At 36.8% G+C, this 144,179-nt stretch overlaps 1 protein-coding gene across 4 annotated transcripts; it reads left to right on the top strand.

The window, feature by feature from the left end:
- The first annotated feature begins 64,104 nt into the window (after positions 1-64,104).
- Positions 64,105-138,719, top strand: STK38L (serine/threonine kinase 38 like). 4 transcript variants are annotated; one of them, XM_027838824.1, is made up of 14 exons: positions 64,105-64,168; positions 100,101-100,245; positions 111,594-111,645; positions 117,069-117,191; positions 118,356-118,439; positions 120,043-120,166; positions 122,681-122,835; positions 124,532-124,634; positions 124,840-124,901; positions 130,623-130,740; positions 134,048-134,171; positions 135,903-135,998; positions 138,093-138,184; positions 138,321-138,719. In XM_027838824.1, the coding sequence occupies exons 2-14, from the start codon at positions 100,112-100,114 to the stop codon at positions 138,446-138,448; spliced, it is 1,395 nt and encodes a 464-aa protein (XP_027694625.1). In that variant the 5' UTR covers positions 64,105-64,168; positions 100,101-100,111; the 3' UTR covers positions 138,449-138,719. The 4 variants fall into 4 exon arrangements, with proteins under 4 accessions (XP_027694625.1, XP_027694624.1, XP_027694623.1 ...); XM_027838823.1 differs by lacking the exon at positions 64,105-64,168 and adding an exon at positions 91,878-91,975; XM_027838822.1 differs by lacking the exon at positions 64,105-64,168 and adding an exon at positions 91,878-91,979.
- The last annotated feature ends 5,460 nt before the right edge of the window (positions 138,720-144,179 follow it).

Raw genomic sequence — 144,179 nt, 5'->3', positions numbered from 1 at the left:
TTTGCCTCAGTTTCCTCATCTGTAAAATGAGCTGGAGAAGGAAACAGCAAACTATCCCAACATCCATGTCAAATGGAGTCACAAAGAATCAATCACAACTAAAACAACTGAACAACATGTAAATGTGTATGTGTGTACATATATGCATATTATATATGTATGTGTTTTTGTATGTATGTATGTATAGAACAACAACCACACAATCAAAATTGAATGCTGTAAAATCATCAGGATCACTCTTGGCCAGAAAAAAGAGATGAGATTCCTTTGCAGAAGTGGGGATCTACTAGTGTGGAATAGTATACATAACAGGATTTTTTTGTTATATATTGCCTAATTTTATGGAACCTATTCTTTGTTTCTTCTTCTTCCAAAAAATTCCTTATTATAAGGGATATTTCTCTTGGATTGAGGAAGAGGGAAATTTAAGTGATATTAAAACAGAAGTTATAAATAAAATTTATTTTTCAAAAATAACAGTCTAAGGCCCAGAAATGTTCAATCCTAACAATTCTAGTTTTTGACATAATAGTTTCAGCCTTGAGAACTAGGAACAGGGGAGCCTCCTTCCCATTATTTATTTTCTTTTTAAAAATAAATTGTTGATATATTTTGCTTTTACATCACCTACATTTCCCAAGATATCTTTCCCTCTTCCTCTCCCAGACAGCAATCCCTTATAACAAAGATGAGGGAGGGGGCGGGGAATCAGTTCGGCAAAGCAAACCAACATCTAGCACAAGTCTGATATTGTATACAAGTATTTCATGTCTACGGTCCCCTTTTGTTGTTGAGACTTTTCAGTCATGTCTGACTGTCTGTTACCCCATTTGGGGTTTACAAGAAGGTAGGTGACCAATGAGTTAAAATTTTTTTCAGACAATGAGTACCAGTGTGACCTTGGGCAAATCACTTACTCTCTGTTTGCCTCAGTTTCCCCATCTGTAAAGTGGGAATAATAATAACACAGTATCTCCCAGGGTTGTTGTGAGCATAAAATAAGATAATCTGTAAAATGCTTTGCACTATATAAATGCCAGTTATTATTATTGTTGTTGTTCTCTTTTTTATTATTAATCCTGAAGTAAGGAAGGGAAGTTTCATACTCGTAGTCAGGAGAGACTTGGGTTCTTATTCCAAAAGCTTATCATTCACGTGGCTTCATACATGTCTCTTGTCCTCTTGGACCTAAGTTTCCTTATATATATCCTGTAGTTCCTTGTTTTTGAGATTAAGATTTTATATATGTATGTATGTATATGTGTGTATATACATACATACATATATGTGTAGGCATATATATACATTATACATACATATCTATATATATGTATTCTATAGAGGACTAAGATGTCTATGTGTGCATACACACACACACACATATATATACACACTGTGGTGTTTAAAAAGTTTCGAGAGACATCATTTCTGAGTAATTTTAATCATTTTATTAATTAAAAAATGGTCATTTGGCCATCTCTCTCTTAGACCAAAGACAATGATGGTTGTGGGCTCATGGCTCATATGCCCTTTTGGAAGAGGAGTGTTCCTGAGTGTGGCAATCAATTCTAATTAACAGTTAATGAGAGGAAGACTTTTCAAAGAGAAGTGAAATCACTCCAATGAGAGGCTGAGAGTGACATCATGTCACTTTTGCACAGAATCTAGACAAAGAATCTATATGTCCCCCCCCCCCCCAAGCCTGAGCTAGTTGGGTGGAGTAGCAATATCCAGAATGAGGAGATTGTTAATCCTATTTTCCATCAGCCCTGTCCTTGAGAGATTGGACAAGAAAATAAGACAGAAACAAACAAACAAACAAACAAACTTGGATCTCCCCAGTTTTAATAATTGTCTATTAACATGAGAAAGAAATAATAACTGCTCTCAATACCTTTCCTATTCTTCGATACAATATCAGTTTCAATATCTATCTCTGTCTATCTCATAACTTTCTTAACCCTAGATTCTCCTTTCTCTTTTTTTTCTCTCTCTCCCCCTACCTTACCATACCTTTACTATCCTTAGATACAATATCAGTCAATTATTATTGCTTAGTTTATGTTTTGTTATTGCTTACTTAAAGGGCTATTTCTATAATCGTTATTGAATCAAGAGCTCTGTGTTTAAGACTGAGTTAACCTCCAGCTGACTAGGTCCATGTGATAACAGCTCCAAGGCAATAAGTAATTCCCACCTACGCCTGCCCTCCAACCACCTGGACACTACCAGAGAACTGGAGAGACTTCTAAGGATTTTTTAAGCTTAATTTCACAGGTGTCAAAATCCTGTTGTGGATTTGGAAGATAATTCTCCTATTGAAGTAATCGTGTATCAGGAATATTTACCTGAATAATTTGGTATCCTTCCCCCTCTGGTAAATTATTATGGTGAAAGCTTTTGGTTTTGTATGTCTAATGTTTAAGGGTATATACCAGTAAGTTATAAGTTAATTTGGTTTAAGGAAAGTAGTTCTTTAGCAGTTATTAAGAAGAAGAGAATTTAGAAGTATGAAAACATATTAATTAGAATTCTGATTCTGTGAGAAAAACTTTAAATGAAATTTCAGTGGACTTGAAAAAAAGTTATAAAAGAATTCTTATATTTGAATGGAAATTCAAAGGTCACTTTAACATAATAATTTAGAAACTTTGTTTATATTTCAGAAAAACCATAATTAATGGATCAAGATTTGAACTTGGATCTTCCTGACTAGAGGTCTAGCACTCTATCCACTGTGTGACCTAGCTGTCTCATTGCTTGCTAGGTACTGAGATTCTTTTTCCTACTCTATATTGTAGTTGTTTATGGTTTTTTAAAACAGCTAAAAGTTCAATTGCTTCTCATTTCATTTTTCTATATCGATTTGCTTTTTATTAGTTTAACTTTTTATTTCCTTCCCATGTTCCTGGTGTATTGATGGATAATCATCTTCCTGGCATGACCAGCCTCCTGACAGTGTCAAAACCCTCTTGGAGCCCAGCGGAAATGTTGTGGAGGCATCATGTTCCAGGAAACTCCCTGCCTAGACATGAACTTTGTAAATTTATACATCAAGGAGTTTATATATATATTTTCTCTACAGGAGACCTAAGACTATTGGGGCCTCTCCTTCAGATGGCAAGATGGTGATTTTACAGCAGTTTTTAAAAAATTCACTTGATTCTAAATTCATGCAGATTTTCTAACAGCTTATCTGAAAGAATGAGTATTCAGTGTTTCCTTTGAGAACCCAAGGTAAAAGCATAGAACTTCTCTTGAAAACAATGCAGATCATAAAAACAGGATATTTAGAAATGTAATCACAATGAAAAACTGAGGTGGTTATATGGTGTTTAAAAGAAATTATTGGCAAAACATAATATTAAACTATGATAAATGATTGTCATTATGGTATAAACTAAGAGCATATCCAGGGATGGCCCAATTGGCTGCTGCTCATGTCCTCTTAGGTAGCTTATACTTTAATGGTGCTAGATATTCATCAAGCACCCAGACCACAGAGAAGGATGAATGGTGTAGCCAGAGGTTCCCAAAGTGGGTGATGTCGCCCCCTGAGAGGCACTGGAACAATCTGGGAGGGCCTGATAGTAGCTTTGAGTGCAATTGGGGGGCATTGAATAAAAATAAGGGGGCAGTGGAAGCATAAGGAAAGAAGAGAAGAAAATTCTAAAAAAACATTCGTACATGTTTCATCGGTTGTATAATGGAATTAAAATCATAGTGAACATTATTTTCCAAATAAACATGCAAAATGCAAGTTATGACCCATCAGTGATCAAATTCACCAACAAGTCTTAACAAGTGAGTGCTGGCAGGTGAGCATGATGCACATTGTCAGGAAGTCCAGGATGCATTGGCAGGAATATGTGCATGTAATGACTTGTTTACAATGCTATACAGCTACATGATGCAATATTGCATCGTCAAAATTCGAATGCAGCAAAAATTTACAATAAATTATTAAATTTAAGATGCATCATTTAAAATGTATTTTATAGTTTTTGGAAATGATGCAAATTTTAAAAAAAACCTTTAAAGGGTTAAAGAAAGTAGATTTCCAGGGAACGCTGCGTAATTTTTTTTTTTAAAGGGGGCAGTAGGACAAATAAGTTTGGGAACCTCTGGTGTAGATGAAGGCAATTGGAATCATGATAAGTGATCCCTAGGGTAGTCGGGAGACCTACCAAATAACAGCATAAATTCAATCCCCTCCCCTATAGGATTGGGTGATATGCTAACTGCCCTTTGGGAAGTGGCTTCACTTTTAGCTTCTCGTTATCCCCAAAAGATAGGAGAGAATAGCCACTGGAGACCCAAGTCTACAAGTCTTTATAAATCGGACAATTTATAATTGCATTGGTAATAATATTGCCATTGCCCATTTAAGCCATACAAATATGAAATAACAAATCTCCTTCCAAAGTCCTAGGTGCAGAAGCACCTCCCCCACGAGCCTGTGTTAACAATCCCAAGCCAAATGAGGGTGTGATTTTGTTTGAGGTAAACTCCCAAACCTGCATTTGTGAGCACCACTCTTTGCCCTTGCTTTCCAGGGACAATGAATACAACTTTTGATCTGGCTCAGGTGACAGCGCCATCAAGCATATGGTTGAAGGAAGTAGGGCGGGGAGGAGGGAGGAACAAAGCCCCACTTGCTAAAAGATTCTCATTCTCTTAGCTGGAACTGTCAGCACTGGGAGAGTGCCCCAGCAGGCACAGGTCTTGTGGACTTGGTAAGATATATAGTGATTTTCATAACAGGATTAGTTTGGTCATAGCTTTGCTTGGAACACTTTCCCTTTGGCATTAAACAATATTGTATATGTAAATTGGACCCATGCACCTGTTTATTAGTCCTGAAGGAAGTTAACAAAAAGCAGATGGTTACCAAGTGTGAAGGGACCCCATTTTTGTGTATTTTATCATCTCCATTCAGTTTTGGAGAAAGATATATTCATTACCTTCTTAATGTCAGCTCTCCTTACCAGTCCTCCAACAGACTTTTATAGGCGAATCTACCTATTAATTGATAATAATAGCAAGGCCTTATATAGAAGCTTTAAGATTTGCAAAGTGATTTATATGTTATCTCATTTGATCCTTGCAATGGTGCTGTGATATTATTATCCCCATTTTGCAGATGAATAAACTGTGACTGAGAAGGGTTAAGTGACTTGCTGAGGGTCACATATCTAGCATGTGTTTGAGGTAAGATTTGAACTAAGGCCTTCCTGACTCCAAATCTAGCACTCTACCCACTGCACCACCTAGGTGACTATTATTTTCTTTAAAAAAATTTTTTTTCTTAATTTTTATTTTCAGTTCCAAATTCTCTTCCTCCTCGTGCCCCCTCCCGTGCCCATGAAGAAGGCAAAAAATACAGTACCCATTATACATATGATGACTATTGCTTTCTATGTCACATTTTATAATACTATTTTTCTTTTCTTGTTATTACTTTTCCCTGGTATGTGTTATGATGATTATGTAGAATATTGTATACAAATGAAATGTGGAACTAGAAACTTATAAAGAGAAGAAAAGAGCTGGAAGTTTTGGAGAGAAAGTAAGAGTTTAGTGGATACCAAGGATGGAGAGTCAGCTGACTGGAACAACCACACAATTCCACAGCTGTAAACTAATTGAATACTAATATGGGTAATTGTATGGAAATAGGTAACCAGCTGTATAATATTTGTACAGATAACACAAAATTTCTTGCAACAGTTGTAACTGGGAGCTTACTATATAGGATAGAATGTTCTAGTATCGTCAATGTTTTTGTCAGTCCAACTGTGATTCTCTTTGATCCTGGATTAAACACTTCTATTTTTAAAGGTTCTTATACCAACAAATTAACAATCCATTTGTAAGAGAAGAAGGTGAGCAGGGGGCTTACTGGGATGCTCTGAGTGGCAATCTGAATATTAAATCTGTGCAGGGTGGATCAAGAGGATAAGTGGGAAAGGTTGGGTAAATGATGGGGTGATTACAGGATTTCCCCAGCTTATTCCCCTCTGTTTAATTTTCCTTCAATAGGGTAGCCCCAACTTGTGTGATTACAGACATGGCTATTATATTGTTTGAATGATGCTTTTTCATTTATGAATGAATCATTCTAAACCCTACCCATTACCCCAGATCAAATGAGACCCAAAGACAATAACCCCCAAATACCTGTTAAATGTCAGCCTGTAGTTCTCAGATCCAGACAAGTGTCTCTTTCCCCTTCTCCTGGTAAAGTTCTTTTGGTCCTTCAAGATACTCAACTGCATATAATAATAAGCTTTTGTGCAATTATTTAATTGGCAGCACAAAGACGTTTACAGAGCAAGACTGAGCCAAAAAAAAAAGTTAGAAAAAAGAATGTGTCTAAGAAATGCCCGTCTTCGTTCCCCTGACAATGTCTTGTCAAAACTGGCCCTTACCCAAATATATACTAATAACAAATTGCCCTTGGATGCTCAAGGGTGCTAATGTATAATATGAAGTCTATCAAGGGAAAACAGCAGTTGAACCTGAAATCCATGAAAATGAATGTACCCTGAGATCAATGAATTTTGCTCTTTTGACTGCCATATCACACTGACTCACATTGAACTTGCAATCCACTAATACCCTCACGTCTTTTTCAAAAAAACTGGTCTCTAACCCTAATATGGTGAATTAGGAATGCAAGTGAATAATTTTGCCTTTAACCTTACTGAATTTCTTCTTATTTCACTCAACATAACATTTTAGCTTCTTGAGATCTCTCTAGTTGATGACTATTATCCAATCAGCCAGCCAATCAAGAAACATTTATTAACCACCTACTATGTGCCAGACACCACAGTTCTGGGGATACAAAAAGAGGTAAAAGACAGTATCTGCCCTCAAGGAGAAGACAACAAACAAATGTACATAGGTTAAATAGGAAATAATTAAGATAGGGAGAGCACTGAAATTAAGAGAGACTGGGAAAGGTTACTTGTAGAAAGTGGGACTTTTAGCTGAGATTTGAAGGAAGCCAGGGAAGACAGGAGGCAGAGATGAGTAGGGGAAACATACCAGGCATGGGGGACAGCCAATGAAAATGCCCAGAGCTGAGACTGAGTGTTCAAGGGCATAATGGAGAGAGTACACCTAGCCAGTTGAAAACGTATATGGTAGGTATAGTGGAAGCCAGCTTGGTGGTGCAGTGGATACAATGCCAGGCCTGGAGTCAGGAAGACCTGAGTTCAAATCCAGCCTTAAACACTAGTTGTGTGACCCTGGGCAACTCACTTAACTCTGTTTGCCTCAGTTTCCTCATCTGTAAAACAAGATGGAGAAGGAAATGGCAAATTGCTCTAGTATCTTTGCCAAGAAAACCCCAAATGGGGTTATGAAGAGTCAGACATGACTGAAAAACAACTGAAATTACACCTACCACCAGGCATTTAATAAATGTTTGTTGGTTGATTGATACCACTCAATTCTACTTTGAGATAACATAAAGCAATAAAAATACCCCTCCTGTTCTCTGGGCCAGGTAGAAGGACATAATTTTTGAGGTGCTCATCTCTCAGAAAGGGAAGCACCCTTAAAACATGAATGCATGTTGTCCACATAAGAGATAAGTAGTATTATCGCTAGAAACAAATAGTGTCGGGGATACAAGAGAAAGAGACAGAGACAGAGAAAAGACAGAGATTCAGAAACAGAGACAGAGAGGGACAGAGATAGAGAGACTGAATAGAGAGGAAGAGAAAAAGAGAGAAAGCAAGAATGTATCTTGGGTGCAAATGTTCAGTTTATTTAACCTGTCAATTCCCAGTTTAACAATCCATAATGAGGTATCCAAAGGAACATCACCAAGAAATACAGGATATATCTAATAATGATATCAAAGCCCAATTTCTTTTCCCCTTATAATTTGCATCAAGCCCATCAAGATAGTTCATGACTGATTCCTTGATTCCCTATGATTAACAAATGTAGACCTTTTTCCGCACAAATAAATTTTAGGAGCAAGTGAAAGAATCTTTTACCTCATCTTTTCTTTTCCCAATTTCATTTCCTATTTGGTTAAACTAAGAGGAAAAAAGGAAAAAGTAGATGAAACAAAACCAAATAATTCTTTTCAAATCAGAGTCTGATCTCAATAAGATAATTTGAAAGCTCCTTACTAAAAAATCCATTTGTTTTTTTCTAATTTCATTTATTAGGTGCCATTTCCCCTCTCACTGACATGAACCAACAGATACATGTTTAATTGTCACATTCATACAGAGGGAGAAAAAAACTTTGCAATGGTTATGAACCAATTGATTTTCTTGGATTTGTGCCAGCTTTTCTCTGCTCCTTTCCCCATTCTTTTGTTTGTTTGTTTGTTTGTTTGTTTGTTTGTCTTTGTCTTTTTGGTGAGGCAATCGGGGGTAAGTGACTTGCCAGGGTCACACAGCTAGTAAGTGTCATGGGTCTGAAGCCAGATTTGAGCTCAGGTCCTCTTGACTCCAAGGCTGGAGCTCTATCCACTGCAGCACCCAGCTGCCCTCCCCCCATTCTTTAAAAAAAAATGGCCCAAGGGAGAGGGAAAGGATAGCCTGCTCCTTGAGGTTAGGAACTGTCTCTGTCTTGGATTTGTATCCTTAGTGCCTTAGTACAGTGCCTATAACAAATTGCATTCCCCATTGTCCTTTCAGGTATCCCTAAGCTTAGGGATGTTTATGCTACATGTTGCTAAAACTGTTCCTTTTTATTTTTTTAAATAGATTTTATTTTAGAAGTTTGAGAATTGTTCCCTGTCATGTAAACTCTTTTAGAAGCCACTTGGATTTTTTTTTCTTTTCAGGCTTTGCCTGAGCTTCTATTTTCTCAAGAGAAGGGATATGACTAAGGTCCTATGTCACATTGGGAGATAATTTGGACAAGCATTAAGCCAATTGCTCAAAGTGACTGGATCACATTTAGGCACTTTCTTGTCCCCCTGCCTTGTTCTGTCTTGCTTGGGGGGAGAAGTGTGGTGCTCTGGCAATAAGAATCTTCTACAGCCAGTCCAGTGCCTCCCTGTGTTAGATTTCCCAAAGAGGCCCTTCCTATCTTCACTTTGCAATTGGTATTTACACTGTAATACAGAGTTACTACTGGAGTAGGGTGAGTTTACCTGTTAACATTCATGACTATAGTATGTATAACACAGATGGGGAAACTTAGGGGTGGAGCACCTCACATGTGATATTTACTACCCAAGTGTAGCAATGAATAGGGGGAGAGGTTAGAGGAACCCAGGAGAGCCTATGCCATGGGCCCCTTTCTACCTCCCCTTTGACTTGGACTTCTGACTTGCCAGTATGGCTGGTACATGCACAGAGTATTTCTGACAGTCTTCTCACAAGGAAGAGGCTCTGGATCCTGCTTCCAGAAAAGATGATATGATATACAATGGAGCCTTAGAGAGATTTGAGCTTGCTTAGACATTTTGTCATTTGTTTCATTCTGCTAATCATATGGTTACAAGAAACCTTGTCAATTGGTTAGGTAGCCAGACCTGGGATACCTTCAAAATGAACTATAGGTCAGAGTTTCAGTCTTTTCCTCTTTGGCTGCTCTTTGGTTTGACTTCACTGATGGTGTCCAATAAAAGATAATGCTGTAATCTGAGGGTGCCACATACTCCCATGAAACAGGCTTCAGTGCTTTGCCTCCAAATTTGCTCATTTCTATTTAGGCAAAGAGATTAGATATTTGGACCTTTCAAATTTCAAAAGATCAGGAAAGCAAGTCTCCTGGTATTCTGGAATTCAGGTACTGATGCTGAGGATATAATCAAGAATACCGTAAGTTGGGAGGGTATGAATGGGTTGACATTTGCCTTGCTGGAAGAATTATACACATTGATGAGGTCATAAATAATCAAAGTATGTGCTGTTTCCTTTCTTTTCATTTAGGAAACTAGTAGGGTCAGGTTTAATTTGGGCTAGATTTAGTGATTATTTTTTTTTCATTTGAATTGGCTTCCCTCCTAACTTCCTTTATAATAAAATGAAATGAGATAATGTACTTAAAAGTGACTTGAAAAAAAAGTGCTAATATAAATATAAAGTGCTGGGAATATGGAGATGATGAGGATGGTCAGTATACTAAATTATGGTAAGTTTGCTATTCAGTCATTTTCAGTTGTGTCCAACTCTCTGTGACCCCATTTGGGATTTTTTTGGCAAAGATACTGGAATGGTTTGCCATTTCCTTCTCCAGCTCATTTACAGATAATGAATGGAGGTAAGCAGGGTTAAGTAACTCGCCCAGGTCACACAGCTAGTAAGTGTTTCAGGCCAGATTTGAACTCAGGAAGATGAGTTTTCCTGACTCCAAGACCTGGCACATAATCTACCGTGCCACCTAGCTGCCCTGGTAAATAGTCATTGATTAACCTACATATGTTGCTGTTATGAAGCCAAATTCAATCAATTATCCCTCATGATAACTGAAAATTTTAGTATTTTTTCTCATCATTATAGCCTTAGCTATCTATAAGGCTTGAAGTGCCTTAGATTCTGAAGATCTTATGTTTATCAGTAATATGAATTAAAGACTGGGAACAAAGGAGACCAGAGTCCATGTCTATAGCAATGTTCTATGCTGCCTTGTACATCTTTGGGGTTCAAAAAATGCTAATAAGGAAAACCAGGTTGGAAATAGAAGAGCTAAAGTAAGGTGCCCTAGGTAATACAATAAACTCTTATTACCAAGCAAAATGGCCATTAGAACTAATAATTTCTACTTCTAATCTGTTACTTAACTTATAAAGTTCTTATTGCCTAATCAGTGCCATATGTAACAAGAGTTTCACCTGATGGAAATGTGGCTACAGGGCCATCCCATAGGCTTACCTCCTCCGTCTACCATCAGGGTCAGTATGACTTGACATGGAATAGATTCATTCTTGAGATGATGCTGCAAACAGTGAGTAGTCCCTTGGCCTTTTCCCTCTCTCCCTCCACTTTCTGGCATTGGCAGAGGGGTGGGGCTTCAGTAGTTAAAAAAATGGGAAACAATTTCCATACCCTCTCTTATTTCAACTCTCTGGGATACGTGGCAAGAAACTCTCTTATGAAGGGTTTGGGGAGGGAAACCACACATCCCCTATTGTAACAGCATGGCAGCTGCTCCCATGTACCAGCTAAAGCAGGGACTCAGAAGAAACTCTGGTTGCCTCTTCTGCTTTGTTTTTCTTTGCAGGTGACTGAACAGTGATCTTGAGATGGAGCCTTTGAGGTGGCTACCATGATACCTCAGGAGCTTCTGATTTCCTTTGTAGGTATTAGTTGAACTTCAGGAGTTACCCTCTCTAAATAGCACTTCTAGGAAAAGAAAATGACTGACAGTGGGAGGGTGAGCCCATTCCCTGGTCTGACTTGCTAGAAGATATTGGCCTGAAGGGAAATGTTTACAGCAAAGTGAATTTTATTTTATTTTTTTAAACTCTATTCTATTTTATTTTCAGTTCTGAATTCTCTCCTTCCTTCTACTCTCTCCCCCACCCATTGAGAAGGCAAGAAATATAACACCCTTTATACCCCTGAAGTCATGCAAAACATATTTCCATATCAGCTATGTCTTATGGGGGGGTGGGAAACAAGAAAAAGAAAGAAAAAAAATACACTTCAAGTTTATCAATTCTCTATATAGAAGTGGATAGTATTTTCTTTTTTTTTTCTTTTCTTTTTTTTTATTAATTTTTTTTGATTTTTCAATAATCACTTCCATATGCTTTTGAGTTTAAAATTTTTCTCCCCCTTCCTCCCCACCACCCTCCCCAAGACGGCATGTAATCTGATATAGGCTGTACATTTACATTCATATTAAACATATTTTCACATTAGTGATGTTGTAAGTAGAAATTAAAATCAATAGGAGGAACCATCAGAAAAAGGAAACAAAACTCAACAGAAGAGAAAAAAAATAACAATTTGGCTTCCATAGTTCTTTCTTTGGGTGTGGATAGCATTTTCCATCACAAGGCCTCTGGAGATGTCTTAGATCCTTGTATTGCCAGGAAGGGTTAAGTTTATCAATATTAGTCATTGCACAACATGGCTGTTATTGTGTACAACATTCTCTTGGTTCTGCTCACTTCACTCAGCATCAGACCATGCAAGTCTTTCCAGGTTTTTCTGAAGTCAGCCTGTTCATCATTTCTTATAGCACAATAGTATTCCATCACATTCATATACCACAACTTGCTCAGCCATTCCCCAATTGATAGGCATCCTCTCAATTTCCAATTCTCTGCCACCACAGAAAGAGCTGCTATGAATATTTTTGTACATGTAGGTCCTTTTCCCATCTGTGTGATCTCTTTGGGATATAGCCCTAGAAGTGCTATTGCTGGGTCAAAGGATATGCACATTTTTATAGCCCTTTGGGCATAGTTCCAAATTGCTCTCCAGAATGGTTGGATCATTTCACAACTCCACCAACAATGCATTAGTGTTCCAATTTTCCCACTTCTTCTCCAACATTCATCATTTCCCTGTTTTGTCATGTTGGCCATTCTAATGGGTGTGATGTGGTACCTCAGAGATGTTTTGATTTGCATTTCTCTAATCAATAGTGATTTAGAGCATTTTTTCATATGACTATAGATGGCTTTAATTTCTTCATCTGAGAACTATCTGTTCATAAGTGGATAGCATTTTCCCTCAAAAGTTCTTTGGAATTGTGGTAGATCATCATAATGATCAGAGTTTCTAAGTCTTTCGTAGTTGATTATCTTTACAATATTGCTGTTACTATGTAAATTTTTCTCCTGGTTCTGTTGACTTCACTTTGGCAGATGAAAAGAAAACATTACATCGATCATAGCATGATCCCAAAAAAAACTGAATTTCTCCAACTCAAGAGGACAAGGCTTGGTTTGGATGACTTTGAATCCCTGAAAGTTATAGGGAGAGGAGCTTTTGGAGAGGTTCATGTCTTTCCTTAAGTGCTGTCTCGATAATTCAACCCATCTTTCCTCCTGAACCCTTGATTTGTCTTTTGGTATATTTATTAATCTAATATCATATATTAAATCTCTTTTAATTTGAGAAGTAAAAAATATTGTATTAAAACACAGACTTTCTGAAATTTTAAATGTTACTTCTTTGTAGTACTGTAATGAATTTTACCATGTTGAGAGTTTTAAAAGAATTTCTGAATTTTTTTGCATATTCTAGAAAATTATAGTAGAAAAAAATGTTATTTCCATTTCAGAAAGATTATCTTTTCCAACTCAGCTGCCCCAGGAAGGTAAATTTTGATGGCCAAAACCTGCCTAGTTACCTGGGGGTTTACTGGCTAGATTCCTTTGTCAAAGACCAAGCCTTAAACCCAATTCACTCTGGATCTCATAGATTGGACAATAGGTCCCTGCCAAAGCACCACTCAGTGCTTATATTTTGGGCCTTCCTGGCTCAGAGCAAGTGTAAAAAGTATCTGTTTCTCTCTTGTCCAGTAACCCTGAGGGTCTTCCCCTCCCATTTGATTTTTTTTTTTTTTTATTAAAGGGGCCATCCCTTGACTAACTTCTTAAAGAGGCCTATTCACTGAATGGGTGTTGCCTCACTCAAAGTGAGAACCTGAAAAGATCTTGGCATGAAAGGGTCAAGGTCTCCTGGCCATCTCTAGTCATGGATATCTGACCACTGGACTCTGATGACTCTGGAGGAGAAAGTGAGGCTGTTGACTTTGCACAACCCTCCCTCACTCAAATCAAAGTCAGTTGCAAGTCATGTCATCATCTCCCTGATGTCATGGTCCTCTTTGAGAATAAAGGATAAACCACAACCATAGTTCATATAAGTCTTCCCAGGTTTCTCCCCATCCTCATCATCATTTCCTATAGCACAATAGTATTCTATCACATTCATATATCTCACCTTGTTTAAGCCATTTTCCAATTGATGGGCATTCTCTCAGTTTCCAATTCTTTGCCATCACAAAGAGTTGCTATAAATACTTTTGCACATATGGATCCTTTTCCTTTTTTATTGATCTCCTTGGAGTATAGATTTATTAATGGAATTTCTGGGTAAAAGGGTAGGCACACAAGGTGAAATTTTAAGTCTATCAGTTCTTCAAATTGTTGCATGCTCTGATGTTTAAGTCTTTCCTTACTGGGAGAGTATAATAATAGTTATAAGTCATATAACTGCTTCATGGTTTGAGTCTTTGTCAATGCCAGCTGTGAGTCTTTTGTGACTTTTAGCATTTCTTTTGTATGGAAGAAATAAATAGCTGTCCTATATCTGATTTTTATTATATGTTGAGTAGCTTTCTAATCTCCATTTTGGGGAGACCAGAGACAAGATCCAAATTCTAAGATTTAAGTAATATTCCTTGCAGCTCTAAATAGAAAAAAAAAAACACTAGAAAAAGAGCTTGATCCTTCTTTTAGGTGGTCAGACTTCCTCAGAGTCAAATCCAATTAATACATGCCTCAGTCTGGGGCTGAGAGCAATCTCTTAGTGGAGTGGGAACAGGCACAATCTCTGAGCCCTTTGGGTTGCTTAATGTTTTTTTACTGATAAACATTTAAAACAAAAGGATTTGATTATGCAATCTACTGTGTTCCTAGAAATGAGAGGGAAGGATGGCCAAAAACTAGAGTGATAATAACAAAGAGAAAGAAAGTAAACCTGTGTGGTTAATTGCTAAGTAGAATTCTTAAATTGGCTTCTAATTAATTTTATATCACATAATAACTTGCATTCATATTACTTATTAACATTACCACTTCAGTTGAGTCATCTTTAAAATGAGGATAATAATACGTGCAGTAGCTCATAAGGAAATTGGGATGCTTAAATGTTTGTAAATTGCTCTGGGATCCTCTGATAAAAGCACTACACGACTACTGAGGATTATAGGGTTATTAGTAACTATTCTTGTTACATAGAACCTTGTACTTAGAAGGATTCTGTAGGATCCCATTGACACTGACAATCTAGAATTATTACACCACTACTTTTTAAAAATCTTCCACTTCTTGGGAAAATCTACTATTAATAATTATAGAATTCTGAACTAGCAGACAACAATGTGGCCTTTTCAAACTGTATGTATGTGTGTATATATGTGTATTTTCATCATAAGGAGTAAAGATTGGCTGTGTAACAAAAAAAAAAAAACTAGATAGAAAGGTGGTGATTATATAAAATTAAAGTAACCTGGGGCCATGGACTTTGAAAAAAGCCACAAGATGTGGTTCTGGCCTTGCAGTTGGAATCAGGAATCATACAGTTTGTTTTATTTCTATATAATCCAAGCCTCCATTGCTTCAATAAGACAAATTTGAATTGTGTATAGTACAGTATACACTGGATCTGTGTAGGTAAATATATTCATCTATATTATTATTGAAAATAGCATGTCTATTGTAAGAATACTATGATGATTTTAGCCAAAAGTATGTTCTATATGTGCAATACAGTGACCAACTAGTCATTTAAAAAAGCCATAATCATACCTAATAAATGTGTGTGTACATACTCTATAGAGTGGAGGATGCTTCAGTGTGACATGACAGTGACCCTAACATCTCAAAGACTATGACAGTGGAGTACTGAGCTCTGAGAGGTTCTATCATGGGAGGAAATGATACTACTCCTATCTATTACTACTACTAAATATTGTGATTATTACTAATATTACTAAATATTACTAAATAATAAGTTAAAGGACAGTATCTTTAAGAGATGTATTGAAAATGTATTTAAGAGATAGTATTGAATTCTAAAATCTCTAAACTATATGGAAACATAGGAACCCAGCAGAAGAAATCAAAACCACGTTATATTTCATCTCCATTGTCCTTTCCGCTAATGAGATTGTTCTGTCCATGAACCTACAGCCCAATACATTTATTAATTTAAAAAAAAAAGAGTCCTTTTATCCAGACACACAATGGTCCACAGAACATTAAACATAAAGGAATAATACTAGGGTAGTGACTTGCCCAAGAACAATTTTTATCTGAACACATCAAATAAGATGACAGGGATGAGATGATGACGACAATGATGACGATGGTGGAGATGACAATAATGATAAATTTGTATCACACAATTAAAAAGCACTTTGTGTTCATCATCATATTTGAATTTTGAGAACTATACTTACAACAAATTAAGTCTGCTGTCCTAGGATCGCCTGGCTAAGTACCAAGATATTCATTGCACAGGCTCATGGATAGACGAGGAGTTCTTTTTGTATATGACGTAAAATATCCCTCAGTCCTGTGCAGCTCCTTTCAGGTTTTGCAGTAATGATGGCAGAGTAGCAGAGAAGGAAGTGGGGAGGATTGAGAATCATAGTTTTCAGATTATCTGTGATCACTTGCTTTATAAATACTCTAAATATGACATATTTTCCGAATGACCAACAAACTGATAGACTGTTGGAAGGATTGACTCACATCAATACCCATATCTTGTGATTAATGAAAATGGAAGAAAAAAGGAAATTGCACTTAAACGGTATGCATGGTAATGCATGCCATGTTCAGCTTATCTTCTGGATGTGCCTTGTCCTTTGCCATATTTGGATGGGGCTTCAGAGTTCTTAACCACAAGCAAGATGAAAACAAGGCTGGCCCCAGCTGTGACTAGCCTCAAATACTATCACATGTAGCATATACATGAGGCCTTTGCATAGATGGCTTAACAGGATCTCTAACCTCAAACACACAGATCTCTAAACCACTAGTCCCTTGAGGGGCTTTCACAAAACTAAAGAAGATAACTAGCAAATGAGTGTCACCATAAACATGTTTTTAGATGCATTTTATGCATGTTTGGGGACCAGATTTGTGATTTCATTGGTATAAAGAAATCCTGGGGAGGAAACTCCCTCTATTCATCTAGGTTGGTACCTGCTCATCCCCCGTCTCAGTTCTACAGTTTCCTGGGGGCACTGGGGAATTAAGTGACTTGTCAAGGTCACGGAGCCAGTATGTGAGTGAAAGCCTTGCAAAATGAATAAAGAGAAGGGCTCTCAAATAGGAACACTTGGATTGAAGTCCTGCCTCTGACACATACTAGCTGGGTGACAATGTCTAATCTTTCCCACTGATCAACTTTTTTTTTAATCTAGTACCATAGAGTTTAAATAATCACTCTTTTATCATTTGAGATTCAGTAATACCAAACCCCTTTAATTCATGATTTTCTCATTATTTCCCTGAGTATTATTGACGTTTTATTCCTTCATATGTGCTTAAAATTTTTTTTGAGGGGAAAGCAATCAGGGTTAAGTGACTTGCCCAGAGTCACACAGCTAGTAAGTGTCTGAGGCTGGATTTGAACTCAGGTCCTACTGAATCCAGGGCCGGTGCTCTATCCGCTCTGCTACCTACCTGCCCCTACATGTGACTTTTTTTTTTAGGCAATTGGGGTTAAGTGACTTGCCTAGGGTCACACAACTAGTGTCAAGTGTTTGGTCTGAGGCCAGATGTGAACTCAGGTCCTCCTGACTTCAGGGCTGGTGTTCTATCCACTGCACCACCTACCTTCGCCTCCTACATATGACTTTAAAATATTTTATTTATTTTTAATTTATGGAATAAAACAAGCATTTCCATAATATAGTATAATTCAAAAAAGATGATTGCACATGAAGCTGCAAATCTATTATGTACAACTTGCTATTCCTTTTAAATATATAATAAAGTTACCACGTAAATTTCTCTTTTTTCTTCCTCCCCACCTCCAGAGATGGCTACCATTAGATAAAAATATGCATGTGTATACATGTATATATATATATATATATATATATATATATATATCTACACACACACAGAAATGCTTATTATATATGTGTGTATTTGTGTGTGTGTGTGTGTGTGTGTGTGTATAAAATCATTCTACTGAATTTTGATTTACTTTGTGGTTAATTCTGATGAAGGAGGAGTATTGGTTCTGTAGTCTCACAAAGAATATCTTCTGGGAGGAGTCTAATAATTCTAATGGGCAATTGGAGTGTTTTATGCTTCTCTATTCATGGCTTCCAGTGAATCCTTTATGTCTTTTGCATTTTCTGTGGTGGGCAAAATAAAGACTGCCTCATGCCTGATATCCATATTGTAAATATGCAGGAATTGGGAATTCTTTTACCAATTTTTGGAGAAACCTAGACTTGAGCCACACCTCAACTTTGTTTTTGAGATTTTCTTGGAATTTTAATCCAGAGTAGTAGCAAAAAGTCAAAAAGAAACTGGCTCTGTTCAGGTCAGCTCCTGAACCAGAAGATGCAAGTTTACTTGAGTCTAGAGTTCTTAGAGATTAAGGAGCAGTCAGGGTCCTAAGTGACATGCAAAAATTGTTTTATAGCTGTATTTGTGAAAGTCTTGTATATGCTTTTGTAGATTAACTCCTAGACATTTAAAACATTTTGTTGCTATTTTAAATGCTATTTGTTTGTCCCAAACTATATATACCCTTTGACCCACTATCTATCTATCACTACTATGCTTTCATCCCCAAAGAAATCAAAGAAAGAGGAAAAGGATCTATAAGAACAAAAATATTTATAGTAGCCCTTTTCATGGAAGCCCCCAAATGGAAACTAAGTGGATATGCTCCTATTGGGGAATGGGTTAAACAAATTGTGGCATATGAGTTGAATGGCATAACGAAGTATTATTAATCCTTAAAAAAAATATGAAATGGATAATTTCAGTGAAAATTGGGTAGACCTTTATAAAATGATGCAGAGTGAAGTGAGCAGAATTAGAACAATTTATACAATGGTAACAATATTATGGAGAAAAACAGCTTTGAAAGACTTTAGAACCCTTGATCAATGCAGTGATAAACTCTAAATCCAAAAGAATGAAGATGAAACATGTCACTTATATCACTGACAGAGAGGTGATGAACTGAAATGTAGAAAGAAATACACATTTTCAGACATGGCTAATGAAGGAATTTGTTTTATGGTACTATATAGCTATGTGTTAAAGGATTTGTTTTGTAGGTTTGTTTTTTCTTTTAATCTGATCAGTTGAGGATGGTGGGAGGTACAGATGAGTTAAAAATAGTTTTTACTTGAAATATAAAAATGATAAACTGTAAAAAGTAAGTGCTATTTCTCTATCTCATCCTGGATTTTAGTAGCAATACACAGAAATTCCAATGATTTTGTGGATTTTGCTGAAGCAATTGCCTCCATTAATTTTCTTTTGATTTTTAGTTTTCAAGAGAATCATATCATGCATCATATTAATATAATTTTATCTCTTCTTTGCCGATGCTTATGCACTGGATTTCTTTTTCTTGTATTATTTCTAGTACTATGTCAAATAATGATGACACTGACCATACTTATTTCTCTCCTGATCTCACTGGGAAAGCTTCCAGTATTTCTCCATTACACATAATGCTAGCTCTGGTTTTACATAAATGTTTTTGATCATATTAAAGAAATATGTTCTCATTCTTATGCTTTTTAACATTGTTAAGATAAGTGAATACTGAATTTTATTGAAGGCCTTTTCTGCATCTATTGATAAAATTATATCACATCTCTGTGGTGCTGGGCCTAGAGTCAGGAAGACCTGAATTCAAATGTGGCCTTCCACACTTACTACTTATTTCACTTTGAGCAAATTGCTTAACTTCTATCTGCCTTGGTTTCTCCATCTGTAAAATGGGAGATAATAGTAGCACCTGCTTCCCAGAGTTGTTGTGAGGATCAAACGAGACAGTGTTTGTAAAGCTCTTAGCACAGCACCTGACACATAGTAGGCACTTAATAAATGTTCGTTTTCTTCTTCAAATTTTTTTTGAAATTTGAATTTTTTTGAAATTTTGAAATTTTTATGATTTATTCTGTGAATTTTTCCTAATGTGGAGCTATTCTCCAACATGGTCACAATGAATTTAAAAGCTATATTACTGTGATCTCTTTGCAAGTATTTTATTTAAAATGTTTGTATCAATTTTCATTAATGATATTGGTCTACATGGTACTGTTTTTCTGCTTTATCTCTCCAGGTTCTGGGAGTCAAAACCATGTTTATCTCATAGAAAGAAGTTAGTAGAGTGACTATTTTCTCGGTTTTTGAAAGAAGTATGTGAAATCATTTTATTTTTAACATGTGTGATAAAATTTCCTTGAAAATCCATCAAGATCTAGAGTTTTTTCTTTTGGTAATTCATCTATGACTGGCTCAATTTCTCTTTCTGAGATACTTATTTATGTTATCTATGGCCTAATTTGGGAAATTTGGTATTTCATATTTTTATAGACATCTATACATTTTGTTTAGGTTTCCCATTTTATTGCCATCATAATCCACTATGGTAGCAGTTGCTTAGACTTTTATTTATTCCTTCTTCATTTGTTTGTTGCGAATTTCCTCTTTAAATTTTTGGGTTTTGCTTTCATTTTTCTTTTAATAAAATCAGCTAATCATGACCTTTTAAAAACCAACTCTTTATTAATTCAATTGTTTTATCTTGCCTTTAATTTTATAAATCTCCTTGTGGTCGGAGCAATATTTCCTAAGACCCTGCCATGAGGGCTAAGCTAGCTTTTCCTCAGGGCCTACACCATGTAGTCTAGGCTAGTTTTTCCTTAAAAGGTACTAAAACCACCCTCAACATTTAATTGGCCCATAGGATTAAAATTTATGACATAGTCTCCTGGTGGCCTAAATCCAAAGCTGGTTTACAAGGAGTCAGATTTCCTCCCTCAGGGTTCTGCCCAGTGGACCAGCATGGCCAATACAGAGGCAGGAAATTTGCACCCAACTGAATCCAAGTTCTATGCTTGCTGAATATTCTTTTCATGCTATGGCTAAGTCAACTTCCTTTTCTTAACTGTTAGATGATTTACAGTGGCTTATTTTACTCCATTCTTTTTTTTTTTTTTGGTGAGGAAATCGGGGTTAAGTGATATTTTACTCCATTCTTAAGTCTGAACCACCAGACCTGTCTGAGGAGTAAGGCATTACACCATTTGGTAGTAGTTGGATTGGAATGACTTTGTTAAAGTGAGAGAAGGGTGGTGTGGAGGAAGGTGAGCCCCAGAAGGCCTATGACTTCTGGTGGTGCTTCTGGGGATGCTGTATGCATGTACATTGTGAATTATTCCCCCACTGATCTGAGGGAATTAGAGAGTATACTAGAGAGAGAGATATGAATGTTCTTCATCTTTGGGAATTGTGCCATGAAGGTAAAAAATGCTATGATCTATTGAAAGGCAGCGAGGTGGTGCAGTGGATAGAGTGCCTGGCCTGGAGTCAGGAAGGCTCATCTTTCTGAATTCAAATATGGCCTCAGACACTTAATAGCTGAGTAACCCTGGGAAAAAAATCACTTAACCCTGTTTACCTCAGTTTCCTCATCTGTAAAATGAGCTGGAGGAAGTAGTAGCATGTCTCTAGACCTAGGGGTGAGGAGGTGGGGATTTTTCAGACTCTGGCACAAGAGTAGTACAGTATAGGCATCAGCAGCAGTGATAGCAGTTGGTGTGGGCCTTGTTGGCAGCAATCAACAGTGTGGCCCCAATGGCAATGGACAGTGATGAGCCCCAGTGTCAGTGGAGTAAGTAGGCAGGCACGTTAGTTCAGCAAAATGCGAATTGGCATGAGCAGTGGTAAAGGCAGGCCCAGTATAGCCCTTCGCCCACTACAATCTAGCAGTAATAGGGCTTTTCCACATTGCTACCAGTGTAGTCACCAGACCATACCTTCCCAAGAGGGCTTTGTCAACCCTAAGGTGGAGTTGGGAAGTGGCTTGTTTTCTTATACCTATGCATTATCATTTTACTCTAAGTTGGAGCCCACTCTTTCCATGAATATTGTATATATTTGTGGGAGAGGCTTCCCCAGGTTTATGGGGGAATTGTTTTATACCTACTGTTCTTACTATTCCATCTTAGTGCCTTTACTAAATGCTAATTCTATCTACTGGATGATTGTTAAATAGAAGTACATTGGTAGGGGCTCATGAGCTATGATGTTAGAAATGGAGTCCCTTAAGGTCTCCTTTCACAGGTAGAAACAAATTAGAATAGCATTTAGTTAGCAAACAATGTTAAAATAGGAAGCTACCAGGTGGTATATTTCACCTTCCTACCTCGTCCCAGGTGAGTTACTCCTCAATCCAGCTCATCTTTTTCCTTTCAGTAACAACTTCTTCAATGCTAACCTAGAAGTATCCCAGGGTTTATATCTCCTTTCCACAAAATAATGTCCTGAGGTCTAAAGTTTTGACTGAGGGGCACCCTCTCCCATTGAAGTTGTTTTTAAAAATTAACCTTAGGGTGCTTTCCATATTGTATGCACCAAGGCACATTTTGTGGGGTTTACCCCAAGGGAACAGAACTGCTAGTTATAGCTCTGCCCATCATTATTTATATTTCTTGGAATTGTAATTTTATTCCTCCATAAATGGAAATTTTGACCTCTCTGTTGCCTAGTAGATGGTCTTTGAAAGTAGCTGGAAATTCATCAATCTGAGGCCAATCAAATTACAAGATTACCTGAACTTAGATTATCTTTTTCCTCAGGAAAAAGACACCATCAATCATCAATCATCAATCATTATCATCATCATCACCACCACCACCATCACCACCACTATCATCATCATAATTAATATTTATAGAATGTCTACTATGTGCCAGGCACTGTGCTAAGTGCTTTATAAATGTTATCTCATTTGATTCTCATAACAACCCTGTATAGTACTGGGCTTGCATTCTAAGTTTGATTTTTTTTTTTCTTCTGCTTGGTAAAACCCACCAAAACTTGTACTTAACTGAAAGACTTCCAGGACCCTAGGTTACCTTCGCACCAGGGTGAGGTATTGGAGTAGCTCTTTAGTAGAGGTTTATCATTCTTGATAAATAAAACTCCTTCAATTATCAAGTGGTTTTTGAGTACGTATTAGCCTTAGGGAGGGTGAAATAGCCCTCCTCTTGAGAAGAACTTATACTTTTTAGCATGTTATTAGGTGGTGCTCTTAACAGACAATGCTGAACATTTTTTCACTATAATTTTTACTAAGTTCTTCCTTCCCCAGTCTAGCTTACCAAGGTAATGGAGGTCTGCCCATTTGTTACTAGCTCAAAGAAGAGTGAGAGGCAGAACAGGGTCAGAGTTCACCCTTGGTTGTGTAGTGAACAGTCAGAAATCCCACTAACTGCTTTGTAAGCACAAAATGCTCCATGTTAACTGGGCAGCAGAAGCACTAGTCCACACACTGACACAAGGAGTCCAGGTGTTCCGTCGCCTCCCCTACACAACATTTCCTCTATGCCAAGGTCTGGTGCATGCACAGGCCAAATTAGCTTGCTTGGCTAATGCAATTTCTCACAATATGGAGAGACTGGGAGTCTGTTTCCAGGGAAGAGAAGAGGAATAAGAGAAGTGTCCTGGAGAGATTATGGAGCCTGCCCTTACATTCTGCAACTGGTTACAGTTAACTGTGGTGAATAGGAAACTCTCTGATTGGCTAAAGAAGCATTCAAAAAAGGCATGTCAGCCTTGGCCAAGGCTTTTGGCCATTCTCTCTTTAACTACACTCTGCTGGTGTGACCCCTTTTGCCCACAGAGACTGGTTACACAGATTATAATGTAGTAAAGGGAAAAATCTTGGGGTATTCTCCCCTCTGAGGCCATGTGGTTTTGAGAAAAAGGCCTTGGTCTTTGGCTCTATGTTTGTTCTTTTCCATATTAGGTGAAGGGAATGGAGTCTCCAACCCAGCAAGCTGGCATTCCAGAATCTGGGTTTGTAGCCAGCGAAGTATTGATGCCTGAAGTACCAAGAAAAGACTTTACAGAATGACCTTCTGCACCCAGGCCAGAAGCTGAGATGAAGACTCATGAAGCAGCTATGCTTCGTCTGGACATGAACTTGATGGGACCAATGTTACAAAGGAACTAAGCTAAACTTTGAATGTTCTCTTCCCCAGACACTGAGGTTATACATACTTACTTGGAGGAAGGGTCTGCCCTTGAGGTGCTGGGGGGAAATGTTTGTACATTTGTTTTACCATTTTTTGAAGTAAATATCTTTTTAAGGAATTCCTACAGCTTTAGTACCCTAATTGATCCAGGTGTTAAATGACTCTGTTATGTACCTGTGAGAATAATTTTCAACTTTTGCTCTCTAAGTTTAGAAAAGCTAACTGACATAAAGTAGTTAAATAGAATTGGGAAACTAGTCATTGGTACCTAATGGTAGGGAGAATATACCCAATAGGGGTTCAAGTCAATGGATTATAGAAGAAAGATGCTCCAACTCACCAAGGTATTCTAGAATGCTGAATGGCCAATGTAGCAGCCTGGCTCCATGTGAAATATAGCTTATTAAATACAGATGAGGAAAATGAAGCCCACAGAAACAAGGTGATTTGCTCATGTTCATACAGTTAAGTTGCAGAGCTAGGATTTGCACTTGGGTCTACCGACTTCCAAATCTAGTATTCTTATCTATTGTACTCTGCTGCCTCAAGGAATTGGAATATTTTTGCTCTAAACTGACACTTTCATAACCTCACTCTGCTACCATCACTTAATAACTACTACCTCTACTCTTTTAAAGTTCACTCTTTCCTGTCTAGATCTGTGTTGCTGATATCTATGGACCTTCATGCAATTCTCTCTTCCTTCATAATTCCTTGCCTTTACCTATAACTCTTGTGACTTCTGTCTCTAAGTTACTTTAACAAGGCACAGTCACAGTCCCACCTTAGAAGCCCCTTTCTCTCCCTTCCATCATATTTTATTGATTTTGCCCCCAGTGCTGGAATTCCTGCAGCTTTAATCCCTAATTAATCCAGGTGCTAAATGATTCTGTCATGGACTTGTGGGAATAATTTTCAACTTTTGTTCTCTAAGTTTAGAAAGTGATAATTATTTCAAATGGTCTCATTAATAATCATCTGTCTAGGTATGCATAATAAAGGCTCTTTCTTACCTACAGGTCAAGCACCCTCAAAAACCTGTTGCAAGAGTTTGTGTATAAAAGCCTCACTTTATAAACTGCAAGGTCCATCCAGTGTACTAGCCCTTTCCACCTCTTCTCATTTGGATGCATACTTGAAGGTTCATTAATTTGCCCACTGTTATTGGTTCATGAGTGTGTGTGTAGGGGAGGGTGGAGTTTAGTAATGGAGCTTTGATGAAGAGGGTGAGCTTATATCTTTGGACAAACTGTTTTACTTGGAGTATAGATCAGAGGAACTCAGATCAACCAATAGATCCAAATCTGTTTGATGTAATTACAAGAGGTAAGTGGCAGGTAACAAAAACAATGAGGGCTCTATTTCTATGTAAATAGTTCAGGAAACTACATTGAGGTTTGGAAGAAATAATGGATTTGCCCTTGCTTGTTTCTTTTCTCTCACTGCTCCCTGATGTTGGCAAATAGGAGAAATTGAGAGCTTAAAAGCAGAAAAACCAACTATGTTAGCAATTGGGCTGAGCTAGTCAAGAGCAAATTTTATTATGGAGGAAGAACCCAGCTCTCAAGGAAGACGTCAAGACTTGGCCCTTCATCTTCTCACTTGCATCTCTTGGAGAGTACAGAAAAGGGAAAGAGATTTCTTTCTCCTCCCAGTCTACTATTAGTAGTGGGCTCTCCAACTGAAGTTTATGGTAGCACCCAGTGGACTGGAGTATTGCTGTGGAATCAAGTTGGCAAGAACTGAGAACCTGAGATCCTGCCAGGGAGATGGACGGCAGACCCCAGAGTTGATTCCCACTACACTACAATATCGAGAAAAGGGAAAAGGAACAAAAGTGAGAGAGGGGAATAAAACCCATTGAACGAAGATCTCTTTTCTATTTTTTGTATGTTTCCTGAAGTAATAGGTCTTGTTTTAACCTTCATTCAGTGCTGGGGCTGAACTCTCTGAATAAGGTTCTCTGGGGGGCAATGACAACTTCATATATTGTGACATCCTGGACAAAGTGAAAATTCTTTTTGTTTGGATTTTTTTTGGGGGGGGATGTATTTTGGTTCAGGCTTGGTTCAGGCTCAGTACTAGAACTGAATGAGACACTGGTAGAAAGTATTTTACAAAAAAATTACTAAACAATAGCATAGAAAAGATATTCAACAATAATGAGGCAGCTAAGATCTGAGTTCAAATGTGACCTCAGATACACACTAGCTATGTGACCCTAGGCAAGTTCCTTAACCTTCATTTGCCTCCATTTCCTCTTTTGTAAAATGAGCTGGAGAAGGAAATAGCAAACCACTCCAGTGTCTTTGACAAGAAAACCCCAAATTTCATGTCAGACATGAAAAAGGACTGAACAACAGTACTGATTCATTTCTGTGCAGCTCTCATCACCAGGTCAGAAGGATGTGATGAGCCTTAGTACCTTGGACCTTAAATATCACGGATGGTTTCATTGCTTTTTTAAGGTAAAAATTTGCTTGCTCTTTTTGGAATAAATGCTGTTTCTACCACACTGTGCATTTTATAAGAACTTTAATACTTGGTCAGGGATAAGGTGGTCAGCAGCCCTTAGGAGTTATTCCTTTTTTGGCTTGCCCAAAGGCCAACCTTTCCCCAAACCAAACCATACCACTCTACAGTCTAGTTAACCTAACCTTATTTTGGTTCTCACTTGATATTTCACATTCTATCTTTGTGCAAGATGTTTCCCCATGCCTCCTCATCTCAGCTTTCTAGGATTTCCTACAAAGCTCGGATTAAGAGTTTCTTTTGTTTATTTACATCTTTAAATTAAAAAAATTTTAATAATAAATTTATTTATTTTTAGTTTTCAACAGTCACTTCCATAAGATTTTGAGTTCCCAATTTTCTCTTCATCTCTCCCCTCCCCCTACCCCAAGACAGCATGATAATTGATATAGGCTCAACATATGCATTCATATTAGACCTATTTTCACATTAGTCATGTTGTAAAGAAGAATTAGAACCAATGGGAGAAACCATGAGAAAGAAGAAAGAAACAAACAAAAAAAAGAGAGCAAATAGCATGCTTTGATCTCCATTCTGACTCCATAGTTCTTTCTCTGGATATGGATAGCATTTTTCATCATGAGTCTTTCGGAGTTGTCTTAGATCCTTGCATTGATACAAAGAGGTAAGTCTATTAAAGTAAGTCATCATACCACGTGGCTGTTACCCTGTACAATGTTCTCCTGGTTCTGCTCACTTCACTCTTCATCAGTTCATGTCTTTCCAGGTTTTTCTGAAGTCTGCCTGCTCATCATTTCTTATAGCACAATAATATTCCATTACATTCATATAATACAACTTCCCCCAACTGATGGGCATCCCCTCAATTTCCAATTCTTTGCCATCCCAAAAAAAGCTGCTATAAATATTTTTATACATGTGGGTAAGAGTTCCTCTATACATAAGGACTTTCCTGATCTCTTGAGCTGCTCGGGTGTCTTACCACACCTCCTGCACTCCCTCCCCCATTATCTTGTATTTATTTTGTTTATATTTTTGCTTTGACTTATATATTTTTATCTTCTTATATATGTTGTTTCCTCCTTTGAAATGGTAAGCTCTTTAAGCCCAGAGAATGCTTCATTTTTGTCTTTGTACCATCAGCACCTGGCACAGTAAAATGAAGGCGCTTAATAAATGCCTTTTGATTGATTAAATCTTCCTCTGTAGGCAAGGAAAAGATTTTCATTTTATAGGCAAGGAAACTGAGACTTCTAGAGGTTCCAACTACCTTGCTGGGCTGTTGTGAAGATTCAAATGAGATATTTGTAGAAACGGCCTAGCACACTGTCTGGCAAATAGTAGGTATTACATAAATGTTCATTCCCTTCTCTTACCTGGCACATCTGAGATCACATAACTAATTGGTGGCAGGGCGAAAACATGGTCTTCTGCTTAAGAACTCTCACCAATAGTGCAATGATCGATAGCAATTTCAAAGGACAGATGATAAGGAATGCTGCCCACTTCCTAACAGAGAGTTGACAGGCTAAATATCTAGGACCTAAATATTTTGGACCTGGCCAAGATGGGAATTTGTTTTGCTTGACTATGCTTGGTTTTGTTTTGTATTTTTCAGTTTTTAAAAAATTCTTTTTATTTTCGAATTCTCTCCATCCCTTCCTCTACCCATTGAGAAGGCAAGAAAAAATATGTATTACATATGAAATTATGCAAAACATATTTCCACATTAGCCATGTTGGGAGAAGGGGCCAAGAAAAAGAAAGTGAAGAAAATTGTGCTTCCATCGGCACTCAGAGTTAATCAATTCTCTCTCTGGAGGTGGATAGCATTTTTATCCTAAGTTCTTTGGAATTGACCTGGATATTGTATCGATCAGAGTAGCTAAGCTTGACTATGCTTGCAGCAAAGTTTTTTGTTTTTCTTTTTTTTGGGGGGGGAAATAAAAAAAAATACTTGTTAATTTAAAAAAAACCCGTAATTTAAAAACCCTAGGTCTTCTGACTCTTAGGCTTCCCTAAACCTTGTTGCCTCATTAATAAATGTTTCTTCAGAAATCAAATGAGGGATTCCATTTCGCCGCCTTCCAGAGATCCTTCTGGATCAGAAATTCTACCAAAAACCAAAACAACCCCCCCCCCAACAAACAATCAAAAACCCCCACAAAAAACAAACAAACAAAAAGGGTGTAGAAGCATGTCCCGGTGCTCTCACATCACCTCCCGTGTCTACCTCTCCTGGACTTTACACCCAGGAAAGTAGTTGGACTTGCTTTGAGAAATAAAGAGAATGCATCGGTGGGCAGGGCTGCAGGGTGAGCGATCCCGCGCGCCGCGCCGCCCCGCCCCCGGGCACCCGGCTCAGGTCTGGACTTAGCCAGGTGGCCCCGGGCAGAAGGGGAGGCCCCGAGAGCAAGGTGACTGACGGGTGGCTCTGGCCGGAGAGGCCCGCCACCCCCGAGATGGACTCAGATGCTTTCAGCCCCAGACTGGAGGGGGAGGAGGAGGGAGGCCTGGGGGCGAGGGGAGGGGATGGAGGAGGGGTGGGTGGGGGTGACCAGGGGGAGGGGGCTACTCCAGCTCGCGAGAGTTGGTTCCGAGGAGGCAGCTCAGAGATTCGGGCTCCTGCTCCCTTGTCCCCACCTCCAGGGGAGGCGGAGCGAGGGAGGGGGTGAGGGAGAGGGAGGAGGGGGGAGCCAGGGAGGAAGTGAACCGACTGGCAGGCGAGCAGGCACTCGCACACTCACACTCACACACAAGCACACCAGCACCCGCACACACGCACGCACACACAGGCGGCTGCAGTCTGAGGGGAGGCAGGAGCCGGCAGCAGCCGAGCAGCTTCCGAGGGAGCAGCAGCAGCAGGAGGAGGAGGAGGAGGAAGAAGAAGAAAGAGGAGGAGGAAGGAGGAGGAGGAGGAGGAGGTGAGTCCTGCAGAGATGCCCACCTCGCCCAGTCCTCCGGCTCCTCTGTTCCCCACCCCCCCACCTCCCCGTACAGCTGCCTCTCTCGTGCCCCCCTTACTAGTTCCAACTCTGCTCAGAGCAAGAAGCAGCGGCAGATTCTCTTTGTGGTCTTTTTTTTTGAGGAGGGGGGAGCAAAGAGAGCCTAGCTCATTCCTGCCAAGCTGTAGCTGCGGCTAGGGCCATGGTCCTCCTAGATCCCTGGGGGTGATATTGTTCCTTCCTGTCTGGAGAGGTAACCTGAAGGGTAAGGGAGGTATCTTTGTCCTTCTCTAATGCTTCTCTTGCCTCCTTTCCTCCCCCCCTTCATCCTCCCTATTCCCCGCAAGTCCCTAACATAAACAATTTTCTGTCCCCTGCAAGAGTATCTCTTTCCTTCTAACCTCCCCGGTTCCCTGCCTCCCCCCCCAGCTGTTTGTTTGTTTTAATGGAGGGGACAGATGCTAGGGATAGCTCCCAGTTGTGGGGGCTGCTAGATATGATTTCTAAAAACTGATGCGTCAGATTGCTAAACATTTCACTGATAGACCCACAGTAAAAAAAAATCCTCGGGCTCTCAGAAGCAGCAGATATGTCAAATCCTAGCTTAAAAATTCACCCCTTGATCCTGGAATCCTTTATCCTTTCCTTTTAACTGCACTTTCCAGCCCCTTTCTCTCCTTTTCTTACTCTTAGAAGCATTTGGTTGGGGCAGGAGGGGGGAAAGCTTGGACCTGAGTGTAGGGAGCATGTCATTTTTAAAAAGTTGCCAGATTGATGTCTGTAGGACAAACTGTATTCTCATAGCCAGGTGCTCTTCAGGTTAGCCATGTTAAGCTCTGATTTATAATGTTGTTATGAATTATGTGTTTTAGAGAATTTAAAACAAAATAAAAGGTTTGGGTGGGGAGAATGGATTGTACAAAAGTATGGTGCTATTTATTTTATTACACACACACATGAAAAAGTCTTTACCTTAGAGTTTATGATAAGTTGTTGATGGGAACAAATGATTTGAAAATGGCTTGGGTATATCACTTTTCCATGTCTGATTCATTTTTTTTTCTTTCTGAACTTGAAAGTGGAAGATGTACTGAGAGATTTCTAGTGTTGTCTTTTTCTGTGCTCTAACATGCCAGGTCACTCTACTTGAAACTTGTCTTTTTGAAATGCCTAGCTTTATTAGCCAGCTGCAGTTTTTTGAATGTTCTTTGTCTGAAAACTGTATATGACACTGGAAACCCCTTTGTGTTTGGCTAGCCATTCTGTTTGCCTGCCTCAGGATATATACAACAGTTAAGCTTATTATACCTCCTTAAAGCAAGTTCTCCACCTTTCTTCTCAGTAGTTCAGTTACTGTAGGTGAAATAGCCTCTCCTGTGAGTTCAAAGTATGACATTTGCCTAAAACAACGTATCTGCCCTTGGATTGGCAATATCTAATTCTATTTTTTTAAAAAAAGTGGTAGAATTACTTTACCATTAATCATTTAAAATAACAAAAACTGATAAAACCTTTAATTTAATTTAGCACATATTTGTGCTCTCCTGGTCAGGAGTTAAGATGGCTGATGGTAGTTTTCAAATTGGTTAAGATGGGTCTAAGATTTAAAAAAAAGGATATTCTTATAATGCTTTAAAGTTTGTCAAAGCACTTTACAAACATTATCTCATCTGATCCTCTCCACAGTCCTGTAAAGTTGGTAGTAGAAGTATTAGTATCCCACTTTGCAGTTGAAGAAACTAAGGCTTACAGACCTTAGTTGACTTTCCCATGGTCAAACAAGTTTCTGAGGTAGAATTAGAACACAGGTCTTCCTGATTCCAAGTTCAGTACTCTATTCACTACACTAGATTGTCCCTCAAAAAAAAAATGGATATAGTTTTATGCATTGATTTACTTGCATTTTTAAAAACTGCCCTGGTACTGGAAAATGAAGACCATGGACTTTATAAAACTATATACCAAACGAGAGACAGTTACTTTTTTCTTGCTTTTTGTACTTGAAGCTAGAAGAGCTAGTTTAGTCTCAACCTTAGCACTGACTTATTTGATTACTTGTCCCCTTTCCCCAAGTAGAAAGTCTATTTGTTTTGGTCTTTGGATTACCCTGCTTAGCATGGTGCCTTGTACCTAGCAGGTATGTAAAAAATGTTTGTTGAATTGACTTGATCTAGGCCATATCACTAAAATGCTAAGCCTCAGTTTTCAGATCTGTAAAAGCAAGGATGCACTGCCAACCTCACAGGAGCATTGCCAAGGTCAAATGAGATACTTACTGTACAATAAAGTGATAGACAAATATAAATGGAAGCTGTCAATTGTATAGGTAATTTTTGTTGTTAAAACAAATAAAAACTCAGGTGACTGGGAGTATTTGTGCAAGCATAGGATTTCTGCCCTTGCCAGTTTTTTTATGCTGAAAGGTTACTTTAGAGAAAAGGGGCAGGTTTCAAGTTCTTAGCACAAAGGAGAAATTGTGCTTTTCAGAAAACTATGTTTATTAAAACTATTGACCCGGTTCTGCTATTTGTCTTAGGTAGAGTGTTTCAGCATAAAGAGTAATGCAAAATGACTTTCTATTTTATAAGAGTCTTTTGTTTGCTGAGATGACAAGGTGTAAATCAGGCAAACAATATTGTAATTGTAATTGTGATCACATTAAAATGATCGGGAAGGACCAGTTATGTTTTGGTTAGAGTTAATATCTTCAGAAACTGTTACTGTACTGCTGTTTTAAATTGATTGGATTTTGTGAATGGATAAGAAACCTAGCTTTTAAGGCCTTAGATACAATATAATGTAGCTGCAAGGAGAGTGTTGCCACTACTTTAAGAATGTAATATGAATCACTCCTTTGTCTTATTTTCTCTTTTTTTCTAAGTTAAAAAAAAATATTGAACATGGGATTCATGGTACTTGCTTAAGTCTTTGTAGAACCTAAAATCAGTCTTCATAGGAAGAGAGTTTTTAATTGACCAGATGAAATTGTTTCAGGATAGTCAGATGATAACAGATGAAATGGATGGTCAAATTCATAATGATTAATCTTATGTCTGTAGTTTCAGGGAGTTAGTTTGTGCCATTGTACTGCTCCAACTAATTTAGGAACAGAAGGATTAATTTTCCAGGAAGAAGCTTGAAACAATGAAAGCCCAGATAAGTAAGTAATCTTTCAAGTACCTTTAGCTGTTAATTCATTTTGGACATTGCTCTTTGTGGTACAGATTAAATAGAGTCCTTCCCTGGGACTTGTGAGAACCCCTACTGACAGTTGCCAATTTGGATTTAAAACAAGAAATTAGACTTGTTTGGGTATTAACTTTCCTACGTTGAATGAAAGTCTTAAAGCATTCATTATTTTGGCTCACAATTTGTCAGACTATTGAATCTTCAGAATTTTTTAGCTGAACTCTGAAGTTAGAAAATTCTTAATAGGTGTATGTCAGGGCTCCTAGTTCTTATTTAAACAAGTAGCTAAATTTTTAAAAAGAACTGAATAAGGGTTTGAATAGTTTCAGAATTGAAGAGTGTAAAGGGAAATGAGTGGATTTCTATTTCCTATCTGATAACTTTTCTGAATCTTTTCAGACTAGAATAAAAAGTATTCTTTCATATTTTATTATTACTTCTAAAGCTTTTAGGATAGGTGACTTTTGTTGTTATTTGTAGTGTTGAAATAATACATTGCACCATTGTGATTGGAATGGGAGGGTAGAAATTAATTGTGATTTATTTTTTCTTCCTGAGTCCTGAACAAGGAATCAAGAAAACCTGTTGAAATCCTATTACTTTTGATGTGACTACTAGTCAAGTTCCTTAAGCTCTCTGAGACTAAGTTTACACAAAATGGGGATAATACCTTTAGTACCTATCTTTCTGAGTTGCTATGAGAAATGAAATAATGTTTGCAAATCACTATGTAAATATCAGTTATTTTTATAACAGTAGTTAACTATGTTATTTCACCAATGAACTGAAGTAATCCAAAGTCTAAGGTAGATGCATCTGTTGTTCCTAGGAGCTTAGGGAGTCACAGGTCTACACTGGAAGGGCTTCTAAAAATTGTCCCCTCCAGGAAACTTCCAAATGTTAATACTATTTATAGAAAGAACTAAAGGTAAGTAGGTTCTGGAAGACTTTGCCATTATCTACCATCTGTAGGAAGGGGACAAGAGATTCTGTCATCAGTTAGATATTGTTGTGTTTTCTTCATTGTTTTTGGCTAATACAAAGAAATACAAAGATACCTTAATTAGTCATCTGGAAACAGGCTCATAACAAAATCAGCTTGGGGAATGAAGGGTTTGATGGAAGTTCTGGTCAGCTGTGCCTTGGGTGTGTTATGGCATAGGTTGAGGAGAAGATAACGAATAACTCTGTCTCAGGTAGAGGCTTATAACCATTGAGACAATATCAAGTCTCTGCCCAAGGCTTCCAGTGGGCTGATCACCAGGGAGTGGGGAAGACTTGTTTGGCTTCCCTCCTATTGGGAACAGGCTGAGTTGCTACGGATAACCTTGCCTGGAGTGTAGATGTGGGAAGAGAAGGGAAGAAATCCATGTCCTGGGATATAGATCCCTATGCCTTTATCATCATTTCTACTACTAGCAATGAAATATCTCTCAAAGTGTGCCGTTAGATTGAATCCCATTGTTAGTAGAAATGTTAAGACACAGTGCGGGTCTTTAGAGAGTTTGTAGACTAGTTGGGAAATCATGGAGATGAAAAGGATTTCAGCAGTAAGATTATTAACCCTCTTTCTGTTAACTTCTCAACAGATGCAGGGGTTGGATTAGATGACCTCTGGGGTATATTCTAATGTGAAGATAATTACTGCTAGATGGCACAATGGATAGAGCCTTGGACTTGGAATCACAGAGACCCTTCAGATGTGACCTCTCAGATACTTCTTATCTGTGTGATCTTGGGCAAGTCACTTAACCTCTGTAGGCTTCAGTTTGCTCATTTCTGAAATAGGAATAACAATAGAATCTACCTCTAAAGATTGTTGTGAGGATAAAATGAGAAAATATTTGTAAAGTACTTAGTACAGTGACTGCTACATAGCAGGTGTTTAATAGATACTTGTTTTAAAAAAAATCTTAGATCTCGAAGCAACTTCAGGGTTGATCCAACCTAGGTACTCTTAACCTGAACTTTGACAGACTGGTCCATGACAAAAATGTTGGGAACCCCTGGGCTGGATTTTAAAACAACTTCACCACTATAGATGAAGCTGAGGCCCCTAAAAGTTGTGACTTGTCCATTTGTCACACAGCTTGTTAGAGTCAGGATCTTGCTTCCCATACCAGGACTCTTTCCACTCTTCTTTAATTAATATAATTATCCTGCAGGCTCAAATGTGTCATGATTTGCATGTTATCATATTCTTTCCCTCCTTTTCTCCAACCATCTCCCTTCCCATATATAGACAGGAGTTTTAAAGTCTTAAAATAGCTTCATATCTCCTTGTTTTAATGTAAGCTTCTGGGAAGGTGAGGAGCCTTATTTATCTCCAATTTTCCTTGCTACCTAGAATGGTGCTTTGCACACAATAGAACCCCAGTAAATGTTTGTAGAATGAAATCGACTCTCTTACCTAAGTTAATCTTCAAAACAACCCTGTGGGGCAGGTGGCAGTATACCCATTTTACAGATGAAATGGAAACTGAGACTTGCCCATAGTCATATAAATTAGTCCCATGTCTTGTATTTAAAACTCCAATTTAATGACTTCTATTTAAATATATTTTCCATCAGAGAGGAATGTGATACATTTGAAAGAGCTCTGGATTTGGAGTCAAAAGGGCCTGGGATCAAATCCTTCTTTAGTTACTTTTATTACCTCTGTAACCTTAGGCAAGTCATTTCATTTCTCTGAGTTTTGGTTTCCTTAATTGTAATGTGAAGGGGATTGAATAACAGCTCTTAGTCTATGATCCATTTCTCTTTCTTTTCTTCAACATATAATTTGAACTGTTTTCTTTATTACTTGGTTAGGATTCTTATGATCCATTCAAGTACCTTCTTGTAACCATTAGCAGGCATTTGGGAGATACAGTCAAGAAGCCTTTCCCAATCCCCTTTAATGCTAGTACTTTCCTTCTAAGATTAGCTCACATTTATCCTGTATAGAACTTGTATGTACTTAGTGGTTTACCTATTGTCTTCCCCATTAGATTGTGATCTCATTTTTTCCTGTCTTTGTATCCCCAGCACTTAGAACAGTGTCTGACATATGTTAGGTGTTTAATAAATGTTTGTTGACTTGAACAAGTATTTATTATGTTTCTTATGCTGAAGGCCTAGATACAGCCCTATATTTCTCATCTTGCTTAATCAAATTCAGTAAGCATTTATTATTTATTTATTTACTTGTAGTTTTCAACATTTGCTTTTATGAGATTTGAGTTCTAAATTTTCCCCCCTCCCCAAGATGGCATGCAATCTGATATAGGCTATACATGTATGATCATATTAAATATATTTCCACATTAGTCAAGTTGTGAAAGAAGAATCAGAACAAAAGGGGAAAACCATGAGACAGAAAAAAACAAAAAACCAAAAAAAAAAAAAAAAGAAAATAGTATGCTTCAATCTGCATTCAGACTCTTTCTCTGGATGTGGATAGCATTTTCCATCATGAGTCTTTTGAATTGTCTTAGATCATTGCATTGCTGAGAAGAGCTAAGTCTAACAAAGTTAGCCATCACACAGTGTTGCTGTTACTCTGTACTGTGTTCTCCTGGTTCTGTGCACTCTCAGTAAGCATTTATTAAATGTCTGTAGTATGCAATGCACTATGCTTGGCTCTGGATATAAAAAGATAAAAGAATCAGTCTCTGTTTGCAAGGATCTTACAAAGCAATATACAGTAATTTCAGGAGGGAGATAGGTAACACTTAGGATGGAGGTGGAATGGGGAGGAAATCAGGAAAACCTTCTGGAGGTGGCACCAGGAGTTGTACCTTGAAGGAAGCTAGAGTGTCTTGAGGTAGACGTGAGGAGGAAGTGCATTCCAGACTTGGGGGATTATTTGTGCAAAGACAGGAATGTAGAACTTAGAATATCATGGATAGGCAAATTTGACTGGAATAAGGAGCATGTGAAGGGGAAAAATGTAAATAAGACTGGAACGGTAAGTGGTATCAAGATTATGAAGGGCAGTAGGTGGAGCAGTGGTTCTAGTACTGGGCTTGGAATCAGGAAGACTCTTCTTCATGAGTTCAAATACAGCCTCAGACACTTACTATCTGTGTGACCCTGGGCAAGTCACTTAACCCTGTTTGCCTCAGTTTCCTCATCTGTAAAGTGAGTTGGAGAAGGAAATGGCAAACCACTCCAGTATCTTTGCCAAGAAAACTCCCCAAAATGGGGTCAGGAAGAGTTGGACGTGACTGAACAACAATATCTAGATGGGGAAACTGAAGAAGTATGAGGCAGTCCAGGTTTCAAGAGAGAAATTAGTGGGAGAGGATGAATTGTGATCTAGGCTTTTCTTTCAAAAAGCTAATGTTCTAGTATAGAGGATGACAAATAACTGTAATATAAAATAGAGCCTAAGTGTCTAGAAAAGGTGAGATGGTATGAAAGATTTGAGATGTTAGAGTTTATCTTTAGCTAGGGGGAATTAAAGGAGTTTCAGATAGTCATAGGAAAGTAGAACTTAGGTCTCCTGACCATGTTGATTCAGTCCTTTAAAACGCTCCATGGGGCTAGCTACGTGGCTCAGTGGATAGATCAACCACCCTGGAGTCAGTAGGACCTGAGATAAAATCTGGCCTTAGACACTTACTAGCTGTGTGACCCTGGGCAAGTCACTTAACCCTGACTGCCTTGGGGGGAAAAAAAGACTCTAAGGCCTTGGGCCAGTTACTTAACTTGCCTCAGTTTCCCCTTCTATAAACTGAGGTCCCTTCCAGCTCTATATTATATATTATAGATAATCTTGTGAATTCTTCCCACATTTCTCACCTTGCCTTCTTCTGCACACAATGCTTTGTATTTTGGTAGCATTTTAATAGTTCTTAAAAACTTTGGTGGAAGCTGATATTTGGCACTTTTCCTATGGGATAGAAATCCCTTACCTTGAAGGTGGTTGCTGACATGATAAATTGCCTCTTACTTTCATCTTTGTGAAGTTAAGTGGAGAAAATACAGATTCCAGGAATAAAAGAACACACAAATCTTCCATTAACTTTTTTTCTGCATATAATGTCTTTGAACTTTCTTTGTCCAGTTTTATCAATACCTTTCTTCAGTCCTCCAGTATCTTCCCTCGGTTCCACTCCCACTGCTGCCATCTTGGTTCAGGACCCTCATTAGCACTACCCTAGACTATCATTGTCTTATTAGCTGTTCCCTCCGCATCAGCTTTTCAGTCCATCCTTCATACAACTGCAGGCAGTCTTCTCTGATGCATTGGTTTGATCATCTTGTCCACTCGATCAAAAATTTCAGTAGCTTCATGTTGACTACTAAATGAGATACAAATTCCTTAGCCTGGCTTTCGAGGTTCTGATCTATTTTTCCAGACTTAACTTACACTGCTCCTCTTCAAGCACTCCCCATTCCAGTCATTTGTTTTCCTCATCCTTCCCTCTCCTGCCTTTGTATTTCACAAGCTGTTTGTCACACCGACTATTCACCATGCCTGGAATGAACTTCCCCCACCACACTACCTGTTGAGATCTTTCCTTCCTTCCCTGGTCAGCTCTGGTGTCATCTCCACAATTAAAACTTCTGGAGAGCAAACCAGATTAGCTGGTTCCTTCTGGAATAATGAAAAGCTGAGAATAGGTGGGGATCAGATGATTTGGTGAGGAAGGGAAGGATTGTCAAGTGGGTGGGAGCAAAGTGGGTGTGGGTTTAGGTGGGGCTGGAGTCAATTCAGGCAGGAAGAAGATGGTTAGTAGATAGGGATATTTTAGCAGAACTTGAAGATTTATCTATTGAAGATTTATCTATTGGATTCCCAAACAGGTTGCTGCTGGCACATCTTCCTGTCATTATAAACATTAGTATATATTAATATAATATTATTGAACACTGATAAATGTTTATTGACTGACTGATTCTCTGAAAGGTATTTTTGTGGAGGTGGCATAGCCAGCAGCACCCTCTTTTACTCCCTGTCAGTAACATATCCTGAAATACTACCCTCTTTTATCCTACTGACCCATTCAGTAATAATAAGGCTTTGAGGAAATTAAAAAAAAAAAAAAACTTCATCAAAAGGTGGAAAGCCCTGGAGCTAAGTCCTACTTGGCATGTTGTGTTGTTGCCCTCAGGAAACTTTCTTGCTTCTCCCAAATTCTGTAGCTAAACTTAAAATAACTTTATCAAGTCTCTGTTTGGTGAGAGAGAGAGGCTGGAAGGTGGAAAAGAGAGGTAAGGGGGCTTCACCTGTGATTTTATCAGTGCAGGGAATTCTTAGTGTAATGAGTCTTTCCACTGATGGAAATTGGAAACACCTCCACTACTTATAGTTTGAGGTCATTATTTGTACAACTTACGTTGTTAAGGAGGCTCCCTGGGGCACTGAGTGGTTAAATAACTTGCTTGTTAGTATAGCTATGTATCTAGTAACATTGCAGAGTCAGTTCTCGAACTCAGGTCTTATTGACAGCAACACCTGTCCTCTGTCTACCTATCCTTTATCTCAGGGAGGGTTTCATGCTGGAAAGAAGTAGGCTAATTATGCCATTCATTTAAGGGCGGGGCACCTGACTTTAGACCAGACCTTGTACTATCTAAGCCCACCTTTTAGTCTGGATAGGCTGCTGGGTGACCCTGCAGAAATAACTTTATTTCTCAGTGCCTCTGGTTCTTCATGTGAAAATGAAGGAAATAATTTCTGTATATTACAAAAACAAAAAACAAAACAAAACAAAACAAAAAAACCAAACCCAAAACCAGCAGCATAAGATAGAAAGAGAAATTCCATTTAAAATAATTATTGGGGGCAGGTAGGTGGCACAATGGATAGAGCACCGGCCTTGAAGTCAGAGGGACCTGAGTTCAAATTTGACCTCAGACCAAACACTTGACCCTTGTTAGCTGTGTGACCCTGGGCAAGTCACTTAACCCCAATTGCCTTAAAAAAAAAATTATTGAATATATCAGATACTTCAGTCTGCCTACCAAGACATGTGCAGGAACTATACAACTGCAAAACATAAAGATAGGCCTAAATAATTGGACAAATATTAATTGCTAATGGGGCAGGCTGAGCCAATATGGTAAAAATGGCAGTACTACTTAAGTTAATTTACTTGTTAAGTGCCATAACAATCAAACTACCAAAGGCTTACTTTATTTTTTTATTTTTAATTAATTTATTTTGATTTATCAACAATCACTTCCATATGCTTTGAGTTTAAAATTTTTCTCCCCCTTCCCCCCCACCACCCTCCCCAAGAAGGCATGCAATCTGATATAGGCTATACATATATATATTCCTATTAAACATATTTTCGCATTAGTAATGTTGTGGGTAAGAATTAGAACCAATAGGAGGAACCACAAGAAAGAGGAAACAAAACACAACAGAAGAAAAAATAGCAAATAGCATGTTTCGATATATATTCAAACTCTATAGTTCTTTCTTTGGACGTGGATAGCGTTTTCCATCACGAGGCCTTTGGAGATGTCTGAGATCCTTGTATTGCTGGGAAGGGTTAAGTTTATCACTATTAGTCATTGCACAGGATGGCTGTTATTGTGTACAATGTTCTTTTGGTTCTGCTCATTTCACTCAGCATCAGACCATACAAGTCTTTTCAGGTTTTTCTGAAGTCAGCCTGCTCATCATTTCTTATAGCACAATAGTATTCCATTCCATTCTTATACCACAAATTGTTCAGCCATTCCCCAATTGATGGACATCCTCTCAATTTCCAATTCTTTACCACCACAAAAAGAACTGCTATAAATATTTTTGTACATGTGTGTCCTTTTCCCATCTGTATGATCTCTTTGGGATATAGCCCTAGAAGTGCTATTGCTGGGTCAAAGGGTATACACATTTTTATAGCCCTTTGGGCATAGTTCCAAATTGCTATCCAGAATGGTTGGATCATTTCACAACTCCAACAACAATGCATTAGTGTTCCAATTTTCCCACATCTTCTCCAACATTTATCATTTTCTTATTTTGTCATCTTGGACAATCTGATAGGTAAGATGTGGTACTTCAGAGTTGTTTTGATTTGCATTTCTCTAATCAATAGTGATTTAGAGCACTTTTTTCATATGACTATAGATGGCTTTAATTTCTTCATCTAAGAACTGCCTGTTCATATCCTTTCAGCGTTTATCAATTGGGGGATGACTTGTATTTTTATAAATTTGACTTAGTTCTCTATATATTTTAGAAATGAGGCCCAAAGGCTTACTTTATAAAACAATATCAAAAAACCAACAGAATTCATCTTGAAGAACAAAAGATCAAGAATCTCAAAGGAAATCATGAAAGATATGAAAAAAAGAAAAAATTCTTTCAAATCAGTAAGAATTAGAGAAATACAAATTAAAGCAGCTCCAAGGTTCTACCTCACATCTACCAGATTGGCAAAGCTGACAAAAAAAAAATAGAAAATGACATTTCTTGGAGAAGCTGTGGGAAAACAGGAACATCAGGGCAATGTTGGTGGGGCTCTAAATTGGTCCAACAATTCTTGAAAGCAGTTTGGAATTATGTCCTCAAATATTAACAATAAAAGCTAGCATTTATATATTAATTACTTCATAGTTTGCAGAATACTTCACAAATGTTATCTCATTTGATCTTCACATCAACTGTGGGAGGTAGGTATTATTATGCCCATTTTACAGATGAACTTTTGGAACAGAGAGCTTAAGTAACTTACTCAGGGTCCTAGAGCTAGTAAATGTCTAAAGCAAGATTCCAACTCAGTTCTTCCTGACTCCATCTAGGACTCTATGCATCACCTCTGTTTGACTCTCAGTTAGTTACTGAAATTTGCATACTCTTTGACCCAGCAATATGTCTATTAAGCCTGCCTCAGAGACATAGAGAAAGAGGAAAAGGAACTGTATGCACAAAAATATTTATAGCAACTCTTTATAGTGCAAAGAACTGGAACCTAAGGGAGCACCCATCAACTGGGGAATTGCAGAGCAAATTATGGCATATGAATGTACAGTAACAAATAATGACAGAGGGGACAAGTTCAGAGAAACTTGGAAAGACTTGGAGGAGCAAATGCAGCGGGAAGTGAGCAGAACAAAGAAAATGGCACGTATAGTAGTATTTTAAAGACAAACAACTTTGAAAGACTTAAGAACTCAGATCGATACAATGATCAACCTTGATTTCAGGGGAGTGATGATGAAGCATGTTACTTAACCTCCCGATAAAAAGAGGTGATGGGCTCAGGATATGGAATAAGAAACATTTGTGGACCTGGACAAATGTGGAAATTCATTTTGCTTGACTATGCACATTTGTTACAAGGTGTTTTCCTCCCACCTAACTCCTTCCACCCATTGAAGGAAAATATGGGAGGGAGAAAAAAAGAAGTGCCTGTTATTTAAAAAAAAGTTAAAAAAATAAAATGAAGGGATTTGAACTGGACTCTGTTCCCTTGCAATTTTACATTCTATGATCCTATGAAACCTCCGTTGTTTTTTCCCAGTCCCAATTAGAAGTGATTTCTCCTGCCCTTTGACCTGTTCTTTGTATTTATCCACCTTTATATTAAAATATAAACTTTCTGAGAGCACAGATTATGCCATGTTTTATTTTTCATTTCCAATATATAGCTCAGTACTTTAAAAAAATATTTTTGTAGCTCAGTACTTTGTACGTAGTAGTCAAGTCAATTCAACAAGCATTTATTAAGCACCTATTATATGTCATTCACTGTCATAAAGGAAAAACCAGCCCATGCTTTTGAGGGGCTCACAGTCTTATGGGAGAGACAACATGCAAACAACCATGTACAAATAAGATATATCCAAGATAAGTTAGAAATAATCAATATACTTGGAATCAGGGAGATGGTGAAAGGCTTCATATAGAAGGTGGGATTTTAGCTGCCATTTGAAGGAAGCCAGGAGATGAAGAGGTCAATGTTATTGGATTTCAAAATATGTAGAAGGGAGTAAGGTATAAGAAGACTAGAAAATTAGGAAAGGTTCAGGTTGTAAAAAGTTTTAAAAGTCAAACAGGATTTTATGCTTGACCCTGGAGATAAGAGGGAGTCACTGGAGTTTATTGAATAGGGTGATAATATGGTCAGGCTTGCTCTTGGGAAGATAAGTTTGACCTCTGAGTGGAGGATGGACTGGAGTAGTGAGACTTGAGGAAAGGAAACCAGCCAGCAGATTCTTACAATGTTTTAGTTGTGAGGTTACAATGGCTTGCACCAAGGTAATGGCAGTGTCAGAGGAGAGAAAGGTGAGTACATGAGAGATGTTGAAATGGTAGAATCAACAGGACTTGGCAACTGATTGGATATAGGAGTGGGGTTGGCTGAAAGAGAGTGAGGAGTCAAAAAGGTGGTGAGCCTGGGTGACCACAAGGGTGGTGATAGCCTAGATAACAGTAATAGGAAAGCTAGGAGAGGGAGTGTTGGAGGGGAATGATAAAGAGTTTAGCTTTGGACATTTTGAGTTTAAGATGCCTACAAGGTATCCATTTTGAGATGTCTGATGGGAAGTTGGAGACATGAGACTGATGTTCAGGAGAGAAGTTAGGGTTCAGCATAGTAGACTTTTAGTAATTGTCTGTTGAATGGAATGGAATTGAGCTGTTGGAATTCCCCAAAGGCATAAATCAAAATGGAGCCTGGTAGCAGCAAGTGCACAGAATTCACAATTATCTGCCCTGAGAGGAGGAGAGTACAGAAGGAAAGTTAATATTATCTTTTGCTTTAAGGTTTTGCTGTACTCTTAAAAGTTTTCTTAAGATAATATACCTAGTCTAAGTCATTGTCTCTGGTTGTTAATTCTTTTTTATCCTCTTTTCCTCTATTTCCCACATTACTACTTATTTTTGAATAACATAGATTAACACCATAATATCTATTTATTTATTTATTTTTTTTAGTGAGGCAGTTGGGGTTAAGTGACTTGCCTAGAATCACACAGCTAGGAAGTATTACGTGTCTGAGGCTGGATTTGAACTCAGGTCCTCCTGACTCCAGGGCTGGTGCTCTATCCACTGCGCCACCTAACTGCCCCTACACCATAATATTTAAAAAGTAGGACTCTACCTTGTAGTTTAAGTGATATCATATATTATTTGTAGATTTTTTTAAACTAGAATAAGATTGGAGTTAAATGAAAAAAGTTTTAAAAAGTCAAGATTTTCCATTTTAGATGACTTTAATATCAGAAGCCATTTCAAAGAAGTACTTTGTATTTGTGAAGTACTTCAGATTCTCAAGACTAGAAGGGATACAAGGTCACCAAATATTTTCTCCTGTTTTACAGGCCTATTTCTTGTAGGTCTTATTATTTTCTCTGCCTTGTTGACTGGAAAGCTGAAGCAGGACATAGTTATGTGACACAAATTAATGGGCTATTTGAATTAGAATCACATCCTTTGAATTTCTAGACCAAGTATTGGCAGTTATGTTATTCCTTCATGTGATTAGGGGGGCTGAGAAGTGTTATTGGTGTCCTGAAGAGAATGGAAGTAAAAGAAATTTTTAAAAAATGGGCTGGGAGAATGGTAACTAGGTGTCCAGTGGATTGAGTGCTGGGCCAGAAGTCAGGAAGACCTGAATTCAAATGTGCTTCACTTACTAGCTGAGTAAGTCACTTCACTTTTTTCTGCCTCACTTTTCTCATCTGTAAAATAAGGACACATCAAATGTGATAATATTTGTATGGTACCTAGCATGTAGTAGACACTTAATGCTTGTTTTTTAATTTTTAATTTTTTTTTTGTTTTGGTTGGTTAAAGAATATTGTATGGTAGGCGTTAAATGTGCAGGTGCCATCATCATCTATTTTGGGAACCATTTAGTGATACCAAGTTTGTATTTAGTTTGGTCTGCTGACAATTTGCCTCTCTATCTGAGGTGTACTCTCGCAAAAAGCATATGAGGTAAATCTTAAAAAAATTAAACAACTTCAATAGTTAAAATTCCTAGACATGTTTCTGTACCACACTTTTTACTTTTTAGAATTAGGCAGAAATTGAGGAATATTAACATTAATTTTTATATAATAGTAGAAGTTTCCAGGGCCATATGTTGAATGCACAAAGAATTTGTTACGAAAGATTTAGCTTGTAGAGATGGCATTGGAAGACCTTTGTGAGAGTCTTCAGTAGTTATAAAACTGGAACTTGAAGCTAACCAGGGCTGCGTTTCCCAGACTTCAAGAGGAACAAAAGGGAATTTAGTGGATCTAAACATGTGAGATCTGGCTCAATTGAAGTCAGATAGTTTCTCTTATTCTCCCTCAAAGCTTTTCTTTTTTCTGCAAGATTGTCTTTCACTGGGCTGAATAAATCTAAGGAAGAAAGTAAGTGTGATTTCATTTTTTGTGTTGCTGGAGTAGAAAGCCCTCACCCAGGTGGAAAGATTTGATATGACATGATCTGAGCAACACTTAGTGACAGATTCCTAAAATGAAAAGCATTGCTTTGGGGCTATTTTGATGTGCTAAATCAAATACTTGTTTTAAAAAATACAAAAGCAAAGATTTTCCTTAATAAATAGGAGTATTAAAAGTTTGAAAAGTAAGATTTATTCATAAAGAAAGCTTTTGGGTTTCCTCTTCCCATTGTTTTATAGCATTTGTGAAAACTTCTCCTACCATTTTCTCTTACCAATGAATGGCTTAACCATATAAATAAAATAAACCTTTAGGAAGGGAAAAAAGTCAATAGAAATTCCTCTAGGTGATAGTAAGCTAAGCATTCTAACTACTCACTGTAATTAAGTATCCGTTGCTGAAGAGAAGATCAGAGATGACAAATAGGGATGACCTTGGGGAATGTTCAGTCCCTAGTAATCTTACTGAGCAGGATCCAGATAGTAAGAAGCCAGACAAAATGGAGATGTGGATTTGTGGGATGAGAACAGGATTAAGATGCTTCCCCAGTCCCTACAGGAAAGCAGTAACCCACAGACTTCATTTTTTACTTCATCTAGACTTCAATTTAAAATCTAGTAGAGTATTCTCGTGCTTGAGGGCATGTTGTTGTTCAGTTGTTTCAGTTGTGACCCCATTTGGGGGGTTTTCTTGGCAAAGATTACTGCAGTAGTTTGCATTTCCTCCTCCAGTTCATTTTACAGATGAGGAGACTAAGGCATACAGGGTCAAGTGACTTGCCCAAGGTAATAACAGGTAGTAAGTGTCTGAGGCTGGATTTGAACTCAAGTCTTCTAGACCCCAGGGCCTGCGCTCTATCCACTGTGCCACCTAGCTGCCCCTTGGTGGCATATTCCTGCTTCTCTATGCCAATATGCTATTTTTAGACACTACTGACTCACTGTGCAGTGAATGCCTTAAGTTTTTCCAGTATAGGATTGTGCTGATTCAACCTTCTACTCATATCTCATCTCCTTTATGACCACTTAAGCATAGAGGGAGAACAGAAGAATGGAGTTCATGTCAGTCCTGTAGGCAAGGTGAAAGGAACCCTGGGGAAGGGAGAGTAGCTGGTGCCATATGTCATTCCTCCTATTTCACAAATGAGGAAACTGAGGCAGGAGAAGGTAAGGGATTTGCCCAAAGCCATACAGTGTCTGATGTGGGATTTCAACTCGGTCTTCCTGAATCCAAGTCCAGCATTCTATCCACCAAACCAGTGGTGTCAAGCTCAAATTGAAACAAGGGCCACTAAACTGAACAGAAGGATTCCTGCTGGACCATGTTACCTATGTTCTGTTGTATTTTTATTCTGTTAAATATTTCCCAATTGCATTTTACTGTGGTTCAAGCCTCACTCCCTGGAGTGTGATGGACTCCTCTCCTATCCTATGCTGCCTCATAAAGCTTAACTTCTTACCTTGCGTTGTTTTTGCCTGGTCTCCAACTGGGGACCTTTCTTGTTTTAGGTAAACATGATAACCACTGCAGCATAGAAGCCAGCTAAAAACTTACAGCATCCAGTATTCCCAAGTAGTCATCCATCTAAGTATTAACCATTTCTTACCCTCTATGACTTCCAAGATCAGGAATGCTCAAGGTGGCATGGTGTCTTTTGAACACCTATATTTCTCCAGCTGCGGAGATGACAGAGTTGGGCCTTCTAAAGATCTGTGTCTCTCCATCAGCACCAAAATCATGAAGGATACAAGATGGCAAATGTATTGTCCATTGTTTGTCCCCTAGTACCATTTTTCTCTCAATATATGTATGTGTATGTATAAACACACACACACACGCACACACACACACACACACACGCAGACATAGCGTTTGGGCTGTAACCTCAAGGTGAAAACATAGAAGACATTTTACCACATATAGTTGACTTGTGGCAAGTTTGCTGGCATTCATCAGTTTACTGCCAGTAATGAAAAAAAATTCTGGTTTTTTTTGAAAAAAATTGTTTTGAACTTTGCAAATGAAAAAAACGAGCATATCAATATACAAAGTAGAACACAAAAAAGAAGATTGTGTATTAAACCTTGTATGTGAAACCATGTATAAGAAAACTTTTCCGTTCTGCTTGCTTTAAAAAAAAAAGTATTTTACTTTAAAAAATGTTACAATGGCCTTCCTCTTTTAAATTTTCTTCCGTTTTATTTTTGTCATTACCATAGCTACTCCCCTTCATTCTCGCTAACCAAAGAAAATCAAAACCTTTGTAATAAGCATAGTAGAGCAAAACATACCCACATACCCACATCATGGCCAAAAAAAAAAAAAAATTCCTTCCACACATTGAGTCTGAGCTCTCTGTCAGGAGGTAACACGTTTCATGTAGGTCCCTTGGAGATGTGGGAGGGTCATTGCTTTGATAATAATTCTTAAGTCTTTCAAAACTGTTTTTGTTTACATTGCTTACATTATATATTTTATATATATATATGTATATATATATATAACATTATATTACTAATTCTCCTTTTTCTGCTCACTTCATTCTATATCACTTCATTCTCAGGATTTTCTGAAATCATCTCTATTGCCTTTTCTTTTTACTTTTCTCTTGACTTACAAAAATATGCTTCTCAAAGTTTCTATTCAGTTCTGGTCTTTTTTTTTTTTCCTTTAAATCAGAAATGCTTGAAAGTCCAATTTCTCCTTGTAGAATTTTAATCAGTTTTGTGAGTAAGTTAATCTTAGTTGCTTATGTCTTTTGCCTTTTTAGAATATTGAATACCAAGATCTCTTCTCCTTATGAAGTAGAAGCTGTTAAGTCTTGTGTGATCCTGACTGGTTCCTTTGAAATTGAACTTTTTCTTTCTGGCTGCCTGAAATATATTTTCTTTGATCTGGAAGCTCTGGAATTTGGCTATGACATTCCTGATACTTTTCCTCTTGGGGTTTCTTTCAGGAGGTGATTAATGGATTGTTTTCACTTTGTCCCTTGGTTCTAATAGATCTGGGCAGTTTTCATTTATCATTTCTTGAGCTACTGCTCAGACTTTTAAAAAAAAATACTGGTTTTCAAGGAGACCAATGATTCTTAAATTATCTCTCTTTGACCCATTTTCAGGTCATATAGCAGATTCCATACATTTTCTTTCATTTTTTGAATATCTCAATTTTGTGCTAATATTTCTTACTATCTTTTGGAGTCATTGGTTTTTGGTCTGTTCTGATTTTTGTGGAGCCCATTACTTGGGTAAGTGGCTTTCTGTTCTAAACTATTTATTTTCCTTCCAGTTCTTTCCTCCAAATAGTTTTTTTTTAATCCCTTCATTTCTTTTAGGTAATCATGTAGTTCTTGTGGAAGATCTATTTTTTTCTTTGTTTCTGTGCTTGCAGTTGTTAGTTGTTGTTTTTTCCTTCAAAGTTGGACTTTTGGGTATCTGAGTCTATTATATATCTTTTTAGTGATCTGTATCTTCATGTGTTTATCCATCTTTTCCGACTTTATTCCAGGCCTGGCTCTGCATCCTACTTTACTTTTGGATGGGGTATGTCCCTTGAATTCTTCTGCTGATCTCCACCTTCTCAGAATTACATTGTACACTCCCCCACCCCCATCTTTGAAGTTAAGAATGTTGGATATTGAGGGATTTTAAGAGTGTCCCTCTCTGAGAGCTGCACACACCACTTAACTAAGTACACCACACTGGTTGTTGCCATTCTTTGTCCTCTTCCAAGCCCTCTCCTTTTCCAGACTTCTCTCAGGCCACTCTCTGGTCTTGCTGGGTTGATACTGGTTTGTTTGTGTGGATGGTGGCTTTGCTGGCAGCCCCCTTTCCTATTGCCTATGGAATTGCAGGACTCTGTGTGTGTATGTGTGTGTGTGTATGTGTATGTGTGTGTGTGCACACAAGCACAGTTCTAAAGTGGAAGTACTGTAGGTCATCATTGGATTTCTTGATCAATATTTAAACTTTTTCCAGGAGTAGGTGTGGGAGCTGGGCCACCTGACAACATTCAGGTAATCATCTTGGCCGGAAGTCAGTAATAGCCTCTTATAAGCTGGAAAAAAAGGCTTGTTTTTCATTCATCTTTCTTTAAGCATCCACGATTTGAAAACCTGTTATAGAACATGATGATTCAAGAGGATTGGCGATTATAAAAATTCATACATACCAAGTTTTAAATAGGAATAATTTAATCAAATTGTTTTTCTATAAATTCTCCATCTTTGTTTACTGTAACCCTATGAGACTAAGCTCATTGAGGGCAGGGAATTTATCTTTTATATTTTTATATTCCCTTCAATACAGCCTGGCATCTGTAATTTGATTGTTATTTTATAAAAAATAAAACATTTTGATAACTGTATTTCAGTGTAATTGGTTTCCTTTATAATCCTATGTGTTTTATGCTTTTCCAAACATTATTCTGAAAAGGGATCCATAAGGAGTCCATGACACAAAAAAGGGGTAAGAGCCCATGGTTTAGTACCTGGTCTACTACATTGCCCCATGTAAGAACTCAGTAAATTGAATTGAATTTACAGAGTAAAGTAGACAGGATTAGTGGAACCGTTTGTGGTCATGAAACAAAGAAACGCTCGTTGACCTATATGGAGAATGGACACAGGGATTATGTTAGTCATTTATACCAGTAAGAACAACATATATAATCCCTAACTTTTAAACACATTTAATCTCTCTGCCTCAGTTTCCTCATCTGTAAAATGAGGAGGGTTGGACTCAATGACCTTTAAGGTCATGTCTACCTTGAAATCTGTGATCCTATGATCTCTGATCCTGTGACCTGGGTTCAAATCCTTTCTCTGACATTTGCTAGATGCATAATCGTGGGCAATCACAAAACCTTTCTGAACTTCAGGCAGTTCTGTATGACATCTCTTAAGTTATTATTTGGACTACTTTGCCATTACAGGGGAATTCCTACACTTAAGAAATCTTGATGTATTGACAGTCTTGCTTGTAGTGGGAGGAAGTCACTTTCTCATATGTCTTAAGGTTGAGTGACTTTGTTGATAAATTTTCAAAGAATAATTTTCTAGATGACATATATGTGTCAAGTAATCTTGGGATTTTGATGTGAGAGGAGAATATTGGTTATTTTACCACTGATTCTCAAAAGGTAGATCATAGAATTTCAGGAGAAGAAATTGACTCAAAGCTATATTTCCAACTCCAAAGAGGGTTAAATTTAAATTCATTGTTTTCTAAGGAGCCATTTGTCTACCATCACCCAATTATATTTTCTCTGGAACTTCAGTCTCGTCTATATATACCTCCTACGTATGGGGTATAGGTCAATTATAAGTGGAAGGAAAAATAGAAAATGTTTAGTAAAATCATAGTAGGATTTTAAAATACAAAATTGTCAAATCATCAGGTAATTTTAAAAATGTAATTATAAAAAAACCCCAAAGCAAGTACATGTTCAGTTCCAAACACATTTATGTGTGCTTCCTAACAGTTTCTAAAATACTTAAATATACTAAATATACTTAATAAATATTAAATATACTTAATGTATTAAAATCCTTAAATATACTTAAAAATATTAAAATACTCAAATACTCTTGGGAGTTTGAACTTAATGTATGAATGAACTTAATGTAATGAACTTAATAGCTCATTGTCTAGCTTGACCTTAAATTGACGCAGCTAGAGTGAGATACTAGGATTTCTTTTCTTTTGTTTGACCAATATTTCACGTATGCCATGTATCTCTTGTATGCTCAGAGTAAGAAAATCTTAAAGAGGAGGAGGAACTAGAAGATCATTTAATCCAATTCCAATTTATACACACATAAAATGATTCTATTCTGTGGGGCTCCAGCATGGTAAAGTAGAAAGATAACTGACTAAAGTCAGGACCTCTATTCAAATCATGACGGCTTCATAACTAATAAATCACTTGATTTATCTGAGCCTCACTTTATTTAGCTATAAAAGGCAGGTGTTAGTCTTTATGACCAAACTCTAAATCTTTGATCCTAGTTTAGTTATTATGAAATTGTTTTCTTTTTTTTTTTTTCTTTTTGGTGAGGCAATTGGGCACACAGCTAGTGAATGTCAAGTGTCTGAGGCCAGATTTGAACTCAGGTCCTCCAGACTTCAAGGCTGGAGCTCTATCCATTGTGCCACCTAGCTGCCCCATAAAATTGTTTTCTTCCAGAATTTTTACTCTAGGATATTTTTTTAAGAGTATAAACTCTTTGGAAGCAGTATTGTATCATTTATTATATTTCTATCCCCCACTACTTAAAGCAGTAAACTTTTAAAAAATGCTTGTTGATTGATGGACATATCCAAGAAGTAATCATCCAGCCCTTCTTTGAAGGACTGCATTGGTGGAGATTTCTGAAGTCATCCAGTTTCATTTTTGGATACTTCTGATTGTTAAAGAAGTTTCTCTTTTTTTATTGAACTGAAATTGGCCTCCATCATTGCTCCTAGTTTTGAGATCTGAAACAAATCAAAATAAATTTAATCAAAACTCTACAAGATAGTTCTTCAAATATTTGGAGACATTTATTCTGCCTCTCTGCCCATCCCCTTTTACCCTGCCCCCTTCCAAGTTGTCTTTTGCTCTAGGCTAAACATCATTGGTTTCTTCAATCCATTTCCTTACATGTTCTGAGTTACCTTCTCATTCTGGTTGCCCTCCGCAGGATATACTCTAGTTTTCTAATATCCTTCCTAAAATATAGCACCTGGGCCTGAAAACAATATTCAGACTTTACCCAGAAATAATAGGTAGTCTCTTTCTATTACTTAAGATATGTAAGACTGACATTAACATAAAACATGAAACATTTCATTATTTAAGGGACTGATCATCCATTTTGTGGCTTTTCCAGATCTCTATCATCTTGCTGCTTTTACCTCTTTGGACATTTCATTGCACATTAAGGGTTGTTATTTTTTTTTCCTCTGGAAGCCTGCAGTAGCAAAGAGAAGTGAAACCCAAATAGAGCAATCTAATTACTCTGGTAAAAGATAATGGTGGGGAAGAAAGTAGATGGAAACGATCTTTGATCTTGGGCTTTGGTCTTTTTTTCTTTTTTCTATGGGTGGTGTGAACAATGAATAACTCATTCTATCTTGCCCTTCCTTGTAAGAACAGTGCAATATTTGCTAGTTTTATAGCTGCGTATATTGCAATCAATCCTATATAGTAAATATTTATGACATAGATAAAATTTGGGGGAGGCAAAATAAGATTTATGGTTTGTACTGTGGGAATATGGATGTTTAAATGTTTTCATATACTATCTATAACTCAAACTTATCTGGGATGTAAAGGTATCTGTTAATTTTGGGGAGGTAATGAAGTAAATTATGATAAAAATAAATTATTTCCAGATAAATGAATTAACATTCATTTGTCAAGAGGGAAGCAAAAGTTTATTAATTTCTAGTATCTATTTCTGAGCTAGACAGATAAACTCTGTGTGTGTGTGTGTGTGTAATAAACCATCCAATGAAAGAATTGAATAATCTATTTTGTAGGCTTGTCTTTTGACTCATGGCCATCAAATTTATGACATTCTGCTTTGTATCTAACCTAAAACTCCCTTTTACCTCAAGCTCATTTCATCTTATTTAGACCACGGTTGAGTGGAAGAAAAGCCGGTAGTCATATTTTCTACTAATATGTAGAACTTTATTTTGTTCACTTCCCTAAATGCTTTCAAATGTTCATAGATATTGATCCTGACTAGCTGTTATATAATCCATAGAAGTGGCACATTTGTGTTGTACAAGTAGGTCTGTCATAGGCTTGTCTGTTTTGGTCCCTTTCCATGGAGTGCCCCCTGTTTGGATGAGCTAAATCTTAATCGAGTGTTTTTTTTTTTAATATCTGTCTGATACTTATTCAACTGATTTATATAATTTTTTTGTCCCCCCCCCACTTGTAGATACACTTCTTTTTGACCCATTAAAAAAAAGCTTCAGGGTTTTGCATCTGTGTGTATGTGTATGTATGTCTCAGTAAGATCTCCCCTAAATTACCTGGATATATGTTATCTTACACATAGTAGTTGTTCTTGTAATCTGACTAGCTAACAAGTGATCAACCAGTCTTTTGCTGAAGCCTTCCACGACTCTCTGAGACAACTCATTCCACTTTTGGGTAGTTCTTTTTGTTAGAAAGTTTGTCCTTGTATCAAGCCCAAATAAGGAGAGCTACAGCTTCCATTCATTTTTCTCCACTTTGCTCCCTGGGCCAAACTGAACGAGCCTAATGCTTCTTCTGTGTGACAAACTTGAATACTTGAAAACAAATCTCCTGTCCAGCCAGTGCCTCTTCTCCACACTTGTGTGGTCCTGCCAGAAACCTGGTAAGTGCCAGGCCAAACTCCAGATTTTTCCAACTCCACACAAGGTGTATCTTTATTTTCTGATTTTTTTTTAAATGGATTTCATTCTCTGTGGTGGTCTTTTGTCTCTATAGCTGTAAGTCTTATCCAATCTTTTACAATTAATGTTTGGTTGACTCAGAGACCTCCTTGATCTCTCAAAAAAAAAAAAGCCATTTAGTAGGTATTATTTTAAAATTATTTAAACTAGTTTTGATTTAATTTTTTTTTTTTTTAGAATTTCTTAATAGGCTGTAACAAAATCAAATCTGGAATCATTCCTCTCTCAGTTGTCTGGACAGCATTGATGGGTTAAAAATTAAAGAGATAAGTTTTTCTTTTTTTAAAAAAGTCTTAAGAGTATGAAAAAAATCTTTTATATTCATGATCATTGAGCTCCAAGTGTAGATAGTAGTGCTATAGAAAATGAAGGCAAATAAGGTTACATAGAAAACTGGGGTGGTGGGGGGGGAAGTGAGAGGTTAGACTCTGGGGGGGAAATACATGCAAAGAGAGTATTCTCTACAGACTTATGAAAAAAAAAGAGAGGGGGGCTGGGAAAGAGAATAAGATTTTTGTTTGTTTCATTTTGTTGAACACATTCAGCACATTTTTCTTATAGCCTTCCAGCAAGGGCACCCATTGGAGCTTGATATATATGGCTGCTGCACTGTGGCACTTACCTGGATTTTACCTTTGGTTCCTATTTCAGGAGCCAAGGTGACCTGGAAGTTTGGGTTAGAACATGGACAGTCTTCAGAAATGAATAGCTGCCACATTTGTGATGCACATTGAACTTGTATTTTGGGGGAATTCAGACCAATTATGTCTAGGAGCCTTGCTTTGTTTTTGGTTAATGGAAACCCATCCATCCTTTGCTTACCTGTCGTACGGGAAAATAATTGTACATAAAGACTTTCTGATGTATATTGGATTGGCTTTAAATTTGGGATTGGGATTATAGGACATTGGAATGAGGAGATGGAACCTTATATAAAATAACAGTAACTTAGTGTTTAGAATCTTAGAGTTTATAAAGTTCTTCACCAAACCTTAAGGGCAGGTAGTACAATATTATTATCCCTGTTTTACAAGTGAAGAAACTGAGTATCAGAGATGTGCAAATTAATTGGAACGCTACCTGAGGTTTTGTGCTACAAATCACTGCTCTTTACACTAGGATGAGAATGTTATTTCTGTACCCCAGGGCAATAGCAAAGCAGGAGTTTAACATTGTTCAAGATTTTTTTTTGGGGGGGGGAAAGTTCATGTTGACTGGTCTGAGATGATACGATATAAACAAAGGTATGAAATGAAACCTTCAGCTTAGCCTATGGAAAGAGTTTTTCCATAGAATAATCCACCAGAAAACCAAAGAAATTTATTGCTAGTAGTCATCATAACATTTGATCAGGTTGAAGTTCTTTGGGATCCACGAATTGGTAACTAACCTGTGACCACATTACTACATCAGTCATAGTTGGATTGAACTTCTTGTTTCTTTGGTGATGTTGATTTTTGGATATTGAAAAGAATGAACGTAAAAAGTTGTAATGTGGGGGGGGTAGATAGATAAGATGTGTAGAACACTATTCATGTCTATATTAAACACATATTCAGGGATTTTAATTGTTCTTTGGAATATGGAGAAATGCCAAGTAGTTTTTAGTTTTAAGGTAAATATCTACATGAAGAGAACCTAAAGTGCTTATGGTTTTAGTATTAGAACTGGCCAAACAAATCAGTCAAAAAAAAATTCTTTTAAAATTTGTATTCACAAGTAGTAGTTTTCTAATTCTACTGATTTAAAATTTAAAATAATTATTTTTATTGAATTGAGTATGTAGGCTCTTCTTGTAGGTTAAATGGCTGTTCAAACTTGGTTCAGGTCGACATCAATTGACACCATTTTTTAAAAACTTTTTTTATTAATTTATTTTGATTTATCAGCAATCACTTCCATAAGCTTTTGAGTTTTAAATTTTTCTCCCCCTCCCTCCCCAAGACACACAGTCGATATATGGGCTATATATACATTCCTGTTAAACATTTTTTTTTTAAAGGCAATTGGGGTTAAGTGACTTGCCCAGGGTCATACAGCTAGTAAGTGTCAAGTGTTTGGTCTGAGGCCAGGTTTGAACTCTGATCCTCCGAACTTCAGGGTCAGCGCTCTATCCACTATGTCACCTAGCTGCCCCAACATATTTTCACATTAGTCATGTTGTCAGGAAGAATTAGAACCAATAGAAGGAACCACAAAAAAGAGGAAACAAAACAAAACATAAGAACAAAAGAGCAAATAGTATGCTTTCATCTGCATTCAAACTCCATAGTTATTTTTTTGGATGTGGATAGCATTTTCCATATTGAGACTTTTGGAGATTTTGACTTACCATTTTTTAGGAACAGGTTATAATTTATTTTGGTTAACTCTCAAGTATGTTTTTCTTCCAGTCTTCCAGTCAGGATCCGCTTTGGAGCCTCATATATATGGCTGCTGGGCTGTAGGGCTTCCTTGGGTTTTACCTTTGGTCCTTATTTTCTTTATGTTCTTAGAACTTAAAAATTGCTAAGTAGGTTACCCATTATTTTGTGCAAAAACAAATTCACCTATGGGTAGAAAATAACCATGAATAGTTTCTTATCCATATTTTTTTTTAGAAGTGGTTTCTACATATGTCTAAAGGAAATACTATAGCAACTTTAGTAAAAACTATCACATTTCCTTCAGTGATTGTTCATTATATTGTCGTGATTAGAAAGATTTTAGCCCATCTGGAATATTGTTCACTCAGCATTCCAACACTTGAATGTCTCTTCTGTGTCCTGGACTTATTGAATGTTTTGGGGCTACAAAGTAAATCATGGGATCCTATGATCCTCTGTGACCTTGGAGGTCATCAAGTCTAATACCCATATATTATAGATGAGGAAACTAAAGCCCAGAGATATTAAATGACATGGCCAAAGTGACACATATAGTAAATGGTAGAGTCAGGATTTAAGCTGAGTCTCTATGACTACAAATCCAATATTTTTTCCATGATACTATGAATTATAATTAGGGTGGGTAAATTAATGGAAAAGTTTTCCAGCTTTATTATAGCACTGGCATATTACATTTTCTCCTTTACTCACAATGAAAGGCAGTTTGGTTGTCCCCCCCACCCGATAACAGTTTTTTAAAGAGAATTGCATTAAAAGGCTGCATTTAGATCATATTGCAGATTGAATTCCATATTTGTCTTGGACGGAAGTCGAGATTTCTGTCTGGGGTGATTGAATCTGTACTTTGTGAGACTGGGTGCAACTTCCTTCTATTCAGGGGTAGGATCATCTTGTCAACAGGCATTTGCCTTAGAAGATGAGGTCACTTAAAAGAAACGAAACCCCTTCCCCTTCATATGTGGTTTTGTTTTTTAACACTTCTGTCCATTCTCACTTCACAAGATGGTGGGGTTGGTGCTTTGCACCTGCCTGCTATAAAGTCCTGAGGACTCATTGTAAATACCCTTGTCTCTGTGGGTTGGGCTCCTTTTTTAACCCTTTGAGTGCATGTCAGTGTTACAAGTCACTGATAGGCAAAGGAAAGTTTTGCATGCAAAGAAAAGTTGAAGGCAGGGGCAAAGAGGATAAAGAATTGGTGTGGGGGGAGACTGATGAAATACCCATAGACTACAGAACTACCAATTTTTGCATCCCAGAGTAGTTAAGCTCCATCCTTTATTTTTGTATTTAAGGTATAATGTGATAATCAGAGAGAAAGAGTCTGGATGTGGTAGAATTTAAATGATTTGAGCCAATGTAACTTTTAAACTTCCTGCTTTGTGCTCTCATTGACAAAAGCATTTCATATTTAATTTCCTTAGTCTTTGTTTGCATGTGAGTTTTTTATTTTTAAAGCAAAAAAAAAAAAGTTGGGTTTTTTATGCTTTCCTAAAAGGCAGCTAGATGGCATAGTGGATAGAGTGCTGGGCCTGGAATGAAGAAGACTCATCTTCCTGAGTTCAAGCCCCACCTCAGACACTTGCTAGCTGTGTGACCCTGGGCAAGTCACTTAACCTTAACCCTGTTTGCCTCAATTTTCTCATCTGTAAAATGAGCCGGACAAGGAAATGACAAACCACTGTAGTATCTTTGCCAAGAAAACCCCAAATGGGGTCACGAAGAGTAGGACATGACTGAAAAATGACTGGACAACAAGAGTCTTAGGATAGAGACAATTTACTTTATGGAGTCTGCATAGCAGTGTTTTGTAAATCAAGTGTGGATGATGAAGAGGCTTGGAAGGCAGTGATCTGGACTTTGGTTCCAGTGATGCCATTCATTTGGGCAAGTCACTTTGTGATATAGTGGAAAGAGGACTAAACTTAGTGCCCGGAGGGTCCTGACACTATTTGTGAGACATGGACCATTCACCTAGTATCTCTGAGTCTCAGTAAATAGTATTAATAAAACCTCATGGAGTGTAAGGATCAAATTGGGCAATGTACATGAAGTGATGTGGATGTATACACATACACAAACACACACACATATACACATACATATATATGTATATGGGTGTGGGAGCTCTTATTATTAACCTTACTGAGCCTCAGTTTTCAAATCTATACAATGCTCATAATACTTGTCCTGGCTGTTTTATAAGATTGTTCTACTAAGGGTCGAATAAAATAATATGTGAAAGTTTTTTGTAAAAGTTATGAAATTACTAAGAAATGAATACAGTTTTTCCAAGTTGTATTGCTGCCTTATCTTTTTCATATACTTGAGTGGTTTTCTACATTGAACAACCAATAGAGAAACCTCCTTTATAACTGCAAAAAGTGTTGAACAAAACTGACCCCCCCAAAATGACCTCATCTGATAATAGTTGGAACATTTCCACCCCCACAGTCTCTCACCTCTCTCCAGAGAAGAGGGAAATGTTTCTTTTATTATCTGTTCTCCAGAACCAAAATTAGTCCTTAAAGTTACCTGAGTTTAGCTGCTTTTTTAGTGTTGTTTTTATTTAAATTACTGTAATCATTACGTACATTGTTCTCTTGGTTCTGCTTAATTAGTTTTGTAGCAACTTATACATTGTCTTGTATTTCCCAAAATTCTTTGTAGAGTGAATACAAAACTGTGAGTAAAAATATAGTTGGGACTTTCTGCTATGTTGAAGTGTATTTTTGATTCATTATGGGAATGTCCAAAAAGAGACCTTGGATAAGCATTTTTAATTTCCGATTAACACAAATTTGTAGTATACCTTGTAAGTTGGTTATTAACCTCTCTCTACTTAGGTCCTCATCTGAAAATGGACATGATGAGTATGAAGAATAATTCATTGAATATTTGCTATTTTTACACAGAAGCCTAGTACAGCAGATTCTTTCAGTGTCTCTCTTGGCAAAATGGAAATATCACTAATAGTAATTTTAAGGAGTAATACTAATTTAAGGAGGGATTCCTTAAGCTTGGTAAGGTCCTTCTGTTTGTGAATGACTTCTTGCTGAATGTATTAAGCCCTGAAATGCTGTAGAGTCCATAATCACTTAAAAGTGAAGTGGGAAAAGTATGTCTGCTGTAAACATTATGACATGCCATTAGAGGGAAGACCTATAGAGTTTTCCAATGCTATCTATATCTTGAACAGTTAGTAGGCCAAAGATTTGAGATGTAGTAGTCTCCAGTTAGTGACCTTGATTTAAATAGGCCAAGTGAAAGTGGGCCAGATTAACCTTCACAAAACTTCTTTCATGACCCCAAACTTTTCTTGGAAACAAATGTCTTTCTTTGTAATAGCACCAAATGTCATGTGGCCATGAGTCTTAGAACCCTACAGTCTTGAAAGAATTAAAAATTAATATCACATAGAGAGTAATGGAGAGGTGAATAGTGAGTGTGTGCATAGAACAGAAAATAAGTTTCAAGGAAGAACCCGAGTAAAAGATGTTATTAGGGACATATGTGATCAAAATAGAAAGTAAGACTAATCTTGTACCAAGAACAGGGGCACCTAATATCCTTGGAATATCAGGAGAAAGTGATGAAGGCTGCCAACGTGATGGGTGGGCCTCCGTATGAGGAACCTCTAAGTAAACCTGGACAAGACTCACATTGGATGGCCAAACATAGATGTGTTTCATCTTCCACCATTGGATGGAACATCTACATTCATAAAATCACAGTTCCATTTGAATAAGAAACAATAAATGTGAGGAATTCAGAGAAACATGGGAAGAATGAAATCAAATGTTGCTGTATGGCAAGGTGTAGAAGATTACTTCCATTTGTAGGTGGGACAGAAATGATTCTACAACTTGATTTCCTTTTTATTGTATGCAGTTTTTTATCTCAAATGCTTTTGATATGTTTATCATTCTCATATGATCAGGTCTTAAGAGAGTGTTGTACTAAACGGGGGTTCAGGCTATGAAGTTTGTGATTTATTACTTTAAAAAAAAAAGCCACATTGAACCTGGGAAAAGTAATAAGGAACTCCAGAGCCAAAAATCCTCAGATTTTAAGGGCCTCAGTTACCATACCAGTGCTTAGCAAGTGTAATAGTAGACGTATAATAAATTCAAAGGTTCAAAGGTTATTGAATTGAATTGACTTTAAACTTGAATTTGAGTCTCAGTTCTGACACTTACTATCTTGAGAAAACCACTTAACATGCTCTATCCTGTTTGAGATATAGGGAGAATGGTGTTTGCATTATTTACTTACTCCACAAGGTTGTTGTAAGGGAAAGTGATTTGTACTTCTTAAAATCTTTGTATGTGTGAGCTAGATTGGCATCAACCTCCCAGGCTTGTCCTGAGGACCAAATGGGATAACTTGTGTAGGGTGCTTTGCAAACCTTAAAATGCTATGTAGGCACCAGCCAACTGTTATTAGAAAAAATAATCTGAGGTACTTTGAATGGGAGATACCATGAAAGATTACTAATTTCTACTTTGGTATATATGGGTGGGAGGCACAATAAAAAATCCAAATATCCAAAATGTAGCTATCTGGCTTTTTAGTAGTTTCTTGGACATTACCCATAAGAATTCATGCTAATGGGTGCTCTCAAGATTGATTTTGGGTTAGAGAATATCATAGAAATTTATCTGTTACACCCAGATATGCTTCTCTGGTCTCCCCTCATTTGTGCTTGTCATCAGGACATCACAAAGAAATAATCACAGAACAGGGACCACAGGTTGACCAAATGGAGGAAGTATAATAGCTACCATGCTGGACTATTCAGAAGTTAACCAGTGCCTGTTGTTGGCATGGCTGCCCTACTTTTCTTTTATGTTATCATTTAAAAATTATCTATATTAACCACAAAAGGTGAGAGAGATGTTATGTAGCTTAATATTTAAAAAGTATTGTGGAATCAGAAGTCCTCAAGTTTGGATCCCTGTTCTGCCCCTTACTGCCTGACTGACCTTGGATAAATTAACAATCAGCCACCAGGAAACATTCATTATAAGTACTTACTAGGTGTCAGGTGCTGGGCTAAGCACTGGGGAAAGGAAGAAGCATGGTACCTACCTGAGCTGAGCCTGAAGGAGCTCTTGTTTTAATGGGAGAAACAACTTGCAAATAACTGAATGTAGAAGATACACATTGTAAATTGGAGGTAGTCAAAGAGGGAAGGCACTAGGGAGAAGACTAGGAAGGGCGTCCTGCATAAGGTAGGATATGAACTGAGTCTTGAAGAAAACCAGGGAAGCTAGGAGGTGGAGGGAGAACATTCCAGGCTTGGGCCACAGCCATAGAAAATGCAGAGGCTAGAGATGGAGTGCTCTGTGGGAGGAGTATCAAGAAAGCAGGTGGTGTTGGATCATGAAGTATATGGAGGAGAGAGGAGAGTGTAAGAAGACTGAAAAGGTAGGAAGGGGCCAGGTTGTAAATGGCCTTACAAGCCCAACAAAGCATTTTATTTGCAATCTTTGAGGTAATAGGGAGCCAATGGAGTTCACACCTTCACTTTATGGGGGAAAAGAAAAGAGCAATTATCTTTTACAGACTCAGTTTCCTCATCTGCATAATTAGAATATTGGACTAACTTATCTCTAAGGTCCCTTTATTTAGTCGTTTTTTTTAGCTGTGTCTGACTCTGTGACCCCCATGTGTGGTTTTCTTGGCAAAGATACTGGAGTGGTTTGCCATTTCCTTCTCCAGTTCATTTTACAGATAAGGAAACTGAGGCAGAGAGGGGTAAGTGAACTTGCCCAGGGTCACACAGCTAGTAAGTGTCTGAGGCTAGACATGAGTCTTCTTGACTCCAGGCCTGGCACTCCTATCCACTGAGTCACATAGCTGCCCCCTAAGGTCCCTTACAACTCTAAATCCTGCAGTGTAAAAGTTGTAGTTTCTTTCAGTCTTGGTACTCCCAAAACTTACATTTTGGGGTTATATTAGTGAGTTTTTTCATTTCATGGATATTTTCTTTCTCTCTCCCAGTTTCTACAATCCTTTCTTTCTCTCTTCTCTCCCTGTTCCCTGATGGGTTATTAGAGCAGAGAAGGAAGTGGTGCTATTGCAGTACACTGTTCCCTTTTTCTAAGTTATCAGAAAACAGAACTTGCATAATTATATGCAGTTCTCTGGGAAGATCATTTAGATTGTCACCTGTGGTTTTTATATCTTAAAAATCCACAGAAATCCTCCATTTATGAACTCTGCACTCCTTGGTGCCAAGAAGAGTGGATATTGCATACTCTTCTCCATCTGAATATTGAAAAATGATATTACCTCTCATCAGGGCTGGGTATTGGGCCAGGTGGTTCAGGGCCACAGGACATCTTAGCAGAGAATTGCCGAGGCTGTTGCTGTGTGATCCTGTTCAGGCTGCCATTTTGGTCTTTAAAGAAAAGCAGGGTACATGGGAACATTTGTACTGAGGAAATGAAGCTAGAGTTGTAACATTGTTCCAGATCTACTTACTGACTTCTTTCACCTCATATAAACTCTCTGAGTATTAATTTCATCCGTAAAATATTACCTACCACATCCATCTTTTTTTTAATGAATTTATTTTGATTTATCAACAATCACTTCCATATGCTTTTGAGTTTAAAATTTTCTCCCCCTTTCTCCCCACCACCCTCCCCAAGATGGCACACACTCTGATATAGGCTACATATATATATATATATATATTCTTATTAAACATATTTTCAGATTAGTGATATTATAAGTAAAAATTAGAACCAATAGGAGGAGCCATCAGAAAGAGGAAGCAAAGCTCAACAGAAGAGAAGAAAAAAATAGCAAACAGTATGCTTCGATCTGCATTCAAATTCCATAGTTCTTTCTTTGGATGTGGATAGCATTTTCCATCACGAGGCCTTTGGAGATGTCTTAGAGCCTTGTGTTGCTGGGAAGGGTTAAGTTTATCAATGTTAGTCATCACACAACGTGGCTATTATAAATGTTCTCCTGGTTCTGCTCACAGTACTCAGCATCAGACCATACAAGTCTTTCCAGGTTTTTCTGAAGTCTGCCTGTTTATCATCTCTTACAGCACAATAGTATTCCATTACATTCATATACCACAACTTGTTCAGCCATTCCCCAATGGATGAGCATCCTCTCAATTTCCAATTCGTTGCCACCACAAAAAGAGCTGCTATGAATATTTTTGTACACATCCATCTTGTAAGACTACTGTGAAGACCAAATGAAATAATGGACATGTTGTTAGCCTCTGCTACCTAAGTGAGAGAAAAATGGCAGAGTACCTGCCCTGAAGGAGCTTACATTCTCCCAGGAGAAACAAGTTAAGTAAATGTAAAGTCAGAGTGTGTGTGTGTGTGTGTGTGTGTGTGTGTTATTGTTAAAGAACTAAAAAATAAAGGGATCCGAAAAGGCCCTTTTAGGAAGTGGTACTTTCTTGAAGGGAGTTAGGTATTCTAGGAGGCAGAGGGAAAGAGGGAGAGCTTCCTTGGCAGGAGGTAGGAGATGGAATGTCATGAGTAGGGCATTTTGTTGGCAACATGCAGTTTTTGATGGGGATTGATGGGGAGTAATGAAAAATCATTCTAGAAGGAAAGGTTAGAGCCAGACTCTGAAGAACTTTGGAAGTCAAATAAAAGAAGTTGTGTTTGGAAGCAACTGAAGCATCTTGAACACAGGGGAGTGTCATGTTCAGACATGTGATTTAGGAATAGAGAGAGAGAGAGAGAGTGTGTCACTCTCTATTGGTGTTTTGATCTCTTGGCATTTCTGTAGAAGCCTATGGACTTCTCAGAATAATGTTTTCAAATACATACAACAAAATATATAGGATTACAAAAGAAACCAATTATATTGATATATAGTTATCAAAATATTAAAAAACACATCAAGTTTACAGAACCCAGTTTAAGAACCTCTGGTCTTAGAGCAAGATCTGTTATATTGAGTATTGACTACCTTGGTGATAAAGATAACATAAGATTTCTTAAAACATTTCTTTTAAGAAACATTTCTTTTTTTAAAGCACTCATAGTCACACTGGCAGGTTAGGTTCCCAGCATGTAGTTGGCTATATTTCCCCTTTAGGATCCTTGGGGTACTTTTGAGGAATTTGGGGTTCTTCATGTGTAGTGTTTTTCAAACATTAAAGCTCTATATAAATGCTATTATTATTATTCTAATATTATTGCTCCTAAGCCCCCATTTAGTATGTTCCCCCTACTATTATTAGACCAGTTAATATCTCCCTAATGTCATCTAATCAGTGATTTTTGCCTCGATATCTATTTTGACCATTTACTTTCTCCTCAATATCAATTAACCAAATAACATCAATTAGATTTTAGAAAGGAATATTTACTGAGAAGATACAGCAAGAACTGAAACAACAAACACATGACCCTGTCCCCTCTCCACCTTGGTCCTTGGAGAGAGCTGGCTCAAACTTAAGGTAAGGTCATTGCTATAAAACATCCCCCAACCCCAACCTGGTGAGGAGTTACTTCCTGCCTCTGAGAGCTCTCCTCTCTCTTCAAATACTTCCCATCACTTTCACTTCTGGTTAAGGCATAGGCAAATGGATGAGTTGCTTTCTTGGTTGTAGGACCTTGGTTGCAGGTTGTCTCCGCTGCCAGGTTGATTGGTCCATTCTAGCCTAGATCAAGAAGTCACTCCTTGATGCTGGCTTCTCCCTGGACTTGGTGGCCACGTCTACCTGCAGACTCCGCTCTAGACTCTGGTTGTTGTACTTCTAGCAGGGGTGGGGAACCTGTGGACTCGAGGCCACATGTGGCTTTCTAGGTCCTTGGGTGCGGCCTTTGGACTGAGTCCAAGTTTTACAGAACAGATCTTCTTAATAAAAGGAGCTCTAGCCACTGCGCCACCTAGCTGCCCCTATCAAACATTTCCAGAAGTAGGCTCAGAACCCTCTTCATGGACATACAGAGGACAGAGACTGCTGGGCATTAAGGACCAAAGTCCCCTTTGGTCAGTTAGTTCCCATGTTACACAATGATATTTCTTTAATTTTCATTTTTATTTATAGGATCATAGAGATCAATATCAAGTCTAGCCCCCCCCCCTTTTATAAATGAAACTGAGTCCTAGAGGGAGGTGAATTTAAATACATAAGATAGTCAGAAGTATCATTAGGTTTTAAGCCTCTACTCTCTGACTCTGCACTCATTTCTTTTCCCATCATACCAGGTTGCCTCTCCATGACTACTCTTTGGTCAGGGGTTGTCCTCAAATATGGCACCTTCCTGTGAACATATATTAAGTAAATCTTGAATAAAAATGTAGAATGTATACTAATTTTAAAAAAATGAAATGAGTATTTTTTCAAAATTTATAGTATTTCATTAGAGCATTTTTCTGAGAATTTTACCTGTCTTTTCACTTTCCAAGATCTTTCACATCCAGCCATGTTTCTCTACACAATTAAAAATACTGATAATTACCTTTTAAAAGCATTCCAAATATACAACGTTAAGACTGAAAAGGGTTAAGATGGTCATTTTTGTCCTTCCACAGATTAGTAGGACTGAATCTAAAACTACTCAGAAAAGGCTGCTTTGTTCTTTAAAAACTGTTTGAAGAAAGTGTTAGACTTCCCTGGCAAATCTTTCTGGATATCTCAGAAGTGCAAGAGAATAGGTGAGATACCCTGGCATTTAAAAAAAGGATCTTTCAACTAGGTTTTGTTTAACTTTCAATTTCTGCTTATTTCTTTTCTTCTTTTTTTTAATGCTGCCCAGTGAAATTTCACAATTTTCATTGACCTTCCACAGGAAGTATTTCTTCTCTTTCATCTTAAAAGAGTGGTGTTACATTTTTTTCTTTCAAAAATAAATCTAGCTCTGTGAAAAAAAAAAAAGTCTTAGTAGCTCTGGAGAAAACATCCTCTTCCCACAAGTAGATTTACATATTCAGTCCTCTGAGCAGACTGGGTAAATTTCCATGACTGACGAATTGGGTGGATCTTTTAGGGATGGTCCGGACTTAGGAGGAATGAGACATTTTTAAACAATAAATTTGGAGAATGAGGCTAGTGTTTGAGTGGTTACTCCCCAGTATTGGCTAACTTGTGAGCCATGAGGAATTCACTGATTTCTTACTGGGTCAGTCCAATGCTGAGTGTGTTATGGTAATGATATCTTTGGCTGTCCTGTTCCACCAGTAGATCTTCATCTAGAGAGCCATTGAATCTCAGCTAGTCTTACTTTATGTCAGGAGTCCCCTTTATAACATGTGTGGCAGTTCTTCATCCAGAGTGCTTGAATGCTCTAATAATCAGGACTTCATCATCCTTGTATTGGGTGCCACCAGCTTTTTAGCTTCTTTTTGTGCATTCAGTTCCTTCGTTAGATTGTGAGTTCCTTGAGGGCAGGTACTACCTTTGTCTTTCTTTGGATCTCCAGTGCTTGGCGCAGTGTCTTGCACACAGTAAGCACTTAATAAAGGTTTGTTTACTGACTGACTTATTGCAGTTTTTTTAAACCTATATGCAGGGCTTTATATCTAACCATCTTAAATTATTTTATCTGGCATATCATTCTAGCCTGTTGAGCTCTTTTGTGCATCTGGGCTGTTGGAAATTCACAGCCTAACAAAGCAGCCAATCCCATTACTGGATAGCCCTATTTATTAGAATTTTCTTCCTTTTATTGAGCAAAACTCTATCACCCTGTAATTTCCATCCACTGGTCCAAGTCCTCCAATCTGGAGCCAAACAGAATAAATCTAATTACTCCTCCACGTGACATCGAGTCCTTTAAATATTTGGAGTTAGCTATCTTATCATCCCCAAGTCTTTTCTTCTCCAGATTACATATCCCTAGTTCATTTAACTGTAGTGATATGAGTGGAGGGCCCCACGAATGTGTGGTGAGACTCACCTGTGGCAAGGGGCCTGTCATTGTGTGTGGCTCAAAAGGAGGCAGGATAGACGTGTCTTGCCTCTTTTGCCCCCACTCTTCTTCACGGGGGACTTTCATTCCTTCCAGGAGGGGAAGCAGGAGATTTGGGTCAGAGGCTACCACTTTGCTTTCCTCAGAAGGAGAAGGGGGTACTAGATTAGAAGGATGTCTATCTGCTCCGTTAAATATTATTGCCTAGGGATATGATTGGGTTCTATTTAACTTGTGATCACTTTGTCATTTTTGAGGGGAGGGGGATCACAAGCTCTGTATTCAAACCCCTTTCCCACCAAATACCCATTCCACAATGAACACACATTGTGAATTGCAAAGAAATCCATTGATCTAAATCAGGAGCAAAACAGAAATCAGGAAAGGTATACATAATAGGAGAATATATACCAGACAGTACAAAGTGAAGGAGTTCTCCCGTTGGGAGCGAAATAACTCAGCTCAACCAAGAAAGAGTGTCCTAGATCTCACTGAGGGAGAGACTCCCTGATGTATCTAGAATAGCAGGCTGGGAACAGGAACATAATAGAGACTGCCAGCTCCATTCATCCTTCCAGAGTCTCTTCCTTCAGCAGCCTGAAGTGGAGTTGGCTTCTTTCATCTTCTCTCTGGAATCTTGAAGCCTGCTTGGTGCTTGAAGAAGGTTCTCTTGGAGAGTTCCCAGAGGGGAACTAAGAACACTCTGTCACCAACTCTGCCCCACCTACCCGTCACACAAGGTAGGACATTCATCTCCACTAATAAGGGGAGAGTCCCATGCCCGTGGGCTTTCGGAACTGTTCCTTGTAAGACATCGTTTAGAGTCCTTTGACTAAACTAATGGTACTTCTCTAGGGACCCTCGAGTTTGTGAATGTTTCCCTTTAAAGTATGATGTCCGGACCTGAATGTAATACCACAATGTGGCTGGACAAGCAAAAAACTTAGTGCTGCTGTTACTTTGCTTGTTCTGTATACTGTACTTCTTTTAATGTAGCCTGAACTTGGGTTAGCTTTGTTGGTAGTCCCTTGACTTTGTGGGTTTATACTGAGCTTGCAATTAATTAAAATTACTTTTTTTTAAAATAACTACTTATAGTAGCATTTATTTCTTTATTTATTTTGCGAGGCAATTGGGGTTAAGTGACTTGCCCAGGATCACACAGCTAGTAAATGTCAAGTGTCTGGTCTGCAACTGGATTTGAACTCAGGTCTTTCTAACTCCATGGTCAATGTTCTATCCACTGCGCCACCCAGCTGCCTCCCCCCTTTTTTTCCCCACAGAAACTGCTATTCAGATAGGTCTTCGCAATAAAATAATTGGTCATTTGATATATTGAACCTAAGAGTGAGCTCTATATTTCTCCCCCTTAAATTTCTCTATGTTAGATTTCACCTATCATTCTAGCCTTCTCAGCTCTTTGGATCTATATTCTGTTTTCCATCTCATTATTTTTCCCTAATAGAATTGTTATCCACAAATTCAGTAGCCGTGACATCAATGGTTTCAACTAAGTCATTGGTAGAACAAAACAGGGTAGATAGAGCTGAGAATCTAGCCTTTTTGGCATTTACCAGAGACTTCCTTCTAAGGTTGATTCAGATCTTTGGCAGAGAACCTCCCAAGACTTATCCAAATGGATAACTACCCTTTTTCGTTGATTCATATGGGCACAGATGATACTTCCAGAAGTTGCCTACAATGTACTGCCATTAAATATTATAAAGGCTTGGGTGATGAATTGAAGAGCACAAGGGCATAGGTTGTATTTTCCTCAACTGTTGTCCAATGAAGACAAAGCAGGAAAATATCATTTTGGGAAATGAAAAACTGGATAAGAAGATGGTATCTAAGAATGTAATTTGTATTTCTGGATGATGACTTAAAATAGAGGGATGATAGATTCCTGGCCAGAGATGGAATATACTTAATTGGTGGTGAGAATGAATTTTCCTGCAAATCTACTCCAGATTTTGACTGACACTTCACTCTCTTTCACTCTCCATGTCTAATCTGTTGCCAAGGTCTGCGATTTTACTTTGTAACATCTCTTTTATATGCCCCTTTCTCTTCTCGTACACTGCCAGGTTCTCATCACCTCACACCTGGACTGTTGCAATAGCCTGCTGGTGGGTCTTCCTGCTACAAGTATCTCTCCGTTCCAGTCCATCTTCTACTCAGCTTCAAAATGATATTCTAAGTGCAGTTCTAATCAGCACCTCATACTTAATAAACCTCAGTGGCTGCCTACCGCCTCCAAGATCAGATGTCCTTGTTTTGCCTTCTAAAATTGTTTATAAACTGCCCAACCTTTCCCCACTCCTTATGCTTCACACCTACTATGCAATCCAGTAACACTGGCCTCTTTGCTGTTCCTCAAATAAGATACTCCATTTCTCAGTTCCTGGCATTTTCACTGGGTGCCCTCTGCTTGGAATGTTCTCCCACCTCATCTCTGCCTCCTGGCTTTCTTCAAGTCCCAGCAAAAATCCCACCTTCTGCAGGAAAACTTTTTGATCCACCTTAATTCTATTACCTTCTTTTGACTGATTATGTTCAAGTTATCTTGTATATATGTCTTGTTTCTACACAGTTCACATGGTTGTCTCCCCCATTAGACTGTGAGAAGGGACTAAAATTTTCTTTTCTTTGTATCAGTAGTGTTTAGCGCAGTGCCTGGCACATAGTAGGTACTTAATAAATATTTAGTGTCTGAGTAGTCAAAAGATCTTTAACCTAAAAAAAATTTAAAGACCTTTAATAAAAAAAAGGCTGCCTATACATATATATATACATAATGTGTGTGTGTGTGTGTGTGAACTTATGTATATGTATTTGTCTACCAAGCAAGATGCCATAGAGAGTAGTTACAATGAAGAACAGCAGTTGAGACACACAGAAGTTCACAGGAAACAAAACCCTGGAAAGAAACTGAGTATAGAAACAAACAAAACAACACTAACTAGAACAAGAGTGAATTCTATTCTGGATCTGATTCTTACTAGCAGGGAGAAACTGTTCGCAGGAGTGGAAATGATAGGAACCATGGAGGATCCAGGAAGGAGGATCAGAGAAGGGATAGGACCTTTACCTTGCTTAGGGCAGATGGGGAAAAGGTAACTGAGAACAGAGATAAAGGCAGGGCTGCTTAATTCCTATATTACATCTGTTTTCTTAGCCAAAGAATATGACAGTACAAGAATAACAGGGAAATGATACCCAAAATAAGTACCTTTCTGGGAGTATTTTTACACTATATAAATATAAATAAAAATAAATAAATATATGTGTATATATATTTATTTATTTTAGGCAGTTGGGGTTAAGTGACTTGCCCAGGGTCATACAGCTAGTAAGTGTCAAGTGTTTGGTCTGAGGCTGGATTTGAACTCAGGTCCTCCTGACTTCAGGACCCATGCTCTATCCACTGCACCACCTGGCTGCTCCTTTTGCATTATATTTTGTCCTGTCACTCTTCTGTATTCTTCCTTGGTTATGTGTCTATCTTTAGAATGTCTCTTTTTAAAAACTGAGATCACTGGAGAATACCACCACCTAGGTTCCTTAGCTATGCTGAAATATCATTTGTTGTATGGAAAGTGTTAAAAGTGCATCCCTCTTGTTTCTCTTCCTTCCCAAAGTATACTCTTTCTTGTAGGCAATTTCCATAGCAGGTGTCATGAAATGATTTTTACAAGTGTGCTCTGGTTTATGAGATTATGAAAACATGAACATATGGAACGCATAAATTAGAAGGTGAATTATCTGCATTACAAAAGCATTGATAGCAAGATTCTTTTAAGTATCTCTTCCTCCACTACATTTAAAATAGGCTTTAACTTATGAAAAGTCATTTTTATACATCAGAATCACAATTACGTTATAAAATAGTGCATACTGATAGTAAGGGAGAAAAAATATAATAATTCAGTGAGTGATATAAAAATGAAGTTTGACTCTGCTTCTGTTGCTCCTTGTTTTGGGGATCAGAACCTTATTTGTCTCACAGAAGAAATTTGTTAGGAATACAAATAATTGCAATAATGAAATTATTTGTTCTTTGAGCGCTTGATAGAATTTACTTATAAATCCACTTGGTCCTTGATTTTTGTTTTTCTATTGTTTTTCTTCATGCCTTATTAAATTTTTTTCTGGGATTATGATATTTTAATTTTCTATTTCTTGTAACATTAATGTGGGATTTTTTTGTATTTTGTAAATATTCAACTGTTTCAATGAAGTGATCAGTTTTTTTTTGCATGTAATCTGGCAAAAGGGTTTCTAATAATTTCCTTTATTCTTCATTTTGTAGTAAGTCCTTTTTTGTTTAGAGTTTATTTGTTGTTTTTCTGTTTTTTAAATTGCATGCCTGATTCATTTTTGTGTTCTTTCTCTTTTAGCAATGAAACGTGTAGATAGATACATTTTTCTCTAAGCATTGCTTTGGCTACATCTCAAAATTTTTGCTGGGTTATCTCATTTTTGTAAATTTCTTGGATGAAATTATCTATTGTTTCTATAATTTATTCTGTGACTCACCAAGTCTTTAGGATTACATTATTTAGTTTCTATCCAAGTGTGAATTTTTTCTCTAAATGTTCTTTATTGAATATATGATTTTTATTATATTGAGGTCATCATAGAATGAATTTATATCTCTACTTTTCTGTATTTGTTTATGAGGTTTTTATGCCTTAGCATATGATACACATGATCAGTTTTTGCAAGGAACCATGAGAAATATGTGTATTTCTATTTTGTAATTCCCAGAGAGCTATCACATTCAACTTTTCTAAAATTATATTCAAGTCTTTAATATCTTTCATTTTATCTTTTTCTTAGATTTATCTAGTTCTGTAAATTATGCCTGGTTGAATAATTATACTTTTGCTGTCAATTTCTCCCAGAATTTTGGTTTTTCCCTTAAGTACTTAGTTGCTATGCTATTTAAGGAATGCACATTAAATATTGATATTAGTTCATGATCTTCAGTGTCTTCAAGCATAATATGGTTATCCTGCTTATCTTTTTTAACCATGTCCATTTTTACTGTTGCCTTGTCTCAGACCATGATCACTATCCTTACTTTTGAGAATTTACTAGAAGCATAATAAATTCTGATCCAGACTTTCATTTTAACTCTCTCTCTCATGTGTTTCATTTTAACTCTCAGTCTCTCATGTGTTTCTTGTATATTGTTTGATTCTACTTTCTAATCCATTCTGCTACCCACTTCCATTTTGTGTAAGTTCATCATCCATCCAAAGTTACGACTGTTAATTGTGTGTTTCCTTCAGCGTATCTTCTTATACTTTTTCTATTTTCTCCATGTTGCCTTCTTCAAAAAGGAGTTAGACAAAAGAAGGAATTTGATCAACATTAATATTTATAATTAGTTTGTTCCTACTTCTCTGCCTCTCTTCCAGATTCTGCATTCTCTATACTTCTTATATATATATATATTTTTTTCGGTTCTTTTTTCCCCCTTCATTCCCACTTCTGACCTAACTTCCAAAGTTGAGGTTTGTTTTGCTTGTGACTATTCTCTTGATCTGCCCTCCCTCTTAAACTTTCCTCTGCTCTTTCCCTGTCCCCACTTGTTACCTTGTTGAGTTTAATGTAGTTAATCATCAATCAATAGTTCTACATCAAAATCTGTATATGTAAGTGTGTGTTCAGCCCTTCTTTGTTTGATTCAGTTAAGAATGAAGATCATAAGATAGCTTCCCTTTCCCCTCCCCCCTCCCCCATTTGTATAAACATTTTTGTTTTTTTATTAATTTATTTTTAATTATCAACAATCACTTTCATAAGCTTTCGAGTTTTAAATTTTTCTACCCCTCCCTCCCCACATCCCACCCGAAGATGGTGTGCAGTCTGATATAGGCTTTACATATACATTCCTATTAAACGTATTTTCACATTAGTGGTGTTGTAAGTAAGAATTAGAATAGGAGGAACCACCAGAAAGAGAAAACGAAACACAACTGATGAAAAAAAATTGAAGCAAATAGTGTGCTTCAATCTGCATTCAAACTCCATAGTTATTTCTTTGGATGTGGATAGCATTTTCTATCATGAGGCGTTTGGAGATGTCTTAAATCCTTGTATTGCTGAGAAGGGTCAAGTCAATCAATATTAGTCATTGCACAACGTAGCTGTTATTGTGTACAACGTTCTCCTGGTTCTGCTCACTTCACTCAGCATCAGACCATACGAGTCTTTCCAGGTTTTTCTGAAGTCTGCATGTTCATCATTTCTTATAGCACAATAGTATTCCATTACATTCATAAACCACAACTTGTTCAGCTATTCCCCAGTTGATGGGCATACTCTCAATTTACAATTCTTTGCCACCACGAAAAGAGCTGCTGTAAATATTTTTGTACCTGTGGGTCCTTTTCCCATTTGTGTGATCTCTTTGGGATATAGCCCTAAAAGTGCTATTGCTGAGTCAAAGGGTATGCACATTTTTATAGCCCTTTGGGCATAGTTCCAAATTGCTCTCCAGAATGGTTGACTCATTTCACAACTCCACCAACAATGCATTAGTGTTCCAATTTTCCCATATCTTCTCTAACATTTATCATTTTCCTGTTTTGTTATGTTGGCCCATCTGATAGGTATGATGTGGTACCTCAGAGTTGTTTTGATTTGCATTTGTCTAATCAATAGTGATTTAGAGCATTTTTTCACGTGACTATAGATGGCTTTAATTTCTTCATCTGAGAACTGCCTATTCATATCCTTTGACCATTTATCATTTGGGGAAAGAGCTTAGATTTTCTTTGCCTCACCATTAGCTCCCACCCTTTGCCATATTGTCTGAGTAGTTTGGTATCAAAGTGCTTCTATGTTGTTTCCAGCACCTCAGAGAATTCCTGATTTCATGGTCTTTCTATGTCTCTGCTCTCAAATGAAGTGCCAGGATGCAGAAGAACACACAGCACCTCTTCTATCCATCCTTACTCCTAATACTTTCCTGTCATCTAGTAGAGGAGACAGCTGCAGGAGGCATCTTGCCACAAAGCACATAAAGCCCCCTGAGCCTTTTTTTCTCCCAATTTGAAGGCGATCATTTTTTACAATTTCTCATAAAGAAAAATGAAGCACCGCCCTTTGATGTCTAACTCAGTAGTTTTTAAAAAGCAGTACAATTCTTAACTTCTTAATAGGTTTCAACCAAGTTGCTCTAGCAAGGTTTACAAACTGCCTCAACAGGAAAATTCTTTAGAAACTTACATAAGAAAAATTCTGTATTCCTTTAATAAAGCAGGATATTTTTGAGCAAGATTTTTAAGTTGGTGATTTTAAATGATTTCATTTTGCAGCTTGCTTAATCTGTTAATTACTGATAGTGAAGTGAATAAAGATCTTGCTTGGTTTTAAATAATTTTCCAACCATTTACAGATATAACTGAACTAGAGCATTGAACTCAATGAATATTAAGACTTCTCATCACTCAAATGGAGAAAAAAAATGAATGTATATGTTAACAGTTTTCTTCATAAAGAAACTCGGTATAATTTAACATATATCCTGGATTTTTGGTGAGCAAATTTCAAAGGGTTCAGATTCAGAGATAAGACAGGTAGGACCCCACTGACTAAAATTCTACAGGGGAAGTCAACACAGAAGGAATAAGATGCATGCAAGAATGAAATTCTGAAGACTCAAAGAGAAGCCGTTTTAATGAAGAGCAAAAAGGGAATTTCTTTAAACAGACTGATGTGAATGCACAGGGAACTCCCTGAGTTTAATACACAAACAAACAAACAAACAAAAAATACCGAAGATGGAAACAAACACAGGTAGAGAAGAATGAACACAAAGCATGACAGTGCCATAAGAATAGAGTCAGAATCATTAAATCTCAAAATGAGCTGAGACTGGAGAGAAGTTAATGAATAAGTTTTGGTGTTTTAGTATAGTGGGGAACAAGGAGAATGAAAAGAATAAGAACTGCTGCTTAGGAAGGATGGAAAAGTAATATCTGATGTATAAAAGGTAGAGCTCCTCAAGTCTTGCTACAGTTTGGTTTTTTTTTTCCTGACAAGAGTGATCTTTGGACCAGAAAAAAGTATGACCCCTCAAAAAAGAAAGAAGTCTTAATAAGATGTTTGTAAGGATAGGGACTGAAACTGATTTCATTCGTGCCCAATTCTCCATGACCCCATTTGGGATTTTCTTGGCAAAGATACTAGAGTGGTTTTCCATTTCCTTCTCCAGCCAAATTTAGAGATGAGGAAACTGAGGCAAACAAGGTTAAGAGACTTGTCCAGGGTCAGTCACACAACTAATAAGTGTCTGAGACTGGATTTGAATTCAGGAAGATGAGTCTTCCTGATTCCAAGATCAGTGCTGTATCCACAGCGCCACCAAGCTGCCCTGAGTCCCTGTCAAAGATCAGGGAGAATGGTAGCAGTACCACTGGACTAGAGAGGGGCAGATGTTTTCCAGATTTAAAAAAAAAAAAAAAGGACAAGAATGGAGTTGACAAACTGAAGATGAGTGCACTTGATTTTTTAGACTCCTGGAAAAAAAAGTCTAGATTATTGCTAGACAAACATCTAGAAAAAAAATAATCATAGAAGCAGCATGGTTTTATCACAAATCGCTTATGCCAGTCTAACCTAATTTTCTTTTCTTTTTTTTTTTTTGGCTAGGCAATGGGGTTAAGTGACTTGTGCAGGGTCACACAACTATATAAGTATATATATATATGTATATACATACAGGATCTGTGCTTGGCTGTGTGTTGGACTAGGACAAAGGTGAGAGGGATATGTAGCATACTAGGTGACAGCAAAGAAATCTGGGCAGGCTTCAGCTTGGGGGAGAATATTTGCATTTCTCCCCTTTTCAACATTCACAGGACCCCCACCCAAGTTCAAGCTCTCTTTATCTCTCACCTGGACTATTGCAGTAGCCTTCTATTTGCTTTCCTTGTTTCCAGTTTCTTTCCTCTTCAATTAATCTTTCAAGAAGCTGCCACAACAACTTTCTTAAAGCAGATATCTATCATTCAAGGAGCTCTAATAGCTCCCTTTTTAACTCTAGGATAAGATAGTCAGTCCACAAGTATTTATTAAGTACTTACTACATGCCAAATACTGTGCTAAGTGCTAGGAATACAAAGAAAGGGAAAAATAGTCCCTGCCCTCAAGAAGCACACCTTCTAATATAGGAGAATGGGAGCATGACAACATGCAAACAACTCTACAAATAAGATGTATATAATGTAAATGGGAGGTAATCTAGGAGGGAAGGAATTTAAAGTCTTTGAAGGACTGTCTTCTGTCTTCCTTACCAGACTTATTTCACATTACTCTCTTTCACATATTCCATATTCCAGTGATCCTGGTTTTCCTGGTCCAAGAACGAGGTCTTCCATTTCCTGCCTTTATGGCATTTCACATCCAGTCCCACATGCATAGAATTTACTCTCTACCTCAGCCTCCTGGCATCTTTTGCTTCGTTCAGAGGTCCACACAGGACTTGTCTCTTATAGGAATCCTTTCTTTGATTTCTTTGGTTGTTAGAGGTTTTTTCCTTTTTCGTCTCCTCAAATTATCTTATTTTTGCTAATCTATATAAATGTTGTATACCCACGTAGAATATACGCTCCTTGAGGGTGGGGAATGATTTTTCACTTTGTCTTTAAATCACTAGAACCTAATACAGTGCCTTGGATAAGGGATGCATTCTAAATTCTTGGTCAGTTCAGTAGTGGGGACGAATGTAAACTCTTGTGCAGTTGAAAAATATTAATAACAAGTACAGAGATGGAGGTGGCCACTCCTCTCCCATATTTTCTCTTCCCTTCCCTTCTCCTCCTCTTTCCTCCCCTCCCTTCCATATCTCTAACCTCCTTTCCCTCTTCTAACTCCTTCCTCCCCCCAGTTGAAAAGGACTAACTTGATATTAAGGTGCATTGAGAGATGTTAGTGTCTTTAACAAGGGAAGTAATAGTCCTAGAAAGCTCAGCCCTGTTTAGACCGTATCTGGAGTATTATTTTCAGTTCTGGTGCCATGAGTAGGAACGACATTCATAAGATTGGAAAACATCCAGAGAAAGGTTGTCTTTTTTTTTTTTTTTTTTTTTGAGAAAGGTTATTGTGATAGTGCAGGGCTTCTATATCATGCCATATCGATTTAAATTTCATTTGAAAAAAGTTAGGCTATTTAGACCAGAGAAGGCATTTGATGGGTTAATGTCTGGGAGAGGAATTAGTCTTATCCAGCTTTTAGACCAAGAGTGCAGGATCCCAGCAATGGGGTAGAAGTTGTAGGAAAAGTTTTGTGGCTTGGTGTGAGGAAAACTTCCCAGCTGTTTGAGCCATACAGAAGTGAAGTAGACAGTCTTCCTATCTGTGTGGGTTCCCTTTTTCTGGGAGCCTCCAGGAAAAGGCTGGATGACTATTTGCCTAGGATGTAATAGAAGGAATTCTTCATATACCGATTGAACTAAATGTCTTCTAAAGTCCCTTCAAACTCCAGAGCATCCAAGACAGGAAATCTTTTATGCAGGAATCAGTACTGGAAGAAATAATTTGAGCGTTGATGATCTTGGGGTCAGAAAAACTGGGTTCAAATTCTGGCTCTGACAATTGCTGTGTGACCTTGGACATATCATCTTACATATTTGAGCTTTACTTTCCTCATATGTAAAAATAGGAAAAATAGGTGGGCATTACCTACTTTGCCTCTAAGTGGTCTAGTAGATAGAGTACCAAGCCTGGAGTCAGGAAGATCTGAGTTTAAATTCAGCCTCAGACACTTATTAGCTGTGTGATACTGGGCAAGTCACTTAACCCCTATTTGCCTCAGTTCTTCATCTGTAAAGTGTGTGACCCTTGCCAGGTGAAAAATCACACCTATATGAAGCCTTTCCTGATACCCCTTAATTCTATTTCTTTCCCTCTGTTCATCTGTAAACCACTCCATTATCTTTGCCAACAAAACCCCATGGACAAAGTTCATGGAGTCACATGGAGTCAGATAGAACTGAACAACAACTACCACCCACTTTGCAGGGTTTTGTAAGGAAAAAGGGCTATATAAAAGAAATTTATTGTTATTGTTACCTTCTAGTCCACACGTACCTGCCACTAACAGCCCTAAATAAGGCCATGTTAAATAGCCAAATGATAACAGAAGATCACAAAAAATTATTTGCCTTGTCACAGCAGCACTCTAGGCTTTTCATTCAGTACAGGGATGTGGTCTCAAGGATGTACAATTTTTGGTATAATATCTTAAGTTTCAGAGCAGCATTTGTACTTGACCTTTTGAGTAATATTAATGTGAAAATTAATTTCCTCCTCTGCAATTTCAAACACTTACTTCATTCTTTATTGTAATTTTTATTATATCTTGGTGACAATTTTTTTTCTTGTTGGAGTGAACCTCCAGTTTTGTCATGGAAGTTGATAAGGAAATATGATAGAGTTGACTCATGGGCCATGTCTATTCTATGCAGTGATGTGTACCTTAACAGGTAATCATAATCAAATAGAACCCTCTTTGAAAGTATTGTAGAAATAGTCTATAAAATTTTTTTCCCCAATTTTCTACTTTCCTTCTGATCTTGACTACATTTGTTTTATTTATACAAAACTTTACATCCAACTTTGCTCTGTCTTTTTATTCATAAATTGTTAACCTATCTATAAGTTTGATAAGTAATATGTTCCATCTTCTTCTAATTTTCTTGTAATACCTCTTTATACTTAGGTCATGTATTCATTTTGACCTTATCTTGGTTAATGGTGTAAGATATTGGTCTATGCCCAGTTTCTGCCATACTGCTTTCCAGTTTTCCCAACAATTTTTTACCAAGTAATGAATTCTTATCTCAAAATCTTAAGTCTTTTTACACTGGTCAAATACAAGGTTATTATGCTTATTTGAAAGTTCTTTTCACAGTTAATTTTATGCACAAGTCATGGAGGCAGCAGAGGGCCACATTTATTTGTAGATCCATCTCACAGTTTTATTTATAGAAACAAGTGCTTTCCTCAGTGAAAGTGATCCCAAAAAGTAATTATTCATTCAGGAGGAACAAGGTCAAAGACAAGTTCTGGTTTCTGCCTTGACTGATGTGAGAACTTGAACAATTAATTTACTTTTCCCCCTCAAAGTACCATGCTGAGCTCTTATATCCACTGAATATGTGAAAAAAGAAAAAGAAAGAAATGGGTTTAAATTTTAGCAAGAGAGATTTAGGTTAGATGTAAGGAGAACTTTCTGATTGTAAGGCAGCCAGGCAGATAAGAGGCATTCACTTGCTTCTACCCAGAGACAATGCCAGAGGAACTTTCCTCTCCTAGACTTCCACGGCTATTTCTGGACTCTTGTGACACCACTGTGGTATGATGGCCTCAATCTTGAATGTGACTCTTTACAAGCATCTTTTTCAAGATCTCTGGCTGGCATTTAGTATTCATTAATTTTCCCTTTTCAAAAATTCTTTTAACTGGGCAGGCAAGAAGTACTTTTAAACTGTTTACCAGAATTACTTCAAGGGTTACCAAACTAGGTTGTGGAACTCCTCCTTGATTATTTTTTTTTAATATGAGGTCAAAGTATGACCTTGGGCAGGTCTCTTAAAATTAGAATGCTGGGTTAGATGACTTCTAGGTCTATGGACCATCAATCTGTGATGATTTAAGTAAAGTTTAGATAGGAAGAGATAGTAATTGATCCCTTAAATATATTTTGAGTCTAAGAACTGTGTAATTTTGAGTGAGTCATTCGGTATAGTTAAAAGACAGCATGAGTAATGGATATAGAGCTGACCTCAAAGCAAGAAAACCCAAGTTCAAGTCTTGGCCTTTGACACATATTGGTTGTGTGACCCTTGCCAGGTGAAAAATCATACCTATCCTGATACCCCTTAATTCTATTTCTTTCCCTCTCTTCATGATCTCCAGTTTTTCCTATAGTTTTTATATGTTGTGGGTTCAGTTATTGTCTCTGTGCAGATGACTCCTAGATCCGTGTATTCAGCCCGATTCTCTCTGGGTTTCGGTTCGATATCACCAAACTGATTGTCCTGTAGGTACAGAACTCCCTATATTTTCCCTCACACCTACTACTCTCCTGAACTTCCTTATTAGCTGTCCAGGGCACTAGCAGCCTTCTAGTCACCCAGGTTTACCAAAATGGTATCATCTTGGACTCTACTCTTGCGTCCATTGCCACATCTTGTCATTTCTTCCACTCCATCTCTGATATCCGTCCCCTTCTCTTTACTCACATGGCTACCACCCTAGTTCAGACTCTTTATTACCTCTTGCCTGGACTATTCTAAGTGGTCTCCATGTCTAAAGTCTCACTCTATTCCATTCTTTTCTCCATGAACCTGCCAATGTAATTTTCCTAAACCACAGATCTGACTGTGTCAATTCCCTGAGCCAGTGGTTCCTATTCTGTCTAGAATAAAATATAATCCTCTGTTTGACATTTAAAGTCCTTGCCCATCTGGCTCTAGGCCTCAATTTCAAGACCAGTAAGTGGGATGATTATTTTGTTTCACACATATGCTCAACAGTCCAGCCAAATGGGCCTATTTGCAGTTCCCCACATAAGACATAACAGCTCTTACCTCCATGGCTGTCTCTGATGCCTGGAATGCATGTACTTTTTTTATACCTCCCATCTCTTGAAGGAACCTCGTATCCCTAACTTCCTTTAAAGACCATGTTAAATGCTCCCTCTTACATGAATTCTTTCTTAATTCCTCCAACTTCTAGTATTCATTTGTATCAATTACATTTGTACAGATCATGTGAACGTGTTGTTTCCCCCAAGAGAATGTAAATTTCTTTAGAGTTGGGTCTTGTATCCCTAGGACCTAGCATGGTGTTTAACTCATAGTAGTTGTTTAATAAATGCTTTTTGAATAACTGGTAAGTGGCAAAGATTTAATTTGAATCTTCAGCCCTTTGGCTCCAAATCTAGCCATTTTCTCAATGCACCAGGCTATGGCTGTTGATTAAATAAATTAATTGGGCCATCAGTTTGTACTTTTTTCTTATTTTTTTTTTTGTTGGGTCTTGTGATTTAATCTGCCTAGGGAATTCCCTTTGGAAAACCTTAGTAATTTAGAGTCTTGGAGAATTGCCCAAGGCACTGAGGGCTTGTCTCGTAGACAGTATGTGCCTAAAACAGGACTTCAGCAGAGGTCACCTGATTCTAAGGCCAGCCTTCTGTTTCCTAGGCCAGGTGCTTTTCAGAAGGCCAAGTGATCTGTAAGAGCCTTTCTGTTTCTGTTCAACCCCCTTTTTTTTTGAATGGATCCAAGTGAGCTACACAGAAAGAGCAGACGTGGATGGTTGGTTAGCAATCTACTCTGCGGACCTCCTTCCCAAAAAACTTGCCCCTCCACTGAATTTTCCTCGTTCTGTTGAGAGAGACACCATTCTTCTAGTCACCTGCATTTAACAATGTCACTCTCAGTTACCATCTCTTGCTCACCCAACATATATACAGTTACCATCTTGTGTTTTCTATCTCTCCATCTTTCACATCTGTCCCCTTCTTTCCATTTACACAGCCATCCCTTGTTCAGGATTGCTTTTTCTTACCTGGCCTATTTCAGTGACCTTCGAATTAATGTCTTTTCCTAATCTCTCCCCACTCCAGCCCATCCTCCTCATAGAAGCTGGGGTGATTTTTCAAGATTGTCTGACCATATCACTCTCCCCTTTTGTCTATAAACTCCAGTGACTTCTTGTTGACTCTAGGATCAAAACTAAATTCCTCTGTTTGGCATTTAAATACCTGCATAACCTGGCCCCAGCCTACCTTTCCAGCTTTATTATATACATCACTCCCCTTCCTTTATTTTGTGGTCCAGCCAAAATGGGCTTTCTTACTGTTCTTCACACTCATACAAAAATACAACTAAAATATTTAAATATGGCTAGGAAATTAAGGTATCATACCATCCATTTAGCCGAACCACTGTGATTCAGTGACAGTGGCCTCCTTGCTGTTCTAACATCAGTGCTTAGCATAGCGTCTGATCTAGACTAGCTGCTTAATAAGTGTTTATTGACTATGGAAATTTAGCTGAGTTGAAATCAGAGCCAGTTTACTTTCATTTGTTGTTTTGTTTTATGTGTGATGAACATATGTACGCAAAGAAATAAGATTCCCTCTGAAAACCTAGAGTTTGATGGCTGTTAAAACCTATTATTTGATTGTTATGTTGTATATCTTTTAATTAAAAAATATTTTAAAAAATTACCCATTTGGCAGGCTATATCGAGCAAAATGCTTGAATAATTAATTACTTAACAATTATTATTTAGAAGTCCATTTTATTCCCTAGAACATACTTATGAATTTTTTTAAGTAATGACACATGTTCAATCACATTGCTCTCTTTAAAAATATAATTATGTTTCTTTTTATTTTTAGAACCTGAACCTGTGATTTAATTGTTATAGGGCTTCAACTTTCAAACTTTTTGGCCTCAGACCCCTTTTATAACTCTTACCGTTTATTGAGGATGCTCCCAAAAGCTTTTCTTTTTGTGGGTTTATATCAATTGATATTTACTCTGTATTAGAAATGAAAACATCTTAGTATAAGAATAGTTTTTAAAATTAATTTTATTAATTATTTTAAAAATAATTTTGACCTCACTGACGTACTGAAAAGGTCTTGGGATACTGCTGGTGTAGAGAACTCCCAGTGAGATAACTCTTCCAATACGAGTTACAACCTTCTCTGTACCTTACAATCTTAGAAAATTGGCTAGTACACAGAGAGGTTGAGTTGGGCCACATAGCCAGTATGTCTCAGAGGCAAGATTTGAACCCAGATTTTCTCAGCTTTGAGGCATTATCTCTATACTAGGCCCACTACTCTGCCCCTCCATAATTTTAGAAACACAAAAGTGTTTCTGTACCATTAATAAATAAAACATTTTTAAAATTTTTGTTTATTTTTATTTCATCCTTTTTAGATTTTAATTTTATGTATGTTTTTAGTATATAATATCTAATGCAACACTACATGTTTAATTTATAAGTAAATTGATAAATAAATATAAATATCATCAGATGTACGCTTCCCCCCCTAATTTTTTTAATAATGGAGGTGTGCAGTCAAAAAAAGTTGGGCTTTACCAAGCTATACTGGTCCTTTATCTACTGTGCCATGTCTCTTTTCCTACTTATTAAAAAATTACTTCTATAATTTAGGTTTCTCCCTGCCATTTCTGCCTTTTGTGGGTGTACCTCCATTGATTTCTAAAGAAAAGTGTTACTGTCACTGTTAGAACTTGTTGTGAACAACATTGAAACGCCTCCTCTCTTAAGTCATGAGAATGGGAACCACTTTGATGATAGTTTCATGGTTCTTGGAGGTCAAATGATGAGACTTCACAGGAGCAAACTGAGAATATTGTGAATCAAGTCCTCACTATCAAACAGCAACTAACTTTCTATTTTTAGAAACTATACTTTACCTCTCAACCGCCTTTCCTATTAGTTAAACTAAATTTGAAGTTTGAAATCTTCCAGTGGGCTGCCTAGGAAAAACTGAAAAGAATTCAGCCACAGAATTTATAGAAAAATTTGTCTGTTCTTTGACACTGAAATAAAATACTCAGTTTTTATTCCATGTCTGGATCTGTGTGTGTATATGTTTTCTCACATGTGCCTGCTTTCTAAGTAAACCTGGGTGTTCTCAAGAGTTTTAGACAGTAACATAGTGTATTCATCAGACTTGTCATTCAGGTATTCATAATGGTAGAACTCAATATGTATTACTTTGTTAGAGTTGTAAGATAAATGTTTTTTGTATTCTTCTGTCATGACTGAGATGGATAATTTTCTGAAGATTTCCCATGCTTTTTAAAGGCAGGTGGTTGGCACAGCATTTCGTGCAAACAGTGAGTCACATAGCTGTTTCTGCTCCTGGTTGTGAGTAGTTTTCTCCAGAGACCCATGATGGTCAGTCATCCCCTAGGGAGAGTAATAAATGACCCTGAAATATCTAAAAGAAACCCATAGCCTCTCAAATCTTAAATTATAAACCTATTGATGTCATTTAAAAATGCCTGACTTTTGCTAAGAATAGAACTAATCGTGTTCTAAAAGCAAATAAATTTGATTGGTTTCATTCATTGGACTTTATTTGAAGGCAAAGAGTGAATCAACACAACATAAAATTGAAATGAATACATTGATTTAGAGAATGTAACTGTCTTTTTTTTTTTACCTTTAAGCAGAGAAGGAAAAAGAAATATTTCCCACAACTGTTAGTTTCTAATGTTGTTTTTTGTTGTATGCTAAAATTGAAGTATACACTTACAAGTGAAAAAAAATAGCTAACATGTATTTGATGCCTACTATTTGCTAGACACTGTGCTAAAGTGCTTTACAAATATTATCTAAAAAGTTTCTATGTGAATTTTATAATTTCCTTCATACCCTCTTCTATTAAACTACAATTTTATAACTTCGCTCTTGTGAACCCCCCTCCCTTCTCTAAACTGCTTTCTTTTCCCACACTACCCACCCCACAATTTGTAAAGCAAGTCTTCAAGATGGTGAAATTTTTTATATTTGGGCAGCTAAATGATTTATGTTTTCAAGTTGCTTCCACAGTTTCTCCCAAAGCTTGCTCCTCCCCTTTCCTTTACTAGCATGTCACACCACCTCATACCACTGGCCTTCTTGTTGCCTTGTCCATTCATTGGTAGTTCTGGTCACCCTGACCCCTCTGCCTATTGGTATAAAAAACATTCTTTTTGGCTTCCTGGTTTCTTGCTTCTGGCATCATTTCATGGGCAGAAATTCTAGACACCGAAGGAGTAAAGGGTGGGGATCTTTTCGTTTAAAGCTACCAAGCTCTGGTTTTGTCCTGTCCTTTTCTGTTGCCTTTTTTTTTTGGGGGAGGGGAGGGATAGCACTTCCCTTGGTGTATGAGGTTTGGATTTGACTTTCAATGTATGTAGCCCAGCTTTGATTCTCTGCTTTGCTATTTGTTTTGATGTGAGGATACTCCTATGACAAAAAGTAAAAACCTGAAAACAAAACACAGGATGATCCAAAAGTTTAAAGTTTTAATAGTTTTAAGTTTTAGTAACTTAAAACTGCACACCCCGATGTATATACATACATATATACATATATGTGTGTATTATGTGTATGTATTTCAAATTAGCAGAGATGAGAGATTGTGCTTGAATGTGTATGTCCTGAATGCATACAGGTAAAATTGAGAGACCTTAACAAAGTTGTTTTTATGTCTTGTGATTTTGTTTTTGTTTTTGCCAGGTATACATTGGGCTAAGAGTGAAACTTCCTTCAGAATTCCCCCTGTTAAGCTGTTCTTCCTGTTTCCCTTTAGTTCAGTACCATGACATCATGGTTATTCTACTGTTATTTGCATTAATCCACTAAATAGAAACTAAGGATTTGGTTCCAGGAGAAAAACCTAGCACAGTGATGTCCACAAGCACACTTTATTCTGGAAGGGCATCTTGTATTTGGTGAGCAGTTTTCAGATATTCCTAGGAAAATAGACTGTATATCAGCATCTTGGGGTAAGGTGAGTTGTTAGTTTATCTTTTAACATTTTTAATGTAAGCACATGTAAGCAGAAGTACATATAATTAGCTTGTAGGTATGGCTACAAATACTTTTTTTTTTTTTAACTTCTCAATCAAACAAAATAGTCCCTGGTTTTATGACAGATGACAGGATCACCATAATGGCTTTTGGCAGTTGCCTGTATTATGTTCTATATTATATTACATTCTACATAGTGTCTAAATCTTTTCCCTCTTCTTGATCTTAGCAACATTTTGAGAAATTTTTTATCTTAGGAGTGGAAAGTTGGAATAGGGTTATGGTTTTGTATTTTAAAGGTGGATGGAAGTGGGAGATGGGCTAGAAAACATCTGCACTGTTCCATGCATACTAGTATCCTGCCAAGAAAAATTTAAAAATTTAAATTGTTACCCTTACCAATACAATACTCAGTGGGTTTTCAGGGCTGCAACTGGCAGTACATGTCCTGGCCTATATCCCTATTTCTTCTGCTACAGTTTGGTCTTTGGAATTAGAGCAGACTGGATCCATAATATTACAAAAGTCTTTTACATTATTAACTTGTGGTATAACTGGAAACTCCACCTGGCAGTCTTTCCCCACAATCCTCCCTACACCAAAGGAGTTCTGTCTCTAAAGACTGACTTTGAGGTTGATAAGAACAGAGGTAACAGTTATAGGAATTGACTCTTTTGATTCAGCAGTATCCTCTGGGGAATCTATCTTTGATAAGGTTACTCTTCCATATAGCAGCATTTCCCCTGAAATTTGGAATATTTAACTGCTCCAATTATTGATCATTTTCAGTGCTGTGGTGAACCAATATTAAGAAGCTAGAACTCCTGATTCCAAGTCCAGTGCTCTTCAGCCATGGTCTCTATATATTTTTTTGATCACATACTCCTGTCAGTAAAAATAAACAATTATACACACGTATCAGAGAACATGTAATTTTGTACATTTTGTAATGTACTTTATAGTTATACAAAACAAACATTAAAAAGGATTAGGTAAAAATGAAATAAATCCTAGAGTCAGTAGGAAGCTACTGGACTGTGAGGAGGGGAGTGACATGATTTGAATAGGGAATCTTGACTTAAAGAAACTTACCGCAGCAGCTGTGTGGAGGATTGTTTGGAGAAGGGAGGCAGGAAAACCAAGAAGGAAGATGTGGTTGCCTAAGTAGAGCCAAGAGTATAGAGATAAGACACTTGACAATTGATAAATGACATGAGTAAGAGGGAGAAATTGAGGATGATACCAGTGTTTTGAAACTGTGCCACTTGAGGTATAGTTGTGCTCTTGCCAGAAAAAGGAAAGTTTAGAAGGATGAGTTTTGGGGGAGAAAGGTAAGGCATTGAAAATTGCAACCTGGCCTGCTTATTCTGTACAATTCACTGTACCAACCAAAATGAAAAAAGGGAAGGGGCAGGGTGGTGCCAACTCTTCCTAACAACTGCCATGGACAGTAGCACACCACCCCACCCCTCTCCCCAGCACCTGCCGAAACCATGAGGCTACTCTGGGGAGGGAGGATTTTGTTGGTGCAGGTGCTCTTGTCACACTTAGGTTCTAACCTCTCTAGGACACCCCTCTCAGTGGAGAAGGGGAGAGGCGAGGAGTTTGCTGGCAAGAGGGAAGGGGTGGAGCGAAGGAAATCTGACCATATGGGGTGAAGGGGGTAGTGTGGCTGTAAGTAGGGGCTGGCAAGAGGGAAGGGGTGGAGCGAAGGAAATTTGACCATATTGGGTGAAGGGGGTAGTGTGGCTGTGTTGGAGACATGTTCAGTGATTGGCTATGCTGTAGAATACCACTATTACTTCCTGGCATCATGCCCTGGTTCCCATTTTGGAGTCCACTGCTTTAGAGAAAGTTTAGGAACCACTTCAGCCCTAGTAGATACACCAAGAAGAGGGTATCTTGGGACAGACTATCTTATTTTTTGTCTTTATATTTCTATATACGGTGTTTGCACATAGTAGGTATTTTATTTTATTTTATTTTTAGGCAGATGGGGTTAAGTGACTTGTCCAGGGTCACACAGCTAAGTGTCAAGAATTTGGTCTGAGACCTGATTTGAACTCAGGTTCTCCTGACTTCAGGGCCATTGCTCTATCCACTACGCTACCTAGCTGCCTCTACCTAGTAGGTATTTAATAAAGGTTTGTGAATTTAAAAGTTTCCTTAGACATTTTATTATTGCCTAAGGCAAAGACACTAATGTGCTATCTTAGGCTGCTTGGTAGTGCTGTGCTGGAGTCGAAAAGACCTTAGTTTAAATTTGGCCTCATACACTACTAGCTGTGTGATCCTGGGCAAGTCACTTTACCTCTGTTTGCCTCAGTTTCTTCATCTGTAGAATGGGGATTATATTAGCACCTGCTTTCCACAGTTGTTGTGAAGATTAAATGAGATAATGTTTGCAAATTGCTTAGTCCAGTGCCTGGCATATAATAGGTGCTATATAAATGCTAACTATTATTATTAGTTAGTAGTCAGAGACTAATACAAGAAATTTTCCAGTATATATTAAAATATTTGTGTTTGTTGATGATTAAGTTCCTAAGTAAAGAAAAGAATTTGTAAGTTCACTGTTGTTTTCATAAGCAGCAAGTTAAACTTAGCCCAAACCATTCCATTTTGTGATTCTTATGTTCTTGTCTGTAATATACAAAGTTAGTAGCATATTTGAGTACATTCAGTTGTCCTGGGTATTAAGTTACCTTCCCCACCCCTCCATTGATAGTTTAGTTCTGCAGTAAATGGAAAGAGGATTTTAGGGTGATCTGCAAAGGTGATAACTTAGTAGGCTAGTTGCAAGGCACTGAATAAGTGGCATATATTCTGTTTATTGCTTTTAGCACTATGCTTAGTGATTTGGGATAGTTGACAGTTGTGGAAATAATTTTATTTTAATCTGTCAAAATAAAGATGTAATGTAATCGCCCCTAGAACACCTTGGTAGAATTATTGGATAAAAAGACAACAAAAAATCTGACATAGTAAATACCTATAGTGATATAATTATACCTATGAACTAAATATGTTTTTTGCTTATGGGTTAGAATGGTAAGATACAGCAATACGTCTGTCCTATAGACGTAAGAAATAGAATCATAAAATCTAATAATTGAGTCTGGGAACAGTAACCAACTTGAAACATCTATCAAATAATCATTTGAGTCTCTAAAGATATCTAATGTTCTAGAACTTCTTATCTCCCAAGAGAGTCCATTCCTTTTTTGGGTTGTTCTTGTTGTTAGGAAATGTTTTCTTATATTGATAAATTTGTTTCCCACCTAAGGATGCAAATACAAAAGTGACATAATCCCTACTCTTAAGGAACTTACATTCTACTGGAATGTTAATTTACAGTGTTAATGGGGGGAAAAGGGTATCCTTGACTCTTCTCTGTAAGTGGGAAAAGCTCTCGTGCTTTCCTGTACTCTACCAAGAGATAGTGTGATATAATAGAAAAAGTGCCAGACTGGATGACAAGTTCTGGTTCGAACCCTAATTCTTCCCTCACTAGCTCTGTGACATTGGACAAATCATTTTTACTTCCCTGGGCCTTGTTTTCCTCATGTGTGAAAAAAAAAAAAGAGAGAGAGAGAGGAAGAGTAGATTAGATGATATCTAATAGGTCTCTTCTAACTCTAGCATTTAAAAACATCACTCTCACTCTTTGCTCTTTCTTCTGATGCACTGAGCAGTGGGGCTTTGCCCCAGTTGGGAAGCAAGAGAGAAGGTCTGTAATTAAGACAAAGTGAGGCAACAGAAGAGATGAATTTTTTTGACTTTGACCATGACCTTGAAGTAGCATGGTGGCAAGCCTTCCTTGCCAAGGCCTGGCACTGAATCCACTCCCCCTGCTTCCTCATGAACTGATCTTGGCAAGAAGTGGTCAGAGAGAAGATCCCTGCTAGTAATGGGTCACTGACTGGAGAAGTATCATTGGTCATCAGGAATATCTCCTGGCACCAGACAGCAAATCCGTATTCTGTCACTTAAAAAACAACCTGAGGACCCCAGACCTCCAAGGAGGCCACAGGTTCGTGGATATATTGATTTTTCAGGTGGTACATTCATACATACATACATGTAAACATATGTGTGTATGTCTACACACTATGTACAGTCTTCATTTTCACTAACTTCTAACTAAAATTTCGCATTTCCTTCAATTATGAACGTAGACAATAAAACATTCCAAAGAAGAAAGAGATCTATACATAGCTTTCACGCATCTAACAAAAGGAGTCCATGACACACAAAAAAGTTAAGAACCCCTGTTCTTCCTGGCAGCATGGATCAGTTGTAAACTGTTATGTTCTCTAATCTCCTTTGCTAACCGGCAGGACAGTGGCCAGGGCAGAATAAACAATAAAATCATTCATTTCCTAGAATTTCTTGATTTGAAGCAGCTTATATACTATCTGTGAACTGCCAAGGTCTTTTGGGGTGGGAGAAGTTTTATTGTGCATTTATTGCTTTTACTGATAATATGTTGAGAGTAGAGAAAAAGATTTGTTTCTCTGGGAAGAAACTCCATTATGCTAAAGCTGCACCAGCAAAATATAGCAAGGCCAGGGAAGAGGTGGGGTTTGTTAAGCGGAAGATTGAGAACTGAACCTACTAGGGGACAAATGTTATAGTGTACACCCCCAAGGTAGCAAAGAGGGGCTGGCTACCTAGGGGAAGGAGAAACTGTGGGGAACAAAGTCAAGTACTCTCTGAGAACCGTAGAGAAGGTCATAGGGCCACAGATTTACAGAAGGAAGATACCTTCAAAGTCATCTGATCCAACTTCCTCATTTTATAGTTGAAAAAATTGAAGCCTAGAGAAGTGTAAGTGATTTGCTCACTCAGTAAGCACAAAGTCAGGATTGGAACACCAGCCCTCTGATACCAAATCCCAGGCCTCTTTCTAGTGCACAGAAAAATTTATGTGGAGGTATAAATCATCAGCCCTTCTTCAGCACCATTGCCCAGTGGATCCTTTAGTGATAAGTACCAGGATCAGTTAGTAAGGACCTGTCAAATAGTGTCAGATTGGTAGCTAATGCCACTATCTGTTAGTCAAAATTCTAAGATTCTCCATTGATTTTTGTCTTCTTTTTTGGGGGAGTGGGGAGAAGATATAGACTAACATAGATAGCATAATGGAAAAGTCACTGCATTTGGGATCAGAAAACTTGAGTTTGATTTCTAGACTCTGCTATTTTATTCTTTTTGTGACCTTGGATGAGTCATTGAACCTATCTGGGCTTTGTTTTCAAAATGAAAGGTCGGACAACTTCTCTACCATCCTTCCAATTCTAAGTTGTAATACCACAGTTGTTGTTTTTTTGTTTTTTTACCAGTAGTAGTAGTGGTGGTGGTGGTGGTGGTAGTAGTAGTAGTAGTGGTAGTAGTAGTGATAGTAGTAATAGCTAGTATGATAATAATAATAGCAAGTATTTATATGGTGCTTTAAGATTTATAAACCACTTTATATATGTATTAACTCATTTGATTCTCTCAATAACCTTGCAAAGTAGGGGCTATTATTAAAATCATTTTACAGATAAGGAAATTGAAGCAGAGAGGGTGTGACTTGTCTCCTCACTGACACTTCTAACAAGTGTCCAAGAAGGATTCAAATTCAGGGCTTTCTGACTCCAAGGTCTTGTTCTGTGTATGGTATAATTAACATAAAGAGGTTTTAAAGACACTTCTGACTTGCTGTTAGTGTTATCCATGCCCCCTATCCCCAACCCCAAGTGTGGAGATAATGTAAAAAAGTCTGACAAGTTTGACCAGGACACTTCTTAACCAAATATGACTTGGTAATTTCACCCGGTAGTGTACAAAGACCCATAAATCGAATGTGTTACTGATTAAGGGTGCAGAAATAGAATGATTCCATTATGTAAATAGTGTGTTGTTGGGTGGATTCTTTTCTGGTCATTTCCAAGAAGCATGGGGTGGCACCTTACCTAAACATTCCCATTAATATGTTGAGATCAGCAGACTATTTTTGGTCAGAGTCCTGAACTGAGTCTTTAAAAGGGCATTTTCAGCTTAGTTGTTTATATTTGATTGATGGCTGCTCTTTTTCCCATTAGAAGTTTTAGGAATATTTAGAAGGTTTTTGGTTTGTTTTTTTTTTTTTAACAATTTTTGGATCACCACAATAAATTGTTCTTCCATCAACAACGTAACATTCTATTAACTAAGTAAGCATTTGAGGACCCAACCCATGAAAATATTTGTGGCAAGAGGATGTGACACATTCCAAAGGGATTTGAAGGATAAGTGATCATTTCAGGACTTACTGTGCCCACCACCTCTAAGTTTATGTTTTTTAAGGCAGCAAAGACTAGGATATTGTCTGTGACATTCCTTCCTCTGAACCAGTCACAGGTCATGCTCCAATTGGAAAGTTCGTTCCTTGAAACAGTGGACAGAATGATGGTGGCAGAGCAGGATTCATCCCTAATGTGTAAATCTCCACCTGAACTATTTTCAAGTATAGGCAGAACCTCATTATCAAATCTAAGCAGATAAATTATTTATTTCAAATGATAATACCACACCCTTTTGTTCCTCAATCATGTAACCTCTCTTAACAACAATTTCCTTATGTATAAAATAAGGATAATAATCCTTATCTTGCCTACCTCACAGGGCAGTTAAGTATGAGCCAGTGTGTCCAGTTGTGGAAAAAAGGCTGAGCCTATAGTCAAGACACCCTGGGTTTGAAGCTTGACTCTGTGCCTTACAAGGAGGAGGTTGGTAAGCTGCTTAATGTTTTTTTTATCCCTAATTTTCCTCATCTATAAAGTGGACAGCTATAGATGATGAAAAACAGGAAGAGAAAAGTTAACTGACCCAGTTAAGTGGTAGTATTGTATAGTGGATGAAGAATTAACTTGAGTCATAAAGACTTGATTCTGATACATGCTGATGGTGTGACTTCCCTCCCTATCCCATTCCAAATTTCTAAGACTACAATGCTAATAGCTAAAATTTATGTAGCACTTAGCATGTGCCAGGTACTGCGCCAAGAGCTTTATAATAAATTACACATAATACCTCACATTCTTGATCTTTAAAGATCAAGAAAAAAAATTTTTTTTTTTAAATTTAGTACCTATGAATCACATTGGTACCTAATAAACACCTCACAATAACCTTAGGAAGTAAGTGCTTATTCTTAACCCCATTTTACAGTTGAGGAAACTGAGGCAGACAGATGAAGTGACTTGCCCAGGGTCACATAGCTAGTAAGTGTCTGAGGCCAAATTTGAACTCTGGTCTTTCTGACTCCAGACCCAGTGCTTTATCCGCTGTACCACCTGACTGCCCCAGAGCCAACCAAGACATTTCACCACTCAGATGTTCTATTTTTCTGCTTTAGAGGCTCACTAGTAAATCTTTGGAGTTACCACTTCTATTTATAGGTCATTGCTTTAGTGCCAAGTTTGTTATCGCCTTTCTTCAGGCTCAATAAAATCAAAGAATTTGGGACTTAACCCCTAGTAATGTCTCCTCTGGTGAATAGGAAAGTCTGGAGAAAACACTTGGAGCAGGAAATTCAAGAGTACCCAGAGCTGTTTTTATCAGTTCAGGAACACTAGACTTGCAAATTGTATCCTGTTCTTTTCTAGCTACAGAAAAGCCTTTATTAAGGAAAGGACAATGTTAAATCCATTAGGGGAATGAATTTGCAATATAATAAGTGTCACTCAGCTGGCTGGATCTGTGGTTTGTTTGGCTCTATTGTTTCATTCTTTGGAATTTATTACTAAGGTCCTTATAGGCTCAGTTATACTATAACTTGATGGTAAACAACTGAGTGTTGGTGCACATCTGTGTGCATATGGTTTTTTGTTTGTTTGTTTTTGTTTAAACTCCCAAAACACTATTTGGTCAAAACTATTTTGAAGACTTGGGACTTTCTTGAATTTTGGCATCTCAAGATAATTTTGCTCTTGAAAGTGAGTTATGTAGCTTTAATCATTCAGTGTAACATTACTGCTCTAAAGTGAATTCAATATATCCAGATTTGAAACCATTGAGTCTAGTTTCTCCGAAAAATCAGCCCCTGAGATTGGATTGTTTGTATAAAGCGAGTTCACATACTTGTATATAATTTTTGTCATTCACTTGTTTCAGTTGGGTCCGACTCTCCATGGCCCCATTTGGGGTGTTTTTTGTTTTTATTTTTTTGTTTGTTTGTTTTGGCAAAGATACTGGAGTAGTTTGCCATTTCTTTCTCTAACATCTATTATACACATGCGATAAATGTGAAACCCTGTGCCTTCACATTGGCTACATTCTACAAATGTAATCATTTGGCAAATACCTCTGGTTTGGAAAGTTGGATTTGCTATGTTCATTTTATTTATTGATTGTATGATCATTATTTATAAGTTTTGTTTTGATATAGGCACTGCCCATAAGCAGTTCACTTCCCTCCATGCTACTTTCCCATAAAAAAAAAAAAGCAGTAAGATTATATAATGTGAGTCAGCTAGGTGGTGTAGTAGGTAAAACTCTGGGCTTCACATTCAGGAGACCTGAGTTCAAATATGTCCTCAAACATTAAGTGCCTACTATGTGCCAGGCAGGGTGACTGTTAATAGTTGTGTGACTCTGGACAAGTTACTTAACCTCTGTTTTCTTCAGTTTCCCCTTCTGTAAAATGGGAAACACATTAGCACTTACTTTGCAGGGTTATTGTAAGGCTCAAATGAGATAATACTTGTAAATCACTTAGAGTGCCTAGTACATAGTAGGTGCATTATATGAATGCTTTCCTTCCCTCTTCCGTGATATAGTGATCGAAAGTGGAAGTATATCATTTCCATTTTTTGTTGCTTTTTATTTGTTCACCGAAAGATATATGCTTTAATTTTAATAAAGTCCAAATTGCCTCTTAAATTTGACCTGAAATTAATGACCTTTTAGCATTATCTTCATTTAAATTGTGTATGTTGTTCCTTTGATTGTGTCTTCCCATATTTCTTTGAATCTCTCATATTCTTCATCACTTATGGCGTAAGGATATTCCATTTTATTCATGTACCATTTTATCCAACCATTCCTCCATTGATAAGCACATAATTTGTTTCCATCTTTTTGCTATTATAAGTGCTGTTATCAGTATTTTCTTACATGTGGGATTTGTTTTTTCTGTCATTGACCTCCTTGGGAGACTGAGGATAAACCTAATAGCAGGATTACCACATCAGAGGGTAAGAATATTTTTTAGAAACTTTTCTCACACAATTTTTAAGTCATATTTTAGATGATAAAACAATTCTCAACTCTACCAGCAGCAGATTAGTGTCTTTTCCTTCCCATAGCATTGGCTTTTCCTGTCTTCCTTGCCAATTTGGTGGGTGTGGTGTGGTGATAGTTCAAAATTGTTTTAATTGACATTTATCTCAGTATGAGTGATTTTGAAAAGTTTTTCAGATGACTAGTAAGAGTTTGCATTTTTTTTAAGAAAGCTAATCAACCTCTAAAATGCTTGTCTATGTGATACAAAGGTTTTCTTCGCTCTAATCTACATCTTTTCTTCTTATTATATTCATATTCTTAATATGTTAAAACCATAGATTTAGAGCTGAAAGGGACCACAGAGGTTATCTAACACAAGTCCCTCATATTTTCCGAAGGAGAAAACTGAGGCCCAAGGAAGTTAAATAATTTGCTTAAGGGCACAGAGCTAGTCAGCACCAGAAATGGGATTTGAATCCAGGTCTTCTGACTCTATTGCCGGTGTTCTTTCCATGATAACATATGGCCTCTTCGTTATTTTGTCTTTTTCTTCTTCTCATGTCTAGCTGTGAATCTTTCCCCATTTGCAGTTGTAAAACCTTTACTTTTTTTTAACTCTCATTTTTATGATGTTTTTAAAAAAAAATTTACAAATCAAGAAATCCTCCCTAAATAGTCTGTTCTTGAATTTATCAAGCACTAGATTTCATTTGCTTCTATTTATTGCACTTACTTGATTGTCTTTTTTAAAATCTAGTACCAGATAATTTTTGTGATTATTATTTTATACTATAATATAATTTTTGATCTGGTAATCTCACTTCATTCCTGTTGTTGATTTTTTTTTCATAGTTTCCGTCATGACATTCTTGACCTTTTGTTCTTTTTTTTTTTTACCTAGTCCCACAAAGTATCCCCTTGATAATTTCATTGGGGTTACACTAAATCTGTAGAGTTATATAGGTAGTTTCATTTTTATTATATTAGCACACATCAGTCACGAATACTGAATTACATCTCCAATTATTTAGTCTTTGCTCCCATAAACCTGATTTTGTGACTCTATTTATATATCAGTCATGCATCCATTAGTAAGTTGGTTGTGTGGATTTATTTTGTATCTTGCTTCTTTTTTGATGCTATTCATCATCTCAGTGTTTTATTTATTCTCCAAGGTTCTTAGGCAGTTATCCACGCACTTTTTTTTTTTTGAGGCAGTCAGAGTTAATTGACTTGCCCAGGGTCACATAGCTAGTAAGTGTCTGAGGCTGGATTTGAATTCAGGTCCTCCTGACTCCAGGGCTGATAGCCTCATTCACTGTGCCACCTAGCTGCCTCTCATCTATGCACTCTTCAAAAGTATTTTATTGTAATTATTTCAATATAATTGGTTTCCTTTATAATCCTGTGTATTTTGTTTTATGCATTTAAAAATATACTGAGTTTTTCCAGGCTTTACCAGACTTCTAAAGGGATCTATGACACAAAAAAAAGATTAAAAAATCCTGTTCTAGGATTTTCCAAGTGAACCATTATATAATCTACCAGTAGGGATAATCTTACCTCCTTTTTGCTAGTTTTTATCCCCTTAATTTCTTTTTCTTTTCTTATCACTATAGCTAGCATTTCTATTTCTCTACCAAATTATAGTGGTGGTAATGAAATCTTTGCTTTCCCTGATCTTATTAGGAAAGTTTCCAGTGTTTCTCAGTTACAAATAACACTAGTTATTGGTTTTAGATAAATGCTTTTTGTGATCTTAAGTAAAGGAATCTCCATTCTAATAATTTTTTGAAAAAGCATTTTTAATACAAGTAAGTGCCATATTTTAAGTTTTTTTCTAAATGTAAGTTTTGCTAATAATATGATTATGCTAATTGTTTTTCTGATTTTGAATCCTTACTATAGTTTTTCCATAATATTTTAATGCATATGTTAATGTAATTGCTTTGCTAATATTTTGTTTTAAATATTGTATCAATATTCGTGAGTGATATAGGTGTCTAATTCTTCCTCAGTTTTATCTCTTCTTAATTTGACTATCTGAAGAATATTTGTTTTATAAAAGAAGTTTGATGGAGTGCCTTCTTTCTCTATTTTTTGAAAAGAATTAATTGATCTTAAAATATTTGATGCAAAGCAGGTATAAATCTATCTAGTTCAGTTGCCCTGTCGTCCCTCCTTTGGGAGTTTATGGTTTTCTCAGTCTCTTTTTATGAGATTGAATTGTTTAGGAGGAATTTTTATAAATATTCATCTATTACCATTAAGTTATCAGCTTCATTGGCAAATAATTGATTACAGAACTTTTCTGATAATTATCTTTATTTCTGCTCCATTCATTGTGAATTTGTTCTCATTTTTTTTTCATTTTGTCCATTTAATTTTAAAGTCAAATTTGCTAATGGTTTGTCAATTTTGTTAGGCTTTTTAGAGAATAGCTCTTTGTTTAGTACATCAGCTCAATAGTCTTTTTGTTTTTAATTCAATTTCCCCTGTGGTTTTCAACATTTTTTCTTTCATACTTCTTTTGAGATTATTTGTTGATTTTTCAGTTTTTAATTGCAAACTCAATTCATTAGTTATTTCTTTTTTTCTTTGTTAATAGAGATATAAATTTTATTTTAAGAATTGCTTTAATATCAAATATATTGGTACTTTGTCTTCCTATTTTCATTTACTTCAATGTGATTTATTTATTAATTCTATGATTTGTCTTTTGATCTGTTCTTTATTTAGATTAGGCTATTGTCCTTTAGTATACATTTAGGTCAGTATACCAATGCTTACCATAGCGACTGGCCCATAAGTAAGCACTTATTTACACACATAGTATCCATCTTTATGGAGTTTGCACATAAATGTTCTCTATTTGTTTTCTTAATGATCTTAAGACAAGGTAAACCTTCTAAAAGACAATTGCCTTATTTCCATTTCCTCCTTTCCCCAGTAGAGATATGAATGTGTTTCTGGATCTCCTCCCTCCCCATTTTTCTACTTTGTTTAAATGATCTTCATATGTCCTATCCCATTATTAAAAATATCAGCTTATTTCTTCCTCTTACTTTTTGCCTCATCTAGGATAATTTTATCTGTTTTACTTTTCATGGAGAACATGGCTTGTCTATAATTATTTTCTCTTTGTTCTTGCTATTACCTTCAGATAAGGTAGAACTTCTGGAAGACAAAATAGTTTTGTCTTCTCTTTGCCACTTGCAGATATTGATGTAGCTGCCTGATTTATTTTTTGCCTCCATAGACTTGTTCACCTTTTTTAAAGTTTTCTTTTGCTTGATGAATTTATGTTGCCAAATGTCTTATTTAACTCTATTTCCTTTGTTTTCTCATGATTAGCATATGGTTTTGCACATTCTAGCTGATTTTCCTTGATTTATGAGAGCCTCTGTTGTTTGCAAGATTCTTTCATTTTGATGTTCTAGAATTTGGCAGCTACATTTCTAGGTTAGTTAAACTTTGGGTGCTTCTCTGATGGGGTCAGATATACTTTGCCCTCTGGTACCTTTTCCTGTGAAAGGTTACTCTCTTACTATGTCTACCTACTACCTTTGAATTTTAGTTTTAGTCATTTTTGTTCCTTCCTCTCCTGGGGAATTCTAGTTAAGTGTAGGGATTCAAATCTACTTGAGGTGAGCCTAAGTGTTTATTGCTAAGAATAATCGCATTTTTTCATATATGATATTTTTTAAATCCCTCTGGACTAAAGATAGCCTGAACTATTTTTGATGACCTATGATTTATCCAGACTAGATCTTCAATGCTGCACATAACGTCCTCCTAGAACAATCTATTATTAGTAATAACTCAGAAATATACAAATGACAAAATATTTACTAAGTGCTTAGTATTTGATAGGTACTTGTATTAATCACTAAAGATACAAATATAAAAAGTAAGACAGTCCTTGCCCTCAAAGAGTGTATATTATAATAGGGAAAGAAAACATAGAGGAGGATGTTCAGAGGGAAGGGCATTTTGGTGTGAAAAATCAAAATAGCATGATAGGCAGAAGTGGGAAGGAAGAAGTAGTGTGTGTGAGCAATTGTATGGTGGAAAGATGACTAGAATACAGTTTGGTGGGATTCGGGATGTGGTAGGTAACTCTTACAATAACAGATCTGTGAGGAGGATAGTACAATTACTACCTTCATTGACAAGTAAGGAGATTTAAGACAAGTCAAATGACTTGCATAAAGTCACATAGCTAATAAGTGATAAAGGTGAGACTTGAACCCAGGTTGTCTAGTCAAAGTCCATAACTTTTTCACTTACACCATCTTGACTCTTCTAGCTTCATGAGACTGGAATCAATGCTCCTTCCTTTGTTACCTTCTCCATTATCATCCTGACTTTTTGCTTGCTCACTTAGTTATCCCAGTTATCCCCTCTTTTTTTCAAATTTCTAATGAAAAGCTATGCCTTTCTCAATACTAAGCCATCAAAAAATTAAGATTTGGGGAAGAAATAGAGCCAAACACTAGCAATACAATGTGTCTTACCTCCTACACCTTCCTCAATATAAGGAATATTTGTTCCTTAGACATCTCAAAGGGAGAGTTTGTTATGTATCCTGATCACCTAATATAGTACCTGGTATTTGGTAAGTGCTTTACAAATGCTTGTTGATTGATGGAATATAATATTGTCCTATAGTGCAGGCCTATCAGTACAGACCAACTAATAGAATAGCTACAAAAGCTTAAAACTATGCAGAGACTTTTGAGACACCCTGTATGAGGTTCCTAGTCCAATGATGTTTCCACTATACCATGCTTCTTCAACACAGTACTAAGTCTCATTTGAGATGTTATTTTTGCTAGCATGGTATTTGTCTCTCAAACATAGTGAGGTTTTAATAGCTATTGAAGCTTAAAATTTTGTGTGTGTGTGTGTGTGTCCACTGCTCTGTGACAGCCTGGACTGTTTCATTTATGTCTTTGTATTCTTAACTTTTATTATAGTGCCTGCGCACAGAGTTAGTTCACTCTATCACCTCATCTGTAAGATGGGTACAGCGCTTTTTCTGTCCAAAAAAGTGCTTTTTCTGTCTGTTCTGTCTTTCCTTTCCCCCAGTTGTGAAAAGGAAATGAGATAATTTATGCACACCATTATATAAATACATATAAGATGGTTTGATGAATTTATTTTCTACTACTACATTACTAGTCTTTGTTTCATTTGTTTTTTCTGTTATGGGTTTGAGACCAATTATTTTGGAACTTTTATAGCAGGTGAGTTTTATTTGAAAGCAGTGCAGTTTTCTGCTCTGCTTGGCACATGTTTTTTGGACTTCAGGAATCTGAAGTATTATTTAGCTACTTGCAAGAAAACATCTGTACGTATGTAGGTAGAATACATATAATAATTCATGTGTTTTCCTTATTGCTTTGTTGCAATTCTTTCTTTGTTTTGTTATAGAATATTCATCTTTATTATTTTAGATGAGTGGGTAACACATCTCCACTAGTTTCATGTAGTTTTATGGTATGAAATGCTTAAATTTGCTTAACTGTTCAGGGTAGAACCCTCTTCCAGTGAAGTTAAAACATTTGGAGTTGGTCAAGAAAGTTTCTTCTATTGAGTAATTTGTTATAATATATTCTGTTTCAGTATCTGTTACTATGGCAATGACTGCGGGGACTACAACAGCTTTTCCCATGAGCAACCACACCCGGGAAAGAGTGACTGTAGCTAAACTCACACTGGAGAATTTCTACAGCAACCTAATTTTACAGCATGAAGAAAGAGAAACCAGGTATGGGAAAAAACTAGTCTAAGTCAATTTCTTATGTTGTTTGGGGTGTTACATTGATTGGTCAGAATACAAGTGTGTTTTCCATTAAGAAGTTTTACAACATGAAGCAAACCATGCTACTTCTGAATAGCCTGCACTTAGTGGAAATTCACGTACTCCTTGATTTGGTTTCCAGAAGTGCTGTCTCAAGGCACATTCAATTCTGATCAAACAAGTACCCAAATCACACACAAACTAAACACACATAAAATTGTCTAGGTGGGAAAAATGTGTTATATCTGTATATTGTTTTTAGTGGACATATTCCCAAGCTGTTGTTTTGTTGTTTTTTTTTTTTTTTAAACTGGTAGTAGCTAACATTTTGAAACCATGTATGTGGGCTTACATAATTGCATAGGACAACCATCCCCTTCTCTACATAGGATACAGAATTAGGGACAAAAATAGTAAGTTGAGAAAATTTACATCTTCATAATAGTAGCCATTGGTACTTTGCAAGATTGACTTAAAACGTATAATAATTACACAATTACAAAATTGTCTGCTTTAATTGTAGGCATTGCCGAAGGTATCTCGGGAATATCAGTTTCCCTACATCTGTCTATTAAAATCCTTCAAAGGTCCAGTTCAAACAAGTTCTGCTTCATGAAGCCTTTTCTGATCCTTCCTGTCAAAAGTGATAGCATAGCATTTTGTACTTCTTACCTCTACTTACTGAATTGTTAGCTTCTTGAGGGCAGACTGATGTCTTATTCATCTTTGTATCCCCTATACCATCTAGCATAGGACGTTATATAAACATAATAGCATTCAATAAATGTTGGGGATAGCTATTTTTGGGTGAATATGGAATGCCCACTGGAACACAAGCTTCCCAAAGGGAAATATTATACCTTCTTATTGCCTTAGCCTTATCTTCCAACTAACATTGGTAAGCGGTGCAGGTCCTTAATTATTATCAGTTTGAATGAATAAATCCATTTTCTGAGGTCTAAAAACATTCCTATAATTTGTTCAAATACTTCTAGCTGGATAGTTTTACCTGGATATTTCTCTGGTACTTCAAACTCTATGTTGAAAATTGAACTCCTCTTACGTCTACTGAAACTTGCCCGTTTTCCCAGTTTCCCTCTTTTGTTGTCGTTGTTGCCGTTGCTGTTGCTGAAGTTGTTGATGGCACTACAAACCTCTCAGGTTGGGCGCCATCTTTGACCCTTCCTTCTCCTTCACAAACCCTCACCAATCAGTTGCCAGGTCCTTTGATATTACTTCACAGTATCTCTTTCATCCAACCCCTACTCACACATCTACTGTCCTATTTCAGGTCCTTATTTTATCCTGGGTTATTGTGACAGCTTCTAAACACTTCTTCCACCTTCCAGCATCTTCTCTTCCAGTCCATCCTTCACACAACTGCCAAAATAATATGAATAATGCATAGGTGTGAGCATGTTGCTCTCCTCCTCACAAACCTTGAGTGATTCCTTGTTGTCTGTAGGATAAAATACAGATGCCTTAGCGGCATTTCAGACGCATCATAAGATAGCTTCGTCTTATCTTTCCAGCCTGATTTCTTACTGCTTTCCTTTACATCTTCTACTCTGTATCATATCTGTATCATACTCTATATCTACGTCTCTGTTTTCCTTCTCTGCATTCACCCAGGCCTTCCCCATGCCTGGGGAATGTGTTACCTCTTCACTAATGCCTGTTGAAATCTTTCTCTTCCTTTAAGGCCTAGCTCTTCCTTGAAGTATTGTGTTATTCCTCCCACCACCCCATTGTTAAAAATGATTACTAGCTTTCTGAATTTTCATGGAGTACTTTGGCCTTTCCCTTTGCACGTAAGATATTTTTTAACCTTATACTTATTTATTTACATGCTATATTCCCTTCTATAAGACCATAAACTCCTTGAGGACAGGGACTATGAATAAGCTTTGCATCCCAAATACCATACATAGTACTTTGCACATTAACAATTACTTCTTAAGTTTTTGTTGAATTGAATTCTGCTTTATAGTACATATGATATATTATAGTTTTGTATGTTGTTATTCAGTCGTTCTAATAGCGTCTGATTCCTTGTGACTCCATTTGGGGTTTTCTTGGCAAAGATACTAGGGTGGTTTGTCATTCTTCATTTTATTCTTTCTCCAGCTCATTTTACAGATAAGGAAACTGAGGCAAACAAAGTTAAGTGACTTAACCAGGGTCACACAGCAAGTAAGTGTCTGAGGTCAAATTTGAACTCAGAGTAAATTGAGGCACTGAGAGGTTATTTCTCTCCTAAAGTTACCCAGCTAGAGAGCAGCTGAGGCAGGATTTGAACCCAAGTCTTTCTAACTCTAAACTCTGTTCCCTATCCATTACAATATACTGCTATCATCTTCACTCTTCTGGATATTAGTTTAAGTAAAAGGTAATTAAATTATCCATACCTTGTAGCCCACTTCATGGGCTTAGGATCCTGGGAAAAAATAATAGCTTGCATTTACCTAGATTACTTATTACTGTAGTATGTTATAGTGTGTATTCATTTGTCTATAAATGAGTGGGTTGATCTCTCAGGTGCCTTTGAATGCTAAACGTGTATTAAGTGAATTAGAGAAAAATATCATTTTCTACAAGGTTTAAGGAAGGGATATCCAACATTTAGACTTGCCTTTAAATGATAGCAAGGTAAAATGTTTTCTACATATTGGTTGATTGCCCAGAGATCAGTCTTTAAGCTTGATGTCCACATTGTGTGCCATTTTCTACCATCTAAGAGAAATTGTGCACTCATTTTTAAAGGAGAGGTTTTCAGAATCTTCCACTCCTGCCATCTTGCTTATTAATCCCTTCTCTCATGTCCACCAAGCAGAGGTTTGAGGAAGTGGTCACTGTCATTGTTAAAGGCATTCTTAATCATTTCTCTGTGTGTCATGCCACGTGAAGTATTATTCAAAATGAATATAAAATTGTCCCTGGCCTTTAGAGCCTGTGATATTAAGAGAGTATGGATAATGACAACAGACTTAGAAAGGACATAGAAAAGTGGGCACATGCAAAAGTCCAGTAGAATATAACAAGAAGATACATATTTTTATGGGGTAATAGGTAGTAGGAAATGATGGGGATTGAAAGTTTACCTAAGGTAGGCCCAGGAGAAACTTCCCACGTTGCTTCCAAATAAAGATGTTTTTGTGATGCATGTGGGATTTCAGGAAAATTTTTAATGAAAGAAGAGGACTTGGCAAGCTTTGCAAAGGGACTTGAAGGAAGACTTGGACGTAGTGGGCTAATTATGCAGATGAGTAGACTTGCTTATTACAGGTTCATTGTAATAATGCTGAGGATAAAGTCAGGACACCAGCACTTGATCAGCAAACTTTAAATATTCTAGTCATAGATTTAATTTCATAGAAAACAAACGTAGGTGACTAAAAATGTGGTTCCAAAGGAGAATCTTGTGCCATGTTATCATTTTGAGTCTATCCAAAGATTTATGTGCCTGCATAATTTTTATCCCAAGTTGGTTAAGTCATTTTAATGCAGAGGCCAGTCCTATTTTAGTATATTCTAATGCTTATTGGTATGTGGCATCCCTGTTTTCCCTTAGGTAGAGTTGTACTGTAAAATTACTAACTGCAGCATTTGCTTGGCAATAAGTTACAAAATTTCCTCCTTACTTCCCTTCTGCTCCCTCATGCCAAAACACACAAATATTCTCTCTCTCTCTCTCTCTCTCTCTCTCTCTAGCACACAACAAAGACCTTAGCAACAGTGCCTAGAGTGGCTTTCATTTAATTGATTGATGCCCTTCAAACATTTTTCATAAATAATTCACTTTTGCTACCTGTAACAATAGTATTAGCATAAATTCTGTGTTATTTGGATGATGGTGATTAGGCCAGCATAGTTAATTAAATGTCCTAGTCAATAATAATTTGACATATGGACATATATAGATACCATCCTCTCCTAAAACCCTACTCCTGTTCCATTTGTCTGGACCTGTAGTGTAGGGAGCTGCTTATGAGGAACTTCCCTCTTCCAATGCAGTTCCACACCCTTCTCCATTACTTACAGTCTTAGGAGAGTTCCCTGGGGCCCTGAAAGGCTGCGACTGACTCAGAGTCCCATAGCCAGGATGTCAGAGTTGAACCTCGAACCAGATCTTCATTCTGAGGTCAGCTCTCTACTACATCATACTGCCTCCATGGCTTTGTAATTATCAAACAGTTAAAATACTGCAAATATTTTGATACCTGCCAGGATGTCAAAGGTGAACCTGGAACCAGATCTTCTTCATTCTGAGGTCAGCTCTCTGCTATGTCATACTGCCTTCATGGTTGCATAATTATCAAACAATTAAAATATTACAAAATACTTTTGATGCCAAACTGTTTTTAACATGATTTTTTACTTGGTGATTTAGAAGACACTTTAGAATCTTGCCTTTATTCAGGTTTGCTGTTATAAATGTAATAGGTGCAAACAGTACTTGCCCATTGTGTAATGCCTCACACCTTTAATTTGGATACATGGACACCTACTTGCCTTTTGGGCTGCCTTACTCATTCCAACCTACTCTCAGACCGGCAGATCTAGTTTCTCAGAGAAGGACTGAATTTTCTGGTGGTACCTAAGCCACAGAACTGACACCTGAATTGTGCTGGAGAAGACTTTGGAGAGTCCTTTGGACAGCAAGGAGATCAAATCAGTCATTACTTAAAGAAATTAACTCTTAACTATTCATTGGAAGACAAATATTGAAACTGAGGCTTAAATACTTTGGCCACTTAATTAGAAGACAAAACTCATTAGAAGAGACTGATGCTATGAAAGATTGAAGGCGAAAGGTGAAGGGGACAGCACAGATCGAGATAGATAGTGTCATGGAAGTAATGAACATGAGCTTGGGCAGACTTTGGGAGATAGTGGAGGACAGAAGGGCCTGTTTTATGATCCATGGGGTCACAACGACTCTGACATGACTGAATGAATGAACAGCAACAGCCTAAGGAATGTTCTTTTGGGGGCATTTCCTGCCTGCCATTTTAGTTCTTGAGCCCCTTACCAATTCACTTCCATTTATACAAACCAGCTAATCACAATGATAACATTTTTAGATCTTAAACAGAACCTTTTACTTAGCAACAAAGTATAAAGAAATAATAATATCGTATGTTAAAGCAAATTCAGGAGTAATAAATACATTACAATCTTCACATAATCCTGGGTCACACTCTGCCACCAACGCCATCATGAGTTGTGGGGGAATGTAGACAATGTGTTAACAGCATTGAATTGGATAGCAGTTATGATTTTTAAGTCAAGTAAGTCTAGAACTCATCAGACTGACTTTCAAGGCAATACAGACTAACCCAACCTGCTACTCATGCAGCAGGACTTGTCTTATGTTGTCATGTATTGTATTATCAATTTGTAGCAAATAAGTCTCAGAGCAAAAACATTTCAGGTTGAATTTCTGAGCAAGAAAAACAACCCTGGCTTGCTCTTCACTCTCTAAGATTCGGTGTAATCCAGTTAAATCTCAGCATCTCCTTCTATGCAACAGAGCAGCTACATAACCTGTCTTTTCCTTTTTTGTTTTTTCTTTTAAAAAGGGATCAGCAAAGAGCAACCAGCCCTCCTCAAAGGATTCATGTCTTTTAAACTTATTTTTTTAAATTGTAGGGCAGTAGCTACTGGAATTAGAACTTTTCTCCAATATGATTGAAATCTTTGTTTAGCCAATAAGGAACTAGCATCCGAAGCTTTCTTATCATCTAAATGTGTCTACATCTGCCCTGACAAAGCTGTTTTTCTGCTCTCTGCTAAGACTGCTTTACCTGATAAGTTTTATAGTCTTTTTGCCACAGTACCTACTTGGCCTCAGCTTCATAAATCTCTAATGGTTTAACAGAACCTGGAACCTAAAAGTACCACCTTTCACCGAAGAGGTGAAAAGTCACTAAATTTTCCCTGTGAACTCAACAGCCCTTATTTAATCATCTCTCCTTCTCAAAATGGTTACATAATTTATAATTTTTTTGGTTGTAAAACAGTTTTAGTCAAATGAACTAAGGGACCATAATTCTCTGAACTTCTAAATTTTCAAGATGGTCTTCCATATCAGTCCCTGTTTTTTTAACTGTTCTTCATACTCACCTACTATCACACATATCATACTCATATACTTGCATACACATATTATTATTTTATTTTTAAATTCAATTTCAGTTTCAATTCCAAATTCCCCTTCTCTACCCATTCAGAAGGCAAAAAACCCGCAAACAAACCACATTACAGATATGTACACAACAAAGTTCTGCATTGGCTATATATTATCAGTTTTCAATCATTAAAGATAGTTTTTTTTCTCTGCCTCTTTAAACTCTTGCACTGTTCACATACAAATGAAGCATCATGCGACCATCCTTGAAGTTGAGTTGCATCTCATACTTATCCCACAGTTCATTTTCTGGCTTAAACTGCTCAAATACTACCTGATAACTGTGTTTCTTTCATGTATACTTTAAATTTTTATTAAACTTGATTAAGTTCTTCTCTTACTCTTTTCAAGCATTAAGTCGTTCATTTATAAAAAAGGAAATATCTCACACCTTTTACCAGTTGGCTGGATTCTTCTTTAGGCCAAAATACTTTTCCCTCATTTAGTACGAAACTATTTTATTTGAAAAATCAGTACCTTATTTTATATGAAAAACAGTACTTTAAAAGGATATAGTACTTTACATAAACAAGAATTATGATTGCACATAAAAGAAGGCAAAATGGCAGTTAATTGAATTATGGCTATAGGATTGATGTAATTAAATTTGCTATATTTTGACATTATTCACATTGGCTAACAAATAACTGTTAAGTAATAAGGAAAATAAGTGAGCTCATAAGTAAGTTATTATTATTTAATTAATGCTATTATTAGTGAATTAAGTCCCGATTAATAGTCTCCAATGGAAAAATATTTACAGGGATGAGAAATAATAAATAAAAAGAAATTTTAAAATGAATAAAAATTGTGCCATACTCTTACTAGAGCTAACTTTCCCTTCAAATTGAACTATCCTCTGGACCTCTTCTTTATAACATTATATTATTATTATTATTATTATTATTATTATCCTTTTTGAGAAGCCCCATGATGATAGAGAGCTGGCTTCCCAGTCAGGAATATCTGAGTGTTCACATCCCGCCTCAGATGCATACTGACTAGGTAACACTGGGCTAGTCACATTATCTCTTAATGCTCCAGGCAACCCTCTAAGACAGTAATTCACATCTCACCCTCCCACAATCAGTGGGGTTTGTCTCCAGTACAGCCCTATCTCCATTTCCCCTATTACCATCCGCTATTTCCCCATTCTGCCTTTTCTTGCCAATGGCCTCCTGTGGGTGTGTGAGTTCCCAAACCCCCTTCCCCCGACTTCTGCTTTAGGTGTAGTCCCCTCAGGACAGTTATAACCTAACTCCAACCAGGGCACTCACATCAACAGTTTATCCAAGTCAAACTTCCCCTACCTCTAGTGTAAAACACTCATTCCTCCCCCATTTCTATAATAAGTAAGACCTCTGAGCCTGTGAGAAAAAAATTTTACCCTCCTTGTCATTTTTTGGTGAAACAGAGTGGGTCACACAAGATCAGTAGTTAGGGATAGATTATGATCTGCATCAAAATCTTATTCCATTCCCTTATCCCCCCAAAAAACCCCAGAAAAAACCAACTTCCTTTCTTCTCAGCTTTCTTTATTTATGTTGAAGATGCCACCATTTTTCTGCTTACCCATGTTCACAAATTCAATATCATCCTGGATTTCTACCTCTCACTCACCCCACAAATCCTATCAAGTTTTCAAGTCTCAAAGATTCTGCCCCTATAACATTTCTCACATCCATCTCCTTCTTTCTACTCACACAGCTACCAACCACCCTTAAACCTCATTACCTTTTACCTGTCCTAATACAAGAGCCTTCTAATTGATTTTGCCTCAGATCTCACTCTTCTCTAATCCAAACTCCCCAAATTGATATTCCTACATGGCAAGTCAATACATTGTCAGTCTTTTACAGAGTAAAACCTAGTGCCTCCTTATTGATTCTGGGACCAAGTATTATTTTATTTTTGTCTCATCCTTTTTAATCTTCTATTTCTGTGTAAACCTTTTTTTAATGGAAGTTATGTTTTAATAAACATAATTATTAATGTAGTCATACTATGTATATAATTTATAAATGAGTATTTATAAGTAAGTAAATATTTATATGTATGTAGCATGCTCACAATTTTTTATTGATGGAATGTAAGACTGTAAGTTACAGAGCAGTTGTGAATCTGCATAGGTAGAGGGAGTTTCTTCATTGAGTGTACCCTATACCAATTAAATCTTGCCTTTTGATTTTGTTATGCTAACTTTTTACTTATCTCTTTCCCTCCCCTCCCAACTGAGCCATTTCTTGTAACAAAGATTTTTAAAAGAAAGAAAAAGTAAAAGTAGTTTAATAAAAGTAACTGAGTCTGAATGTGCACCCTGTATTCTACACCCATTGTCCACTACTTCTGCAATGAAGAAAGTGAGTGAAATGCATTGTCTCAACTCTTCTTGGGCTAAGCTTGGTCATTATAATTACGTGGCATATTGTATTTGGTTATTTTTGTTTTTCCATTTAGGTCATGGCTTTGTAGCTGAAAGGGATCTCAGAGACTTTTTTATCCAACCCCCTTATTTTATAAATGAGAAAGTTGAGGCTCAGAGAGATTGTAACTTCCCAAGTTCTCATAGATAGTGTCAGAGGAGAAATTTGAACTTAGCTTCTTTGACTCCAGAACCATTGTACACAGTGTTTCCTATATTATTGTCATTGTGTAAATTAGTTCTATATTAGTATATTAGTACTGGTAGAATGAGTGGAGGAGAGCTATTTGTTCTAATGGGGCCATGAAGGTGGCTGAAACAGGTACTGTGGAGTGCTTGGAGCTTAATCAGACATCAGAGATGCCAAGGTCATCCGCTTCATTCCAGGCCATTGCCAGTCATCCTGATTTTTGTCTTGCCATTGGATTTCAGTGACTCTGAAAGAGGCAGTGAGGCTGATGGCTTTGTGCAACTCTGCCTCACTTAAATCCAATCCAAGTGCAAGTGAAGACCCGTGATATCTTTGGTTTTCTTTGAAAAAATGATCAGTTTTGAAAAAACGACGGACAAACAATGGATGTTAATTCTTATGTGGTTCTTTTAAATTAAATTTTTCTTTTAAGTTGTGAACTTAATCAACAACAAACATTTAAGTATACGATGAACAAAAAAGAAAGGGGCCGCTAGGTGGCGCAGTGGATAGAGCATCCGCCCTGAAGTCAGGAGGGCCTGAATTCAAATTTGGCCTCAGACCAAACACTTGACACTTACTAGCTGTGTGACCCTGGGCAAGTCACTTAACCCCAATTGCCTTAAAAAAAAAAGAGAGAGAGAGAGAGACTACGTGTAATAAACGGAACTTGTCTTGTTGAATTTGTTTTGGAAGGAGTATGTTTGTTTATTATATATAATTTAACAAGGTAAATATGTCTTTCCATGCCTCTGTGAATTCATTGTATCCATCATGTCTTGTGATAGAGTAATAGTTCATTAAATTCACATACATAATTTGTTTAGATATTTCTCAAGTCTATGGGCATATACTTTGTTTCTAGTTTTTTTGTTACCACACAAAAAAGGGGGATTATTGTGAATATTTTAGTATATTTGGTCTTTCTGTCTTTGACCTTTGTATTTCAGAGGTCCTACTCAACTCTGGTCTTTTCATCAAAAATGCTTGAATGTGCCCAATTCCATCAAAGATCCATTTTTTTCCCCTGTAGGATTTTGTTCAGTTTTACAGAGTAAGTTATTTTTGGTTGTAAGCCTGTATCTTTTGCCTTTGGGAATATTGTGTAACAGAATCTTCTCTTGGTAATGGTAGAAGCTACCAGGTCTTCTGTGGTCCTGTGTGTCTTTGGTTCTTGAACTGCTTCTTTCTGATTGCTTGTAGTATTATTTCTTTGTTTTGGGACCTATGGCTATGACATTTTATGATGAGGTCTCCATGGATTTTTTAGATTCAGAGTGCTGGATATTCAAGTCTTTCTCTGGAGCTTAGGGCAGAATGCTAAACACCTGAGTAGGAAGGGGGAGCCCTTGGCTTTTGCTATCTCTAGATACAAAGCCCTGAAGGTGACCTGTATCTATCTCTGGCTTGTCTCAGGTTCCTTGGAAGGCTTGTTTGCCTATGCTGTCCTTGGCTTTGCTGGTGGCCCCCTTTCCTACTGCCAGTTGGGTTTCTGGATAACTTTTTAATGAATTTCTGGAGTTGAAGAAGCCATTTCCTATAGTTTCTCATTGGATCTTTATAAACATTTGTTTCAGAGCAAATTCAAATCTTCAGTAGGTAGGTGAGAGCTGGGCTGCTTGCCTTTATTCAGATAGCCATCTTGGCCATAAGGACTGGAACAACCTTTAGTGGCCCGGTAATGTATGTAAATGCTGCTGCTGGTGCATTCTGTAAAGAGCTGGGCCTGTAGTCGGGATTACTTGAGTTCAAATCCAATTTCAGACATTTACTAGCTATGTAACCCTGGACAAATCACTTAACCTCTGTTTGCCTCAGTTTCTTCAACTGTAAAATGAAGATAATAATAACAGTTCCTTCTCAGGGTTTCTGTGAAGATTAAATGAGGTAATATTTGTAAAGAACTTAGTGTAGTGCCTGACACATAATGAGAACTTAATAAATGTTTGTTGCCTTCCTTCTTTTCAACATAAACCATGTAATAGTGATCTATCTGATAGAACCTATCATTTCCACACTCTGATCCAATTGTGGCTTAGATTCATAGTAGAATACCACCCCTCTTACTGGAAAAGTGAATTAAATACAATTGTAGATATTATCTATCCAAGAGACTTTGTCCTTTGCTTGAATTATTTCATTGACAACACATTTTAAAGTAAGACTTAAGACTACTTGCTAAACTTAATTAGTTTTCCCTCCTACATATTCTCTGTGAAAACAATCTAAAAATCCCATGTGAATATTGCAGTCCCCATGGCCAGTCGTCTCATTATTATCCTTGTAGCATTTCATAATTCAGGAAGAAGTCTAAAATACAATGTATCCCTGTTTTCCATAGGAATTTAAGACTTGGTACACTGTGTATGCCTGTGATGATGGTCTGATGACTTCTAAGGCTCTGTTTCTTGTTTTAGATAACTAAAGTAGTAAATGTGGAGGAGCTTATTGTAATTGTCAGCCAGGAGTCAAAGGCGTACCTAAAAATAAACATTTTCTTTTTCTTTGTACAGGCAAAAGAAGTTAGAGGTAGCAATGGAAGAAGAAGGATTGGCAGATGAAGAGGTAAGATAGTTTTCTGGTTTGCTGATATGTCTCATGATTGCATAGTTCAGAATATCATCACTTGACTTATAGACCTTATATTCCATCACTTCTAGTCATAAATCTGTTAAAGAAAAGGAAAAAAGTCAGAATACTACTTATATAATTTTCCATCACCATTTTTAGCAGTAGTCACCAAAAGGAAGACTCAGACATTACCTAATTTATTCTTTTGTAAATGAGATTATACCTCCCTAAATATTTTATAGTTTTAATATATACATGTACATATACAAAAGTAGTTTGTTTCATTTAAAATAGAAGTGGGTTGATTTGTTTAATAAAATTGATTTACATAGCCAATCAGGGAAACTCATTTTTTTTCCAACTTCCCCCCTCCCTCCCCCCAAAAATTACTTTTCTTCTTTGATTTACTTAAGGAATCTGTGAGTTCGTCAATTTAGGTGTCCCCTTTATCAATGCAGATTTCAACCCTTCAAAATCAGACAGTTTAATGAATTGCCAGGAACCCCCAAATTCGTTACCTGATATTAACAGACCTCTTAGAAGATACATATACTGGTCCTCAGAGGATAGACTCAATGTCCATAACTCAATGTCCTGGACTCAAGTTAGAAGTCTTTCCAACTTGGTAAGATATGCCAAAATTTGAGCTTCTTTAAGAACCTCGAGTTCAACATAAATTACTATCAGAGCAGTGTCTAACTATGATAGATCTTCAAAACTCATTTTATTTTATGACTACAATTATTTATACTCTTGACATTTTAGAAAGGCTTAGTGCTGTAAGAAAGCACTTAGAAAGACAGTAAGATTAATGAAGCCCATGCTTTCATTTCTACTTATTGCTAGTAAAAGCTTCTCTCCATATTAAAAAAAATCTACTGTTTGGAAACTGATGCAAAGTATCTCTGCATATAATAAGATCTCTTTGAATGATTATTTGCTACCATTGGTTACAGTACTTTTTAGTTGCCCTTCTAAATAATAATCTAATGGAGAAGTTTCGTTTCTTTGCATTCCAAAGTTTTAGAGTTGGAGGGGAGTTTCAAGATCATTTAGCCAAAGTTATAAAACAAGAACCCAGAAGGTTAAGTGAGTTTCACAAGATCATACAGCTAATTAGCAGCAAAGTAGAACCAGGACCCGTTATCTGCCTTAAATTTAATCCAATCTCCTTTGGTGATATTTGTCACAGACCTGTTGTATCTTGATTATAATGCTATTTTTAAAAAAATTACATGAATAACGTTGATTTGAATACTATGAATATTCAGGTTATATTAGTATACATTTATGCTTTAATTTAAAACATTTAAAATGTTTTTAGACAATTATTTAATCTGATTTTTTAATTCAAAATTACTTTAAATCTATCCCTGAATGCGTGTTTGTGTGTATTTCCATGATATATGTTTATGATGTGTATACACACTTACAAGCATTCGTGAAACCGAAGAAAACCATACATTGCTTGCTCTATTTTAGGAAAACCTAACCACACATACAATATGCTTCACTCATATGGAATGTTAATAGTAGAGATTTTTAAATACTACTTGTTCAAACTGGAAAAGATGGAGCAAGAGGGACTGGGTGTAATATGTACTGATTTTAATTGTCTTGTTCCTTGTGTAGCCCACAAAAAATGTTTAAACTAGTTTTTCCTGAATATTTAATCTGTGATACAAATAGTAAGCAAATAAATACATATTCATTATTCCTAGGGTTTTTTTTTAATTCATATCTGCTATAGGTACATAATTTGCGAGGCTGATTTTGAGTACATGACTTTACTTTTACTGAGTCATTTAATTAACAGTATATGAGCAATGTGACTTTAAACATTGCATTTATTATTTTTTATTTTTTGAATGATGATCTGTACATTAAATATCTCTGCTAAAAACACATGAGTTATTTGTTGTGGAATGTAATATAAGACATCAGATGAGTAATGTTGCTGTTTTCTCTCTTCCTTTTTTGGGAGTGGGTGGAGTTTAGTTTTAAGAAATAGTTGGTCTTTTTTTTTCCATTCTGATTAAAGCAGTGCAAGTTTTCACGACTATACCCAATTACATTAATTTTATAGTGTTAGAGGCAGAAACCCAGCTGCTTCAAATAATTCTTGCATCAATTCATTTCTGTATTTTTTTTTAATTCAAAGTATTTAAAGCAAATGGTTCTATGATGCCACCTTGTGGTGTATTGATAGAGTGAAAAGGATAACGTGGTTTAGTGAGAAGCCATTTTTAGAGTTAGCATTGTTTGCTGTTTACAGAGAAATCAGTTTTCGAAGTTAACCCAAACTACTAGAATGTGTCTGACATGAATGGAATGCCAAATTCTGTAGTACTCATGGCTTGTTTATGTTACTAGCTGACTTTTATGCCGGATCCAAACTTTTAAATTTCCTTAATTATTTTTCCTGGCAATCTACTTACTTGTATTTTGCTTTATGGTCAGTATCAAAGTATGGTCAGTGAGGGAGGATATGGAGTAAGAACAAAGATTGCTCCATTTTGATACTTGGTTTTTATCATCACTCACTATCAAGCATTTTAATGATTTTATAAATCATGCAGTTTTATCCTTTGATATTTGAATGAGTGACTTAATTTAGCTGGGCTAACTGCAATTGAATTTAGAACCCAAGTCATTTTTTGCCATAAGCTTCTTAAATTATTTATATTTAAGTCTAGCAAGATATATTGGACTCTAGTAAGTACATTCTGAAGTACTTGATTCGGTAAATGATTTTGACATTTATTTCATTAGTTTAAATTTTTTGACAGCGTTTATTATACCATATTGTAAAGCTTAGGGACAATGTCTTATTCATGCTCATTTCCCCCATGTTACTTTGTAATATATAGAATATGTTCACTAAATATTTATTGAATGAATTTTCAAATAAGGGAGCCACACAATTACCAACCATGTTATTAAGATCTGATTACCACAGATTTCTCTGGTAATGTTGTTATCAATTGATTTTAGTGCTAGGATTTTTAGTAATAGAATCCTTAGTAGAGCATACTGGACACTTTAGAAAGTTGAGTGGAATAAATTTCCTAAGAGAATTCAAATTGATGACAGCATGCTGTCAGTTAATAAATAAAAATCAAATTATACATAATTCAGAAATTTCCTAGTCCTTCAATTCATGTAATGAGTATGTCAGGCTGCAGTGAAGACTCATCTATTGGGGAAGGAATTGGACTAGTTGTTTCTCAAAGCTCTTCTATTTAAAGGAGTCTGCAAATAATTGAAGTTTTAAGATAATATATTATTGGTTTGTGTTTTAGAGTACTGGTATTTCTTTTTAAAAAAAAAAAACTGCTGGTTAGGCTGGATCTGAAGTAGTGTGTTCATATAGTTTTAGCATTCTCCACAAAATATTTTAATGCTTTCAGCATTAAATTATTAAAAGTTAAAATTATTAAGAATTAAACTTAAGGCTTTTCCTGCATCCATGCATATAAAAATTTTTTTATAGAATTACATGTCCAAGTCTCCCATACCTCATAACTGTTAGTGAATTCCCTTGACCTTTTATCTCTGACCAGACCAGAATAATAATGGTTAATGATAATAGCTAACATTTATATAGCAATTTAAGGTTTGCAGAGTGTTAACATTTATTATCTCGTGTGGTCCTCACAACGACCTTGTGTGACAGATCCTGTTATATTACCCACTTTTCAGGTAAGGAAACTGAGGCTGTGGGAAATTTAGGGAACTTTCCAAGGGTCACACAGCTGGTGAGAGTTTGAATGTAGAGTCAAGTGCTCCATCCACAATGCTAGAGATGTGCAGCAACACTCCCAGTGTGTCCTGAACTAGAGTCATGGAATTGGGAAATAATTAACAAATAAATGTACAGTAGAACCTAGATTATGTTAATATGCGGTTTTCTGAGTCAATATGCAGGGATCCATATATACATAGGCCCCTGTTTGTGTTTGAGTTTGACAAGTCAGCACTATACAAGGCTGAGAGAAATCTAAGTGTCTTTTGAAATTTAGATTTTCCTTTTGGGTTGATTTAAATAACTGCATGTTCCCATAAACAATCAGTCTGTTATCTCCCTTTTCTTCAGTTACAGGTCTAATTCATTGTCAATTTGCATTGTCTTTCTATGACAGATGTTTGGACTGGTGGACAAACTCCGGGTTGTCTGTTCAGTTGCTTGCCATAGTCTTCATCCACTCGGTTTTTCCTGGGTAGAGTCAGATGAACTCTTTTGAATGAATTAATTAGTTCTACTAGATGAAACAAAAGATTGGTATTCAAGGAAAGTAGATAAGGGAAGACTTGTTAGGAGGTCATGTCAATAGTCCAGGCAAGTGATGATGAGGGTCTGTTCTCGTGTGCTTATGAGCAGAGAGAAGAGAAATATAGAGAAGTTAACATCTAAAAATCTTGGAGATTTATTAGATATAAGAGGTAAGGAAGAAGGAAAGTTAACACCAGCATGTGACAGGGCAGAGAGCGAACATAAATGAAAAATGGTAAAATTCTTTTAAAAAATTTTTGCAGGGTGTGATTATCGTTTTCTTCTTTTAAACTGAAAAGTGAGTAACTTTGTAAACATTACAAAGTTATTGTAAATTTATGGTATTGTCAATTTTATATTGTATAATACACTGGTTAGTTTATGATAAAGGGTTATTGTTATTATAGCTTCTTTTGTAACCAGGGCTAAGGAGGAGACAGTGTTAGATGACGTTGAAGAGCTTACAGAAAGGGAAGGAGGAAATTGGGAAGTCTCTGAGGAAGGTCTCAGTCTTTTCCATGAAATAGGAGGTGAAGTTATCCTGCAATAACTGGGGAGGCGGCTACTGAGGTGTGCCTGGGAGCTTCAGGAGAAACTGAAAGATTCAAAACAACGGCTTGACAAATGAGATGGAGTCAGTAAGAGTACACTAGGAGAGCTGTTGGTGTTACATACCATAAATTTGTACCAAGTCTTATTTTGCACCAGGAGTGCAGAAAATGTCTTGGTGGTCGTGGTGGTGTGGTGTTGGGTAGAAAGGAGACATAAATGTCTGAAGCTTCTTAAACTTTTCTGCCCTATCGATTTTTACACTGAATGAAGAAAGGACACATAGGCTCATAGGATTTTAGAGCTAGAAGGGGGGGACCTTGGAGATCAGCTACTTCAGTCCAGTCTTTTACAGATAAAGACACTTGGGCCCTGAGAAGTGAACTTGGTTGCCAAATCAATAGAATAGTAAGTGGCGAGCCAGGATAATAATCTAATTATTATACATAAAAGTTCTATAAATGTCTCATTACAAACAAAAATTCTTTTACTTCACAGAACCTTTATTTCTAAATTTATATTGCAGACCTTTGTAAGAACAACTTTTAAAATAGATCGATCTTGTAATTTATCATTCTTTTTTTTTTCCCCGTAGAAAAAATTACGTCGATCACAGCATGCTCGCAAAGAAACTGAATTTCTCCGACTCAAGAGGACAAGGCTTGGTTTGGATGACTTTGAATCCTTGAAAGTTATAGGGAGAGGAGCCTTTGGAGAGGTTCATGTCTTTCCTTAAGTCCTGTCTTGATAATTCAACCCATCTTTTCTCCTGAGCCCCTGATTTGTCTTTTGGTATATTTATTAATCTAATATCATGTATTAAATCTTTTTTAATTTGGAAAGTAAAAAGTATTGTATTGAAAGACAGATTTTCTGAAATTTCAAATGTTACTTCTTTGTAGTACTGTAATGCATTTTACCATGTTAAGGGTTTTAAAAGAATTACTGAAATTTTGGGGATATGCTTGTAAATTATAGTAGAAAAAAATGTTATTTCCATTTCAGAAAGGTTATCTTTTCCAAATGGGCATGTCTCTTAGCTTGTGTTCCTAGGAGATATCTCCTAGGGTCAGATAGATTTGATATCTGTATATCTATACACACATATATGTATTTTTTATTAGATCTGTGGTTTTTTTGGTGTAGGGATCTTCCAGAGAGGAACTTCTTTCAATGGATACAGCACCTTCCTTGCCTGGAATATAATATAATCATCTCGGAGGGTTGCTTGGGGAGGGACCGCTTAAATTGTCCATGGTCACATAGGCAGTACAAATCAGAGTAAGGACCCAAATTTAGAGGTTCCCGATTCTGAAGCCAGACTTGACTACCTACTACTAACATAACCTTTCAGGAAATGTGTGACCTAATAGAGTGCTAAACTTAGAGGCAGGAGGACACATGTTCAGATCCCACCTCTGACACTTAAATAGTTGTGTGACCACGAAGAAGACATCGAAACTCTGAACCTCAAGCCTCTAAGACTAAATTATAGAGGGTTTGAGATCTCAGTAGATGGAGGAAATTTCCGTGCCTGTGAAATCCCAAGTAATTGACATATTGACATAGTCATGATAATGTCACTCACACACACACACACACACACACACTCACACAGATGCCACCTATCTTGATAAAACTGAAAATAATTTTTATTGGTGTTATTGATGGCTTTTATAGAATGTGTTTTTTTCTGGTTTGCTCTTGAATAAAGTTAATAGTCATGTGTTTCCCATGTAGATAGATAACATTTTGGTAGTATATAGTAGAAATTTATCATTGTAAACTCCTGTTATTTAATTAAACTCTACTTTGCTTTCTAAAGAGTGAATTTCATTATTTTATCCAGAAAAAAAATAGTAATATACTTTTTTGTTTCTAGGTACGCCTTGTCCAGAAGAAAGACACAGGTCATATCTATGCAATGAAGATATTGAGAAAGGCTGATATGCTTGAAAAAGAACAGGTACATATTATATAACATTTATACCCATCTGAAAGTACTCATTACATGTTGATTAGGTAGAAATAAATTTTGGGTTCTGAAAAAAAGGTGATGGGAGAGTTTAGAATAAAGAATTTAAAATAGACTCACAAACTTTTAGAGCTGTAAATCATTTAATCCCATTTTATAATGAAGAAATTAGGCCTGGGAAAGTTAAATGACATGCCCAAAGTCACATAAGTAGTTGGTAGCAAAGCCAGAACTGGAAGTTAACTATTAATTGTTTTTAATTAAAGCATATGAGGAAAACGAAATTGGAACCTCAGAATAACAGATTACTCTGTTTTGGTAATCTGGTCAGTTGTTGCCTAAACTTATCATTAGGTATTGAGTCTCTCCTAAATACGTACTTGCTACTACAGGATATAGGGCAGCTAGGTGGTACAGTGAATAGAATTCTGGGCTTGGAATCAGGAAGACTCATCTTCATGAGTTCCAGTCCAGCCTCAGACACTTATTAGCTGTGTGACCCTGGGCCAGTCACTTAACCCTGTCTGCCTCAGTTTCCTCATCTGTAAAATGAGCTGGAGAAGGAATGGCAGATCACTCCAGTAGCTTTGCCAAAAAAACTCCAAATGGGGTCACAAAGAATCTAAAACGACTCAACAACGACAACTGCAGGATGTGCCCATTTTCTTTCATTGTTTGTACTCTATCAAAAAGCAGCCTTCAACCACCCCCCTTTTCCCTTCTGTAGGAGAAATAAAATGCCTTCTTAATAAGTCTCATTTCCTCATATCTTTGATGACTGTTCTTGTGTTCCTGTGCCATTTCTGAGTTTTCTAGAGTTCACCTTACCTTAAGTTGCAAAGCAGTTACTGATCTGGATTGGTAGAAGGAGTTCCCTCCCTACACTGATGAAAAGAAAGGTTTAGGGGAGGGGACACACACACACACACACACACACACACACACACACACACTGCACACACACACACTGCACACATGCACACACATTTCTATTTTGTCAGGTGTTCCAGTTGTTTCCAGGCAACAGTAGTGTTTACCACTACATCCTGTTAAGCAAAATACCGTACTTACATCTTTCCTCTGCTACTCTTATACTCCTCACCTTTTGTATCCCTTTCGGGGAACCTAACCTCTAAGTTGACTTTGAGATATTCATGAATAATCAAGACATTTTTATTCACACTAATAAAATAAATTCCTGAGCCAATACCTGATGTATTCAAAAAGTTTACCATTTTTCCTTAATTGTCTCAAAATACTTTTTCAAAGGCTTAGAAGTGAAAATTCTCACCCTTGCTTTACAGTTTTGGTAATTAAATTCACTTATCTGGTGCCAGGAAATAAGGTCACAGTTAAGAATTATTCATCTGATTCTGGTGGTTTTATTTTCTTTTTTTTTTCTGTGTTTGTTTTTAAGTACTATTAAATAAACTGAGTAATAATATACTATTTTCAAAGGTGATATTTTAAAGAGATCACTAGTTTTTTTTTTCTTTTCATCCTAGATCTCCTTCATTACTGAAGGAGAGGTACTGAGTCACTAATTTATCACAATTATACATTAATGTGTGTTGCATTTACTTTTTAAATATAGGTGGCCCATATCCGAGCAGAAAGAGATATATTAGTAGAAGCAGATGGTGCCTGGGTTGTGAAGATGTTTTATAGTTTTCAAGATAAAAGGAATCTTTATCTAATCATGGAATTTCTCCCTGGAGGTAAACACAAACATGAGAGCAGTGACAAACTGAAGCAAACATGTCATTTTATGTATGATGACAAAAAGTACAATATTTATTTGTGTAGAGGTTGGCTTGTATGCTTTTAGTTATTAGTCTACAGAATTAATGAATTGGGGATTTGTTTTATGTCCTAGAATCGTTTTTAGTTTGAGGAGGAGAGCATTGTTTCAATGAATATCATTTCTACTCAACGATGATAATTCAGATTCCTTGATCATGAAAAAATTCTAGGACAGTGGTTTTCAAACTTTTTTTCAGTTATGGGCTCTTCACTTTAGACAAAATTTAGTGGAACCTCTACAGTAAAATTTTAAAAAATTAATTTTAATGCCTGCCAATAATGGCTACATAGTAAAATAAGGCTATATAAAAGGAAAACATTCTATTAAATGTCAGAGCATCTTTTATCTGCTTACAAAAGAGAATAAATTTCGGAAGAGTTAATTCCCTCTTTATATCTCTCAAACCTGACTTTTTATTTTAGTCTAAAGTGAAGCATAAAAAGATAGTTCTCTAAGAATCAAGATTGTTTTCTTCCTTAACCATACTCTTCTATGAGACCAGCGAGAGGGCCTTGTCCATAGCTCAATCAGTTGTTTATCCTGCCAGAATGTAACAGAAAGAACAAAAACCAGTTTTATCTTCCTCTAAGGTTCACTGTAAGAAGAGACTATTATAGAAGCTTAAAAAAAATACAAATAGAGGCATCTAAGATTTTTCTTCTTCCTAGTAGAATATAATGTTCTCTGGAGGAATATAAACATTTTGAGGGGCAGTGATTGTTATTTTTGTCTTTTTCTTTCCAGTAGAGTCCTTTGAATATAGTAGGTACTTAATAAATGTTTATTAATTTTAATTCTGGATTTCCATTGAAATTCTCTCTAGGAGAGGCCCAAGAGACCAAAAATTGGAATACAAGGTCTAACAATTTTTATAACAAATTTAATTCAACAAATATTTATTAAGCATTATTATTTTTAAGGCACTCTGCTAGGAGTTAGGGAAACAAATAATAAAAACATAAAAATTCCTGGTGTAGAGTAGCTTGCATTCTTTTGGAGAGACCAGATGGATACCAGATGACCCACATAGATACATCTCTATAAGGGAAGAAGAAAAGAGGAGAAATCCAGGTAAAGTGTTCTAGGTATATTTGAAGAAGGAGAGGACACTTTGAGTTGAAGAGATTAGAGGCGGCTTCACAGAGATAACTCCTACACTGAACCTTGAATTTAGAGATTCTAAAATAATCACAAAGAAATAGATCTGGGGCACGGAAACGGGAGATGTAATGCAGAATTCCAAGAACAGCTTACTGATATGTTTGTGAAATCGATTTAATTCAACATACATTTATCCTATAACATGCAAAGCACTCTGCTACATGCTGAGCATACAAAAACAAAAATTAAATAGTCCGTGCTGTCAAGGAATGTGTATTTTACTGTAGAGTTATAGGGTTAGAAGCCAGATTGCAAATGGTTGGTGGATTGTGAGGAAGTAGAGACAGAGCATAGTTCATTCTTTGTAAGAGTGTAAGTCAGATGTAGGATGATAATTTGATGACATGGCATGGTAAAAATCACATTGTTTTCCTAAAGGTTTTATTTTATTTTATTTTTTTTAGTTAATGTGTATGTAGATTATTTAAAAGCAGGACTGTCCTGGAAAACCTCCGGTGTGGGGGTCTTTGTACCCAAGTAATAGATAATGGGAAAAGGAAAGGAAATTTGAAACAAGTAAACCAAGAAAGTTGTCAAGAAAGGCAGGAAGGTAAAGAAAAGGTGGGACTTCCAGAGATGGAGATTTGAACAGCAGCCAAAGGAAAGGAAAGAGGCAGCTACTCAGTTAGGGCTTCAGAAAGGAGAAGGCATTGTTACAAAGCACAGAGAATGAGAGATAAGGACAGGGATGTAGAGCTCCCAGAAAATAGATTTCTTTCTCCAACTTTTGCTTCCAGTCTTACCCTTTGAGGTAGAAAGCTACAGAGAGCCCCAGGGGAAGGTAGGAAATAGCATCGTTGATTCTATTGCCCATTTCTGCCTTGATCTAGAGTTGCGTTGGAGAGTTTGAGGCCTGAACAAAGACTTCGTTCAAGAAGTAATGCTGGGGCTTTCCTGCCCTGCTGATGTCTGAAGAACTAAGAGCCCTGACTGATCCTCTGTAGCTTGACTCAGTTTAGCCTTTTGTCTCTGGCCAGGTCCCTGAATCTAGTGTCAGCTTAAGTTCAAATAGTGATTGAAGCTCCAAGGTGGTGGGTTTCTAGGAACAAACAGCTACATTATAAACACCCTTTCTCCCCAGATGTTGTTGAAAATACATAGGGTCAACATTGACTATAGAACCCTACAGAAATTGCACAAAGAGCACCACAGGATGATAGAATCATAGACTTAGAGCTGTAAGGGACCTTGGAGGATACTCTCTAGTACAATTAATTCCCTTTTTGAGGCATTTCATATAACATGCCTCTTAATTTCCACCATTCAGGAGACATGATGACATTACTAATGAAGAAAGATACCTTGACAGAAGAAGAAACCCAGTTCTATATTTCAGAGACTGTTCTGGCTATCGATGCAATTCACCAGTTGGGGTTCATTCACCGAGATATCAAACCAGACAACCTCTTATTGGATGCCAAGGCATGTGAATGAACTGATAAGCTCTAAACCTGCTGGTTATTATTTGGTAAAGAAATGGAGCTGTTGGTTTTTTCCCCCTTAATGTTTTTATTGATAATAATGGTCTTTTCTTTTTTATATTTCATTGTCACTTTCCAATGAATTTCAACCCCACCTGCAACTGTACCCTGTAGCACTCTTCCCTATAAAAAATAAGTATAGTCAAGCAAAAGGGATCGACGCATTGGCCACGTCTGAAAATGTATGCCTCGTTCCACACCTCTAGTCTACCACCTCTCTGCCAACGGATAGGAGGCTGACTTCACTATCAGTCTTCTAAAGTCATGATTGGTCACTGCATTGATCAGAATTCTAAAGTTGTTTTTCCTTTACATTGCTATGGTCGCTGTTTACATTGTTCTTCTGGTTCTGCTTACTTTGCTCTTAAGGAAGACTTTAGGATTTTCCAAATTTCTCTAAATTCTTCATATTTACTATTTCTTATGAAGAAGGGGAGGGGACATGCATTTATTAGGTGCCTACTATGTACCAGGCACTGTATTAAGAGCTTTATAGACATCTCATTTTTAGTCCTCACAACTCTGTGAGGAAGGTGCTATTATGATCCCCATTTTTACAGTTGAGGAAAGTGAGGCAGATGGAGATTAAGTGCCCAGGGTCACACAGCTAGTAAATATGTGAGACTGGATTTGAACTCAGGTGTTCCTGACTCCCAACTTAGCACTCTTATCTACTGTATCACCTACCTGCCTCATGACACAGTAATATTGCATTATATTCATATGCCACAATTTTTTAACCATTCCACAACTGATGGGCACTTATTTTCTTTCACTTCTTTGCTACCAAAAAAGTGCAGCATATAAACATATACATATACATATATATGTATGTATGTATGTATGTATATATAAAATTTTGTATATCAGACCTTTTCCTTTTGTCTTTGACATCCCTGAGTTACATGCCTAGTAATAGTATATTGAAGTGTCACAGTATATACATATTAGTAACTTTTGAAAAATTTAATGCTGATTTGTTTTCCAGAATATTTGGCCTACTTCACAGTTTTATCAACAGTGCATTAGTATGCCTGCCTTCCCAAGGCACTCTCTCCACCCCTTTGTTTACCATTTTTTTTGTTTTGTTACCATTAACTACAGATTTTTCCAAATGGAAATGGGCAGATTGAATTTTCATTGAGAGTAAACCACTTTATTTCACAGAATGAGGCAGATGGGGGAGAGAATCTGAGTGATATGGCATCAAGGATCAATATAAATACGTTTGAGTGTCTAGCAACCTTATAAATCAGGGGTCAGCAAATTATAACCTCTGGGTCAAACCCAAATCCTGTCAGTGGCCTGTTTTTTGTCAGTCTTCAAAGCTAAGAATGGTTTTTACATTTTTAAATAAAGTTTTATTGTATTTAAAATGTTTAAAGCCCTTCTTAGCTCCCTGACTATGCACAGGCCATTTTGGCTTTGTTCCTTAATTTGTAGACCCCTGTTGCAAATGAATAAATATCTTTTAATATAGAGTACTCTACTTTTTCACATCATCACACAATACTTATTATCTTCATGTATATTCATCTTAAACTAGATACTTTACAAGGCATATTTCCAAATTAAATCTAATAAAACAAATCAATCTCAAAATGTACTGAGACTTATCAGACCTTTTTTTTTTCCAGGGTCATGTAAAGTTGTCTGATTTTGGCCTATGCACAGGATTAAAGAAAGCTCATAGGACTGAATTTTATAGGAACCTCACACATAACCCACCAAGTGATTTCTGTAAGTTTCATAGTTTTCTAGTAAATGAGCTCAGTGCATTATTTTCAGGGACTTGATGGTTGCTAAGTTGCTTTTCAAGATGAAATTGCTTTAAGTTGTGAAAATTTATAGTATTGGCATGAAATTGCCAAGTCAAAGCTTTTGTATTTAGTTTTTCTGTTTAGTCTTTTTCACTGTATTTCAATCCTTGTTTTGTCGAAATTAGCATTTCAGAACATGAACTCAAAAAGAAAAGCAGAAACGTGGAAGAAAAATAGGCGACAATTGGTGAGTAGTTTTCAAGACAGGACCTTCATGCTATCAGCTTGGTGTCAACTTGACTGTCATATGATTGAAATTGTGGTATGTGGGTTTTTTGGTTTGTTTTCTGTCATTTTTGTTTGTTTTTAGCACGATCTAGGACCCACGGGTGGGAAACTTGCGGCCTTGAGGCTACATGTGGCCCTCTGGGTCCTCAAGTTTGGCCCTTTGACCGAATCTGAAGTTTGGCAAAGGGCCAAACTTGAGGACCCAAAGGTCCACATGTGGCCTCGAGGCCACAAGTTCCCCGAACCTAACTAGGCAGACACTGGGGAAGCCAGGTGGCTCAGTGGGTAGAGTGCTGGCCCTGGAGTCAGGAGGACATGAGTTCAGATGTGGCTCTTACTAGCTATGTGACCCTAGGCAAGTCATTTAACCCTCTTTGCCTCAATTTCCTCAATTGTAAAATGAGCAGAAGGAAATGGCAAATCGGTCCAATATCCTTGCCAAGAAAATCCTAAATGAGGTCACAAAGAGTTGGACACAACTGAAAACAAATGAACAACAATGAAAAGTAGACATTCCATCAAAATCTGGTGATGATTTTTTTCAGTCACAGAAATTCTTGAATTACCAGGTCTCCTAAAACATAGAGAGGTTTGCAGTTTGCATCCCTGGGAAAAATTTCCCCACTATTGAAGCACATCCATGAAGTATTGAAGTACATAGCTGAGAAAGAACTTCTTCTATAATCTTGCACAGAGAAACTAAGTTCATTGTACAGTTTCTTTGCATATAAGATAGTAATGGAGAGATGTAGCATGGAGGTGGGGCAAGGGGAGTCTGTAAAGAACTTCAAGCCTTGGAATCTGGAAAAGCTGATTCCAAGTCCTGCTTCTAATATGTTATCTGTGGGGCAAGTCATTTAATCACTCAGGGTCACAGGCATTTCTTTTAAGACTGCAAGTTTCCATTGAGCTGCTTATCAATGTCCATGGAAGTTGTCTCCATATTAGGAGTCCTCTTCTGCTCCCTGGCTTCCTTTAAGTCCCAACTAAAATCCCACTTTCTCCAGGAATCCTTCTCCAACACCTCTTGATTGCAGTGCCTTTGCTCTGTTATTATCTCCTTTTTATCCTGTATCTAGCTTGCTTTGTATATGTATGTGTGTATGTGTATATACATACAAAAATACATACATATGTGTGTATGCGTATGTATATAATTTGTATGTTGTCTCCCCCATTAGATTGTAAACTCCTTGAAGACAGGGACTCTTTTGTCTCTTACCACATCCCCAGCACCTAGCATGGTACCTGGAACATAGTAGGTACTTAATAATCCTGATGAAATCACAAATACAGAGTTAAAATTTTGTTATGCTACCTAATTCACAATGAATGCTTAGTAATTCTAAGAATGCCGTCCTCTTTTTCCTGCTGTTTGCAACCTGGTAATTTCATTAGCATCTTCACCAGAGTTCAAAAACCAGCTTTGTTCCTTCAGAACATACTAAGTACCTCCTATGTGCAAGTAGTTTAGTGTCCTCTCATTTTAGCCATTTATTATTAATTTGGGCAGAAGACTTGATAGAGGAATTTAATGCTTTTGACTCTAGTGGATTTGTGCTCTCGTTGATGTGGCTTTTCCCAAAATCCTTTCATGGACATCCATCATCCTTAGCAACTCTTGTCCGTGTCCTCCCATAATATGAAAGCTTGGGGTCCATCCAATGGTCTGAGGGGTCTTCCTCTATTTCTTTTGACGTTGCAAGCGTACTAGTGGAGCAGACAAACTGCCCAGAGATTAGCCCTTGCTCTTGTTATTCAGTCATTGCATCTTACACCATCGAAATTTTGTGTGAAATTATTACAATCAGTTTTATTATAATTATTTTTATAATATTATTTATTATACTCGTAATTATTATAGTCCTTCATACCTTCTATCTGTATATCATTTTGTCACCAATGACTTAATTTAAGTAGTTTTCAGGTGCAGTTTTTTAATTGCGTACCATAGTCTTTACTCATTTTAATTCTCTCTTCAAATTTTGTACTACTTTTGATTTACACTCCTAACAAGTTAGTGGTGTAACCATACACAGACCTCAGGAATAATTCTTATATCTGTGACAAATCATTTCCCATCATTAAAATCAAATGAGTCTCATTTTCATGATATTATTTGATCCTTACCATTTCCAATGTCTTCCAGTTCTTTTAAGTAAATTGTTTCTGATAGATAAATTGGAGGCTTCTGTGTGGTTTTCAAGTCTTTCTTTCATTATTCCTGAACCATAATTTCCAACATTTTTCATGATCCTCACCTATTTCCACCTTTGTATTGAAGTCTCTAAATTAATATCACAGTATTTGCTTTTGACAAAAATGTTTTAAATTGTCTTTGAATTTCATTTTTCCATGCTGTACTTGGGCATACCCAAGATTCATAAGCCATCTTGGAGCCAGGGTCATGATTAATTAAGGATATACATTTCTTTTTTTTTTTTTCCTTTTTCGTGAGGCAATCAAGGTTAAGTGACTTGCCCAGGGTCATGTAGCTAGTAAGTGTCAAGTGTCTGAGGTTGGATATGAAAGCATATACATTTCTAATGGTTTCTGTGACTGACATTGAAACTTCCTGTTTTTTTTCCAAGCAGTAATAAAGTGCATTAGGTCATGTCCAATTTAAAAACAGAATTTGCCACAGAAATAACTTCACTTATACTTTTAATCCCATAAACTCCTATCCCACCCCCAATCTCTTAGGACACAACTTTATCAATTAATCTATCAAGTAGTTAATGAAAAGAAGAAAGAGATAAAATGGTGCCTTAAAGGCTTAGCCAAATCAAGGGGACGTATTTAAACACACACAAGTATATATGTGTTTATATATATATATGTTTGGATATATGTTTATATATGTGTATGGATACACACACTATATGGGAGAGCTGAACATATTTTGAGGTAGAATGAAAATAGCCTATGTAGAGGAAGAAATGCAGGAAGGGTGGGGGGTGGGACTTTCAAGTCATCAGAATGTAGGGGGATTCTGTCTTGCATTTCTCCCTCTATTTTTATTCTGTCCAAAAATACACTTATATCTCCCATGTAAAAAATATACTTCCCTTTGATTTTGCTTTTGAGAAAACATTTTATCTCTTCCCTTCCTTTCATTTTCTAATTACTTGAAAGAGTAGGCAATATTTACTGCTTCTATGTCCATACTGCAACCTTACTCCAGAACCTGAGGCATCTGGCTTCTGCTATCACCACTCTCATCAGTAAAATATTTTATAATAATAAAATTCTAAATACTATATATTGTAATAACTATATATATATAATATGCATGATATATGTATATATAATATATCTTATAATAATAAAATGCTGTCCTAATAACCTCCTTGTTGACAAATCCAGTGACTTAGGTCATCATTTTAAAGTAGCTAGGTATCACAGTGGATAGTGCACTGGGCCTCAAATTAGGAAGACCTGCGTTCTAATGTAGCCCCAAAGACTTAATACCTGTGTGACCCTGAGCAAGTCATTTCACCTCTGCTTGCCTCAGTTTCCTTAAATATAAGATGGGGATAATAACACCTATCTCCAATCCAATAACATAATATTTGTAAAGTGTTTATGGTAAAATGCCTGACTCAAAGTAGATGCTGAATAAATGTTTGTTTACTTCCTTCTTTTACCAGTTTCCTTCCTTCCCTTTACGTAACTCTGCACCGTTAACGTTGTTACCCTCTCCTAAAAACTCTTCCCCTTTAGCTTCCATGACTCTGAATTTACCTGTTTTAATTCCTGCCTCTCATCGTTCTTTTCCCATGCTTTCAAGATTTGTTCTCTTTGGCCTATTGAAAGTAGCCATTCTCCAAAGTTGTAATCCAGTCTCACTTCCCTATTTCTGTTAAATGTATTCCTCCTTTTTGACTTTGTGGCAGAGGTTGATACAGTCAACCACCCTCTTTCTTAATATTTTCTCCTTCTGTAGTTGTACTGATATAATGTACTGATATATGTACTGTCTACTGATTATTTGCTGACCTAGCCAAACACTCCTCTGTTTCCTTCTGAAGTTTATCTTTCTTCTTCTGCCTCCTAAGTACGTGTGTCCTCTAAGGCTCAGTCTTCAGTCTTCCCTTTTTTTTCTTTCTCTATACTTCTTTCTCTACTCCCATGGCTCAAAAAAAAATCACTTTAATTTAACAAGCATTTTAAAGCCCCTACTCATACACATGGCACTGTACCTGAGATACAAAGACAGAAAGGAAAAAAGCTCCTGCCTTCAAGAAGCTTCAGTTCTACAGAGGGGATACAACGTGTGCACACATGGGTGCAAACACAAGATAATTTGAAAAGAAGAATGCAAACAGCCAAAGGGATGAGGAACTGGCGACTGAACTCCTATACAGATGATTTCCAAGTCTATATATCCAGCCCCAGTCTCTCTCTTCTGAGCACCAGTTCTTCATTTCCAACTGTCTGCCTGATGTTTCTGCGTGCAAGTTCCTAATTGTACTCCTTGTCTTTATCCTTAACTTGCTAACAACTTATTTCTGTTATTGGCACACCATATTGCTAGTCACCTATATTCAAAACATCAAGCTCAACCTTCACTCTTCTCTGCTCAGCCTCAACTTCTAATCAGTCACCAAGTCACTGATGCTAATCCCACAGAGTCTCTGGCATCTATCCACTCCTTTTTATTAATAATTCGTTAACCCCCTAGTTAAAGCCTTCTTTATCTCTCCTAGACTATTCATGTAGGATCCTAAATGGTTTCTTTGCCCCCTTGTTTTTCATCTCTAATCTATCCTTTACACATGCCAAAATAATATTCATGCCCAAACCTAACTGTATCACTCACCCCTCAAAACTTTTCATGTCTTCCTGTTGCCTCTGGAATCAAATACATGTGACTTAGCCTGTCATTTAAGATTCTCTGTAACTTTCCTCCAACCTATGTTTTCAGCTATATATCACATTCAGCTTCACCAAACATTTTTTAAAATTACAAATTATTTTTAATTTTTTTAAATCACACTAGGGGCAGCTAGGTGGCACAGTGGATAGAGCAGTGGCCCTGGAGTCAGGAGGACCTGAGTTCAAATCCGGTCTCAGACCAGACACTTGACATTTACTAGCTGTGTGACCCTGGGCAAGTCACTTAACCCCAATTGCCTCGCAAAAAAAAAAAAAAAATCACACTTTGTGCCAGCCAAACTGCCAGCTGTTTGCCAGTCTCTTCCTGCACACTCCATTTTCTCATGGATTGTGCCCCATTCTTGGATCCCACTCCCTCCTGTTCTCTTACTGTTGAAATCTTTCCTTTTTTTTTCTAAGGCCCAGTTTGGATTCCATGTCTTCCTCAACTCCTTCCTAATTCCTGCTTTCCTCTCACCCCAGATAAAAATGATCCCTGTATCTTCACATTTTCCAAGAGTACTTTGAGCTTCTCCTTTGCCCTTATCGCATTTTACATTACATCCTATTTCTTTTGTTTATATTTTATTCCCTGTCTTTGAGTGCCCAGACTATATTGTCTTTCATCTTTGTGTTCCGGGTAACCTAATATGTCGTGCCTTTTAAAAAGTTGATTGAATGTTAGTTGAAAGAATTGATATATGCTTTTCATTTCAAATAATACTTATTCCAAGTCATATATAGAACTTTCAAATATTAAGAATATTATTAGTGTATCTTTGACAAAAGTATTCTCTTTCAGGCATATTCCACAGTCGGAACTCCAGATTACATTGCTCCAGAAGTATTCATGCAGACTGGGTACAACAAATTGTGTGACTGGTGGTCTTTGGGAGTGATTATGTATGAAATGCTAATAGGTATGACTTTCATTATTAACTTCAATCTGCAGTATATAAATGTTCTTAAGGGGCTCTGACAGAACATACTAAATATTCATAGTTACCATTAGAAATATGCCATCTCATGGTTTTTGTTTTTGGAAAGTTGTTAATTCTATTTTTGTTTATGGTGAAATAATAATGGAAGCTTTGGATATGCATGTTTTCAACATATTTAAATATGTTAGATGTGTTTTAATATACTTAAATATGTTTTTCTGAGTGTAGAGTTTAGGGAGATGTTTATAAAACCATTGTGGCAAAAAGGAGATAGAAGTACTTTTAAAGAATCCTTTGTATACTTTGAAAGGCAGGGTGGTGTCATGGATAGAGAGCCAACCTCAAGGCCAGGAGGACTTGAGTTTAAACCTGCCTCTGGCACATACTGGTTGTGTGACCCTGGGCAAGTCACTTAACCTCTAGGTGCTTTAGACTATATCTTTAAGACTATATGTCGCAGAGAACATGATAAACCACGTTAGTAAAGGAAGCTTTCTTATTTGGGAATGCTGTACAGTCAAATCAAGTCAAGTGAGCAAGCATTTATACTAATGAAATGATCAGTCTAGTTTCTGTGTTATATATATTAATACCTAGTACCTATTCTCTTTTAACACACATTGAGCTGTGTTATATCTTGTGGTCCAAATAATCCCATATTTAGCAGGGATTGAAGACATCATCTAGTTGGTCCCTCATTGGCTACCTGTTCCCTCTAGGATAAAATGAGAACTCCTCAGCCTAGTACTTAAGGCTTCCTACAGCATGTCCCCAACTTTCCTTTTATGCCTTATTTCACATTATTCACTATCACATACTCCCTGTTATTGTCAGATTGGGCTGTTAGCTGTTCCCCAAATTCAACATGTCATTCCCTGTCCCCATTTCCTCACACGGGCTCCTCCTTCTGGAATGGACTCCTTCATCTCTGCCTTTCAGAATCCTTATCTTTCTTCACGATTCAGCTCAGGCACCAACTTCCCTTCACTTCAGCAGAAAGTAATCTCTCCCCCTCTCTGCCCAATGACTAGAGCTCTTTGAGCTCTTCTTTACCCCTTCATACTTCATATATGTTTATTTGTGTATGTGCTGTATCCTATTGGTAAAATGTAAGCTCCTTGAGGGAAAGGACCATTTTGTTTTTGTCTTTGTAGCCTCAGTTCTTGCATTATGTTGTAAGTGGTAGGTGTTTAATAAGGAAGTAAGGAAGGAAACAAGCATTTTTTAAAGTACCTACTATGTGCCGGGTACTGTGCTAAGTGTTTCACAAATAGTATTTCATTATTTATAATAATAGAGCTTGAATCCCAGCTACAACAGCAGTATCATCATTTACTTTCTTTCTTTTTTTTTTTTTTGGTAAGGCAATTGGGGTCAGGTGACTTGCCCAAAGTCACCCAGCTAGTATGTGTCAAGTGTTTGGTCTGAGGCCGAATTTGAACTCGGGTCCTCCTGACTTCAGGACCGCTGCTTTATCCACTGCGCCACCTAGCTGCCCCGATCATTTACTTTCCTCAAAAAAATCCCTGAAGGTAGTGGAAGTATTATAAAAATTGTTTTATTCTGAAGTACATAGATAAAATAAAATGACCATTGCCATATGCAAAGTAGAGCAAGAAGAGGATTGAACATAAAACTGTGAATCTCTATCACCTGCAACTTGCTTTTCCTTTTTTAGCATATAATAATTTTAACACATAACTTTCAAAGGTCTTCTGTTTGTGCTTCCTTCTGGCCTTCCTTCTGTTCTCTTCTCTGCATTTAAAAAAAGTGCTTCCATGACCGTCTTTTCTTTCTTTTTTCTCTTTTTGAGAGGCCACCTTAACTCTTACCTTCATCACTCACCACTGACAAAAAAAAAGAAAAAGAAAACTCTTGCAACAAATACACATAGTCAAAAAAATACATTCCCACATTGTGTCCAAAAATAGATGTCTCATTTTCTACTGAGAGTCCAATACCTCTTGGTCAGGAGAGACATAAGTAAAAGCATTTTTATCACCATTTTATAGACAGTGAAACTGGGGTTAAGAGCTTATGTAACATTCAGCAAAATACATGCTCCCTGAAAGCAGCCACAGTTCCTGGCACCTAGAAGGTACTTAATAAATGCTGATTGATTGACTTGCCCTTGGTCGCAGAGATAGCCTTCATACTGGGACTAGAATTCAGTTTTCTTGGCTCCAAATTTCATGATTTTCTTCTAGACAGTACTCTAGAGGTTTTCAAGCAGGAAGCCAGATTAACTACTTATCTGAGATCTTGTAGAGAGCTGCTTAAGAAAGGTAGGACTAGGTAACCTTTAAGATTCCTCCTAACTCTGAAATTCTATTAATTCAATTCAGCAAACATCTCTTAAGTATTAAATGGGTGCAGATCACTGTGCTAAAGACTAAGGAAGATTCTGAATTTAGCTAAGATGCAGCCCTGTCCTCAAGGAGTTTATAATCTAGTCAGAGAATTTGATATAATGTTTGTAAATAAGTATAAAATAATGCATGTTAAGTTCATAATAGTAGTTATAACAGAGTGATACATTAGTGTCAGTTGAGTAAAGGTCATTTCCAATTGAGGCAATCAGGGGAAGCATCTTTTATTAGGAGGTATTTGAGGTGGTCTTTAGTGAATGGGTATGAATTGAACAGGTGAAGGAGGGCTATCTTATTTTGGGCATGAGTAATAGGTCGGACAGAGGCACAGAGTTGGGAGGGTGCAGGTGTGCTTTAGCTTCAGTGGAGAGGAAGTGAAGGGGAGTGGTTAAACATAAGACTGAAAAGGTAGAATAGTATCAGATCATAGAGGAACTTGAGTGTGCCAGAACAGAGAAGGCAGAGAAGTTTGAACTTGAGACGATAGGTTTTTAGCAAAAAGTAATGTGAACCGAGCTATAGTTAAGAAGTTAAATCTGACTGGCGGTGTATAAGAAGGACTGGATGGAAGGGGAAAGCAAAGGCAGAAAGCTTTTAGTAAGTGGTTAACATTATGTAAGAAGGCAGCAATGAAGTGCCTGTCATAATGAGAGTCCAGTAGGAATAGAGAAGAGGAATTGGAGTTAGGAAGTATCAAAAATGTAGAATTGGCCAGATTTAGTAAACTAAGTATATATGAGATGAAAAACAGAAATGAATCAAAGTTAACACTAAGGTTTTGTACATCAAAGTCTGTTTCTGCCCTACAGAGCCAAGTAGATTAGGCCTAATCTGTCTTCTCACATGCTATGATTTATATAGTTCTTACTGTGTTTGATCAAAAAATCAGATGAAACTTTGTTATCTTTGATATGTAGGATATCCACCATTCTGTTCTGAAACACCACAAGAAACTTACAGGAAAGTTATGAACTGGAAAGAAACTCTAGTATTTCCTCCAGAAGTACCTATATCAGAGAAAGCCAAGAACCTAATTCTCAGGTTAGTGCCTAAATCCATATAAATGACCCATTGGAATCTTAAAGATGCATAATTAAAATGTAGCAGGATATTTTAATTTTTTCAGCAATTCTAATTGGGATTTAGAACATACTGATAAAGAATGTACCCTACTTTCAGGAATAGCCTGATCTGCTCCTTAATTAGGATGGTAAAGAGCAGTGATGTTTTGAATATATATAATCTCATGAAAAAAAAATAAGGAATGAATAATCATCTATTAAGAACCAAGCTCTGTGCTAAGGGCATAATGTACACTGTATATAGCTACAAAAACAAAGACAGTCTTTACCCTTGAGAAGTTTACAGTATCATGGGAGACGATGCATATACTTTACAGTCTAATGAGGGAGGTAGTACAGATAAGAGTGGTGAAGAGAGTGGGATATTTTTGAGTGGTAAAGGGAACCAAAATGAATTAGATTGATACACACCCTTTCTAGGAGCGGTGATAGAATTCATTTCATTATGGTTACTAAAAGAATGGAGGGGATGGTTAGGGGGACAGAAAGTATACACCCAGTATGGCCACTAATGGAAAGAAGTGAAGAATGGCTGGAACCCAGGCCTAGAGGCAACCACCAATCAGGACAAGTCGCAGGCGTGGGTAAAAGTTTTTATTCTCTTGTACGGCGAGTTGGGAAATAGTGTTATAAGGTGTAATTAATCTGTTGGTCTCACTATTTGGGAAAAACTGCTGTGAAAACTGGAAAGCAGTCTGGCAGAAATTAGGCATAGACCAACCTTCACACCATATACCAGGAGAAACTCCAAATGGATATATGGCTTACATGTAAAAAGTAACATATAAACAAATTAAATGAGCAAGGAAGAAATTGTCCATCAGATCTATGGATCTGAAGAAATTCAGGACTAATACAAGGGATAAAGAAGACCACACAAGAGAAAATGATAATTTTAATTATGTAAGATTAAAATTTTTTTTTAAACAAATAAAACCAGTGCAGTTAAAATTAAAGGGGAATAAATGATTGTGGAAAAAATCTTTGTGGTAAGTTGCTCTGTTAAAGTTCTTGTATCCAAAATATATAAGGAATTAGTTCAAATTTGTAAGACTAAGAGTCATTCCCCAATAATAAATGGCAAAAGGATAGAAACAGGCAGTTTTAAAGGATGAAATCCAAGCTATCAATTGCCATATGAAAAAAATTCCTGTAATCGGTAATAATTAAAGAAAAGCAAATTAAAGCAGTTCTAAGGTTCAGCCTCATGTCTATTAGATTGGGAAAGATGACAAAAGAAGAAATTTTGTTCTGTTTGACCATATATATTTGTTGTGAGGGCTTATTTTTCTTTATATTGTTTGGAGATAAATGAAGAGAGAAAAATAAATATTCAAATATTGGAAAAATAATTAAAGTTAGAAGGAAATAAAAAGAAAGCAAAAGACCATTATAGTAGAAAATTGTATCCATCTAAGACTATGGCCCAAACTTATAAGAAGAGAAAGGAAAAGGTAAATTTGTTGTAATTGCTTGTTACAAATTTCTATAACCTAATTCATCTAGTCATTCACTCAGAAATCGTTTGCCAAACACCACTATGTGCAAAAACACATACTTGTTTTTTCTCAAAATTTACAAATATAGAATTATTTTATGTTTATTAGTTAAAGATGAAGTATTTCAAATAACTGATTTAATAATAACTTTTTTTTGAAGCTTTCTTGATTGTTATGCTTCTCTGTTGTAGATTCTGTATTGATTCAGAAAACAGAATTGGAAACAGTGGAATAGAAGAAATCAAGGATCATCCCTTTTTTGAAGGAGTAGATTGGGGACACATCAGGTATGTTTATCCAACATATATGACAGGTTAAAAAAAGTTAAAAGTTTAAAAAAAAAGCAGTAAACCTTTGCAATCAGTTTGATCATATGCTGTCAGAACCAAGATAAGAAGTAATTTCGTTGCAGTAGTAGGTAATCATTATTTTTTTAAATTAAATTAAATTAAATTTTTTTTTTTTTTTGGTGAGGCAGTTGGGGTTAAGTGACTTGCCCACAGTCACACAGTTAGTGAGTGTTATGTGTCTGAGGCCAAATTTGAACTCAGATCCTCCTGACTCCAGGGCAAGTGCTTTGTCTACTGCGCCACCTCGCTGCCCCCATAATCAATATATTTTTAAAAACATTCAGCCCATCTTTCATAATTACATTCACATTAGAATATGCAGGTTAAAGCTAATTGACTAAATCCAAGTGTCATTTTCAGTGATTAAAAAACAATTTGAAAATGTACAGTTGTGCCTCTGTTGATTTTTCTATTCAGAGCTATTTTTATTGTTTGAAGTAAGGATTTCTACTTGATCAAAACTATTAGCATTTGAAAATATATTTAGATGTGATAGTAGCTATATTTTTCACCAGAGTAATGGGTTCATTAGACACTTCTATGCATTTATAAAGATAAAATCTCATTTGAACAATTCGTCTTGAAGTAAAAGAGACCATTAGAAACACATTAGATTAATTTGCTTTTTATTCTTTACTCACTGTGAATTATTGGTTTTAGTTTAATAATTTAACCAGAATACTTTCATCATTTTATTAGATTATGATTCTTGCTATTAAAGCCAGTGTGTAAAATTCTGGGAGAAAAAATTAAAGATACTTTTCTTCTACCTTTCAAGAGACACATGCCTAGGATTAGTAAGAGTTAATGGTATAGAGCTAAAGAATGTTAAATTTTACTCATTTAGAAATATATAGTACACCTTGTTTCATTTGAGAGGACTGAGATGTCATGAGGCCTGATCATTTTCTTTTATCCTAATCTGCGTGACTGCTGAAGTGTACAGTGGAAAAAACATTGGATCTGGTACCTAGAGGGACCTGTGTTCCTTCCTCTGATTCTCCCTTTCCTGCGTTACCTTGGGCAAGTCATTTAACTTCGCTAGGCCTCATCTGTAGGATGAGGTGGCAGGACTAAAGATCTGGAGCTATGGTACTAAGTTTGCATTTTGTTTTCCTGTTTTATTTTTTTAATTTGGTTTTATTTTCAGTTCCAAATTCTTCTCTTCCATCTCTCCCCCGTAAGTTTGTGTTTTTATTTTTTTTAGTCCCTTATGATTGTTTTTTATTTTATTTATTTTATTCTTTTCTGATATCTTAGTTTTATTTATTTTTAGTTTTCAACATTCACTTTTATAAGATTTTGAATTCTAAATTGTTCCCCTCCCTCCCCTATTCCCTCCCCAAGATGGCATGTAGTCTACTATAGTCTATACCTGTACAATTATATTTCCACATTAGAAGTTTGCATTTTATACAAACTGATGCATTTAGTTTCCTTTTTAACCTTGTTATCCCATTTCTTTTTCCCCTATACTACCCTCTCCCCCTGCAGAAGGGGTGATGAAAAGACCACTATCAAGTTGTCACTTCTGATCACTTTCCAGATTACAGAATGTTCCAATCTTGGCTAAATCAAGTTGGAGCTAGCTACTCCACTATTTAATACCAGACAGGACACAAGCACAATTTGACATCCTCTAGATAAAAGATTTTTCGATTTTCCTGTAAATTTATTACTCTCTTCTTCCACTCTTTCTTTTCTTCCTTGGCAGGAGGTAGGGATGGGACAGCAGTTAGGAAAATAGAGTATATGATAGTATTGCGTTAATAATGTCATGTAAATAAAGCCTTTTATTTTAAATTACAGAAAGTCTTTAAATTACAAATTTAAAATACATTTAGCTAATTGATCCTATTATACAGATGTTGGACTTCCAACACAGACCTTCTAATACCTCTGTTACTCTTTTGTAATGCAAAGAACAGCATGCAGAATTTCTGAGTGGCATTTTTTTTTTTGGTTCATGGGCAACTAAAAGTAAATTAATATTTACTATAGCTGTTTAATGCTCTTTTTTGGCATGTGTAGGGAGAGACCAGCTGCAATTCCCATAGAAATTAAAAGCATTGATGATACATCAAATTTTGATGAATTTCCTGAATCTGATATCTTACAACCAGGTAAGAGAAAATGCCACTTTGAACTTTCTTGATTATAAAGACTACAGAAATGTAGTCCTGGTTGCTCTTATCTTTCATTGTAAAAGTTCTTTGGAATTCCTTTGTTCATGGTTAACTTGCTGTCTCTGTTTTACAGTGCCAAATACCACAGAACCGGACTACAAATCCAAAGACTGGGTTTTTCTCAATTATACCTATAAGCGGTTTGAAGGGCTGACTCAACGTGGTTCTATCCCTTCCTACATGAAAGCTGGGAAATTATGAATGAAACTCACATACGCCCACACCCCAAAAGAACTCAGGTAGCTGCATCACCAAGGCTTGCTTGGCGTAGATAACAATACACTGAAATAAATATCCCCAAGGACGGTGGTGCTCATCGACTTCAAGAGGAAATTCTACAGGATTAGGATTTCTAAGACTTCTACAGGAATTAGTTGGCAGTGCCAGCTGGATTTTTTTTAATATTTGACTATTTTTGTTAACTTTATTATACAAAGGTACTGGAATAAAAGGAGTGTACATCCCTTTGTAACTGCACTGCCTTCGCGCATATTATGTCCATTCTGCCTCTGTGTACTGTGGCTTTGTACTGTAACACTTCTAATCGATTCAGGAGAAACACATATCATTTAAAGCAACATAGGCTAACCTGTAGGTCATGGTGCAGTATTGCTGTTTTCTTGCAAACCTTATGGGTTTAGATAATCAAGATAAAAGCCATCTTCCATAGTTGTTAGAACACTTGCCCTATTGGTTTAAACATCCATAGAGCATATATAAGACAATTTAAATAATGATTTTAATAGAAATAGGAAATACACTGGTTATTTAAAGTTAATTAGGTTTATCATGAACTTATTGTGCAGACTCCACCATACAGGGCGACAAGCTTATGAGCCGGATAAGGAAGTACAACACCTCCACTCAAACACAACACTAAATCATTTACTTTTCATCCAGAATTGCTGTTGACTTGTACACATCTATCTGTGTACTCTTAGGGAGATGTAATTATAGAATATAGAGAGCATCCAATTGCTTTCCTTAAGGCAAAAGGATTTTTTTTTTTTACAGAGAACATGGCATTATTTTCATTTAATTATAGCAAGTTGGTTTTAAGAAATGACTATGAGGGCTGCTTGTATGTAGAATTTGTGTATTTTTATTAAACTATTTTTTTAAATGTCAACCTTTTGATCATGATAATGAATTGGCAGAGATGCCAAGAGCTCTTTACTTTGGCTTTCCAGAAAGATGAAGTTGATACATATCAGATCTGTTGTTTTTTTCTTTCATTGAATGGAAGTCTCTCTTTTGGTAGTACTTGTATTATTGTGCCATTAGTCATTATACTCCAAATGTACCAAAGATCCTGAATTGAGTGGGTGTTCATGACTAAGAGGAATTTTCCTTTTCCTTTGGGAATGACATATTAAGACGTGAAAGGGTTTTGATTGAGGTTAACTTATTCAAGGGCAATATTATTCACATTTAGTTTCATCACTGTGGTTTAAGTAGATGGGTTCCAGGAAGTGAATGTTGGCCAAGGTTTTGTGGATTGGGTGGGGGGAGGGAATGTGAGAATTCATACTCAAATCTAATGATATGGCCAGTGAATCTGTCTTGCCTGAAAGTTAGATAATCTTTTATAGCTCTATATTTTAGTTTTGAAATGACTATCTGAAGTTTTAGCATTTCATGGGGACCTAACAGTTAAAGAGTAATCCATTATGTAAGAATGTCCTAATAATTTGTGTCTCCAAACAATGAAAGCAGTCAACAACTACAATTATTATAACTGACCTTTTTCCAGAATCTAAACTGAGGTTTGCTCTTAGGAGGTTTCCTGCTCTTGAATAGGAAAAATTACATATGAGGATTATGCCAAATTTTTAAAGCTTTTACAGTTGTTGCTGCTAGGTAACCTCACATTTGTCTCAAGAACATCTGGCCTTTACTTTTGCCACCTAATGTTCAGTTCCAATATTTGAACCTCTGCTGTGTGTTAATCCATGACTTCATCTTCTCTATTTGCCATGTCTGGGTCATGCGACTGAGTATCCTAATGGCAAAAGCTATTAAAATTTTGATTTGGGTTATCTCAATTTGACTAACTTTCTGATTTTTCAAAGCTATAACTGCCTTTTATAAACATTTTCAGCTTCCAGGATTCTTTACTAGATAACTGCTGGGTTTTTTTTTAAAGAGCTATCCTAAAAGGATAAAGGTGTTTTGGTAAGATTCAAGGAGATTGCAACTTTATCCAATTCTTAATTTCCCCCTTTTAATCTTAGTAACCAATAGAGTAAAACATCGTTAATTCAAGATTCAGAAGGCCAATATAATGTGTAGTGAAAGGAGCTGAAATACCCACTTTCTCATTTTAATTGGAAGGAAGCAGAAAATTTAGCAAACCTGCTTCTTTCAGATTATTTCATGGAAAGAACCTAGAAATGTTCCCAATTCCTTGTCAGTGGAAGTCATAAGAAGTTTACTTTGTTTAGATTATCACGTTACTTTTCTCACCTTCACACAAGTTAACAGGGTGATGATTCACAATCCATTGAATCATTTCATCAGAAGCATTTCTTAAGTGCCTATCTAAAAGCAATTAAATGTCCTTTGTGAGCCTACAATTTGATTAATGATGCAGATTAAACCAGTGATTTGCAAAGTACTATTGAGACTGAATTTTCACTCTTATACATTACCGTATTTCAGGTAAACCACATCATTTAAATGGCAAAACACTAAACAATGGGTTAATAGCACTTGCTTTGAAATTTGCCATGATTTTGAATTAACAGAAGTTTTACTATAAATTATTTTTCCTAAATATATATAAAACTGTATAACTCAGATTTCTTGATATCTTGATTTTAATGTAGACTTTGACTTTTTTATTGAAAAAAAACCACCTTTATATTAAAGTGAGTTATGTTATTTTTCTTTATGTACATTTCTTATTAATATAGCTTTAAATCTCCTTTAAATTTACCAAAATGTAGAGCTGTCAGAAAATATTGAATTGCTTAGAAGTCACGTATGTGATTTCTTAGCAAATTAATTTTAATAAAATTATTTGGTGAAGATGGGAAATAAGAATTGTAGAATATTGGAAACATTTTTGATCTTCCCAGATCATTATAAAACATTAAGGAAATTAAAATATAAACCTAATGTCCTGGGTTGTTTTGTTTTTTCACTCCTATATATTTTCCTGGAAATCTGTATATTTTAAAACTGTTTTTCCATATTTAAGTATATTATTTTAATGCTTGTCTATGGAAGATCTACAGAATATTGGTATTCCACTTTGTTGGGGGTAGAAAAAAAATCAGTTGTCCAGTTTTTTACAGTTTCCAAAGAAAGCAGATCTCTGTGTTGATAAACTGAGATCCTGTGCCCCTAAACACATTCTCTTGTCTGATTCCCATAAAAATTCTAGATATTTTCTTCTTACCCCAATATTTTCACTTTATTTTCGTTTAAAATTTCTTTCCTTTCCCTTTAGAAGTGCACTTATTTCTGAAAGATGTACATGAGAATACTCAAAATAAACTTAAATAAAAAGACATTCAGACCTCTAGAGGCAATGCTTCAGTTTTCTATGAAAGTTTAATATTTGAGGGTGATACTATTATTTTAAATAAGAACAAGGTTACAAACAGAAAAAATAGACCTCCATTCTTAAAAAGCATTCTGAAAACATAGTTTAGTAATTGTGTAGAGAACTAATCATCGGAATATTGGGTTCTGTGTTCAGTTACTAAGATTTGTAAATGCTGGTTTTGGTGGGGCTTAGGTTTCTTTTTCAAGAGTCAGACAAAAATAAAAAGCTATGTTTACAAAATTCCTTCTGATGAATGGTGGTTTGTTTTGGGGTTGGTCTTGGGTTTTGGGGAGGGCAGTTTATGCTGTTTCAGGTCTTTTCTGTACTCTAGAAAAAAAAATTATGTGTCCAAATTGTAATTCACAGTAAGATTAAAATAGCGGAGGTTATGTTCTGATAACACTTAGGATAGTTATATACATATGTAAATGTGTATACATATATGCATGGACATACATACACGTGTATGGTGTATATTTGTGTATGTACACACACACATATATACACAAGCCATTCCAAAAGCCTTAATGCAGTTTTAAGCCAGAGCTCAAGGAAGAATTCAGGTGAGTGATATGAATTGAGAGTCATCTGCATTGAGTTAATGCTTGAAACCATTGAAATGGATGAGATTACGGTAATAGAGAGTGTAGGTATAAGTATAGAGAGAAGAAAAGAGGGAAGAGAACAGATTAATATGACATGTAAACAGATAAGTATATCAATACTAATTTACCAAAAGAAATCATTAACAACTCGGGATGAGGAAAGGCTTTTCATACGTAGTAGCACTTGAACTGGTCCTTGAGGTAAGATGGGGATTCTCAGAAGCAAAGGTGAATAGAAAGTGTCTCGTTGCAGGCATGAGGGAGACAAGACCATGCAGCATCAGAGAGCTGGAAAATAGAATGCAAAGTTCTGGTCAGTTCAGCTGGAATATACAGTACATGAAGGAGGATGATAGGATATACTCCCAGAATGTCAGGCTGTTGTCAGATAGTGAAGAATTTTAAATGAGAATGTTGATGGGTTTGTCTTTTATCTTCTAGGCAATAGGAAACCACTAAAGATGTGGTTTACATACCAAGACGCATTCAAGATTTTTGTAAATAAGACTGTAAAATGCTTTTTGCTGGGATCAAGGAAGATAAATAATTGACAGCTCATTTTTCAGTTTTAGACTGCACCAACATAATAAAAATGACTGTACATACTATGTGCTGAAATGAAATTGCAGATTTAATGCTATAGCAATCAGATTGACAAGTGGTCACTTTATATAAGGAGATGAAATAAAAACAATCCGTTTGAAGGAACTCAAGGTCTTTCTGGGGAAATAAAGAAAAAAAGCAGGAATGAAGGGGAAATATTAGCATATCTCAAACTATATTATAATGTATTAATCATTAGAAATGTTTGGTACTGTCAACAGAAAAGTAGATCAGTGGAATAAATTAGATAAGCAACATCCAGAAGCATTTGAATATAGCAACTTCCTTGTTTGTTAAGGCCCCAAAGAAAAACTACTGGTAGAAGGAGTTTGGCAGAAATTGCTCTCTACCTTTATAGTAGTTATTTCCTCAGGATGTACAAAAATGCTCAAGTCTACCCCATCCTTAGAAAAGTTTCACTTAACCTTGCCATCCTTTCAAACTTTTGTCCTCGATCTCTTCCTTTTCACTGTCAGACTCCTATAAAGAGTCACTGTCCTTACTTCCTCCCTCTCAATCCTTTACAGTCTGTTTTCTGAACCCACCACTTATCTAAAACTTCCCTGCAAGGTCACCACTAGTCAGCTAGGTGTGTTGACCTATTAAATCTTTTCAAGCTTTCTTCAGTTCCTCTCGCTCCTTGTCCTTTCTCTGCCTTTTGGTACTATTGACCTCACTCTCTTTCAAGACTTTATCTTCTTCCTTGGCTTCCATGAAATAGTACTTTCCTGATTTTCCTCTTGGTTGATAACTCCTCAGTCTCCTTTGTTGTATCATTATCCCACCTCCTGCCTCCTAAGCATGCATGTTCCTCAGGCTTCTGTCCTGGGTCCTCTTCTTTCTCTGTGGTGCATGGTGACTATCAATGCACATATGACTCCCAAATCTATATATTTAGGTTTAGTCTTTGTATCTTTGTTGTTGTTCAGTCTTTCAGTTGTGTCCACCTCTTTGGGGTTTTCTTGGCAAAGATATTGGAGTGATTTGCCATTTCCTTGTCCGGCTCATTTTGGAGATGAGGAAACTGAGGCAAACAGGGTCAAATGACTTGCCCAAGGTCACACATCTAGTAAGTGCCCTAGGCCAGATTTGAACAGGAAGGTGAATGTTCCTGACTCCAGGCACAGCATTGTCTCCGCTGCACCACTAAGTGAGCCAGGTTTAATCTACC

This window comes from Vombatus ursinus, unplaced genomic scaffold, assembly GCF_900497805.2.
Source record: "Vombatus ursinus unplaced genomic scaffold, bare-nosed wombat genome assembly UNPS02014830.1, whole genome shotgun sequence".
In the NCBI taxonomy this organism is placed as follows: Eukaryota; Metazoa; Chordata; class Mammalia; order Diprotodontia; family Vombatidae; genus Vombatus; species Vombatus ursinus.
This window is presented reverse-complemented; position numbering and strand designations above follow the sequence as displayed.

What these genes read in the sequence shown, in the direction of transcription:
- STK38L (XM_027838824.1), top strand. Translation starts at nt 100,112, where the DNA reads ATGGCAATGACTGCGGGGACTACAACAGCTTTTCCCATGAGCAACCAC. An exon ending in TATGTATGAAATGCTAATAG is followed by an intron (nt 130,741 to 134,047) that starts GTATGACTTTCA and finishes TTTGATATGTAG; the next exon opens with GATATCCACCATTCTGTTCT. An exon ending in GTAGATTGGGGACACATCAG is followed by an intron (nt 135,999 to 138,092) that starts GTATGTTTATCC and finishes TGGCATGTGTAG; the next exon opens with GGAGAGACCAGCTGCAATTC.